Consider the following 144,179-nt stretch of genomic DNA (forward strand, 5'->3'; position numbering starts at 1 on the left):
CGATCTCAATCTTCCTCCAATTAATGTGATATCATTTGGATCAACTTTATTCATCGTATTAGTTGGAGGTCTTCCCATATCATGGGAAGCTTGAGAGATTACAGCAGCTGGTAAAGGTGCAACTGGTACAGCATGTAATTCTTTCAAAAGTACTTTTTGCTGGTGTTTTAACTTGCTCAATTAAAAAAGAGTAATATTGGCCCTAGTCTTTTTCATATCTTCTACGATGTTATACTCCATTTAATCCGAAACAATTAGTGTTTTAGATGGATTTGATGTGTCTGTTTGGATTGGGCTGGTTTGAGTCGCTTTAGGTGATGTTTTCTTAGCTGCGACTTTATCCTTAGTCATCGAGCTTGCGCTCTTTGGCTTAGGTGTAGGTTGAGGAGGATCAAATTGATTTCTGCTGCGAGTACTAACCGGGAATGCCTCTTGATCCTCTTCATCTGGGAGGATGAAATCCCACATACATTGTAACTCTACAACTTCTTCTTCATCGGTATGTTCCTTAGTAGCGTTTTCCTCTTCTTCTTCTTCTGATTCAGCATTTGAAATAGCGTTAGGGGGTTTGGAATCAGTTGAAGGATTTCTTTTGAAATGCCTGTATGGCTTTTTTGAAGAAGTTTCTGCTACTTGTTTCTTAATGTCAACCATTTCGTTAGACATGGTCTTCAAAACTTTTTGTAATCCTTCTAAATCAAATGGATCTTTCGGTTGTTTTTTCTTGGGATCTTCTTTGAAAGAAACCTTCTTAGATTTTTGTTCCTCTATCATGTTTTTCTTTTCTAGGGCCATAATACGTTTCTCTACTGCTATTGCTTCTTTCATATTTTCAACTAAGGTTGTTTTGTTAGCCCTATCAATAAAGATTGCTAAGTTTGATGGTAAAGCAGTAATGTACCATTCACTTCGCACTTCTTCACTAGGCTGAGAAGCAGTAGGTATTTTGTTTAAGATTTTATTGAAACGTAAATTGAAATCTTTGATAGGTTCTCTTGACTCGGCCCTAAGGTTAGAAAAGTCATTGATCAGTGTCACTATAGACCTGTCATCACCAAACTTGGTCAGGAATTGTTCTTGGAAGATGTTCCAACTAGTAATAGATCCAGATGGTAATGAGAAATACCATGATCTGGCTGTTCCTTGTAGAGTATAAGGAAAAAGTCGAACAACAGCATCTTCATTAACAACTCCATTGAGATTTATGGATAGCATAAATTTATTTATATGTTCTTCCGCTAGCATGCCTGCCTCAGGATTAAACTTAGGCAGCCATTTTTCAGGATGGGCCGGTAACTGACTCAAAGGTGCAGGCATTAAGACTGCCCCTGGGTTATTCCATGGAGATTGGGCCATCGCTGAACTACTAACAGAGGAAAGTGTAGAAGATGATCCCTACGGTTGAGAAGATGGGGATATTACGACTCTAGATGGTTGAGAAGGAGTTGGGGAAGTTGCAGTAGGTTGATGGACAATGATCTGAAGTGGAGGAGTGGATGGTTGACTTCGCGGTGAAGAGGTTGAGATGGATGATGATGATGAAAGAGTCTTGCTATCGGATCCTTTAGGAGACTTCCTTGCTCTCTTCCTAGTAGGTAGAGGTAATTCGGTTGGCTGAACACCAAAATTTTCGCTCTTTAACCTGGTAAGAGGATGAGCAGGGTTATATTGCGAAGTCATGCTGCCTTGAGATTTATCAGATTTTTGAGGAGATATAGAAAATCGCTGAAGTTTGTGAATCAAAGATTCAACTTTAGGAGGTTCAATAGTAGATTGTTCTGAAATGTCAGGGTTTGTAGTAGCTGCTGTTTCTCCAGCGACTTTTGACTCTAGATTTAAACATTCTAAATGCAATGGAGAAGTCGAGGAAGATGGTGAGGTCGATTTACTCTCGGAATGGTATTTAGATTTTGATTTGCTTGCCATTCACAGTTATGGCCCTCCTTCTAGCGCCAAATATGTTGAAGCCCTAGAAATCGGGTCTACGACAAGGGGGATACCCACCCAGTCTAGACCTTGGTTAGCAGCTCCTTTTCTGTTTGGTATAGTGGGTCCTACTGGGGATATGGGACCAGTTTCCCAATTTAGGTGTGTGTGTGTGTGTTGGACTGATATTTCTCTTTCTAACAGTTTCTAAATGGAATATTTCTACTCTAATTCTATTCTAATAATAAGGAAATTGTATTCTAATAAGCAGATATATCTAAATCTACACTAACCTAGGGTATAATTTTTCTTTTCTACGATCTAAAATGATTTCAAATAACAACTGGTAATAAAGATCATTCAACTGTTATGAGAAAATAATTCAATAAAGATGAACCACTTCGTATAAAAAGTTAGACGAAATAGTTGTGAAAAACATATCGCATAATAAGCTATTCATACACTAAGCATAAATAAATAGCTGTCACCATACAAAAGTGCCAAATGATAACTCAAGCATTCATACATCAATATATAAATAACTGAACATGGAAATCACTCTAACACAAGGGCAGAGATAGTTAAGAGATAGAAATACCATTTATAACTAGTCCTACTCATGAGCTTCAAGCGATAACGATTTATTTCTTCTTGATCAAACATCCACTAAGAGTACAAAAGTGCAACATCAGTAGCAGATATAAAATGAAAACATCAATAAATCATGTTCCATTCATTCATCAAAACCTCCTCAGAGGGTACAAAAGTGCATGTTCTGGGGATAAGTTTTTGATAAATTTCAGGACCCTTCTCTAAATGCATGAGAAGGGTTTAAATACTACTAACTAAATCTAAAAATAAATTATTACAAAAATGTAGGATGTGGTTTAAATGACCGTCCTCATTTCAGGAAAATAAAACAAAATTAAAACAAAAATTGAATCTAAAATTAAAAATACTTCTATGTTTGGTCCTTGAAATTGCACGCATGCAGCATCTATTTGAGAAGAGTTGGCTGGCCGACTTCCGATTTTAGCTGAGCTGAGAAAACAAAATCGACAAGAGCTAGTGCCATCTTTTCAGTTGAATTGATGATACACTTAAGAGTCATCCACTGGCTATGTGGCTTTACCAAGTATGCCCAGTAATAATCCCAGTTCAACTTGGTTAACCCTCGGATTGCTTCTGCCTTTTCTTGGGCCTTCTGCTTCCAATCTGTTTGTAGTGTTGCTTTCTTGCAATTTTCGGGGCTTGCAGGTGACTGGGCAATTAGCAGCTTTCCTTTTCGAGAAATTTTTCTCAGCGATGCGCGATTCACTAATCGTGCATCGGAAACTGCCTCCATTTCTTGATCCGGGTTTCCTTGATGCGTTTTTCGCCTTTTGCACTTTTTCCTTTTAGGTGATATAAAGTTCAAATTTTGTGAAAATAATATTTCCGCAAGCTCTTGACCCTGAGTCTTAAACTATCTATTTCTGATATCAACGCTGTCCAGTATCCACTTAACCATGTCCGTGTATGGGAGAATTTTGGGTCTTGCTGCTATCCGGTGTAAGAATGAGCAAGCTAGCTCTGTGATGGATGCCTTAGATGAACTATTTGAGCCCGCAGTAGCAGCAACTTCCATTACTCTGGGATTCTCCTCTTCAAGCAGATTATACATGCCTTCCCACATAGCAATTCCTGCGTCTCTGTTACAGGTCGTGTCTGTATACAAGGGCGCCATTTCTTTTTCTTCAGAGCTCGGAGCTTTGCTTTTCTTTCCCATTTTAACCTGTGTATTGCTTTGTATCATTCTCTGTTCTCCATTCCTGCAATTCACAAGTGAAGTGAAAATAATGACAAGGAAGGGTGATGGGAAAGTTTTAAATGCTAAAGACACATCAAATATACCACCTTACATGAGATGATTTTTCGATAAGCACGAAACCATATTCCATTAATAACTGGCAACTAACTCATTTATTAGCATTAAAGCGCATAACCAGGTGTCAGCTTATGGAAAATACTTTTCTTGAATAACGAGCCCAAAATATCTGCGATGAAGCAATTTTGCAATTTGCTTCACAATATCGCAGATCGCAATATCGCAAAATCATAACATCGCAGAATCATAACATCGCAGAGTTGATTGCTCGTGAAATCACATTATCGCATTGTTGCTGTATCGCGAAATCGCAATATCGTAGATCGCAGAAACGTTATATATGACAATCTTTGTTAACCTGTTTTCTGCGAAATGCGATTTGTGATCAGCGTCATCACATATCGGAAAATTAAAGTGTTTCCATGTAAATTGTGCTTGATGTATATGATGCGATATTTGTTTATTATCGCATATCGCGATCTTGTAATATTGGAATTCGGATTGTAAGGTGGTCTTCTGCCATCTTTTTTCGCGATGCAATATTCCTAAGGAAAAATTTTGTCTTACCTTATCATAAAACTTAGGTTTTTTTAGATTTTCCAAGGGGGGTTCCCTAAGCTTATGATGGTAATTTTATTTGGAAAGGAAATTTAAGTGCTATTTTGATTTTTAAATTTTTAACTAAGGGTCCCCACTTATTTAGTATTAGGTATAACACTAAATAAGGAGGGGGGTTGTTGCTGGCCACAAAAATTGGCGATTCACTTGGAAGAACCAGTTATCTCTGCTGCTCTTTTGAATTTTCAAAACTTCCAAAATAGAAAATTTTCCAGAAAATTAAACTTTACTATAGAAAGACTAAGTACATTATGCTTTTGCCTATGAGTGATATTTTGTTTCTTCTTTTTATCAACTTTGATTATTTACTTCCTCAAGCCAGTCCTTGTATCTACAACAGTAATTACTTGGTTTATAAAGATAAAAACAAAGTCTTCTCTGTAAATCAGTTTTAAATATGCTCATTTGTCGTAGGTAGAGCCTCTGCTACCAGTAAGCATTTATAGCTTCGACAACGTTACCTATTATCCAGCAATGATCCTATATCCTACCTAGAGAAATTTACAAATTTTCAAAGAACAATCCATTTCCACACTTTTTGCTTTCATTTTCTTTTTATTCTTAAAGAGCAATGTCTTGGTTTGGTAGCCAATTCATGACATAGTCATTCACTGATTTATAACTTTGCTGAACAAGCTGGCTCGTGATGAGACCCCTTGTCTTTTGATTTTAACAATCTTGAGTCATTGCCCTGTTGTGGTATGCAGTATTGGCAAAGTCAGCAAGTTATACATCTATGATCATGATAAGTCGGCTCGTGATTAAGTTAAAGTGCATCTTTGGTTCATTCTCTGAATATTGTAGTTTCCTAGGTGGGGAGGAAGTCATTGTTTCCTTAAGACAGCTCTGGACGACAATGATAGAGTTTTTTGGAAAGAGCCTTTCTACAAAGAATCTTCATTTTGTTATTGATACCTTTCATTGACTGAAATAAAACAATTTCTAACTCAAGGTGGCTTTTCATCAAAATTTATACAGTTGAAACTAGTATCATTTCTAGGCCTATAGTCTTTAACTGTATCTTTCAATAGTAATGATTAATTTTTCAGAAAGAATTCTATTTATACAAGTGAAAAAACAAAATCTAGAAGATAATTTGTGTCTTTTTCGTGAATTTCAAAAGTAACCATTTACAACCTATTTTATTATGGAAAGAAAAACGGCTACTCTACAAAAATAGAAGAATGATCTTCTATGGAAAATATTTCTTAAGAATCTGACCATTAACAGGAAAAGAATCTCTTTTCCCTCTTAAATCTTGTAACATGAAGGTAGACGGACCTATGAATTCTATGATTTGAAAAGGACCAAGCCACATTCTTTGAAATTTTGTATGTTTTCCCTTTTCCTCATGAGCCTTGTCCCATTTTAAAACTAGATCTCCCATCTGAAAATCTTTTTTGGATATCATATTGGAATCAAAAGAGGTTTTCACCAATGCTTGATGATGAGCGTGAGTAATCTTAGCCCGTTCTCATTGTTCTTCTAGCTTAATTAATTCCAGCTTCCTAAGTTGTAAAGAAGAAGTTGGTGCTTCATCAATATATTGAACCAAGGCTAAAGAGGGAATTGCGAGATGTGTTGGAAGAACTACTTCTTTCCCATAAACTAAATTAAAGGGAGAAGTGCCGATAGAGGCTTTCTGCATTATTTGATCTGCCTATAAAGCATATATTAAAGACTTATGCCAGTTTTTATGATTTTGGTCAATGGTTCGCATAATGATTATGATTAAGTTCTTATTTGTGGATTCAGCTAACCATTCCCTTGTGGATAATAATTGGCCGAGTATTTAAGCTTGAAACCCCTTTTGAGTGCAATTCATTGCATTACCAGAAAAATATGATGCATTATCAAACATTAAAGTGGAAGGCAACCCAAACCTGGTGATTATGAACTGATCTATGAATTCAATGATGTTTTCATCATTAGCCGTCTTGAGTGGAACTGCTTCTACCCATTTAGTAAAGTAATCTGTTGCTGTAAGGATGTATCTACTCTCTTTAGAAGAGTGAGGAACGATCTCACCTGTTACGTCCAATCCCCACTCATTGAAAGGTTGTTCAATGGTAACTGGTTGCAGTGGCAAGGATGGTTTCTTTTGTCTCCCAACAGCGGTTTGAGAGACTTGAAATTCCCTTACGTAGTTATGTGTGTCTTTGAATAATGTGGGCCAGTAATAGCTTGCGCGTAAAAATTTTTGAGCAGTTGCATCTCCACCGTAGTGTCTGCCTGCTGGCCCATCATGGAGTTCCTGCAAGACTTTTTCAGCTTCAGCTTTCTCAAGACATCTAAGAAGAACAGAATCATAATTTATTCTAAAAAGAACGTTATTCACGAGTTGATATTATTTGGCTTTTAACCTCAGGGCTCTTTTCTTGGTATGATCGAGGTTTGGAGGAGCATATCCATTCTTTAGATAATAAATAATATCAGTGTATAATGACTCAACATCATTTAGACTTACCTCGTATACTTGTACCTCTGCAGATGGATTTTCGGGCATTAGCGATGCTCCTGCCAACATTTTGCAAAAGCCTTGAGCTTTTACAATATTTGCTGGTTTGATTTATACATCATATTCCTGTAAGGCAGTAACCCAATTGGCCCTTTTTTCACCCACATCCTTCTGTACTAGAAGATTTCTTACCGCTGGAAACGGTACTATGATCTTGGTATGTGTTTTGAGTAAAAAGGGTCTGAAATATTTAATTGCTTTAAAAATAGCATAAGCTTGTTTCTCCACATCTGAATAATTCAACTCAGCTCCTTGTAAATTGGAACTGAAAAAAGAAATTGGGGCCTCCACCTTTTCTTGATTTGCTTGAGTGAGTATCGCAGCATATGATCTATCTGAGGAAAATGTATACAAAATAAAAGGATCGGAAAAATTTGGAGTTGCTAAAGATGGAGCATTGATAATTGCTTGTTTGATCAAATTGAATGCCTTGTGTTCATCCTGGCCCCATTTAAAGTTTGCATTCTTTTTAATCATGGCTCGTAAAGGAGATACGATTCTTGAAAAATTTGGCACAAATCTCTTTACAAAGTTAATCTGGCCAAGGAAATATTGCATGGCTTTCTTGTTGTGGGGTAGAGGTACTACGGAAATTTCCCTGATTCTGTCAGGATCAATGTGAATTCCATATTTTGACACTATGAATCCTAGAAGCTTTCCTTCACTTAGTGCGAAAAAAGATTTTTTCGGGTTAAGCGAAATCCCATACCTTAAACAATGTTGGAAGATTTGTTTTAAATATCTGAGATATTTGTTTCGTTTCTTGGAATAAACAGTTATATTATCCAAATAGATTACCACTGATTTATTAACTAACCTTTTGAATGCAATGTCCATGGCTCTCTCGAATGTGGCACCCGCATTAACCAAACCAAATGGCATATTTTGATATGTGTATGTGCCCCATTTAGTTCTAAATTTGGTTTTTAATTGATCGTCCGGATGTACCAGCACTTGGTTATATCCTGAGAATCCATCCAAGAATGACATTAATTCTGAGCCCGCAACTACCTGCAGTATTTGTTCCATGGGAGGTAAAGGAAAATTATCCTTTTGGCAGGCCTTGTTAAGGTTTCGAAAGTCAATGCAGATTCTAATATCTTTGTTTTTCTTTCTAACAAGTACCATATTGGAGACCATTTAGAATGTCTAATGGGAAAGATTATTTTGGCTTTCAATAACTTATTGAGTTCAGTTTTGATCTGATTTTCTAAATTTGGATGGATCTTTCTCAGCTTTTGTTGGACAGGTTTTTCATTATCGATCATTGGGATAGTATGTTGGATGATGGAGGTGTCATATGTTTTGAGTTCATCATAATTCCAAGCAAAGACACTTTTGTATTGTTTCAAGAGACGGATATATGCTAATTTTTCTTCAAGGGCTAGGCCGAGGCCTAGGTTGATATTTTGCGGTTTAGCATCAGTTCCTAGATTTACTAATTCATAATTCAAAGTTGAACTTTGGAGTTTTGAATTGGTAGATCTTTTGAATCGATCTTTCAAATCATAAAGGTCTTCTAATTTGACTACTGATTTAGGTATAGAATTGTTAGTACTATCCTGTTGCAGTTGTTGGTCATGTTGGTCTTCGTCAATTATTTGATTGGTGTAGGATCCTTCAGATGTGGGAAAACTCACAATATCAGGATCGTTGATGAAAATCCTCCAATTGGTAATGTTATCAGGAATAGATGGTCTAAGAATTAACTCAATTGAAAATTGGTCAAGACTAAAATCTTCTGAAGGAATGAGCTTGGAAGCTACGTTGGCTAAGAGGTCTGCGCTAGCATTCTGGAGTCAGGGAGTTGATGAAATATTAAATGCTATAAAATGTTCAGTCAGATCTTGAACTAAATATTGGTAATGCTTTAAATGATCTGATAAAAAGTGTATAGTATTACATACATGTCTAATTACAATTTCAGTATCTCCAAAAACTTGCAGGTATTTGATGTCTAGTCTGATTGCTTTGTATAACCCTTGGATTAAAGCCTCGTATTCTGTGGTATTGTTGGTGCACTCAAATTTGAGTCTACGAGTTAGCATGGTTTTATCTCCCTCTGGGCTTACTAATACGCATCCTGCTCCTACTCCTTCATTAGACTTAGAATCATCAAAAAATAGTTTCCAAAACAAAGATTTATTTACAGGACTATCTATAAAATTAATGCATTTAGAACTATCTGTCTGTGAAAAATTTTCTAGTTGAGATAAAACAGAATGTTCTAAATAAGGTGAAGTATGAGCATTAAAATTTCCTAGGAAAGAATCTACTGAATAGTTGCCTATGATGTTAGAATTATATGCTACTGGTTCATTTTCTCCCTCGAGTTCTGTTACTATGTATTTCTGATGTCGTTCGCATTCAACTTTTATTTGGTTCAGTTTACCATTGTAAGGGAGCCACATATGCGACCAGTCAGTTGCAAAATATCCATGAAGTTTTTCTGACCAATCTCTGCTAAGAATTAAGCCATAAAATTCAGGAATATCAACAACTAAAATGTCAATAACTTGACATACCTTTGGGTTATATGACAACCTTATGGTAACCTGATTTAACTCGCCAATCACCTTGACTTGAGATCGATCTAGCTGAACTATGCGCACAACGGATTTCTGTGGTTAAACGTTCAATTTTGCACATATTGATCTTGGTAAAATATTGATGAAGCTCCAGAATCAACTAAGCAATTATGCATGTTTTTATTGAAAATTCCATAAGTAAGGAGAAATGGGGGAGTATGCAATCTCGATCTTCCTCCAATTAATGCGATATCATTTGGATCAACTTTATTCATCGTATTAGTTGGAGGTATTCCCATATCATGGGAAGCTTGAGAGATTACAACAGCTGGTAAAGGTGCAACTGGTACATCATGTAATTCTTTCAAAAGTACTTTTTGCTGGTGTTTTAACTTGCTCAATTCAAAAAGAGTAATATTGGCCCTAGTCTTTTTCATATTTTCTACTATGTTATACTCCATTTCATCCGAAACGATTAGCGTTTTAGATGGAGTTGATGTGTCTGTTTGGACTGGGCTGGTTTGAGTCGCTTTAGGTGATGTTTTCTTAGCGCGACTTTGTCCTTAGTCGTCGAGCCTGCGCTCTTTGGCTTAGGTGTAGGTTGAGGAGGATCAAGTTGATTTCTGTTGCGTGTACTAACTGGGAATGCCTCTTGATCCTCTTCATATGGGAGGATGAAATCCCACATACCTTGTACCTCTACAACTTCTTCTTCATCGGTATGTTCCTCAGTAGCGTTTTCCTCTTCTTCTTCTTGTGATTCAACATTTGAAATAGCGTTAGGGGGTTTGGAATCAGTTGAAGGATTTCTTTTAAAAGGCCTGTATGGCTTTTTAGAAGAAGTTTTTGCTACTTGTTTCTTAATGTCGACCATTTCGTTAGACATGGTCTTCAAAACTTTTTGTAATCCTTCTAAATCAAATGGATCTTTCGATTGTTTTTTCTTGGGATCTTCTTTGAAAGAAACCTTCTTAGATTTTCGTTCCTCTATCGCGTTTTTCTTTTCTAGGGCCATAATACGTTTCTCTACTGCTATTGCTTCTTTCATATTTTCAACTAAGGTTGTTTTGTTAGCCCTATCAACAAAGATTTCTAAGTTTGATGGTAAAGCAGTAATGTACCATTCACTTTGCACTTCTTCACTAGGCTGAGAAGCAGTAGGTATTTTGTTTAAGATTTTATTGAAACGTAAATTGAAATCTTTGATAGGTTCTCTTGACTCGGCCCTAAGGTTAGACAAGTCATTGATCAGTGTCGCTGTAGACCTGTCATCACCAAACTTGGTCAGGAATTGTTCTTGGAAGATGTTCCAACTAGTAATAGATCCAGATGGTAATGAGAAATACCATGATCCGTCTGTTCCTTGTAGAGTATAAGGAAAAAGTTGAACAACAACATCTTCATTAACAACTCCATTGAGATTTATGGATAGCATAAAGTTATTTATATGTTCTTACGCTAGCATGCCTGCCTCAGGATTAAACTTAGGCAGCCATTTTTCAGGATGGGCCGGTAACTGACTCAAAGGTGTTGGCATTAAGACTACCCCTAGGTTATTCCATGGAGATTGGGCCATCGCTAAACTACTAACAGTGGAAAGTGTAGAAGGAGATCCCTTTGGTTGAGAAGATGGGGATATTACGATTCCAGATGGTTGAGAAGGAGTTGGGGAAGTTGCAGTAGGTTGATGGACAATGATCTAAAGTGGAGGAGTGGATGGTTGACTTCGCGGTGAAGAGGTTGAGATGGATGACGATGATGAAAGAGTCTCGCTATCAGATCCTTTAGGAGACTTCCTTGCTCTCTTCCTAGTAGGTAGAGGTAATTCGGTTGGTTGAACACCAAACTTTTCGCTCTTTAACCTGGTAAGAGGATGAGCAGGGTTATATTGTGAAGTCACGCTGCCTTGAGATTTATCAGATTTTTGAGGAGATATAGAAAATCACTGAAGTTTGTGAATCAAAGATTCAACTTCAGGAGGTTCAATAGTAGATTGTTCTGAAATGTCAGGGTTTGTAGTAGCAGCTGTTGCTCTAGCGACTTCTGACTCTGGATTTAAAGATTCTAAATGCAATGGAGAAGTCGGGGGAGATGGTGAGGGTGATTTACTCTTAGAATGGTATTTAGATTTAGATTTGCTTGCCATTCACAGTTCTGTCCCTCCTTCTAGCGCCAAATATGTTGAAGCCCAAAAATCGGGTCTACAAAAGGGGGATACCCACCGGTTCGAACCTTGGTTAGCAACTCCTTTTCCATTTGGTATAGTGGGTCTTACTGGGGATATGGGACCAGTTTCCCAGTTTAAGTGTGTGTGTGTATGTTGGACTGATATTTCTCTTTCTAACAGTTTCTAAATGGAATACTTCTACTCTAATTCTAATCTAATAATAAGGAAATTATATTCTAATAAGTAGAAATATCTAAATCTACACTAACCTGGGGTATAATCTTTCTTTTCTACAATCTAAAACGATTTCAAATAACAACTGGTAATAAAGATCATTCAATTGTTATGAGAAAAGAAATCAAGAAAGATGAACCACTTCGTATAAAAAGTTAGACAAAATAGCTGTAAAAAACATATCGCGTAATAAGATATTCATACACTAAGCATAAATATATAGCTATCACCGTAAAAAAGTGCCAAATGATAACTCAGTCATTCATACATCAATATATAAATAACTGAACATGGAAATCACTCTAACACAAGGGCAGAAATAGTTAAGAGATAGAAATACCATTTATAACTAGTCCTACTCATGAGCTTCAAGCGATAACGATTTATTTCTTCTTGATCAAACATCCACTAAGAGTACAAAAGTGCAACATCAGTAGCAGATATCAAATGCAAACATCAATAAATCTTGTTCCATTCATTCAGCAAAACCTCCTCAAAGGTTACAAAAGTGCATGTTCTGGGCATAAGTTTTTGATAAATTTCAGGACCCTTATCTAAATGCATGAGAAGGGTTTAAATACTACTAACTAAATCTAAAAATAAATTATTACAGAAATGTAGGATGTGGTTTAAATGACCGTCCTCATTTCAGGAAGATAAAATAAAATTAAAACTAAAATTGAATCTAAAATTAAAACTACTTCTGTATTTGGTCCTTGAAATCGCACGCATGCAACATCTGTTTGAGAAGAGTCGGCTGGCCGACTGTCGATTTTAGCTGAGCTGAGAAAACAAAATCGACAAGAGTTGGCGCCATCTTTTCGGTCGAATTGATGATACACTTAAGAGTCATCCACTGGCTATGTGGCTTTACCAAGTATGCCCAGTAATAATCCCAGTTCAACTTGGTTAACCCTCAGATTGCTTCTGCCTTTTCTTGGGCCTTCTGCTTCCAATCTGTTTGTAGTGTTGCTTTCTTGCAATTTTCGTAGCTTGCAGGTGAATGGGCAATTAGCAGCTTTCCTTTTCGAGAAATTTTTCTCAGCGATGCGCGCATCGAAAACTTCCTCCGTTTCTTGATCGGGTTTCCTTGATGCGTTTTTCGCCTTTTGCGCTTTTTCCTTTTAGATGATATAAAGTTCAAATTTTTTGAAAATAATATTTCTGCAAGCTCTTGACCCTGAGTCTTAAACTGTCTATTTCTAATATCAACGTTGTCCAGTATCCACTTAACCATGTCCGTGTATGGGAGAATTTTGGGTCTTGCTGCTATCCGATGTAAGAATGAGCAAGCTAGCTCTGTGATGGATGCCTCAGATGAACTATTTGAGCCCGTGGTAGTAGAAACTTCCATTACTCTGGGATTCTCCTCTTCAAGCAAATTGTATATGCCTTCCCACATAGCAATTCTTGTGTCTCTATTACAGGCTGTGTCTGTATAAAAGGGCGCCATTTCTTTTTCTTCAGAGCTCGAAGCTTTACTTTTCTTTCCCATTTTAACCTGTGTATTGCTTTGTATCGTTCTCTGTTCTCTGTTCCTGCAATTCATAAGTGAAGTGAAAATAATGACAAGGAAGGGTGATGGGAAATTTTTAAATGTCAAAGACACATCAAATATACCACCTTACGTGAGATGATTTTTCGATAAGCACGAAACTATATTCCATTAATAACTGGCAACTAACTCATTTATTAGCATTAAATTGCATAACCAGGTGTCAGCTTATGGAAAATACTTTTCTTGAATAGTGAGCCCGAAATATCTGCGATGAAGTGATTTTGTGATTTGCTTGCAATATCGCAGATCGCAATATCGCAGAATCATAACATCGTAGAATCGTAACATCGCAGAGTTGATTGCTCGTGATATCGCATTATTGCATTGTTACTGTATTGCGAAAACACAATATCGCAGATCACAGAAACGTTATATATGAAAATCTTTGTTAACCTGTTTTCTACGAAATGCGATTTGCGATCGTCGTCATCGCATATCGATAAATTAAAGTGTTTCCATGTAAATTGTGCTTGATGTATGCGATGCGATATTTGTTTATTATCGCGTATCGCGATCTCGCAATATTGGAATTCGGCTTGTAAGGTGGTCTTCTGTCATCTTTTTGCGATGCGATATTCCTAAGGAAAGATTTTGTCTTACCTTATCATAAAACTTAGATTTTTTTAGATTTTGCATGGGGGGTTACCTAAGCTTATGATGGTAATTTTATTTGAAAAGGAAATTTAAGCGCTATTTTGATTTTTAAATTTTTAACTAAGGGTCCCCACTTATTTAGTATTAGGTATAACACTAAATAAGGAGGGGGGTTGTTGCTGCCCACAACAGGTTCTCATGTTTTGGTGGAGCTAGATTGCCGGATGGATTCGAAGCTGAGTGAGGTGGATATCCGAATGATAGAGCACATGGCTTAGTGGTCCCTGAACCGAACAATGGATCACAGTAAATCCACTGGCCTAGTGACCCATGAACTAGACTGTGGGTTGTGATAAATTCAATATTGTGTTGCCTCAGTGGGCCTAGGAATCATTTCTGGTGAATGGCGGGATATACATTAAATCCTAGAGGTGGTTTCCCTTGATTATGCCTAGGAATCCTTTTCGGTGAATGGCGGGATATACGATAAAGCCTAGAGGGTGGTGTCTTGATTTAGGGCCTAGTGATCCTTTGATTAAACTGCGATGTTGAAGAAAATGTAACTAGGTTTGGTCTTCATAAATGTACTTTTGATATTTGTACTTATTCAAGAAAATAAATACTATTTTTATAATATATGTCAATGAGTTTCTTGCTCATTGAAATAGGTCTAGCACATGTTAAGTGCTATAGGTGAGTCAAGGAGTAAAAAGAAAATGATTCAAGACCTTAAGGGTATGTTACATTGTGTATAAGAGTCAATGAAGCAACCTCCAAGCAAATTCAAGTCTCCTCCTAGCAAAGACAGCATCAAAAGAAGAAATGGCACCATTAAATTCTCCCATCGAAGCAAAGTAAGTCAAGTCAGCCTCAAGGCAGCAAGTCATCCTACTAGTTGACCTAAAGGAGGTAAAATCCTCTATATATAGAGGCTGTCCACTCCTCCAAAATATAACACAATATACCTCTGAAATTAGCGAAGAAAAGGAACGAGTAAAGGGTGAAAAAGAGATGACAAAGGGATCCTCTATTGCAACAAAGAAGGAAGGAAGAACACTGAAATTTAGAGGACTATTTCTAGGGTAAGATGCAGTCACACGCGTGAGGAAACTCATAACAACAGAAACTCATAGTTGACATATATCTCTATTTAGGCTAGTAAACTAGGCCTATAAGGCCTCCCATTGAAGTGAAGAAGAATGGCATTCAAGCGAAGGAGAAAAGAGCCTACAACATCAAGTAAACCATCACACGTCCGAGAATTTAGGGCTAGAAGATAGTCACAACAAGTATGCACCTACACCTTGAAGAAGGAACTCATTTGGTCAAGAATAAGGAAGGGACCATCACAAAGGGTCTCTTAAAGATGTCTCTTCTAGAGCAAGTGTAACAAGGTCTATTAACATTTGAAAGAAGAACGAAGTGCTAGAAGAAGGAGGATGAAGTGTCGGGGCACAAAGTGCAGGAAGGAGGAAGGACTTGACTAGTGCTTGTAGGATCTTCTAGTCAAGGGTCTAGGGTTTGGCATTGATCAAGAAAGAAGCTTCAACAAGAGAAAAACTTACCGAAGGATTTTCCTCTCAAGAGAAGAGTGGTTTTGGCCCTGGCAGAGAGCCAACATCTTGTGTTCTTGTTTTATGTTTTGATAGTAGTTTGATGAAGCACACACACATGCATTAATAAGATAAGAAGAATATTAAGTTAAAAAAGACAAATTGTAAAAATAATTCACAAATTGTTATCTAGTCTCAAAGAATATTTATACACCTAATTTCCCTAGATTCTTCAACATGGAATTAGAGCTAAGGTGACACATCAAGGAAATGGAAACTCAATAACACTCATCAATTTCATCTATAAGGTTGAAGCATCAAGACAAATTTATTCAAGGAAAAGAAGGCATACCATCTATCATTCATCAAGGAAGACTACATAGCAAGAAGAAGATCCTTACATAAAGGCACCTACAAAGAAGAGAAGATCAAAGAGGGACTTACATCATCTACAAGTCATCAAGAAATTCTCATCATCAAGTAAGCCGACTTGGAGAAAACATCTTGAGGAACATCAATATTCAAGGAAAGCAAGCCATCAAGACTTCAAGGAGAAAAGAATTTAACCACAATTAAAAATATATCAAGTGAGTATATGTCCCCTTCTGAATATACATCAATGTCTTTTTGCAAGGAAAGCAACAAATTGGTAGGTACCAATAACTTTTTTTCATGGAAGAAGATGATTGATTTTCTTCTCAAAGAGAATGAACTTCTAGAACATGTCAAAGGGAATATCACTATCCCTGTTAAGGAACAAACACAAGCCTTATCCAAGTACAATAAGGATGAGACAAGAGCTCAAAGGATTCTAATAGAATCTATCAAGGGTTCTCTCATTCCTTATGTCTCCAAATTTGAAACATCAAAAGAAATTTATGATAAGCTAGTAGAACTATTCTCGATGTCCATAGCCAGAGAAGTGATATCCCTAAGAAATGAATTGTACAAGATGAATATATCCAAGGAATAGATCCCTACTTTATGAAGATCTATGAGATGAGGGATCAAATTCAAGATCTTGGGGAAGTCATGTCTGACAAAGAAATGACAATTGTAGTACTCAATGCTCTACTTAAGGATTGGGGAAACTTCACATCAAGCATATATTCCAATAATGAAGCAAACACACTCAGTGAAATGTGTTCTCTATGCAAGACAGAGGAAACTAGACTTAAAGCAAAGGAATATGTGGGATCAAAGGAGAAATCATTTGCTACCAGTGCCAAGAGAAAGAGGAAATTTCGCAAACTTGGTCCACGAAGAACAAACAACAAATACATGTCCAAAATGTTAGGATATTCCAACACATAGGAAATAGTTAAGTATAACTTGTTCTAGTGTAGAGTTAGGTAAAGTGTGTTTCTTTATTATGTACTTTTATAACTTACAATCCGACGGTCATGATATATTCTAGACATGAAGTGATTCGATAGTTCATTCTCTCCTTGGTATTACCGACACTTGATCTGTGGCTTAACACCCAATTGGTCCATGATCTCTATTTAAAGAGCATGGAGGGTCATTTGTAGGGTGACCATTCATGAGATAAGCTTATCTATATTTTATTTCTTTTATTAATAAATTGTCTGAAGTAGCCGCGTTAGTTTTAACCACGTCAAGAATAATGATGGATTAATCTGTGATCTATTTGTAAGCGGTGTCCTTTGGTGTTCTATCTGAGGAAATTACCTTGTAAATTTCTACATGGTATGAGAGCTATTTGAGGGACTCATCTGTTGGTGATCCAAATCGGAAGCTAGTACAACTGCATCCGATTGTCGTTTCCTAGATCTACAGTTTCTACCGCTTTCAGGATAAAAGGACTGCTCTATTGTGTTAGGAGCATATGTTCTAGTGAGGAACCCCTTTTGTTTCATGTGAAAATGTTTCCAGTAGCCATAGCTACGTCATTTTTAAGATATGGAGGTATACAAGCTTTATTTGTAGTTTTAGCTATTTATCTCTCTATTTTATTTATTACCAAATCTATACCTTTCATTTCTGTGTATGCTCTTTGCCCTGTGACTCTGTGCGATCTGGGAAAATTAGAAATAGAAAGGAAAGATTTTTCTCATGCATATGCTCTTTTTTGCTTCACATTAGTGTGATCTCAGAAAATTAGAAACATTGAGGAAAATATTTAGTTTCTGGTGAAAGCTAACTTCAAGGCGTAAGGTTTGTTTTTTGTGGATGTCTCTGTTGAGTTGTGTGGTTTTATGTTTTTTAGGCAAAAAGAGCTTTTTCAAGTAAGCATGCACCCCAAAGCTCCAGTGACTAAAAGAAAAAAAAATGAAAGTCACCTTCCTCTTTTCCAAAAATTACTAACCTTTTAAACTAGCTCACTTGATCCAAAGTTACTTTATGAGAATAGAGGTCTTGGGTTCAAGTCTTTCTTTTTGTTGAGTTACTTTTTCAAAAAGCACATGTAACTTATGTTTTAAAGTTACTTTATGTAAAAGTGTTGTCGTCCATTATAAAAAGTGAGTCACTTATAATTCTAAAGTCTCTTTATCTTTTATTTAAGTTACGATTTAGTTAGTAGCTCATAAATTACCATTGTAAAAGTGACTTTCACTTATTTATAAAAGTGAGTCACATAAAATATTTTTTTTAAAGTGACCTAATTAGATTAAGTTTGGAGGGTGGGGGGGGGGTGTTAAAATATAACATTATCCTTCATTCCACACATTCATGCACTTCGTCGGCATCTTCAACAACTTTTCTTCAAAAAAGCCACAACTTCTTCATCCAGAAGCCGTTTTCAGAGCTAGTTTTTTTAATCAGCCTAATTTTCTGAGATATTTCCATTGGAACACTTAGTTTCAGCATTTACAGCTTTTTTTTTGTTAAAATGGAAATTCCATGCCAAGTTATTCTTGACAGCACCAACTACTTACAATGGTGGTCCTACATTGTGGATTTACTTAGAAGTAAAGGTCTTTACAAAATAGCCTCAGGCCAAGAAATTAAACCTAAAGATGAATATAAGGCAGCCAAATGGGAAAATAGACAAGATCAAGCATGTGGGTTGATAGGGATGTCTATTTCTCCAGACCTTAGATTCCATATCGCAGAACTTGATACCCCTGATGAAGCAATGAAACAACTCACTAAAGTTTTTGGAATTAAAAATGAAATTAAAGCCCATCAACTTGAAAATGAGTTGCTTACATTGGACCCCGATAATTTTGCATCCATTGAAGATTTTTTGTCCAAGTTCAAGACCCTTAGACTCCTCTTGGAAGGTTTTAAGGTTAAGAAAGAAGATGGTAGCCTTATATATTCCATTCTTACTAAGTTGGGACTAGCCTACTCTGTGTTTGTTTCCACCTTCCATTCTACTAGAGAATCATTTATTTCTCAAGGAAAAGATTATAAGTCCCCCTATTTTGATGCCTTTTGTGATTATTTAATAAGAGAACAAGAAAAACTCTTACATCTTGGTCTTCTTAATCTTGGAAACTCTTCTAAGAAAGCCTTAGCCGCCCAACAACAACCAAATTTAAAGAATCCTAAGAAGAAGTATCCTAAAAAGAATGGTCCTAAATAAAACAAGGGTCCTAAGCAATTTTAGTCTCAAAATGAAAAATCATTTCAACAAAATGATAAGGAAAATAAAAACAAAGGGAAGACTGATAAACATTGCAACTTTTGTATTCGAGATGGCCACTTAGAATTCAAATGCTTTAAGAAGATGGTAGCCTTGGAAAAAGCAATTAAGAAGAATAGCATCCATTTGGAGCACTCTTCAACTTCAACTTCATCTTTAGGAATAACACTTTCTACATGTGGTTTTCAAGCATCTCGGTCTGGTTATGCACTAAATGTATCTTCTTCTTCTCATTCTCATGAGTGGCTCATTGATTCTGGAGCTTGTTGGCTTATTGGGCCCTGACCCAGGTTCGGAAGAGTTATTAGGCAAAAAATCCTGCAGCTACCGTCCATTTTAGCAACAGTCCAAAGAGCGCAAACTGAGGTCTCACCTGAGGTAGAAGGGGAGGGTGCTGGAACCAGGTTTCTACACACTTGGGATGTCTTGATGTGGTTTGGAGGGGTCACGAACCATTCTGCGGCCTCGGGCCACTCTGTACTGCTATTGAGCTTTCACGTAGATCCATGCATGTGCACTTTCTTATTAATGAAATTGCTACAGATCTGATCTTCTTGTTACAGTATTTAAGCAAACATTTAACAATAAAAACCAGTGCATGCAATCATAATTCTTAAAGACATAAACTTGTATAACAGATGCATAAACCAGAATACAATAGATCTGTGATATTTCAGAAACAACTTATCTTTATTAATATCTTATGTTCATACAACAAGATATGTCTTGCGCACTCAGCTGCAGGGGTCCGCGCACATAGCTTCGAACTCTACCAGGACTCTGTGCACACAACTACAGAGCCTCTCTCTATCTAACACACCCTTGACTCGGACTTACAGATGATGAGAGAAAATTATCTTCATAAACCCATTACATTCAAGATCCAAAACTAAAAACTGCTTTCTAGCCATAGAGCCTTGCTCTATTTATACATTCCCATGGTCCACGGACCATGGGCAGGCCGAATCACTTCCTATTATTTTACATTATTCTCGAGCAGACAACCCTTTGACTTGACTTGTTACAATTCGCGCTCCACGCACTTCGCGGAGTCTTTACCATACTTTTACCCAAAATTATGGGCTTTGAGCCCAAAACTGTTATGCGGAGCCTCCACTACCCAACAGGACCCCAACACAATCATTGTGCCTCATCTTGAGTCACTTGGCTGGTGCAGCAATCTTCGCGTGAAGGTCATGTAACAACTTTTGCACTTCACTTACACTTGCAACAAAATCTTCCGCCATTCGCTGTACTTGTTCTACGCGAGCCATTGATGCATCAGTATTAGTATCAGTTGCTTGTCCAGGTTCATATACTGCCTACATGTGTGCCATATTTCGCTCGATGTTGGTGGAAACCGCAAATGCCTCATCTAGCCAAGGTTGGATATGATCTTTAATCACTGCATCCTTCTGCCGAGCAGCGTCAGCCTGTATCTTAAGAGCCTGAGCCTCCCTCATTTTGGACAAGCGCTGGGTAATAGAAACCATTTGCACGGTCACCCTAACATTATCATAGGCTTGTTGAATCTCCCTTGCCTCTATTTCCAACCACTGTAAGGTTGGATCCTCCTGTAGTGATGTGAATGTAATAAGTGATTGATCCAACAAGTTAGAGCACTCCTGCATAGCACATGCTATTATTTCTCACCCGGATTAAATGATGCCTTTCTGCTGCTCCGTGACCTCTGGTGGTGTAGAGGGCTATGATTTCAGTTTCAGCTTTGCGATCTAAAAGCTAAGGGCCAACTGGATCCTCACGGCTTCCTCCTTTGCTTCGCCAAACCCACTAGCAAACTTGTGGATCCAGATGCCGACCAGTAATGTTGTCGTGATCTTGAGTTCAGGGACTCAACAACACGCTTCCAGGAAAATTTGCTCCAACTATTGGTTCTTTGCTACTGCTTCATCTCTTTGGAGGCTCAACTGCTAGCTGAACTGCGTGGCCTTCCCTTGCGCGGAGCTCCATTGTTGCGCCATCCTGTAGTCAGTATAAAACCTCTCGCAGAAGGGTAGCCAAGTTTATTCTAAGTCTCGAAATTCAGCCTACCATGGCTCGATATTTCACGTTATCTACTGTCAATGCTCCGACTGGAAGTGCGATGGTATTAGTGATTTTGGCCTGCAACAGCTGCTCGGTCGTGGTCGTACCTGTAGCTCCATGGGTAGTTAGCCCAGTTAGCTGTGGGACCCTTGTTTGAAGTTCCTGCAACTGCATCCTGAGTGCCCCCAACATATTCTGTTGCTCTATCATGGCTTCATCGAGTGCCTCCCAGGTAGCCTCGCACACTGTATCCCCAATGTTACCTAGGTCACCCTCAGTCAGTGTGCTAGGATTTGTATGCAACTTGGATGCCTTGGCCTTCTCCCTTGATTTTGTCTGCTCTATTGCATGCGGGCATTTTAAGGGTGCATTAGTGGTGCTAGGCTCCACACCTTCTGTCATAGTATCCATTTCCGAATCTGTAGTGACATGTGCGCCACTGTCATCTTTTGTTGTGGCAGCCTCTCCTGTTGTTGCCTTGTCTGTGGCAGCCCAAGTTGCTTCTCAGGACGCCCTTACTTCCTCCGTGAGTTGTTCATTTCGCTTTTGCTGTGCTAGGGATTTGGTGGTAGCCTTCTTCTTTTGGATTGTGGCCTCTTCACGTCCTACCGCATCTGGTCCACACCATTCTGGTGGCCAGGTATCAAGCAGTGCGTAAACAACATCATCAATAGCGATGAACGGAAGCGTGGTCCATGTCTGCTTGGGATCTTTGCGCACCCTGATATACACGTGGTGCATATCTGCCTTAAATTCAGCAATACTTTTCACACTATCATATACTTCAGTAGTTAGGCGGGGTTGTTGGTTGATCCATTGTCATATGTTGGCTTCCATTAGTATCTAGAAAATCTTGACTTCGCAGATTCTAGCAGCATCTGGCTACCTCTGGCTAATCCTGGTCTAAGGAAGGAAACTGACTATCTTCAAGCAATTTGGTTGTAACCAATAGTATGGATAAGAGTAAGCACACATAGTGGAAGGACTTACCCTCCTCCTAGGCTTCTCGGCAGTTCGTTAGGAATTCATTGCGGAGGAACTGCGCCCAATTAAATCGTACCCCTGTCGCGCATTGCTCAGCTAACATGATGACCGTTGCCAGGACCTCGCTGCCTCGGCACTTTCTCAATACCTTCCTGGCCAGAAATTGGGTAACAATGCAGACCCCTGTGTTTTGAATGCTAGTGATAAGATACCCTCGCTGCTTCTTCTCCAAGTTGTACTTCTTCTTCATAGTTTTTGCAATTGTCAAGTCACTACCTGTGCCCACAATTTCCGTGGGGTCCCTTCCATCACATGGAAATCAAGAGATCATATGAATGAGTTCCACTATGATGGGGATAGGTGTGATGAGACGTAGGTACCCATCGTGCAGTAGGCAGAGCAATTACCTGATGATCAGTATCGTAATTGGAGGCCAATGAAAATGGGGAATTTCCAGGAGGTGAAGTAGCCCGACCTCCTCCACCTCTCACAGCCCTTCCTTCGGCTGTAGTGTTGTGACAACCCCATCTATGCTTAGGTCCATCAATTTGCTAGTTTCCAGATGAGGGAACTTCTCAATATCCACGAGGTCCCACTCCTCAAATTTCATCGAGGGGATGCGGCCAAACTCTGATCCTTGAAGTGGAACCCCTTTGGGGAGAGACGGGGTTATGAGCTTGTTCTGAACATCATCCAAATATTTAGGTACCCGAACCTTTCCTTTTCATGGAGGGACATACTTGGCTCATTTTACAGGGCCCAACACTAGTGGAATATCTTCCTCTATTTCTTCCTTGGGTTCCATTTCTTCGACATATGTCGGAGGTTCCTCTTCCTCATCATCAATTTCAATAGTAATAGCTTTTCCCTTTTCTTCCATTGATATCTTGCTAAATCGTGGATTTCGTGGCAACATCCTTACTGGTCCTGGTACCTGGGGGTCCTTCTTGGTCTATGGCGTCCTCGGTGATTTAGGGATTTTGGATTCCTGTGGCGTAGGATTCTGTGTAACGTCCTTGGTGGTGGTTATTGACCTGAGTAATGACTCTTGCAGTTCCTTCGGCAATTCCTGAAACCATGGGCTTTCTTTCAACAGTTTTTCATTCATCTTGCTCCTATCATTTTGAAACTAGAGCGTCCTAATCTTCGAAAGACCAAGCTTTGTTTCGTGAAACTTCAGTTGTTTTTTATATACTATTTCAAATTCAAATGGATCCCTTTTCCCTATTCTTGGCTCATTAATGCGATTTTGGCGGTTACCCCTATGTCTTAATTTCCCACCACCCGCTCCTCGGTGTCTTAAATGGGACATCTTATCATGAATAGTAACTGAAACAGTCACCTTCCATCCATCCCAAGCGATAGAGTAGCTTGTGGTATGCGGGTGCATTCTAGCTCTACGCGCCACAGTCGAATCGCACAACCTACCTGCATATTGTTTTATAGTCCCGCACCCTCTTTCAACTGCATGGAGCACTGAGACTGGGCCTCCTACAGATAGTCAGGTGGTCACACCCCTCGTGCAAGTCTTCCTTTTCCCTGCTAGCTCGGGCTGTAGCTACCCTTCGTGTACCTTTGAATCGGATAGCGCATTGCAGTTTTTGTTCCCTTTTTCAGTAGGGTGCAGTCGCAACCATGATAGCAGGGTCACGACTTGTGCTAGGATCATAGGAGGGCCGGCTAGGTCTGGTCCCTTCCTTCGCATGATCACACGGCCTGTTTGTGTGCCTCCTACTTTTATTTTGTCAATTTCTTCATCCAGCCTCACGCTTTTCCTCCTTAGCCTTGCCCCCACTTCCTCTAGTTCGTGAAATCTCAAGCTACCATGTCGAATGGCTTCCTGCAACTACTGGATCCCTTTGTCCAAGTCTTCTCGTTTAGGTTGAATTGTAGGGGCAGTGGTCAGGGAAATTCTCTTTACTTCCCGTCCGACCATGGATAGAGTTCCCTTGGAACACCTCGCTTTGTTTACGGTCTTATCGGCCCAAGGAATCCCTATTACGCGCAAATTCAGATGGGTCGATGGTTGCGCAGCATAAAACCGTGCCCTCCATTGTAGATGGGTGCCTACCTTTCTCTGTCATGGTTTCCCTAGCTGCGTTCGCCGTGCACGTCCTCCAATCTGTACCTAGAACTTCCTTCTACCTCCATGCTCATTCCACCTCATCTTCCTCTGTGCACACCACCCTGGTGTGATTGCTGCGCACAATGCTTCTTCTGGCACCCCCTGCTGCTTCTGCTTTATGATTGAAGTTCCGTAAAGGTTCACAAATCTTCCTCCTTTGTTGCGTCGTTTTCCACTGGCTATTTTCGTACCTCGGTTTTCACGCGTCGTAATGATCTAATCATCATGTTACAATTGAGTGTTGTAACCTCATGCAATCGTTTCTACCATCATTCGATCTCCTCGTCTGAATCCGAGGTGCAGGAACTATTGCGCTCCCATGAGATTCTCCCGTCTGCTATGGGATTCACTTGATCCTGGTCTTGCACTGTTATCTGGTAGATGCAGTCCAGTTCATTGTCACTATCCTCGTTGTGCACTGGTTCGGTGTAGCGCGCTCTTTCAGCTGGGTCTAGCGGAACTATTACTCGGAGTGACTTTTTCTCAAATTTTATTTTTTGTCTTTTTAAGTTGATGACCCCATTCATGTCCGTGGCCTAATCTATTCCTAGCAATGTAGGGTAAGGATTACTATCATCAACAATTTCTCTTACCTCAAAGTCGGTATGCATACTTATGCCTTCAATTTCAACTGTTACCCCTTGCAATCGTCCCATCGGTAAGATCTTTTGCTGGTTGGCCATCCACAGTTGAATAGGAGACCACTGTAGTGTGGGCCTACCCATGCATTCCCATGTTTGCTTAGGCAACACATTCACATCCAACCCTAAATCCAGAATGACCTGGTCCATCTCGTACTCGCCGATTTGCACCATCATTTGCATCTCCCACCTGGTGCGTAGAGCATGTTTTCTCAGTTTCCGGACTACACGCGACTCCCCTGACCCTACGCACTTAGTGATCAACTCTTGAAGCCCTTTAATAGCTCTATTGTCATGCAACAACTTCATACATGTCTCTAAAAAGGTGGTAAGCATAGAGGGATCCATTCCCGGCTCAATTGGATCCCTATTACCTAGAGTAGACACTTCCATGAAGCTCTTTTGAGCTTCCTTAGACATCTCCTTCACCTGTTCCATCTCAAAGTTAGGTTCCTTTGTAGGAGCATCACAGCCCTTCCCATCTTCTCTAGGTTGTTTCTGCGCATCTCCCCCTATAGTTGCGCCACTCCTTAGTACCATCTTTACATTAGGGTTCTCTTCACGTGGTTCAAACTTCATCATTTGGACATTTTGAGTTGGAGTGGGCTGCAATACCCCCTTTTCACGCATCTGGGCAATTAGCGTCGGACAGTCTATCATTTCATGGTCAAACTGCTCACAGTATGGACAAGATATTCTTGTAGGGTTAGTACAGTCACGAGTATAGTGCCCTAACCCGCCACAGTTATAACAGATCAGCTATCTGTGGCCCCACCCAGGATCCATTCCTCTTCCTCGTCTGCATCCTTGGAATCCCCCACATGGCCCTGTGGCTGGGTTGAAACCCCGTGCCTCAGTCTGCATTTGATAGGCTGAGATCCTCTCCATCATTAGCTCGTAGCTTCGACAAGTTCGCTCGTCATGACCCACTGACCTATAGAAGTTGCAACACAACTGCTATGGAGTCTGGGCATACTTTTGCAATAGGTGGCAGTTGTCTGTTGCATGCTTTCCTCCCACTTCAAAAATCGCGCACCAGAGGGTAGGCGCCACACTTGTCCCTTCTTGTACCTCCAGCCTTAATGGCCTTGGCCCCCCTCTCGCCAGATAGTTTTTGAATATGGGGCAGTGGTCTTTGTCGTGACCTTGACCTTTGCATTTGATGCATCCTACTTCTCTATGTGTCTCTGGTTGGGGCACCCTTTCTTTCTTCAAACTTTGCATTTCTAAGCATAGGTTTTGTAGTTGCGCATGGATTTGCTAAACTCCCAACCCCAGATCCTGTATTAGGATTTCATGCAACCTCATTGTTGTCTCTAATGCTTCAGCTTGGGTTGAGATATTTTGCTATGATAGTGACGTCCTTAGATGTGGTGTCAAAGACGCCATAAACCACGCGCAGTGCTGCGCGTTCGTCAGCGTCATGTTATCCTCGCGGATTGTACTTTTCAATCTCTGGTCCAGATCCCATAGAGTTTCACCAAGCATCATCACGATCTCCTTGAACTCGATGATCGACTACGTTTGCGATTTTGGTCGACTAAATTCTTTGTTCAACGTGTCGTGAATCGCTATTATTCCTGCATTCGGGTGATCGCTAGAGTACTTTATATACCACATCAACGTGTGGTCTTGTAGCGCGCTGACCAGAGTAGCCTTTTTTATTTTATCATCCAATATGCCTTGGGCTTCCGATACAACCTTTACCACGAACTAGAATTGATTTGGTTCCTCATTTCCTATGCCTCTAAATATTGGCAACTTGATCGCACTCGCCATCCCAACCTTTGGTGGTGGCGGAGGTGGGGTAGGTGAAGATGGGTTTGATGTAGGTGAAGTAGGTGATGGAGTGGATGGTGGTGGTATTATTGGAATGCCTTGCTTTATCAATTGGACTGCACTTCTCAGAGAGAACACTGCGAGCTCCTCCTCGCTTTCTCGTGAGAGTGAAATCAGAGGATTGTTTTCTAATCCTTTGGTCCCTTGGTAGCCTTTTCCACTCCTCATTACCCCAGACATCAATGGATGCACATAACCTTTTTTTCACATAACAACCTTTTAATCTAAGTATTCAATGATTTGATGTACTTACCCAACGGTCCTTGGAGAAAGCACCCTTCTGCCTCGCTGTGACTCACATTTGTGTCTATCGCGAACTCAGTTATAAACCCTCCTATTATTTGATCCAACCAGTGATCTACTGCCTGTGCGATTTTATCTTTAGACGCTTCCAATCTACGCACCAACTCTGGAGTCCACACGATGGGCTAATCCAGTCCGCACCTTCCCTGACTGTCAGCTAGCCTCGTGATCCACTCATACGGTTCTGCCAAGAAAGACATGAAGAAGACCTTGTGGATTTCTATGTATATGTAGCAATCTAGCTACCTTTCCTCAAATATCCGCGAATTTCTATTTTCTGGTACCATGAACTCGTGAAGCTTCTGATCCAACAAATCTTCAATCTCTTTCTTTATAGGGTTCCAGCATTCCGACATCATACATCCCTTAGGCAGATCCTAGTCCTGACAATGGAACCATTTGTTGGCTTATTGGGCCTTGACCCAGGTTCGGAAGAGTTATTAGCCAAACAAATCCTACAACTATCGGCCATTTCAGCAGCATTCCATAGAGCACGGACTGAAGTCTCACCCGATGTAGCAGGGGAGGGTGCTAGAACTAGGTTTCCATACCCTTGGGATGTCTTGATGTGGTCTAGAGGGGTCGCGAACCATTTTGCGGCATCACGCCACTCTGTACTGCTATCGGGCTTTCGCGTAGATCCACATAGGTGTACATTCTTATTAATGAAATTGCTACAAATCTGATCTTCTTGTTACAGTATTTAAGCAAACATATAACAATAAAACCCAGTGCGCACAATCATAATTCTTAAAGACATAAACTCGTATAATAGATGCATAAACCAGAATACAATAGATCCGCGATATTTCAGAAACAACTTATCTTTATTAATATCTTTGGTTCATACAACCAGATTTGCCCTGCGCACTCAGCTGCATGGGTCTGTGCACATAGCTGTTGATTCTACTGGGCCTTTGCGCACTCAGCTACAGAGCCTTTCTCTATCTACCACACCCTTGACTCGGACTTATAGACGCTGAGAGAAAATTATCTTCATAAATCCATTACATTCAAGATCCAAAACTAAAATCTGCTTTCTAGCCATAGAGCCTTGCTCTATTTATACATTCCCATGGTCTGCGGACCATGGGTAGGCTGACTCACTTCCTATTATTTTAAATTATTCTCGGGTGTATAACCCTTTGACTTGACTCATTACAATTCGTGCTCCGCGCACTTCGTGGAGTCTTTACCATACTTTTACCCAAAATTGTGGGCTTTGAGCCCCAAACTGTTACACGGGGCCTCTGCTACCCAACAGAGCTTCTTATCACATGGCCAAGAACAAAACCATGTTTTCTTATTTAAATGCTTGTAACACCAAAAATATATATGTTGGTGATGATAGATCTCTTAGTGTTGTAGGGACTGGAACTATTCATCTAGACAATGTTCAATTTAATGATGTATTATGTGTTCCAACCTTATCTTGCAACCTTCTATCTATATATCAGATAGCTCATTCAGGTGAAGGTAAAATCATTGAATTTTCACCTCACGATGTTGTAATTAAGGACCTAAGAGATCCTAGACATATTTTGGCTACTAACATTGCTGATGATTCTACAAGGTTGTATAAGTTTACAACTTTGGTTCATAAACACTTCCCTTGGTATTTGTTGCTAATAATGATGAAGTGAGCAAACTTTGGCATGAGCGATTTGGTCACTTAAACTATCGCTCCCTTCAAAATCTATGTAAAGAAAATATGCTGACAGGTCTTCCTATGGTATCTTGCAGAGATGGTGTTTGTTTCAGATGTGTACTCGGAAAACATCATCGGGATAATTTCGAAAAACATGCCTCTCGGCACACCTCAACCCCTTTATAGCTTGTGAATAGTGATTTATGTGGTCCACTTCCAGGTGTTTCATTCTCTGGCTACAAGTATTTCTTAACTTTCATTGATGATTTCTCCAAATGCACTTGGGTATACTTCTTAAAACTCAAGAGTGAAGTCTTTAACATGTTCTTGGCCTTTAAGGCCTTTGTTGAGAAACAATCTAGACATCAAATTCTTAAGCTCAGATTATATAATGGCGGATAATATGTTAACAACAAATTCATCAACTTTTTCATTGAGCATGGAATTCAAATGCAACATATTGTTCCATATACTCTACAACAAAATGGTGTAGCGGAAAGGAATAATTGCACCTTAAAGGAAATGGCTGATTGTATGCTTCAATCTAAAGGAATTAGTCTTAATTTTTGGGCAGAAGCAATTAGTTGTGCAAATTACATAGTAAATCACACTCCTACTAAGGTTTTAAAGAATATCACTCTAGAAGAAGCATGGAGCTCAATTAAACCAGATGTAAGTCACTTTCGTGTTTTTGGAAGTGAAGCATGGGCCCATATTCTAGATGAGAAACATAAATATTTAGAACCTAAGAGTGAAAAATGTATTTTTGTTGGATATTCTGAAGATGTTAAAGGATATAGACTTATTCTACTTAAGTCCAAAAAAGTTATCATTAGATGATATGTAAAGTTTGCTGAAAATATATCGGCCTACGAGCCTAGTTCCGCGGATGTGCCACCTCTCTCTATCCCTTCTACTTCTGAAAATATTTCTTCTTCAGATGATGACAGCTAGGATCACAATCCTCCCCCACCTTCTCAGGATCCTCCTTTAGCTCCTCAGCTTCCAAAATGGGTCCGTGCTACTCGGGATGCAGTAGATGCTCTTGCAGGTGATCCTACAGATCAACAATGTACACGTTCTTAGTTTGATAGAGCCTCTTCTTTACTGGCTCAAGCTCCAGCGAATATCATCCTGACACCTTTGCAGAAGCTTCAGGCCATCCACATTGGGACATAGCTATGAATGAAAAATATCATTAATTATTAGCAAATGATACATTGGATCTTGTTCGTCTTCCAAAGGGACAAAAATTTGTTAGATGCAAATGGGTTTATAGAACCAAGGATGGACCAGATGGAAAAGTTGATAAACATAAAGCTCGTGTTGTTGCTAAGGATTTTTCACAAGTTGAAGGCATTAACTATACTGAAACCTTCTCCCCTGTTGCTAAAATGAACTCTATCTGCCTTGTTCTTTCCCTTGCTACCTCTGTCAAATGGGAAGTCCATCAGATGGATGTTAAATCTACTTTTTTGCATGGGGACTTGCATGAAGAAATCTATATGGAACAACCTCCTTGATTTATACAACCAGACTCTAGCCTTGTATGTTAGCTTAAGAAATCCCTTTATGGTCTCAAGCAAGCCCCTCGAGCTTGGTATGCCAAAATGGATAGCTTTCTTTTAGATACTGGCTTTTCTAGGTGTCATTCTGACAATACTGTCTACACCAAGAAAGTGGGTAAGTATCTTATCATTATTGTTCTTTATGTTGATGATCTTATCCTTACTAGTAGTGATCCCAACCTTATAAACCATGTGAAGTCCAGCCTTAAAAAGCAGTTTGAAATGACAGACTTAGGACACTTGCATTATTCTCTTGGTCTTCGAGTCTTGCAATCCAAGGAAGGTATTTTCCTTTCCCAGTCCAAGTATTCTTGTGATATTCTACGCCACTTTCACATGGAAGACTGTAACCCAGCCCCTTCTCCCTTTCAGTCTGGAACCAAACTTTCAATCGCTTGTACCTCCCCTGAAGTTGATGCTACCTTATATGTCAACTTGTAGGAAAACTTTTGTAGCTGACCCATACTCATCCTGACCTTTCCTTTGTTGTTTGCCTTATTGCTTGGTTTATGAAAAACCCACATGAAATTCATTAGAAAGTAGCTAAAAGAATACTTCATTATGTTCAAGGTATAATTCAGTTTGGGATTCATTACAGTGTAGAAGAATCTCCTCTATTGGTTGGTTTCATTGATTTTGATTGCATTGGCATCCCTGATGATCGGAAGGCTACTGTAGGTTATATATTCAATCTTGGTTCTGGACCTATTACATGGGCTTGAAAGAAACAAAGTGCCATTTCTCTTTCTTCAGCAGAAGCAGAGTATCATGGTGCCATAGAAGCTAGTAAGGAAACCATGTGGCTTCGTCATATCCTATTAGAGTTTCGCTTTTAGCAACAACATCCGAATACACTTTGTGTGATAATCAAAGTGCCATTCAACTATGCAAAGATCCAGTTCAACATCAACGCAGCAAACACATTGAACTACACATGCACTTCATTAGAAAGCTCATTCATGACCATGTTCTTGAAGTGCAATATTTTTCAACAAATGATCAAGTTGCAGACATCTTTACAAAGCCTCTCACAGAGGCGAAGTTTACTAAACTTCAATTTATGGTTGGAGTTCAGGAAGTTGTCACTAAGGGGGGATAGGCTGTAATGCCTCCTTTCTTCTCCTATTGTGTCATATTTGTACATCCTTCAATCCTATCCCAAGTTGTTCTTAAGGGGGGATGTTAGGATATTCCGACACATAGGAAATAGTTAAGTATAACTTGGCCTAGTGTAGAGTTAGGTAAAGTGTGTTTCTTTACTATGTACTTTTGTAACTTACAATCCAACGGTCACGATATGTTCTAGACATGAAGTGATCCAACATTTCATTCTCTCCTTGGTATTACCGACACTTGATCTATGGCTTAACACCCAATTGGTCCATGATCTCTATTTAAAGAGCATGGAGGTCATTTGTAGGGTGACCGTTCATGAGAGAAGCTTATGTAAATTTTCTTTATTTTATTAATTAAATTGCCTGAAGCGGCCGCATTGGCTCAGGCCATGGAATGTTTCCCTCTTTTTGGGTTTTAACCACGTCAAGAATATTGGTGTATTAATCTGTGATATGTTTGTGAGCGGTGTCCTTTGGTGTTCTATCAGAGGAACTTACCTTGTAAATTCCTACACAAAATCCAATGCTATGGATTCCAAGAATATGGACACTACAAAAGGAATTTTCCTAAGCTTAAGAAGGACAAAAACAATGAAAGAAAGAGGGAAGAAGATCACATGACTCAAGAAGTGAAAGAAGAAGAAAAGAAGCAAAATAAGTAATATCCTTCGGGTCTCTACTATGACTAAGTCAAAATATTTGCTTCAAGTTTTATTTCAAAATTTTGAGTAGGATATGAGCATGTAGGAATAGAATAAAATCTTATATCTAGAAACATATTCTAGAATCTAGAAACATGAAGTACATAGAGTTCTAGATACTCATGTAGAAAGATCACTTATAAATGAGAACAAAATGCATGGTTAGAAATATCTTCTAGAATATAGGATCATGATAGACATAGCTCAATATATTCATGTAGAAGGAGCATACCTAGAATAGGACCTCATCCACTATGAAAGAAAATTGATCATGAATAAGAATCTTAAAGACCTCCATCATCAAAAGGAAAGAAACGTTTGCAGGGTAAGGGTCTTCAAGATTCTATGATGAAACCTTCAAAATAAGATTCATGAATAAGAAGCAGATGTCTCATTGGGAAGTCCCATTCATGGGATTCAAGAAAAGGATGATGTGCAAGAAAGCAGATGAAACAAGAAGGGACAAACCATGAACAATCAGATAAAGTCAATATGATCAAAGGAGAATCAAGATGAGGTATGTATTCATCAAAGTTTATTCATGTTATCATATGTATATTATTGAATCATAGGAATAGTTCTATAACATGATCAAGTATGAAATAATCTATTTCACCAAGGACATGCTCAAAGCACGAACTACAATGCAATGAAGGTCAAAAAAAGGATATGCTCACATAAGGAGTATAATATTGTTGACTAAGAGGCAAGAAGAAATGTTGGCTAGTCCAAGAAGCAAGCAATCAAGAAGTGCTCTCACAAGGAGCATAAGGTGGTTGACCAATTTATCCAAGAAGAAGAAAATGAAGAAAGAGATCAAGCATGTGAATAACACCATGATCATCGAGAATCTAGAAAAAGAAGAAATAGATTATCAAAATATGTTGAGTATGTCCCTCTACAAAATATGTTGTGATGAAGAAGCCATCTAGCAAAAGAAAAAGAAATGTTGAAGCAATATCAGGATGAAGTCATGAAGGTCTATTAGAGAAAAACATGAGAACAAGCAAGTTCAATGAAGCATCCATGAGAAGACTATTCTAAAGCATGGACAAAGATGAAAAAGGAATAGTTAGATGACAAGAGAACTTGATATATAACAAGAAGACACTTTCCATGAAGGAAGAAATGACATGAAAAACTAGGAAGGAATGTGATCAATGGATGGTGCCCTACCTAGAAGAAGTCTGAACAAAGACTTCATGACATCAAAGGAAATAAGAAGATCAAGGAGCTGAAGGACCCATGAAGAAGAAGTTTATAATGAATGTAAAAGTCCCTAGCTAAGAGGGAGTTATAAAAATTTCCCAAATGCAAAGGAACTTGGACAAGTACCTTGTCAGAGGATACTTGGGCATGTCTCCCTCAATTGAGAGGAAGTGATAAACACACCATTCTTGTATTCACTTGGGAAGAAAGAGTGGGAGGATAGGGTAATTATCTGGCACCTGATACTCTTTGAGGATGTGTAGGGCATCCAAGACCAGAGTAGGCAAGAGGACCGATATTCTTTGAGGGCTAGGAACCCAAGACAAGAATACTCCTAGAAGGTCATACTCAGTGGACACCCGGGTGGGTATGTACCTTGAGATAAAATGACTAAGGTGTCTATAATTCATTGGTGTTGCCAAAATTGTGCTCTGATCTATTGAGAGATAGAGTTTTCAGTAAAGGCCTTGTTGTGGAAACAATGTTGGTTATTATGATGCTATAACAGATGGGTTGCAAATCCAGTTTCTCTTATGTGAATTCTTCAAGATTGAAACATAGCCAAACACCTTGTAATGTTGTATGAATACCTCCCTAGTTAAGAGGGAGTGTTGAAGGAAATGTAACTAGGTTCGGTCTTCATAAATGTACTTTTGATATTTCTACTTATTCAAGAAAAGAAATATTATTTTTATAATATATGTCAATGAGTTTCTTGCTCATTGAAATAGGTCTAGCACATGTTAAGTGCTATAGGTGAGTCAAGGAGTCAAAATAAAATGTTTGAAGACCTTAAGGGTATGTTACATTGTGTATAAGAGTCAAGAAGTCACCTCCAAGCAAAGTCAAGTTTCCTCCTAGCAAAGACACCATCAATAGAATCAATGGCACCATTAAAAGCTCCCATCGAAGCAAAGGAATTCAAGTCGGCCTCAAGGCAGCAATTCAGCCCACAAGTCGACCTAAAGGAGGGAAAATCTCCTATATATAGAGGTTTTCTACTCCTCTAAAAGATAGCGCAATATGCCTTTAAAATTTGCGAAGAAAAGGAATGAGTAAAGGGTTAAAAAGAGATGAGAAAGGGAGCCTCTAGTGCATCGAAGAAGGAAGGAAGAACACCAAATTTTAGAGGACTGTTTCTAGGGTAAGCCACAGTCACACGTGTGAGGAAAAGGAAGGTTGCCTATGATCATAATAGCAGAAACTCACAGTTGACATATATCTCTATTTGGGCTAGTAAACTAGGTCTATAAGGCCTTGCACTCAAGTGAAGAATAAGGGCACTCAAGCGAAGGATAAAAGAGCCTACAAAATCAAATAAACCACCACACATGTGAGAATTTAGGGCTATAGGACAGTCACATCAAGTCTGCACCTACACCATGAAGAAGGAGCTCATTTGGTCAAGAAGGAGGAAGGGATCATCACAAAGGGTCTCATAAAAGGTGTCTCTTCTAGAGCAAGTGTAACAAGGTCTATCAACATTTGAAAGAAGAACAAAGTGTTGGAAGAAGGAGGACAAAGTGTCGGGGAACAAAGTGCAGGAATGATCCAGATCTTGGGGGGATGCCCCCAAGATCTAAAAGATTGAAATGGATCTTGTAGGGGAGCCCCTCGAGATCTGAAGAATTGCAATGCTAGAAAGAAAATGACAGAACACATAGTAAATAAAACCACAAAGAAACTTTTTATTAAAATGGATAATAACTATAAATGTGACTTGTTACTTATAGTCTTTTTCAGTTACAATACAACGGGTCAATTCCATGGGTGAATGAATACCATGGGTGGATGTCACTTACAATACCATGGGTAAGTTCCATGGGTGGATTAATAACATGGGTGGATGAATACCATGGGTTGATGCCATTTTCTATTTGGATCATTCCTCCCTCCTTAAGAAGTAATGGTCCCGATTACGTGAAGTTCCCTCTTTCAAAACCTTTGTTGAATATGAAGAGCCACTGAAGAGAATGGTTTTATGTGGTTAACCCATAACCATGATGAACAATGATCCGATGATAGAGATACCCTATAATGCTTGTGACCAACTGTGATACTAACAGTGTGCAGCCTAGCAAATGGACTTCGATGAAGTGTGGGTTTGTGGATGACCCATAACCATGATGAATGAAGATCTGAGGATAGAGATACCCTGTAATGCTTGTGACCAACTGTGATATTGACAATGTGTGGCCTAGCAATGGAATTCGATGAAGTGTGGGTTTTTGGATGACCCATAACCATGAAAAATGAAGATCCAAGGATAGAGATACCCTGTAATTCTTGTGACCAACTATGATGCTAATAGTGTGTGGCCTAGCAAATGGACTTTGATGACAAGGATTTTGTGTGGTTGACCCATAATCATGATGTTGGCTGTTGATGAAGTAGCAGGTGCCTACATAGCCTGGGGTGGGAGGGAACATCTCCAAAGAACCCAAGTCAAATGTTTCTATGATGAAATTGATGAATGTGAAGTAGGTGCCTACTAAAGTGGGGTGGGAGGGCACGTCTCCAAAGGGAACCCACTCTGAATGCTGCTCCAAAATTAAAATGGACATAACTCGGTCAATATAACTCAGAATATTTATTATAACCTATTTTTGGAAATAGAAGGACCATTTTTCATCTTCCCATGTGTTGTAAATCCTTATCTAGACACTCTATAATTTCATATTCACGCTACAACTTTTCCACTGTCACAAAAGTTCTGAAAAATAGCTGATTTTAAATCAGCGATATCTCACACATCCGAACTCCGATTTGGCCCTTTTTTTTTTAAATGGAGAATGTTTTTTAGAGTAGCTTGAATATACAATCACGTTTATGAAATTCCACACCAAAATTGAAAAAAAAAGATAGGAGAGTCATCGTCCACGAATTTCCGTCGGAAACATTTCTGCAACATAGCTGGTTTTAAATCAGCAATATCTCCCTCATACGGACTTCGATTCGGCCGAATTTTTTTCTTGAATTTGGGTATTTTTTCACAAGGAATACAAATCTGTTATTTGTTTTTGTAAATTTTGCACCAAAAAATTCAGATCTGATTTGCAAACTCGTTGTCTAAAAAAATTCTTGCAAAAAAATGAAAAAAAAGAAAAATTCTTCCCGCTTGGCCCAAGAAAATGCTTTGTGGAGGATGTAGCACATGCCTGAAGTTTGTTAAATTTCACTGCAAAATTTGAAACTAAAATATGCATCAAAACCTCATTCCCATGGAATCATAACCTGCTCTGATACCACTGATCCAGATCTTTGGGGGAGACCCCCAAGATCTGAAGAATTGCAATTCTAGAAAGAAAATGACAGAACACACAGTAAATAAAACCACAAATAAACTTTTTATTAAAACCGATAATAACTATAAAGGCTGCATTGTCGTGGACAATCTGTCCTTTTGCAAAATGCGACTTGTTACTTATAGCCTTTTTCAGTTACAATACCATGGGTCAATTCCATGGGTGAATGAATACCATGGGTGGATGTCACAATACCATGGGTCAATTTCACGGGTGAATGGATACAATGGGTGGATGTCACAATACCATGGGTGAATGAATACCATGGGTGGATGTCACTTATGATACCATGGGTAAATTCCATGGGTGGATTAATAACATGGGTGGATGAATACCATGGGTTGATGCCATTTTCTATTCGGATCAAGGAAGGAGGAAGGACTTGAATTGTGCTTGGAGGATATTCTAGTCAAGGGTCTAGGGTTTGGCATTGATCAATACAGAAGCTTCAATAAGAGAAAAACTTATTGAAGGGTGTTCCTCTCAAGAGAAGAGAGGTTTTGGCCCTGGCAAAGAGCCAACATCTTGTGTTCTTATTTTATGTTTTGATAGAATTTTGATGAAACACACACACACATTAATAAGAGAAGAAGAAGATTAAGCTAACAACAAAAAATTGTAAAAATAATTCACAAATTGTTATCTAGTCCCGAAGGATTATTCTACACCTAATTTCCCTAGATTCTTCAACATGTGGATTGCGGTAAAACTTCAGATACTAGGAGACAAGAAAATTCATCATGGCTTAGGTGGAAAAATCGGTGGCATCCATGCTTGTTTGGCCTAGTGATCTAGTGGAGATCATGGTAAAACCTGTTATTACATTTTCATTGTGTTGGCCTAGTGATCCCAGATGGATTATAGTAAAGCCTAGTTTCTATTGACGAGAGTGAGGTGGTTTAGCCTCGGGATGCCCTGGTTGGTTATTTTGGTTTGAGTCCCATATTCATGCTTAGAATATGGAACGAGGGTGAATGGATGAAGAGAGATTTTACTCAGCCATGTAACAACCCCGAATTAAAACATGCAACTAATTAGATCAAGTATGTGATTTACAATCAACACACCTCTATTCAACTAATTAACATAGATTTTTTTGAGAAATAGGAGCGAAAGAAACTTACCTGTAGCAACGATATTCCTTGTAATTTTAGAGTTGAACATTATTTGAATATTGTTAATTGCAACAAAGTTTTGGGGATGACTATCCACCCAACTGTAGGCTCAATTGCACAAAATCTTGCTACAACTGACCACCCTCAAACCCTCAATCAATGTACTACTATCAGAGAATCCTTTGTCTCACAACACTTTTCTCCCAAGAGAATGGATGATGGAATCATGGAATGATCTCTCATCTTCCTCATCGTCTATTAAATAGAGCAAACATTGGAAGGGGAACCACATGCACACACTCTATGCGTCAACATGCAACTTTTATTTCTTTATTTTAAGTTTAATTTAATTTAGTATTTCTCTTAATATAATTCTTTATTATTTTATTCCTTTTTACTTTTTGATAACTTTACTTATTTTTACTATTTTTATAGTTTATTTTTATTTATATTTATTTAGAACTCTAGTATTGTTATTTACTATTTTATTTATTTATTATTATTATATTTTCTTCATTATTTATTATTTATTTACTATTATTATATTTTCTTTATTGTTTATCATTTATTTTCTTATATTTTAATATTATATTATATTATTATTTATTATTTTTATTATTATTAGGGGACATTACATACTCCCCCTCTTTAAGGAACTTCATCCCAAAGTTAAGTTAAATTATTTAACATTTTATTTAGTTAGTTATTTATTACTTCATGTTTTCCCTACACCCTTTGCTGAACTAGTATAACCAGCAGGTATCGAAAGTTTTCACAACTCCCGGGAAATCTCAAGGAATCCCTGTCATTTTTCCCACTTTCAGAACCAGGCATAAGTCTCCCCAGTTTGTATCCTAGTCCAAGGCTAGCCCCAAGGCTCGCACCTGACTCAGATCTCATCTGCCCTAAGGCAGGCATCCGGTACGGTACTCAATGACTCCGGGTATCTCGAAAGGCAGGCCCACTCCCTCCACAACTATTAAGGCGCACAACCCCAAGCATCAAAGTCCTTACACCCCCACCAGACTTCGGCATCCTAATCCAATACTAGGCACCTAGCCTACAATATCAGGCACTTGCCTCCTCAAGATGGTCCCATAGCCCCTCAAGAGCTATACAAGACAAAAGGAACCACTGACATATGTAGTTTTGATTGAGTATGTCCCCAGCCCATATGGTGTTACATATTCTCCCTCGCAAGTATGGGCTCCCACGAGATCATCAAATAAACTGGCCCTCTCGGCCCATTTGTGGAGTTCATGTCAGTCACCACATCTCAACATGCAACCAATGCATTAGTTATAATCATAGTATCATAGAAAATAATTTGCATGTCATCATGATAACATAACATCATTGTTAATCACCACATTCTCATGTTATAAAATTTGCTTGCAATTACCACATGCTTCACATCATAATATCCTCATAAGTTACAACACCAACATATGAACATCAAAGGCATATCATCACATAATACATCAACCACATGTCAATATACCTCAATATAACATCATAATCCCTATGCATATCATATTCATCATGAGCATTCAACATCATTATCGTGATAAATAAATAAATAAAAACCACATATAAATCATTACCCTCTCATCGGAATTATATATGTTTACCACATACCATCTCATTATGAAACATCATTAATATGATAATCATCTCAATACTTATCAAATATAAAACAACAATAAGCTTTAAGCATTCTTATCATGAATTAATTTCATTTACTTATATAAACAATGAATACTAACTATGAATTAAGATTATTCAACATCCCTCTAGGATTAATGTTATCTCATTAGTATTATTAGTGTCATGTTTTCATCAAGGTATCGATTACTTTTCAATAATCATTTCTTTCTCTTTCTATTAGGAAGTTTACCAGTTATACCATAGGTATACTCATCTATGTACATCGTTAAATTTCAAATGAGCCTCATCATCTTGAGCCTTAATCTCTCGTCAGATGTTCTTCCTTCCCCAAGGAAATTTTAGAGAAATTCATTGTTAAGATATTACCATTTGTAAAATCATTTAAATCATCAATATCAAGTTAAAATTCCATGATACTATACATATTTTGTTTGTCCATTCTAGTACGGTTCTACTTAATGACACACATACACTAGGTCATCTTCGTTTAAGTTTGCTTAACCAACTTGCATGAGGGTTTGTTGATCCCTAGTAATTTATCCTTCATTGTGTAATTGTCATTATATATCCTCAAAAGATCTTACTTATCTCATCAAGTTCTCATCTCAATACCATTTGACCTCGCTTCTTTTGTCAATTTGTGCATATTCTTCTTGAAGTATCATTATAACTTTTCCAACAACATATGTTAGTATGCTTCATGCTCAATGTTTTCTCATTTATCCACCTAGTTTACGATAAGTTAAACAATCGTTATCCTTGAAAGATTTTTCTAATTTATCATTTTTCATTCTCACCAATTACAAGTGTTTCCAACTTCCAGTCTTAACACTTTTAAATTATATATGTCATCACTATGACCCTTATGAATCATGATGCTACATAGTTTGGTCTCCCTATACTATTAGGCATAAGGGAACTCTTGGGATACATCTTAGTTCATCTTGTGCACTTGGCACTGCATACCGACACAATAATTTTGCTATGTTCTTTCTTCATGTCTTATTTAGACTAATTATAAATTTTTGTTTCTTCATTAATGCATACAATTTCCTATCAATATATTTTATAAACACAATTTTTTTTCTAGTGCAACAAGAAGTCATATTTATTAAGTCGTAATGAACATAGAAAATAATATTGATACACATTTTTCATATTTGTGTACATAAACTAACATAAGTTCATATAGAAATTTAAAGTCAAAATGGCATTACCTTCTCATTGATCAATTTCAGTTGATGAAGTTCTTTCATTACCATTCTTCCCCATCCTTCTTTTTTTGAAACGTGAGATTATTATAGCAAAATCAATCAAATAACCCTTCCATTCAACATTTACCAAATAATTTTCATAATACTAATTATATATATATTTTTATCAGTTATTCATATTATTTATAAAATAAATAGAATAAAAAATATTGTTAAATAATGAATCCATATAGGTGAGGATAGTTTTAGATAGAGGAGGAATGACCTGTTGTTGAGTTTTGGGTTCACAAAACTCTACAACAGGTCATTCCTCCTCTATCCATAAAAAATATTACTAAAAAAAACTTATTTAATTCATTTTCTTGTTATATATATTCTCTAACATATAAAAATTTCTTCCTAATAACTTTATAACAAAATTGCCTTATTTTTTTTTACAAAACAAACTATAAATTACTACTTATCTCTTAAAAATTTTAAACCAAAACTATATATATATACAAACAAATTCAATAAAAAATGACATATATCATTGATGTATAATTCAAAACTAAGCAAATATGCATTGACTTAATAATATATTATATCAAAATAGACCTACACATATAATTAATTTAAATTTCTCTTGAAATATACAATCCTTTAATATCTAATAACATAATTAAAAAATATTATATTTCTTATTACATACGACCTAGTTGGAAGAAGTAGCTTATAATAACACAATTCAAAAAAAATTATATATTATTATTTATAAATAATAAATCATATATTAAAGAAATTACTATCATGATTTATCTTGTATGTTATAGTTGAGTTATGTATAAAATTATTATCATAAATTTAGTTAAATATGGTAACGGTCTCTATAATTATTCCAAGCGGTTTTGTGTGGTTGTAAGCATAGTAAATATACAATTAATTATAATTCGAATTAGGTAGTGTAATGCTATCTAATTACATAAATTAATTATTTTTCCAAAATCACTAATTAAATATACTACCAAGTGAACAAAGTCCACTTTCATTCATATATATTCTTTTTACACACCTTTGTTATTAAATTATATCTCCTAATATGATAATGGGACACCTTTATATCATATTGCAATTAATTACATATAGGACATTGATAATTATGAAAATAACGCACTATATAAACCATTATTAATGAAAAAGATTACCCCAAAAAATTAGAGATCTAAATCCAACTTCAATTCAAATATTATTAATTCACCATTTCTTAAACTCAAGTCTACTCATGTTTAATAAAAACTTTATTATTTACTTTACTCACAGGCCATCTTTTCGTGACAAAAGGAAACCTTAGTCTTCACCGTCAAAGACGTCACTATGGTTGTTAATGACGTCACTATGGTTGTTAATGTGGCTATTTTGTATGTGGTTATCCGTCAAAGTATGACTATTACGTCACTATTGTTGTACAGCCCTTTCCTAAATTTTTCCAAAAAGTGAAAAGGTTATGATTCGAAAAATATTTTATTTTTCAATCCCACAAAATAAAAAGCTTTCTCCAAGATAGTTTTTCCATGTCACTACATTAATATTTTATTTTTCAATAATAATACTAATATGTAATTATTATTTTTATTTTATTTTTTGGTACCGTTAGCACTAAATTTAGGAATATTGAATATGAACATCTATCACGAATTTTGCAAAAGATTTTTTTTTTTTTACCTAGAGGTCACACAGAGTTGAAACCCGCTCTGATACCATATGTAACAAGCCCGAATTAAAACATGCAACTAATTAGATCAAGTATGTGATTTACAATCAACACACCTCTATTCAACTAATTAGCATAATTTTTTTTTAGAAATAGGAGCGAAGGAAACTTACCTATTGGCCGTTTACTTGGGTAGATGTGGGAGGAGGCTGTTGCAGAGTGGTATCAGAGCATGGTTCACCCCTCGGACTAAATAGGAAGTGTGTTGGTCATGAATTCGTGTTGTCTTCACATATGTTAATAATTATTACGGTCTGTGTTCTTGTTGCATATGCATGGTGTCATTCATGATTGTAGTGATGTCACCATGTGAAAGATGATGTTGTTGTTATGAAGTATGTCATCATGAGTGTATGGTTGGTTACATGTTGTTTATGATTGTGTATTGTCATTGTACGTTGATATGGTTGTTGTTGTCATGCATGAGGTCATGGTATGTGTAGTTGATATGGTCATGCATTGATGACTGGACTCTAGCTTGACTGATCGTTACATGGTTATGTACTCATGTATTATATGTATATATGTTATCATGATTATGTTATACATGTATCACGTTGATTCGATGATCTTTACAGATGAGATATCATCCCTGAATTATGCTAAGGTACACTAGTTTTTTTGTAATTTGGTTTAGCTGACATAGTATGCCTTGTAGGAAAGAGATCAAAATGACTAGCAAGATGGTAGTCTATAAAGACTCTCCCTATTAGATGAGCAACGTGGTGTTGGGAACTCTTATGATTTGGAAGACACATTGAGAAGCTTGAAGGAATAAATAATGAGTTGTAAGGAAGACAATGACAAGATCATACATGCGCAAGAGAAACAAACAAAGGTTAATGCTATACTTTTCAAATTTTGTTGGAATTACAGTGAAAAGAGCCACTTCAGATTAGCCATGGACAGGAGGAAAAAACTAATGGGGCATATGGTAGTAGGTCTCATGGTGATCACAATTCAGATAGAGATGACACCGTTAGAGATGATAGGTTGTTGGATACTTTGGATAGGAGAGGTGAATGATACAGGTACTATTCTAGTTCTGGTTTCGACAGGCATCATGATAGTCATTGTTATTATCCTTACAGTAGGAGTGATAGAGGATACTTATCAGATGAGTTTAAGAAAGTAAAGCCACCTACTTTTTATGGAGACTTGAAGAAACCAAAAGATGCAGAGAATTCAATACTTGGGATGAACAAATTAATTGAGTTGCATGAGTACATAGAAAACAGAAGTCTAGAATTGTTATCTTCAGTTTCAAAGGTAAAGAAGGCATTTGGTGGGAAGATGTGAAGCAGGTTGGAGACGTTAGGATAGAGGACTTGAGTTGGCATGAGTTCACGGGGCTTTTCAGGAAGAAGTACTTGTCAGAAAGGTACTACGACAGTAAGGCCAAAGAATTCTATGAGTTAAAGATGGGATCAATGACATGTGAAGAGTACATGACTAAGTTTTTAGAGCTATTCATGTATGTACCATATCTTAAAGATGAGAAGGCTAAAGTTCAACGATTTTTCAAAGGATTTCCATTAGCATTTAGAGATCGGATTGAGTATGATGAGCCTTGGTCACTTGAGGAAGTTATTTGGAAATTGAAACATTTCTATGAAAAATCAAAGTGTAAGAATGAATCTCAGCAAGGATGGAAGGGGAAAGAAAAATGCAAAGGTAAATGGCACTCGAAAAGAGCAAGGCCTCAGAATGCAAAAGAGAAAGAAAATGTGGCACCACAAAAGAGGTTCAATGTAGCTAGACAAGGACATGGGTCACAACAACAACATACAGGTGAGGGTATTGGTCAATTGGAGTGTTGGACATGCGGAAAGGAGCACCTTAAGGGAGTTTGTCCACAAAATCAAGGTGGTAGGCCTCAGATATATAGTCCACAGGAGGCATATACTGTTGGGGATGTTGGTCAGAGTGTTCCTCGTATTTATGCATTATTGGATAACAAAGAGGGAGACCATCATGCATTTATCATTGAGATTGACATTAAGCTTTGTGATCAATTTATTTCTGTTATGATTGACCATGGATCTAATTATAGTTATGTTTGTCCTGACTTGGTGGATAAGTGTGGTTTGAGTAAGGAAATGCATTTAGAATCTTGGTTAGTGCAGTTTCCTACAGGTACAAAAAATCAAGTTCATCATTAGGTAAGAGCTTGTGCATTTGATTTGAATGGTATGCCTATCACAACACATTTGAATGTATTACAGTTGGGATCATATAGTACCTTGTTGGGCATGGGTTGGTTGTACCTTCATAGAACCAAGGTAGATTATTATCACAAAACCATTGAGTGTGTGGATGACAACGGGGAACCAAGAGTCTTGTAGGGAAAGAAGAAAGCCACATCATTTAGGATGGTGACATCTATGTAGGCAAAGTGCATTCATAGGAAAGGGTGTGGGTTATTCACAGTGCACATTTCTAGTGACAAGGGTGAGGAAGTTGAGGATGCAGATGTTTTGAGAAGGTAACCAATTCTACAACAGTTTTAGGATGTATTTCCCAAAGAGATTTCAGAGTTTCCACCTCATAAGGAAGTAGACTTTTCTATTGAGTTAGTGTCGGGGGAAACTCCAACATCAAAAACACCTTACAGGATGAGCACACCTGAGTTGGTAGATTTGAAGTTGCAGTTGAAGAAAATGTTGGACAAGGGATACATTAGACCAAGTGTATCACCATGGGGCGCACCAATATTGTTTGCGAAGAAGAAATATGGCACTCTCAGATTATGCATCGACCATAAGCAGTTGAACAAAGTGACCATCAAGAATAGCTATCCATTGTTGTAAAATGTAACTAGGTTCAGTCTTCATAATGACATTGTAATTGTGATTTTGTAAATGAAGAAAAGAAGAAATTATTTTTGTAATGCCTTGCTTCATGGATTTCATGGGAAAGAAGTTTATTTTTAGATGGCTCGCATTGAGAGCCTTAGGATTTCTCAAAAGGTCAATGTCATGTACAAATATATGTCAAATATATTCTAGCAAATAGCCCTCCAAAGACAAGCATAGTCCTTCTCTTCCTATGTCGGCCTACAAGATGAAATAACAACTCATGTCAACTCACGTTATGGAGACTCACCGGTTCATGAACTCATGTCAGCTGATATATACAGACAGACTACTATATATACCCATCTCAGCCTATTCCACAGTCATAATATTTCACATCTATCTCTGATTTCTTCAGTTGGGTAAAACAAATAATTTCGGATCTACGACACAATGATAAGACTTCGAATACCTTTGAGATTTCGGATAAGGGTTTGTATGTGAGAAAATAGCTTAGTAGAAGGCATGAGAATGGAGATTGGGTAGGGAATTCAGATCCCTCTTATGTTCAGATCACAGTGACTGGAAGGAGTATTGAAGGGTCAATATAGCACAATTCCGATGTTTCTGAAGCTCAATAAACATTGGAAACAAGATATATTTGGATGTGATCACATGAGTTTCTGAAGAAAGATAAAGAGACAATGAGATGCTTCATATAGTGAAGAGTCTCTATGTCTAGGTATCACATCAAGTGCAGAGAAGCAGTCTTGAAGAAATAATAGTTTGGTACAACCATAGTTCATAAATGATAAAAGTAAGAAATTCTCACGAGAATAGATCTATATGAGATCTCAGTGATGTCAATGTCTCAATGCTCAGAATATCAAAGAGGAATAAGAGTCAATGGGAAGAGAAGATAGTCAAGAGGACTTTTGGCTTGGTCTTGGAGTGGCTAATAGGTCAAGGGTCTTAGCCTTGGTATTCGTCCATTAGAATCTCTATAAGAATAATTTATGCGGGTTTTCCTCTCAAAGAGTGAGAGGTTTTGGACATGGCTCATCGCATACATGTTATGTCTCTTGTCTATTTATGTTCATGCATTGGTTACTGTTTGATGAAAAAGAAAACTTAGAATATAATGTAAATAAGATCCTAATCTAAACAAGTAAAAAAGAATTTATAAGCAGTCATTAATAAAAGAGAAATAAACTAATACTAATGCTCTAGATTTCTCAACATGGTATCAGAGCTAAGGTGCTAAAGTCAAAGGAAGGGCATCTAATCAAAGATACAGTCAAGGATCGAGTTTCAAGGAAGGCATCAAAGCAAGTCGAAGGTTATCAAAGAAAAAGATCAAGATCTACATTGAAGAATCAAACCCTAAATTGAAGAAGAAGTCTACAACAACAAAAGTTTTGGATCCTATATTCATCATCAATAGACCAAAAAGACCCTCATCAAGTTATCTACAAAGCAAGGTAACTCTAAAGTACTTTAAATTTGAAGATCACATCATCTTGGAGAGAGTCGAAATCCTAGAAGCATTTGTTGGGTCCCTATAATACTAGTGATTACCCCATTACTATTGTAGTTATACCCCTTATTTATATTGTTGTGCCCCTATTATCCCCATATTGTTATTTCTGTGCCCCATAGAATCCCTCTATTGTTATTTTTGTGGCTTTATATTATTATTGTTAGGTCGGCTGGATTATATTGTGACTCCTTAGACTCCTATATATAGAAAGGAGGTTTTGTCATTTGTATCATCCAAGAATTGTTCATTTATGTAATGTAAAGGAGGTTGCCCCCTCGAAGAGGCTGAATTCTAAGGCGTGGATCTCTCTTTTCCATCTTTTTGTGAGCTGGTTTCATAACATTTGGTATCAGAGCTTTGGATTCTAGGGTTTCGCTGCTCCAAACAGGTCATCGTGGCATTTTCGCTATAACTTTTTTTCTGTGACGTTTCAGAAGTCGAAAAAAAAACCCATTTGAAAAGAATTGGCGCTGAACCGTGGGTCCGAATTTCAGAGCTTTTCGCGCGATATTACCGGAGATATGATCTGAGGAAGTTGGCCTTTTGGCAGACTCCTGAATTACATTCAAAACAGGTGACCTGGGGAAAATCGTCATAACTCTCTCTCTGAGGATCGGATTGAAATTTCGTAAAAGGTACAGAAAGGGGACAGACTGTAGTTTCTTGTATGTGTGTTTCAGATTCAAAGGTTGAAACAGTGACTCGTGGCACGTCGTACAAGTTCGCTCTACTGAACCAGTCTAAAAGCAAGTCACTGTGGGAGATTTCACATAACTCTTACTTGGAGAATCCAATTTGGCTCAGACTTGTGGCATTGGAAAGAGGACGCGGAAGGCTACTACAAGTAGAAATTTCAGAACTGGATGATCCGAAATTACAGAGATACATCAGATTCAATATCAGGCTTCTATAAAGTGAAAAAAGGTGTGTAGTTTTTTTTTAATTTTTTATTTAAGCTTGGTTTAACGGAATTCAAAGGGCATAGTAAAGCATTATTATAGGTAACTGATGCCCCGAGGAAAGAAAATGCAAACACCTAGTAAGGAACCTGAAAGCTCTAGCATGACTCATGAAGAAGAGGAAGAAATGCTACATGATATATCAAAATTACAAGAACAAGTGCAACAAATGTCACGCTCACAAAAGCTAACAGAAGCTAAGATAAGTGGCGTGGAATCTAAGATAAATGGCGTGGAATCTAAGATAAAGGGCATGGAAGCTAAGATGGAGGATTCGATGGTAAATTTGAAGATAGATTTGAAGACAGACATGGAAGAATTGAAGAACTTGCTACAAGAAAGGGTCACTAATGGTGAAAAGGTAGTAAAGGAAACTCATGATGAGAACAAAAGAAATGTTAATCATGATTCCATAGACTCTAATGTTGGATCGAAGACTCACCATGTTCCAAAAATCGATATGAGGAAGTTTGATGGCAAGGATCCCGCCACATGGATATTACAGATGGAGCAATTCTTCGATCTCAATAATGTGCAAAACACACAAAAGGTACGTATGGCAACTTTATATTTGGAACCAAATCAGTTTGTATGGTATCAATGGCTTTGTTCTCGTAAACAATTTATCACTTGGGCAATTTTTACGGAAGAATTGATAGCACATTATGAGGATACAAAAAGCAACACTTTTTTTAGCCAATTGATAAGTCTCAAACAAAAGGGTTCAATAATGGAGCACATTGAGGAGTTCCAAAAATTGAACATAAGGGTAAAAGATATTCCAGAGGAGCATAGGATTGATGTGTTCATAGGGTCTTTAAAGGATAATATCCAACATGATGTGCGCCTTTGGGAACCTGATTCATTAGAGAAGGCATTGAGGTTAGCAAGAAAAATGGAAAGCAAAATTATGGCAACTAGGAAGCATACCATTCACAATTATAAAGATGGAAGTGTTGTTGCCCATAGTCTTCCACAACCTACAAGGTTGACACCACAACAATTGGAAGAAAAAAGAGCAAAAGGGCTTTGTTACAATTGTGATAGCAAATACACAAAAGGTCATAAGTGTGCTGAGAAGAAATTATTCTACATAGATTGTGAAGAGGAAGAAGAAAAGGAGCAAGAAAGGTCAAAAGAAGAGGATATATTCCAGGAACAAAGCCTAGATGAAGAACAAATAAATCCGACCATATCTTGTAATGCATTGGCGGGAATTACCACTCCTCAAATCATCAAGATAGAAGGACAAATCAAGAAGAAAAAGGTAATAGTGTTGATTGATTCAGGAAGCACCCACAATTTTATTCATTGTAGGGTAGCAAAAGAATTGAATTGCTTCCTGTTAGCACTTGAAATTTCACCTCAGGCTGAAAAGGCAAATCTCAAAGCTACATCAAACCATTCAGCCTTGTAGCTAGCCCTACGGGGCAGGAGAAGGCTCTCTCCGGTCAATCTCGGTGGATTTTTCAATGGGATGAGATGACCAACACGGTAACACTGATATTAGGCTAGTAAACTGATTATAAAGGTTGATTTGGGGTTTTTTTGGGTTTTTGGTGGCAATTGGAGGGAGTGCAATTCAGGGTGCGGGGATTGAGCTCAGGTTTTTGCAGGTGGGTCTTTGGGGCAAGGTAGGAGTTTGTGCTGATGCCTTTAGCTGAGATGGATGATCAAGGAAGAAAAAAGAGAAGCTAAAGAGGGCAAACAATGACTTTGAATCCTCTCTAGACAGTGGAAAACATAAACATTAAACAAATTTGAAAGCTGAGCATGACAAGCATGAATTCAAACTTTATCACTTCATTTGTTTAATAAGCTGCAGTAAAGAAAGAGATGGAACACATAAACACACTTACAATTACAATAAGAGAACACACCATCAACACAAGAGTCCACAAGAATCCCAATGATGTCTGCAAAACCCTGGTCTTCCTTTTCCTCAAATTGCAGAGATACAAGTAAAATATACAATAGGAGCTTCTCCCTCAAGAGTCCAACCATGAAAATGAGCAAGAGAAGGCATAATATAGATGATCTAACTCCTTTCCCCACCTCTAAGGGTCGAGCTCAGCTTCCTAGGAGCTGTTTCAACTAATTCTAAACTGAGCACTAGATAATAGGCAGTCAAAACAACTTGCCTCTAAAACTTAGGAAACCTATCCATGCATTAAATATTTACCATTTACATCAAAGAATCTTCTAGAAGTGATGAAAGAGAGTAAAAGTATCTAAGTGCCATGAAAATTACACAAAAATCCATCATTTACATGCCTCAAAAGTCAACCAAGATGAAAACAGTGTTTTGCTGGCCGAACTGGTCAAAACAGGCAAATTTCCCTGACAGGTCGCGCACATCACTCTGACAGGTCGCGCACATTCACAGCTCTGTTTGAGGGCCTTCCTGGTGTCCAAATCAGGTGCAAGATAGCTCGTTGGAAAGGTCGGCGAGTCTACTTTCCAACCCCACTAGAATTTTTGAATTTGGAGTTGATTTGACCCCTCAAAAGTCATTTCTCCCAAGACAGATTTCTGCAACTCAAAATAGGGGCAGAAAGTCAAAATTTGCATGTATTTTGAGCTTTTGGAAGCCCAAATCTCCATAAAATCTGAAACCCATCCATAGGCAAGTGTATTTTTGCATGAAAATTCCAAAAATGCAAAGTTTTCCCCGTTCTGAGTTGCCCCCATGTAGGGTCGCGCGCGGGGTGAGACTCGTCAAATGGCCAAAACCTGTAAAATTCCCAAAAATGCCAAAAATGCTTCAAAACTCTCAAAATTTCTTGGGTTTTCTGCTAGGAGGATGCTAATGAGTATCATGGTGAGTGAGAGAGGCCTCAGCCAAGATACGGAGCGGGTTGGTCTTCTTCTTCCTCTTGCGGGCCTCGGACAACCTCCTCTGGAATATCTTCATCTTTGCTTTGCAAACATGCATCCTCGCCCAGTAATGATTCTTCATGTTCCGTAGCAGTCCCTTGTCCTGGTTGGCCTTCTCCAACAGCCTCTCCAAGTGTGCATTCACACGGATAAGCATGGATTCCCTCTCCTTGGGCAGCAAGTCACCGGGCCTCCTACGGTTGATGACTCGGTCACTTCGAATCCTCCACAGCTCATCCAACTCTTTCTCATCCTCAAATTGCTTGTTGCGCTGCTCAAGATAATTTATTGTCCATTGGGCCATGTCGAGCTTCTGCTGTAACAAGCGGTTTTCCGCCTCTCTCTGTCGGATGATCTCATGCAAATCTGAAGTGGGGGAGCGAGCATCAAGATCAATGATGTCAACCTGTGTGTCACCGGCTCTCTCCTCCTCTGTCATGGGCTGTTTGCCCTCCCGTAATGCTGATGGAGAACGCGAGGCCCCTTCCACCTGGTGTGGAGATAATACTCGCCGAGCTGCTGCAAACAAGGCCCTCGGGCCTTTCTGATAAGTGAGCTGAGGTGAGGAAGCAACATGTCTCGGAACAGTGATCTCAGGCTGGTGTGACGGACCTCCCTCCTCATAAATGGCCTCTGGCTCTGGTTCTGGCTGTGGTGGCACTGTAAAGAACTCATGAGAAATGAAGTCTGCCCATGGAATGCCCTGCTGACTCAACTGATGGGAAACAACGAGCTGGATGAGACCATGATGGCACAAACTCCTATACTACTGAGCTGGGGATCGCCTCTGAAACACGGACACCATCCTCTGAATGTCCTGGAAGAAGAAAACCGGGATGTTCATCATCCTCACTCGGGTAAAGTGCATCAACAGACGAATGTGATAAGAGAAGACCTGTGAAAATCTCCCCTCACATGTGAAGTAATGCATGATAAGCCGCATGATCGGAGCATACTCCCCCCGGAGGAATCTGAAAGGAAAGACCCCCGACAAGTGGCTCATGAATGCTGGCCTGACATATGGCTCAAAATAAACATAATCCAGCATTTTGCGCTTGGGCCACACCTCACCCACATTTGGTATCCCGGTAGCCTCTGAAATCACCTCCGGAGATAGCACAAAATTCACCCCTGCAAGAGTGACCTGCCCATCATGAAGGTGAAAAACAAATAAGCGGGCCAACTCCCCGTGGTGCTGAATCTGGGCAAGCCTCTCACAGAACTGAAAACATGACATATAACGGAAACAATTCACTGCCATAGGACAGGCCTGCAACTCTGCCAAAGAGGTGGGCTCCTCTCTTTTATGATGACCACCTTTGCCACCCCTACGAGGCCTCCGCTGTACCTCAACCTCTGTGGAAGAAGACCGGTCATCACCTTGCTCATAGGTTTCAGTGGTTGACATGGTGCTTTTGAGCAAAGTGGAGAAAATAGATAAAGTAGACTGCTGCCCTTGCCTGCAAAAATGCTGAGTTGTATGCTCGATTGATTTGGCAAGCACGAGGGCGATTGAGCAAATTTTGAAGCGGTTTTGTGAGTGACAGGTTGACGGGTCGCGCACAGGCTTTGACAGGTCGCGCACGGGCTGACAGGTCGCGCCCGTTATGTTTTTGCACTGCGGAGAGGCGCCTGACAGGTCGCGCACCGCCCAACAGGTCGCGCACAGTCCCTGACAGGTCGCGCACTTGAAAAACGACCAATTTCTCTGCACTTCACCTTCGTTCGCCTCTTCGCCCTATCTCTTTGCCTTGCAAGCTCTTAGATGCACAATGAGGGTGTTTTAGAGGGAATTTGACTCTTTATAGGCCCAATTTGAAAAAATTTACTTACCAAACCCACTTTCTAATGTTTTGTTTTGGCATTCACTTTTAACACTGATTTGAGTTTTCTTTGTCCTGAATTTGGCTCTTTGAGTGCTTTAACTTCGTTCTTTTTGTAGGTAGACCATATGATGGACTCTAGCGAGAAGACCAGGGCTATTGCCGACATTTTGAAGAATTTTTGAAATTTCCTTATTTTTTTGCAAAATTGACATGACCTTGGCTTTAAAAACAGGGTTTTTAAATCCAAGGTATAAATGAGCTGTACCTGATGAAAATATCAATGAAACATATTTACATACCTCCTTCTGGCTTGCTGGGGACTCATGGACTTTTGACTCATGACATTGCAAAGACTTTTGACCGAAACCCTAGACCTAAGACTTTGGACTTCAAGACAAAGCAAAACAAATGTGACACAAGCTCATTAACTGATATGACCTGATCCAGCAAAGCCAAGAAGGGAACAAGGACCAGCTCCTCCATCAGTTTTATGGCATGCCTAACGGAATGCAAAACTGAAATTGATGAGACACCTACCTATGCATAATGCAAAGAGCTTTTGATCACCGATGGAGGGCATCATGACCGACACTAACATTGGCTCCAATGGGGATGGTAGCTCCTTGGAGGTACCAAGAACCTTAGACCTCTGGGAGAGCAGACCAGTGCTTGCAACCATTGGGCGATGGAGTCATTATTTATACCTTTGACACAAAACTTTGACACATTTATTGAATGAAACTTGACTAAAAACTGACTGAAACTTAACTGAAACTTGACTCAAACCGACTCAATGACAAACTGAAATAACTTGAAAAAAACTCACTCAACAGACCAAACACAAATGACTCATGACCGACTTAAAACAAAACTTTACAAAGATTTTGGAAAAACGGCAGCAATCCATCAAGATTTGGAATCATGATGACAACCACCTGCATACTAATGAAATATGTACAATCATGTATAATGAGCTTTCCAATGTAACCAATCCAGCAGATGGCTACATACCAAATTTCTGCTCTCGCTTATCTCAAGCAGGCGAAACGATGAACCTGTAGGCAACTCAAAATAACCACTGAAACCAAAGCTTATGATAATGAACCAGGTAACATTTATCTTTTCTAATGCTTGCAGAAGAATGCCAAAGGGATCTTGATAATCCTGAAGCACTACCTTGTTTGGAGATCCAGCTGCAAAAATATAAGTACTCGTTTCATTCTGATCTGAAAGAACAGTGGGTTGCTGATTGATAGGAAGGCACAGAGAAGTATAAGCTTCTGCCATATGAGCGTTGGCTGTAAATTTCTGGACTGTGAGAAATTTTGACATATTGTCTCTCTCAAGCTTATATTCCTCAATTTCATGATCTAGGTCATTCTTAAATAGAAAACAATCCTCAAGATCATCAAACATGACAGCCTCATCATTTTCATGAAAGAAAATATTATATGTTTGCTGATCTATAAAACTAATTACAACACTGTCATCATTTTCAAAAGAGGAAGAAGTTTCACCAACACTTTCATGACCATGTGCCCACTGTCGATTTGCTTTAGCTTGGGTTGTAGCATGACCTTTCAAAAGCTGATCTATCTCCTCTTCAGACAAAGGAGATAAGGCTTTCTGTTTCCCTTTGCTCAAACAAGTCTTGTCTTCTTGAAATAACATTTCAAAACATGAAAAATCTGAATGACAGTCCTGATCTTCTGAAACTTGGAAACATTGTTGATCATCTTCATATGACATGGCAATCAAACTATCCAAATTATGATTGAAAGAAGAGTTTTCACTTACTTGAACAAAGATCTCATCTTGCTGTTCATGAGCTGGCTGAATTACCTCCTCATGCAGGCTCTGTTCTGATGGCATAAGGACATTTGGATCAAGAACTTTGTCCATGATCTCAACAACAAAACTCTCCTTTTCAGGATTCGGCACAAGGTATTCTTGGTCACCATGATCTGAATTTTGATCTGAAATAGCTGAGTCGACTGCATTACATTCTAAAATTGAATCTTGGCTATCTTGCACGCTGTCTTCTTCTGTAGGCAGATCTGAAACAAGCTCTTCTCTTTCATCAATTACAACCATATGGCCATCTTCAACCTGCTGATCTTGACAAGTATCCTCTAAGATTTCTATGTGCTGCTGAAACGGCTTTTCATACAGGGCTTCCATGATCTCTTTATCCATGAAATTATCATCTTCATAAAACTTCTCAAGGCTTTCAATAAAACTATAGGCATGCTTGCAACAGTCTTGAACTAAATTCAATGATGAATAAGAGTCCTTATATCTTTCGATGAACAAGGCATGAAAATCCTTTAAACAGTAAATACAAGCAGGCGGCAAACTTTCATACCATGATTGGGCTTTACCTTCCAAAGTGGCCAAGAATATCTTCATCAAGCAATCTTTAGGAAAATCAACCTTCAACTTGCGAATATGCATGTGAAATCTAACTAGATGTAAAGCAGCATCCTTCTTACCATCATCATTAAATATAGGCAGATTCCTTGACCAATCTACCTTCGGAATTTTATTTGGAAAACCTGGAATGTGATCTCGGCTCAAGGGAGCATATCTTCTTGTAATTCGATCCATCTTGAAAATCTCAAAGCTACTGATCTTCTTGCAGTGAAGTCACCATGAAGCATTGATCTCTGGATTTTTCAGTGAAGGAGTCGCCAGTGAATGATTTCAACCTTGTCAGTGTCTGATCGTTGTTCACTATCAACAATCAGATCTGAACTTGATGCATGTACTGGGATTAAGTGTCAATGAAGTGCTACGTTCACAAGCTCACGGAGATTGACTGAAGCAACGTTTATCTACTTGCGCTGATGTAAAACAAGAGCGTTTTCGAAGGCTACCTGGCGTAACTTCAGGCTCCGTCTAAGACTTATGAAATAACACGTCAATGAGCAAAAGATCAGTTTGTTCTCCCCAGTATGGTCGCCAGTATGTTAGCACTTGAAATTTCACCTCAGGCTGAAAAGGCAAATCTCAAAGCTACATCAAACCATTCAGCCTCGTAGCTAGCCCTACGGGGCAGGAGAAGGCTCTCTCCGGTCAATCTCGGTGGATTTTTCAATGGGATGAGATGACCAACACGGTAACATTGATATTAGGCTAGTAAACTGATTATAAAGGTTGATTTGGGGTTTTTTTGGGTTTTTGGTGGCAATTGGAGGGAGTGCAATTCAGGGTGCGGGGATTGAGCTCAGGTTTTTGCAGGTGGGTCTTTGGGGCAAGGTAGGAGTTTGTGCTGATGCCTTTAGCTGAGATGGATGATCAAGGAAGAAAAAAGAGAAGCTAAAGAGGGCAAACAATGACTTTGAATCCTCTCTAGACAGTGGAAAACATAAACATTAAACAAATTTGAAAGCTGAGCATGGCAAGCATGAATTCAAACTTTATCACTTCATTTTTTTAATAAGCTGCAGTAAAGAAAGAGATGGAACACATAAACACACTTACAACTACAATAAGAGAACACACCATCAACACAAAAGTCCACAAGAATCCCAATGATGTCTGCAAAACCCTGGTCTTCCTTTTCCTCAAATTGCAGAGATACAAGTAAAATATACAATAGGAGCTTCTCCCTCAAGAGTCCAACCATGAAAATGAGCAAGAGAAGGCATAATATAGATGATCTAACTCCTTTCCCCACCTCTAGGGGTCGATCTCAGCTTCCTAGGAGCTGTTTCAACTAATTCTAAACTGAGCACTAGATAATAGGCAGTCAAAACAACTTGCCTCTAAAACTTAGGAAACCTATCCATGCATTAAATATTTACCATTTACATCAAAGAATCTTCTAGAAGTGATGAAAGAGAGTAAAAGTATCTAAGTGCCATGAAAATTACACAAAAATCCATCATTTACATGCCTCAAAAGTCAACCAAGATGAAAACAGTGTTTTGCTGGCCGAACTGGTCAAAACAGGCAAATTTCCCTGACAGGTCGCGCACATCACTCTGACAGGTCGCGCACATTCACAGCTCTGTTTTAGGGCCTTTCCGGTGTCCAAATCAGGTGCAAGATAGCGCGTTGGAAAGTTCTGCGAGTCTACTTTCCAACCCCACTGGAATTTTTGAATTTGGAGTTGATTTGACCCCTCAAAAGTCATTTCTCCCAAGACAGCTTTCTGCAACTCAAAATAGGGGCAGAAAGTCAAAATTTGCATGTATTTTGAGCTTTTGGAAGCCCAAATCTCCATAAAATCTGAAACCCATCCATAGGCAAGTGTATTTTTGCATGAAAATTCCAAAAATGCAAAGTTTTTCCCGTTCTGAGTTTCCCCCATGTAGGGTCGCGCGCGGGGTGAGACCCGTCAAATGGCCAAAACCTGTAAAATTCCCAAAAATGCCAAAAATGCTTCAAAACTCTCAAAATTTCTTGGGTTTGCTGCTAGGAGGATGCTAATGAGTATCATGGTGAGTGAGAGAGGCCTCAGCCAAGATACGGAGCGGGTTGGTCTTCTTCTTCCTCTTGCGGGCCTCTGACAACCTCCTCTGGAATATCTTCATCTTTGCTTTGCAAACATGCATCCTCGCCCAATAATGATTCTTCATGTTCCGTAGCAGTCTCTTGTCCTGGTTGGCCTTCTCCAACAGCCTCTCCAAGTGTGCATTCACACGGATAAGCATGGATTCCCTCTCCTTGGGCAGCAAGTCACCGGGCCTCCTACGATTGATGACTCGGTCACTTCGAATCCTCCACAGCTCATCCAACTCTTTCTCATCCTCAAGTTGCTTGTTGCGCTGCTCAAGATAGTTTATTGTCCATTGGGCCATGTCGAGCTTCTGCTGTAACAAGCGGTTTTCCGCCTCTCTCTGTCGGATGATCTCATGCAAATCTGAAGTGGGGGAGCGAGCATCAAGATCAATGATGTCAACCTGTGTGTCACCGACTCTCTCCTCCTCTGTCATGGGCTGTTTTCCCTCCCGTACTGCTGATGGAGAACGCGAGGCCCCTTCCACCTGGTGTGGAGATAATACTCGCCGAGCTGCTGCAAACAAGGCCCTCGGGCCTTTCTGATAAGTGAGCTGAGGTGAGGAAGCAAGATGTCTCGGAACAGTGATCTCAGGCTGGTGTGACAGACCTCCCTCCTCATAAATGGCCTCTGGCTCTGGCTCTGGCTATGGTGGCACTGTAAAGAACTCATGAGAAATGAAGTCTGCCCATGGAATGCCCTGCTGACTCAACTGATGGGAAACAACGAGCTGGATGAGACCATGATGGCACAAACTCCTATACTGCTGAGCTGGGGATCGCCTCTGAAACACGGACACCATCCTCTGAATGTCCTGGAAGAAGAAAACCGGGATGTTCATCATCCTCACTCGGGTAAAGTGCATCAACAGGCGAATGTGATAAGAGAAGACCTGTGAAAATCTCCCCTCACATGTGAAGTAATGCATGATAAGCCGCATGATCGGAGCATACTCCCCCGGAGGAATCTGAAAGGAAAGACCCCCGACAAGTGGCTCATGAATGTTGGCCTGACATATGGCTCAAAATAAACATAATCCAGCATTTTGCGCTTGGGCCACACCTCACCCACATTTGGTATCCCGGTAGCCTCTGAAATCACCTCCGGAGATAGCACAAAATTCACCCCTGCAAGAGTGACCTGCCCATCATGAAGGTGCAAAACAAATAAGCGGGCCAACTCCCCGTGGTGCTGAATCTAGGCAAGCCTCTCACAGAACTGAAAACATGACATATAACGGAAACAATTCACTGCCATAGGACAGGCCTGCAACTCTGCCAAAGAGGTGGGCTCCTCTCTTTTATGATGACCACCTTTGCCACCCCTATGAGGCCTCCGCTGTACCTCAACCTCTGTGGAAGAAGACCGGTCATCACCTTGCTCATAGGTTTCAGTGGTTGACATGGTGCTTTTGAGCAAAGTGGAGAAAATAGATAAAGTAGACTGCTGCCCTTGCCTGCAAAAATGCTGAGTTGTATGCTCGATTGATTTGGCAAGCACGAGGGCGATTGAGCAAATTTTGAAGTGGTTTTGTGAGTGACAGGTTGACGGGTCGCGCACAGGCTTTGACAGGTCGCGCACGGGCTGACAGGTCGCGCCCGTTATGTTTTTGCATTGCGGAGAGGCGCCTGACAGGTCGCGCACCACCCAACAGGTCGCGCATAGTCCCTGACAGGTCGCGCACCTGAAAAACGACCAATTTCTCTGCACTTCGCCTTCGTTCGCCTCTTCACCCTATCTCTTTGCCTTGCAAGCTCTTAGATGCACAATGAGGGTGTTCTAGAGGGAATTTGACTCTTTATAGGCCCAATTTGAAAAAATTTACTTACCAAACCCACTTTCTAATGTTTTGTTTTGGCATTCACTTTTAACACTGATTTGAGTTTTCTTTGTCCTGAATTTGGCTCTTTGAGTGCTTTAACTCCGTTCTTTTTGCAGGTAGACCATCTGATGGACTCTGGCGAGAAGACCAGGGCTATTGCCGACATTTTGAAGAATTTTTGAAATTTCCTTATTTTTTTGCAAAATTGACATGACCTTGGCTTTAAAAACAGGGTTTTTAAATCCAAGGTATAAATGAGCTGTACCTGATGAAAATATCAATGAAACATATTTACATACCTCCTTCTGGCTTGCTAGGGACTCATGGACTTTTGACTCATGACATTGCAAAGACTTTTGACCGAAACCCTAGACCTAAGACTTTGGACTTCAAGACAAAGCAAAACAAATGTGACACAAGCTCATTAACGGATATGACCTGATCCAGCAAAGCCAAGAAGGGAACAAGGACCAGCTCCTCCATCAGTTTTATGGCATGCCTAACGGAATGCAAAACTGACATTGATGAGACACCTACCTATGCATAATGCAAAGAGCTTTTGATCACCAATGGAGGGCATCATGACCGACACTAACACTTCCTATATCCAGCACCAGAGTGTCAAGTGATGATTGCAAATGGAGGAACAATAAATTGCTCTGGAAAGTGCCATAATATCAAGCTATCCATGGGAGAATATGTATTGACTAGCCCAATGCTTTCCATTCCAATGGGAGGTGCGGATGTTGTACTAGGAGTCCAATGGCTACAATCCTTGGGTACAATAGCTTTTAATTTTCAAGAACTTTTCATCAAATTTTCTTCGGAAGGAAAGGAAGTTGAATTAAGGGGTATTGCAGGGAAACTAGGAAAGATAATCAGCTCTCATGGTATGACAAAGCTTCTAAGAAAGGAGCAAAGAGGTGTAATTGCACAATTATGCTCGCTAGATGTTTCCACATTGGAATCATCTATTTCTCCAGATCTCCAAAAAGTCTTGGACAATCATTCCAAGGTATTTGAGACTCCCAAGGGTCTCCCACCTATGCGTGATCATGATCATGCTATTCATCTGATTCCAGGAAGTGTTCCTCCAAACATCAGGCCGTACAGATATCCCTATGTCCAAAAAAGTGAAATTGAACGTATGGTTGCAGAAATGCTAGAGGCTGGTATAATTCAACCGAGTCAAAGTTCTTTCTCAGCTCCAGTAGTATTGGTGCACAAGAAGGATGGATCATGGCGCATGTGTCCAGATTATAGGGAGCTCAACAAGCTCACTATTAAAGATAAGTTCCCCATTCCTGTTATTGATGAATTACTGGATGAATTGCATGGATCAATTTACTTCACCAAGTTGGATCTTCGTTCGGGATATCATCAAATCAGAATGAAGATTGAAGACATTCCAAAAACGACATTTAGAACTCATGAGGGTCATTATGAATTTTTGGTCATGCCTTTTGGCCTTACCAATGCACCTTCAACATTTCAAGGTTTGATGAATTCAATTTTCAAACCATTCCTTAGAAAATTTGTGTTAGTATTTTTTGATGATATACTAATCTACAGCAAGTCTTGGAAGGATCATGTTGAACATGTTGACAAGGTGCTACAACTATTGGAGGAGAAACAATTATATGCAAAAAGATCCAAATGTTTCTTTGGAGTCCAGGAGGTGGAATATTTGGGTCATATTGTATCTCATGAAGGAGTTAAGGTAGACCCTAGCAAAATTAAAGCCATTAAGGAATGGAAAATCCCCACATCCATAAAGCATCTGCGAGGATTTCTTGGGTTGACAGGGTATTATCGCAAGTTTGTTAAGAATTATGGGAGAATAGCAGCACCTCTAACAACATTATTGAAGAAAGATTCATTTTCATGGACTTCGGAAGCAACAAAGGCCTTTGAACATCTTAAAGAGGCAATGTGCCAAGCACCGGTCTTAGCTACACCAGACTTCACAAAAACCTTTATTGTGGAATGTGATGCTTCAAGAAATGGAATTGGTGCTGTTCTAATGCAAGATGAAAGACCCATTGCTTTTGAAAGTCGTCCAATCAAGGGAAAGTTTTTAAGCAAAGCTATTTATGAGAAGGAAATGTTGGCAATACTCCATGCACTTAAGAAATGGCGACCCTACCTAATGGGAAGACACTTCAAGGTAAAAACGGATCATGATAGCCTTAAATACTTTTTAGAACAAAGATTATCCTCTGAAGAGCAACAAAAGTGGGTCACAAAGATGTTGGGTTATGACTTTGAAATCATCTACAAAAAAGGGAAGCAAAATGTGGTGGCAGATGCACTCTCAAGAAAGGATGAGGATGTGGAAGCATTGTTGTGTGCCATTTCTATTATCCAACCAGATTGGATAAACGAAGCAAGGGAGGAATGGAAGAATGACGAAGAAGTGTGGGCACTTATTCGAAAGCTACAACAAGATTCCAGTACTTCTGATACATTTAGCTGGCAAAATGATTCGTTATGGTACAAAGATCGCTTATACCTCTGTAAGAATTCCCAGCTAAAACAAAAGATTCTTATGGAATTGCACACTTCTCCCTTAGGAGGGCACTCAGGATTTTTAAAAACTTACCACAGGGTTAAGAAGGAATTTTTTTGGGATGGCCTTAAATCAGATATTCAAAAGTTTGTGGCGGAATGTTTGGTTTGCCAGCAAAATAAAGTTGAAACAATTAAGACACCGGGTCTATTACAACCTTTATCCATTCCAAGCCAACGTTGGGAGGAGGTTTCAATGGATTTTATCACAGGTTTACCCAAGTCTGAGGGAAAGAGTGTCATCATGGTGGTAGTTGACAGACTTACCAAGTATGCACACTTTTGTGCATTATCACATCCATTTAAAGCCAGTACAGTTTCTACTGCATTTATGGAAACAGTTCAAAAGCTACATGGAAACCCAAAGATTATTGTAAGTGACAGAGATCCCATTTTCACTGGAAATTTTTGGACAGAATTATTTTCTTGTCTTGGTACTCAGTTAGCTCATAGCTCATCTTATCATCCTCAATCTGATGGGCAAACTGAGATAGTAAACAAATGTTTGGAAGGATATCTTCGTTGCTTTGTATCTGATAAACAGACACAATGGGTCAAATGGTTGCCTCTGGCTGAATGGTGGTATAACACTTCCTTCCATACAGCAACAAAAATGACCCCATTTATGGCACTTTATGGGTATCAACCACCATCCATCACATCATATTTAAGAGAAAATTCTAAGGTTCAGGCAGTGGAACATCACATCGAACATCAACAACAAGTCCTCCAACTCTTAAAGGATAACCTCGTGTTGGCACAAAATAGAATGAAACAACAGGCAGATCAACATCGCAGTGAAAGAAGTTTTGATGTAGGTGATTGGGTATTCCTACGGCTACAACCATATAAGCAAATGTCCCTAAAGCAAGCTAAGAAGGATAATAAATTATCACCAAAGTATTATGGTCCATACAAGGTGTTGCAAAAGATTGGTACTATGGCATACAAATTGGAGCTTCCTGCAGCTTCTCGATTGCACCCAGTCTTCCATGTTTCATGTTTAAAGAAGGTTATAGGTGACAAGCTCCCAATTCAAACAATATTTCCAGAACTTGATGAGGAAGGAAAAATTATATTGGAACCGGAAGCAATCACAGAAACAAGAACTCGACAGCTACGAAATCGATCAATTTCAGAGTATCTTATCAAGTGGAAGAACTTATCCGCTGAAGATTCCACATGGGAGGATGAGAATTTTATGCAGAAGTATCCAGAACTACTCAAGCGTTGAGGACAACACCTTTTTGAAGGAGAGGGGCATGTTGGGTCCCTATAATACTAGTGATTACCCCATTACTATTGTAGTTATACCCCTTATTTATATTGTTGTGCCCCTATTACCCCCATATTGTTATTTCTGTGCCCCATAGAATCCCTCTATTGTTATTTTTGTGGCTTTATATTATTATTGTTAGGTCGGCTGGATTATATTGTGACTCCTTAGACTCCTATATATAGAAAGGAGGTTTTGTCATTTGTATCATCCAAGAATTGTTCATTTATGTAATGTAAAGGAGGTTGCCCCCTCGAAGAGGATGAATTCTAAGGCGTGGATCTCTCTTTTCCATCTTTTTGTGAGTTGGTTTCATAACAGCATTTCTGATCTACACTACAAGAAAATTCGAAGTATCTTGAAGGCGAGAAGACATTATCATTATCTTCAAAGTTATAAGGAAATATCCTTGTCATTGCAACAAGTATCCCCTCCTTATCCTTGTATAAAAACATTCGAGGAAGTAGCAAAACATCTTCATCTATCACCATCAACAAAGAGAACTAGATCTAAAGGCATTGTTATCATAAAAGGAGCAATCTCCTCTCACTGAAGAAGGGTTTTCCTTTTGGAAGAATATCATCCAAAAGGAGAACTAATATATCTTCTTCAACCATCATCAAAATGATCAAGTTCAAGATTTGATCTTCACTTGTCAAGTACGTATATTTCATTCTTTAATCAATTTGGTAAAATGACTTTGTGTTTGCAAGGAGATCTATAAGCTAGTTGGTTCATCAAAATTCCTTGCATGGAAAAGGAGGATAGACATAGTCCTCAAAGAAAGTGAAGTAATTGAACATATCAATGGAAATGTCTCCTCTGAATACATGGAAAGGGATCAAAGGGCTCAAGGGATTCTTATGTAAACATCCAAAGATCCCTCATCCTGATATAGAAGTATTGGAGACATCAAACAGATATATATGATAGGTTGGTAGACATATTCTATGAAGATGCAATAAAGAAGGCCACATAACTTAGATATGATCTACACAAATTGAACGTATCAAAGGATAAGTGGTTATCTTCATAAGATCTCAATTTCAAGATCTGGGAGAGATAATCTTCATTGTTATAAATGCACTAATTGATGAAGAAGGTAACAATGTGTATGAGGATAAGAAGGCTATCCCATTCAACAACTTGTGGTTTCTATGTAAGATAGAGGAAGACAGGTTGAGGTAAAAAATGTTGAAGGATCAAATGAAAGGATTCAGACACTTTTTCGAAAGGAAAGAAGAACATAGCTAAGATTCAATGCTATGAAAATTACAGGAAAGATTAAGGAAAATAACAAGAATAATAGAGAATAAGTCCATTTCACCGAAGAAGTGGAGGAAGATGAAAGAAGGAAGTCAAAGGAAGAAGAAAATAATTAGAAGTAAGAGCTTGTGACATCACCATAAGAAATATGAAGGATGCTTGATAGTTAAATTTAAAGGATATAGCTCTTGGTGACCTCATTTAAAGATCAAAGGAAGACATCATCTAGGAAAAGTATCATCAAACATCAGTCAAAAGGGAAACATCTACTAATATAGGATATGCGAGATCCTCAAGATTCTTTGATGGAATCCTCATCAAAGGATTCACTAATCTAGAGGGGAAGCAAGTGTTTCATCAGGAACCCCAACTTGTGGAATTCTTGAGATGATGGTATGATGACATAAGAGATGAAGCAGATCAAGGGGTTGAAGATCTTGTCAATCAAGGAAGTTGTTGAAAGAAGCCTAGATGCCCTAAAGGTAAATGATTTATGTATGCTTGTATTCAATTTTATAAAGTCATGTATGGTTGTAGGTAACTTGGATCACTGCTCTATTTTGAGAAGCATGATAAAAGGAAAGGAATCTCTTCCTATGAAAGAATGTTGGAAGGCATGAGTCACACTAGATGAAATTGTTGGAAATAATACTTGGGGGGGGGGTGAATCAGTATTATCAAGTCAATACTTTTTCAATTCCATAATCAGATTTATATATGCTACTCTAGTTAGTGGAACTTGCGTGTATACGCAAGAGTGGTTAAGGAAACTAGCGTATATACTGCAAACTTAAGATTCAATTAATTCATCATATGTTGATCTTTAATCAGTGCATCAGAACCATATAAACAGTAACCAGGTGCAGTAAAACAAAACAGACAATCACACACATGAACACAAGATATAAGGTGGAAACCCAATGTGGGTGAAAACCACCTGCTGCAATCCTCTCTATCTTCTTTTAATAATAAGAAACTCCCTTTTTACAATTTTTGTACTGGTGCAGACTTATACCAGTACGCAGGCTTCTACCTGTAGAAGGCTACAACCTTCTCTCGTTCTCCAAATTTTCTTGGAAGGGAGCTACAACCCCCTAGATCTTGTACTAGCTGATATATTTACTAGTACGTAGGTGTCGGCCTACAGAAGGCTACAACCTTCTCTTTTCTTTCAGGGACCACATTTCATAAATTTTCAGATTGGATCCATCAATAACATCATTCAATCATCAAATATATTTGCATCAACCAATCTCCTTTTTACCAGTGAATCAATCAACTAATTTGACAACCCTTCAATCTGATCTTTCAAAATTCTGTAACCAGAATACAGTAACCAGAATCCAAGCTAGAACCCAGAACACTACAACAGCAAAGAGAAGCAGCTAAAACATATTTACAAGGTATACGCTACTTCCCTATGTCGAACCTGCGTGCATACACTCCTTTCTCAAGACGAACCTGCGTACAGATCTGCAAATCAAACTTAAGATGTATATGTTGTTTTGACATGCAAAACCAGCGTGTATACGTGCCTTTTCTAAAGTGAACCTGCGTACAGATCTATAAATGACGATTTAAACATTACAACAATTCTAGACTTCAGTTATACCCAGATCATCATATTTACAGAATACAACATGCGCCAGTTATTTAGATAAATGATAAAACCACATAAATATATTTCACTTCAAGCCTTAAGATCTTGACCCATCATTAGATCTTATCCTTGATCAAGCACTAAGGTTCATCCTTGGTTCAGATCCAGCTATGCACCATAACCCAATACCCTGTACACTAGATCTTGCTCATCATCAGATATTCTATCCTTGAGTACCTTTGGCCTAATGATCTTCTTCTCCTTATTTAGTGTTAGGCCTTTCTCAATACCATGGTCCAAAACCACTTAGGACCAATACCTTGGACCAAATACCTGGGATCAATACTTTGGACCAGATACTTTGGACCAATACCATGGACCAAATACCACAGACCAAAACTTAGATTTCCAACATGTACACGCCTTTCCTTCTGTGAAAATGCATGTGTATCTTATACACACCTTTTGGTTTGTTAACCCGCGTGTATATGCTACTTTGTCAAGGTGAACCTGCATATACTTATCTTTCCTCATTCTGTGAAGTCTGATCTGTAACTTTGAGCTGTTAACATGCTGAACTATGATATGTCATCTGAGTGAGTTGCAATCAAGGACAATACCTGTGTCAAATCTGAGTCATAATGCCAACAATATCCCCCTTTGGACTTGATGGAAACCCCAAGTCACTCTCCCCCTTTGTCATCAAGGGCAAAGGATCATGCTCCCCCTGAGTACATGCTGAATTCTCTGATATGCTAAAGTGTGCTGATTGAGCTTCATGAACGAGTCCATGCTCCCCCTGAATATAAGCAAGGTCTACAAAAATATGTTCTAAAAGAAGAACATGACTCTATACATACATCATAAATGACCTTCCTATCACCAATGACTCATACATACATCCATCTCCCAACCAAGTGGGGATATACCAATTGTTTATACATGTCAAAACAAAAACATTACATCATCCATCCCATGCATAGTGGGGTAACAAAATAGGTTGTTTCATGACCTTTTCATAAAAAGATATACATGACATATATAACAGAGACCAAGACCATGATAGTCATCAGCAACTATCATCAGCAACATTTGTCAATTAGCCTCCAGTCCAACAACCATGTTCTCCCCCTGAACCTATTCCACCTGAAACAAAAACAACTATGTGATTCTGTACCAAGATCTTCTAAGATAATGCCAACAATGCATTATTAGAAGCATATGCTCCCCCTGAACCTGTGCCAGATGATCACTGTCAGATCTGATCATTTCATATAATAGAAGAGTTATCAAGGCATCATCATCAAACAGATATTCATCAAGTTATCCACAACTTATGAGAGCCAACATATTTCCACATGTCATCCACAGACTGTAACCATCATCAAGCAGAGTAGATAATTCACTAAACCATATCAGACTCCTTTCTTCCTGAGTCTGGCCACTGCTTTTCCTCAAACCAACATATACGCGACTGTATCCATAGAAACCGACGTATGTACGTGACTACGCTTCATGAAACTCATGTATAACCACCTTTCTCTGAAATAGGTAGGTTTTAACAGTAGGATGATGCATCAACTACTCCCAACTTCTGTCTGAGATATTCAAAAGTCTCTCTAGGCAGTGGTTTGGTGAATATATCAACAACCTATTCTTTGGAGGGAACATACTCCAATTTTACCTTTTGTTCAAGCACTTGTTCACGTAGAAAATGATATTTGATGGGTATGTGCTTAGTCTTGGAATGCATGACTGGATTCTTTGAAATACTAATGGCACTTGTATTATCACATAGAATGGAGATGGGTGGAGTACATGTGATCTGAATGTCTTGCAATGTTTGCATCATCCAAAGGAGTTGTGTGTAGCAAGATGCAATAGCCACATATTCTGCTTCAGTTGTAGATAATGCAATTGAACTTTGTTTCTTGCTTAACTAAGACACTGATCTGGAACCCATATAGAATGCACCACCACTAGTGCTTTTTCTGTCATCAACGCTTCCTACCCAATTTGCATCTGTATATGCATGAAGGGTAATATTTGTATCTCTAGGATACCATAAACCAAAATTCTGTGTCCCTTGAAGATATTTGAAAATCCTTTTGACTGCGTGAAGGTGTGATTCCTTTGGATTTTCTTGGAATCTTCCAACTGTTCCTACTGCATGCATGATGTATGGTTGAGTACCCATTAGATAAAGCAGACTGCCAATCATGGATCTGTAAGTTGGTTGATGTACTGCTACTGATTCATCATTTGAGCTGAGACTACATCCTGTTACCATTGGGGTACATACTAGTTTAGAATCTTCCATGCCGTATTTTTTCAAGATCTGTTTGAGATATTTGGTTTGTGACAGAAAAATAGCATCTTTATTTTGTTGAACTTGTAGACCAAGAAAATATGTAAGCTCACCAAGCAGGGACATTTCAAATTCTTGCTACATTACCGAAGAAAAATTCTGACTCATGGCTTCTTCATTGTTCCAAAAATGATATCATCAACATACACATCAAGTATTAGCAATTTATTATTGTCAATCTTTGTATATAGATTGCTATCAGCTGATCCCTTTAAAAACCTTGCTGATGGAGATATTTGTTAAGACGGTAATACCAGGCCCTTGGATCTTGTTTTGGACCATAGAGAGCGTTTCTGAGTCTGCATACAAGTTTTGCATCATTTCCAAGAATGAATCTATTTGGTTGCTCAATTTAGACTTCTTCTTTTAAGTCTCCATTAAGAAAGGCAGATTTTACATCCATTTGGTATACTTTGAATTTCTAACAACTAGGAAGAGCAAGGAACATTCTTATGGCTTCAAGTCTAGCAACAGGTGCAAAAGTTTCTTCAAAATCTATATTGTCTTGTTGAGCATATCCTTTACAAACAAGTCTGGCCTTGTTTCTAATAACTTCTCCATTCTCATTCAGCTTGTTTTTGAATATCCATTTAGTTCCTATGATATTCTTATTATGAGGTCTAGGAACTAATTCCCAAGTATTATTCTTTTCAATTTGCTCAAGTTCTTCATTCATGGCCTTGACCCAACATTCATCTTTGCATGCTTCATTTACATTTTGAGGTTCAGTGGAGGATAACAATGCTAGATAGCTTGAAGCTTCTGTAATAGTTCTTCTTGTCTGCACACCTGCCTCTTTCTGTCCCAAAATTTGAGTCTCTGGATGATTTTTCTGAACATACCTAGATGGAGTCTTTTCTTCTACCGTTATCTCTTCTTCTGGTGCTTCATTGGTTTCTTCTTCAGAATTAGTGGGATTTGATGTGGAAGGATAATCCTCATCTTCTTCATAATCTTCGGTTTTTATTTGTTTTGGATTCTTGCATGCTTCATCAACCACAACATCAATATTTTCAATAATTTTCCCAAGTCTTTTATTATAACATTTAGATTCTTCACTTCGGGAAGAATAACCAAGGAGAATGCCTTCATTTACTCTGGGTTCAAACTTACCAAGTTTTTCATCAGTCCTTTTGATGTAACATTTGCTTCCAAAAACTTTGAAGTATTTTACAGTAGGAGTCTTACCATACCAAAGTTCATGTGGATTTTGAGTGCTATTTACTCGAACATTTTCTTGGTTGAGAATAGTGACGACAGTGAATGCAGCTTCACCCCAGAAGGTTGCAGGAGTTCCAGACTCATCTAGCATAGCACGAGCCATCTGTTGAATAGTTCTATTCATCCTTTCTACCACTCCATTTTGCTGAGGAGTCCTTGCAGTGGAGAATTGCCTTTTTATTCCATGTTCTTCATAAAATTCAAAGAATTCATCCGAAGTAAATTCCCCTCCTCGATCAGATCTGAGGCATTTGATTTTGTGATCTGATTCATTTTCAACCAAATATTTGAAGGCTTTGAACTTTTTGAATGCTTCATCTTTATGCTTTAGAAGTCCTATCCAACACATTCTAGAAAAATCATCATTGAACAATATAAAGTATTCTTCTCCACGAGGAGACTTTTTCCTTAATGGTCCACATAAATAAGTATGAACAAGTTCAAGAGGCTTACTAGCTGATCCTTCCTTTTCAGGGAAGTGCGATATGGTTTTCTTACCAAATTGACATGATTTGCATATTGTATTTTCTGGAATGTTGATATCAGGAAGATCACGAACCGCCTGGAATCTGCATGCTTTTCTTATTTGAGAAAAACTTAGATGCCCCAATCTTCTGTGCCATAGCTAGTGTTCATCATTTTTGCTTAGATAGCACTGTTTTTGTCCCCCCTTGAGTATGTATAGGTTGTTTGGAGTTCTTGTCCCTTTAATCACGATTTCTCCTGTATCAAGCTCTCGAATAACACATCCATTTGATCGAAACACTACTTCATTTCCTTGATCACACATTTGACTCACACTCAACAGATTGTGCTTTAAGTGATCAACATACATGACATTCCCAGCTTTAACTTTTTCTTTCAAGAAAATAGAGCTTTTACCTTTTATGATAGCGGGAGTGTCATTTCCAAATGAGACACTCTTTTCCTTTTCTAAGGCATTATATGAGTGTAGTTTTTCTCTGTCACTTGTCATGTGTTTTGAGCATCCATTGTCGATGTACCACTGGTTTTATTGTCCTTCTGCATATAAGGCTATACCACATCTTTTTGTTTGCAATTCTTTATTTCTCCATATTTTGGGATTCAATGGAGTTTGCTCCTTTTGAGCTATATGCCAAAATTTACTCCTGCATTTATATTCTTCATGGCCAAAGTTGTTACAGATTGAGCATTCCATTTCATTTTCAAGAAGAGAAAAGCTATTATAGTAACTTTTCTTGATCCCTGTCACATTTCTTTGATTTCATGCTTCTCTAGTCATGATAGTTTTGTAAGAAACACATTGAGAAGCTTTGTGTCCAAAATTATGACATGAGAAACATTCACCATTAAAGAAGATCTTGCTATTATTGAATCTACTGACCTGATGATTGTAGTTGAAGTTCCTTCTATTGACCTGTTGATTGATATTCCTTGAAGAAAATTGAGTGTGGTTTACTTGAGGCTGATTTTGGCCTCTATTCATTCTTGAAGTAAATTGAGCCTGATTCACCTGGTGATCTGCTTTATGCCTTTGCTGACGATTGTCGAACTGTTCACTGATCTTTGCTACATCATGATAGATTTTAGTGGAGGTTGACGGCTTATATGATTGAGATGTTTCTTCAGAGTCTCCAAGACTTGTCTTTATCAGAGAAGAGCATTGCACTTTGATAATTTCATTTAAGGTATCTGATCCTTTAGCAAATCTAATATTGAGAGCTTTTGTTTTCTCAAGATCCTTTCTTAGACCCACAATTTCACATTCTAGCTTTTCATTGTGTTTTTCTCTTTCAGCAAGTTGGAATGTCAAGGTATCTATAATCATACTCTTTTCTTCTAAATAGATTTTGAGTTTAGAGATTTCTTCATAAAGGTCATCTTCATCTAAAGCATCTAAAAAATCATCATCTTCATAAGCCATCAGAAGTCTATAATCATTGTTATTTTCATCTTCATCACTATTTGATAAACCATCGCTATCTTCATGAGTATAGTAGCTCTTTTTACTTACATTTTGTTTTCTGTTCCATTTTGTAGATTCCTTACCTTTATCAACCTTATCTTTATGAGGACATTTGGCAGCATAATGACCGACTCTTCCACAAGAAAAACATTTGAAAGGTAGTTTACCTCTGAATCTTCCAGAACCCCGTTGGTTCTTGAAAAAGTTTGCTTCTTCTTCTCCTTCTGAAATATGTCCTGATTGATTAAGTTCTTCTTTTCCTGAAGCTTTAAATGCAGCTTCTCTCATATTTGATGGACCTCCTTTTCTCATCTCGAAAGCAGTTAAGATCCCGTGCAATTGTGTCATAGTAATAGTCTGAAGATCCTGCTTTTCTTCTATGGCAGATACTTTTGATTCAAACTTAGCAGACAAGGATCTTAAAACCTTTTCAACTAAAGTAACTTCTTTTATCTCTTCACCCAAATTCTTCATGCAATTAACAATCTCATCTATACGTAAGAAGTAACTAGCTATACTTTCATCATTGTGCATTTTGAGAGTTTCATATTGAATTCTAAGAGTTTACAGTTTTGCACGTTTTACCTGAGTGTCTCCTTCATAGCTTAGAATGATTTTGTCCCATATTTCTTTGGCGGATTTGAGCTGCATAACTTTGACAAATTCTGATTGTGATAGACTTCCCAATAATGTATTGATAGCCTTGGCATTGGTTTCATATTGCTTTCTTCCTGCTGCATCTGTAGGAATTGCTGATGGAAATTTATATCCTCCTTCCACGATTTCCCAGACATCTGTTCCAAGAGATTGAAGATAGGCTGTGGTTCTTACCTTCCAATAAACGAAGTTGCTTCCATCAAAGATTGGAGGTTTGATGGATCCCTCTCTTTCTTGATTACTCATGATGATGGATCTTCCTTCAAGCGATCAAGCTTCTTCTGAAGGACCTGCTCTGATACCAATTGTTGGAAATAATATTGAGAGGGGGGGTGAATCAGTATTATCAAGTCAATACTTTTCATTTCCATAATCAGATTTATATATGCTACTTTAGTTAGTGGAACTTGCATGTATACGCAACTGTGGTTAAGGAAACTAGCATATATACTGCAAACTTAAGATTCAGTTAATTCATCATATGTTGATCTTTAATTAGTGCATTAGAACCATATAAACAGTAACCAGGTGCAGTAAAACAGAACAAACAATCACACACATGAACACAAGATATTAGGTGGAAACCCATTGTGGGTGAAAACCACCTGCTGCAATCGTCTCTATCTTCTTTTAATAATAAGAAAATTCTTTTTTACAATTTTTGTACTGGTGCAAACTTATACCAGTACGCAGGTTTCTACCTGCAGAAGGCTACAACCTTCTATTGTTCTCCATCTTTTCTTGGAAGGGAGATACAACCCCCTAGATCTTGTACTAGCTGATATGTTTACTAGTACATAGGTGCCAGCCTACAGAAGGCTACAACCTTCTCTTTTCTTTCAGGGACCACATTTCATAAATTTTCAGACTGGATCCATCAATAACATCATTCAATCATCAAAAATATCTGCATCAACCAATCTCCTTTTTACTAGTGAATCAATCAACCACTTTGACAACCCTTCAATCTAATCTTTTAGAGTGTTGTAACCAGAATACAGTAACCAGAACCCAAGCCAAAACCTAGAACAATGCAACAGCAAACAAAAGCAGCTAAAACATATTTACAAGGTATACGCTACTTCCTTGTGTCGAACCTATGTGCATACACTCCTTTCTCAAGACGAACCTGCATACAGATTTGCAAATCAAACTTAAGATGTATACACTGTTTTGATATGCAAAACCAACGTGTATATTGTTGGGTTGTGTTATATTCTTTCCACGACTAGCCCACTTAGTTAACTGGGGGGTTAGGGGGGGGGGGCTTCGTTGCGCCGATTGTGTAGCGGGGGGGGGAGGGGGTCACAAGGGGTTTGAGGCGTACCCGTAACCCCACTTTATGGGGTCTGTGGCAGTGCCCTGGAAAATTTTTGTTTCGGACCCTATGTTAGGATGGGCAGACCCACCTATGGTTTTGTGCATGTTTTTCGCACATGTTTTTAGACGCGATGGTTTTTCAGTCCATGGCATTGGATGCTTTGGCATGTATAAATATATATTATAACATTGAAAGTAACATAATGAAAAATCAAGCTGGTAGTCCCGGTTTTGCGATCCAGGGGAAAATATCTGTGTATATGTGTTTTATGTGTTATGCTATTGCATTGTTTATTTTCCGTGTTTTAGAAGTCATATGCAGGTAATTTCTATACAGGGTTAAAACCTACATATATGCGCCTTTTCTAAAGTGAACTTGCATACAGATCTGTAAATGATGATTTAAACATTACAAAAATTACAGACTTCTATTATAACCAGATCATCATATTTACAGACTACAACATGCGCCAGTTATTTAGATAAATGATCAAACCACATAAAGATATTTCACTTCAAGCCTTAAGGTCTTGACCCATCATTAGATCTTATCCTTCATCAAGTGCTAAGGTTCATCCTTGGTTCAGATCCAGCTATGCACCATAACCCAATAACCTGTACACTAGATCTTGCTCATCATCAGATATTCAATCCTTGAGTACCTTTGGCCTAATGATCTTCTTCTCCTTATATAGTGTTAGGCCTTTCTCAATACCATGGTCCAAAACCACTTAAGACCAATACCTTGGACCAAATACCTAGGATCAATACTTTGGACCAGATACTTTGGACCAATACCATGGATCAAAATACCATGGACCAAATACCATGGACCAAAACTTAGATTTCCAACATGTATGTGCCTTTCCTTCTGTGAAACTGCGTGTGTACGTTATACGCACCTTTTGGTTTGTTAACCCGCATGTATACACTACTTTGTCAAGGTGAACCTGTGTATACTTCTCTTTCCTCATTCTGTGAAGTCTGATCTGTAACTCTGAGCTATTAACCTGCTGAACTGTGATCTATACTCTGACTGAGTTTCCATCAAGGACAATACCTATGTCAAATCTGAGTCATAATGCCAACAATCAACATAATATGTCCTCATATGAAGTATGAGGTGGTTGAGTACAATTGAGGAACTCTGATTTCAAGATCCTGGGAATGAAATGAAGAGTGTGAAGAAAGGAAGGAAGAGATCATGAAATATGCAACCATGCTAAAGGTTATCAACATCCTAAAAACCAAGAAGATTTGACTAGGAAATCTCCCTGAAAGATATGAAGTCTCTGATGGAAGTCTGGAAAATATGGAGATCCTTGACAACGGATATTTTTGGGAGATATGTCAACATGTATGTAAGATGCTAGTGAAAATTGGAAGATGTCATGATGAAGTACCATCATAAAGGTAATTTTGATTTAAGTGTTCATTTATTATTTTTGAACAAGTATCTGGATGGGCTAATGCAGGGCTACCGAAGGGAAGAACTATGAATGTCTTCCATGAAGAACCTTGTAGAAGGATTCAAGAAACTTCCAGAAAATAAATCCTAATGAAGGTAGCAAAATATGAAGCAATGCCAGATGAAGACTAATGAATCACTTTCCAATTAAACAAATGATGACATGACTGATGGATGGTCTGTGCCCTATGAAGAAGTCCCCAAAAGTTGAAGACTCCAAAACAAAGAAGAAATTCATGACATCAAAGGAAGGAGTTCTTGAAGCAGCTGGTTGCCCCATCGTCTCCACCTGAGAAGTTGTTAAAGGTCCCTATTTTGAGAGGGAGCCTTGAAAGTTTCTTACTTGGAAGAAACTTGGAAATTCCTAAGCCAAGAGGGATATTAGGTACATTCCTTGTGTATGGATGAGTAAATTCCTTTGATGGAATAGATATGTTCTCTTTAATTGAGAGAGAGAAATAGATACATATTCTAGTCTTCACTTGGGAAGACAGAATGAGTATTGGGTAATCATTTGGCATCCAATACTCTTTGAGGATGAGATAGGGCATCCAATAGAAGGGTAGTCATGGAGGACCAATATTCTTCAAGGGTTAGGGGAATCCAAGGCAAGAATGTTTCTCATGGAACATATCCTTAGTACCAGGATAGGATATGCTCCAAGAGAGACAATAATGAGAGTGTCTATAAATCATTGGTCTTGCCAGAATTGAGCTCTGATCTTATGGAGAGATAGAGTTGTTAGTCAAGGCCTTGAAATGTAACAATGGTGGTTGATATGATGCTAAACAATTGGGTTACCAAACCGATTCTTCTTATGAGAAATTCTTCATATTGAGAATGACCAAGTACCATTATGAATACCTCCCTAGTTAAGAGGGAGTGTTGTAAACTATAACTAGGTTCAGTCTTCATAATGACATTGTAATTGTGATTTTGTAAATGAAATAAAGAAGAAATAATTTTTGTAACGCCTTGCTTCACGAGTTTCATGAGCAAGAAATTTATTTTTAGATGGCTCCCATTGAGAGCCTTAGGATTTTTAAAAGGTCAATGTCATGTATAAAAGATATGTCAAATATATTTTAGCAAATATCCCTCCAAAGACAAGAACAATAGTCCTCTTCCTATGTCAGCATGAAAAATGAAATAACAACTCATGTCGGTTCACGTTATGGAGATACACCAGTTCATAAACTCATGTCGGCCTATATATAGGGACATACTACTACATATACCCATCTCATCTTATTCCACAGTCAGAAGATTTCGCATATATCTCTGAGTTTTTTCGGTTGGGTAAAATAGATAATTTTGGATCTCTAGCATAGTGAGAAGACTTCAGATACCTCTAAGATTTTAAAGAGTAATTACAAAGTTCGGATGTGAGAAAACACCTCGCTCTAAGGAACAAGAATGGAGATTGGGTAGGGAATTTGGATCCCTCTTATGTTCAGATCAGAGTGACAACAAGGATTATTGAAGGGTCAATATAACACAATTCAGATATTTTTGACGCTTGATACACAGTGAAAGAAAGATATATTCGAATCTAATCACATGAGTTTCTGAAGAAAGATAAAGGGAAAACGAGATGCTTCCTTCAATGAAGAGTCTCTTTGTCTATGTATCACATCAAGTGCAAAAATATTTCTTGAAGAAATAACAGTTTGGTACAATCATAGTTCATAGATGATAACAATAAGAAGGTCTCACAAGAAGAGATCTAGATGAGATCTCAGTGATGTCAATGTCTCAATGCTTAGAAGATCAAAGAGGAAGAAGGGTCAATAGGAAGAGAAGACAGTTAAGAGGACTTGTGGGTTGGTTTTGGAGTGGCTAATAGGTCAAGGGTCTTGGTCTTGGTATTCTTTAATTGGAATCTCTATAAGAATAATTTGTGTGGGTTTTCCTCCCAAAGAGTGAGAGGTTTTGGCACTGGCTCATAGCCTCCATGCTGTGTCTCTTGTCTATTTATATTCATGAATTGTTTACTGTTTGATGAAGAAGAACTCTAAGAATATAACGTAAAGAATATCCTAATCTAAAAAAGTAAGAAAGCATTCACAAGCAGTCACTAATAGAAGAGAAATCAGTTAATACTAATGCCCTAGATTTCTCAACATCCATTACCAAGGATTGATGACTTGTTCGATCAGTTTAAGGGAGAAACGATGTTCTCAAAGATTGATTTGAGATCAGGATACCACCAGGTACGCATCAAAGAGGAGGAAATTTACAAGACAAATTTCCAAGCTAGATATAGGCATTATGAGTATGTTGTAGTTCCATTCGGTTTGATTAATGCTCCAGCTACATTTATGTGCTCAATGAATAGTGTGTTGCATCCATATTTGGATAAGTTTGTTATTGTGTTCATTGATGACATATTGTTATATTATAAAAATGAAAAAGAGAATGTTGAGCATTTAGTAGCAGTGTTGATATTTTTGAGAGAGCAATCAGTTGTATGCTAAGTGCAGAAAGTGTAGTTTCTCTTAGACTGAGGTACATTACATGGGACATGTTGTCTCCAATCAGGGAATTGTAGTAGATCCAAAAAATATAAGGGCCATCATGGAGTGTGTATCTCCTAGGAATGTGGATGGGGTTAGAGCTTTCATGGGGTTGGAAGGCTATTATAAGAGGTTCATCAGGAACTTCTTATAGATGTCTTATCCTATTACATCATTACAGAGGTAAGGTAAGAAGTTTGAATGGACAAAGGAGTGTGACGCCTGATGCCAGTTTTAAGTAGCTTAAGCAGTTGTTGACACATGCACTAGTGTCAAAGATTGCAAATCCAAAAAAGGAGTTTGTACTATGTACATATGCTTGCAAAAGAGGACTTGGTGGAGTCCTTATGTAGGGTGGATAGGTGGTATGCTACGAGTCACGAAAACTAAATGAGCACGAGTAGAACTACCTAACACATGATCTTGAGTTAGAAGTGATCATATATGCATTGAAAAGGTGGAGGCACTATCTTCTTGGTAGGAGGTTTGTACTGCGAAGTGATCACATTGGGTTGAGGTATTTGTTTGTCCAACCGAATCTGAATGCTCGACAAGCCAGATGGTTGTCCATAATCAGTAAGTTAGACTTCGAGATCAGGTATGTCAAATGAAAGGATAATAAGGTGGCATATGCTCTTAGAAGGCGGATACATGTAAATCACTTAGCAACTATTGTTATAGACATATTTGGGCACTTCAACCCCAATCACATATGTCAATAAACCAAGGGCTCTTTAACCCCTAAAAGTGTTGTTTCATACCCTAAAGGATCATGGTCAACTGATTACATCATTTCCCAGAAGTTACACCTGAAAAACCACTTAGAATTGGCCAAAACTAGACCATACTGACTGCTCCACTGTCAAGGTACGATGCATACTAGCTCCTACACTAGCCAGGTGTGATGCATACTGAAGAGGCCTTCTATAGGGTGCGATGAGCAAGAATGGACAAATGGTTGAGACAATTTGCTAAGTGGATGCTCATGGAATCTTTTAGAAACATCTCCTATGACACTTGCCTCTCTGAATTTGCCTAGGGATGAGTAAGAGATCAATGAAATCTCCAAGTGGAACCAAGAACTATCATTGGAATGACACTAATCAAAAACCCAGAGCTGACTCACACCGTTGAAGACATCTATAAATGGATCACTCATCTGAGAGATCTGGAGGCTAGAATTTTGTAATTTGTAAGGAAGTGTTGTTGGTTTATATTTGAGAAGAGACATTGTATTTTTGGGTGATCTTGCTTTTCATGAGGTTAAGAGGGCTTTGATGCTGGGAGTATTATGCTGGACCAAACCACTGGGTTGTAATTTTCCCTTCTATTTTAATAAAGTTCTTTGAGTTTTCCTCCATACATTCATGTATTTGTGAATCTTGTTATTTGTCAATGCAATTGTATGTTCAATGTATTTATGATTCTGCATTGTTTATGATATTATGGATCAAGATGCTTTGATGGTTTTTTGTTACTTTGTCTCTACAGGTATTCTCTAAAGTGGGACAAGTAGGAGAGGAGTTGGAAGCTCTACCAAAGGAGAGAGAAATCAAGCAAGGAGTCAAGCAGAAGATCCAAGTTGGTCCTCTTTGCTTCTCTCTTATCTATCATACATAATGGAAATCACAAATTGCTTTGATCGTTTGCTTCTAAGATAGCTACCAATCTTAGTGGGACTAGCAGATTGAAAAAACACTAGTTTGTCTGGAAACAACTATGAGATCCTATGGGAAAAACTTACAAGATAGGATATTCTAGGCAGGAGAGTAGGATGTCAGGTACATGGAGATTATGCATAGGTTGTAGCAGAGTATAGGTACAGGTACAAGTGGTAGTATAGTTATAGGTACAGGTGGTGGTATAGGTACAGGTATAGGTAGTAGCACAGGTACATGTACAAGTATTGGTATAGGTGTAGGTGCACTAGATGGGGATTATTTCCTTACAACAGATGGATTGGTTAGATTTAGGGATAGGATATATGTACCAGACAACATAGAGATCAAGAAGGTGATCTTGAGAGAGTTTCATGCGAAACCATACTTAGGTCACCCAAGCTATCAGAAGACATTGACTGCAGTAAAGAAATTTTATTATTGGTTGAATATGAAGAAGGATGTAGTAGAGTTTGCGGTTAGGTGTTTCGATTTTCAGCATGTGAAGGCAGAGTGTAAGCATCCAGGTCGACTGCTATAGCTGATTGCAATTCCAGAATGGAAATGGGAGGTCATTTCCATGGAATTTGTCGTAGGGTTTCCAAGGACAGTGAGACAACATGATTTCATCATGGTTGTTGTGGATAGGTTGAAAAAGGTTGTGCACTTCATTCCAGTGAAGTCTACATTCTTAGCTAACGACGTAGCACAGGTATTCATTTGATATGTGGTAATATTGCATGGAGTTCTAAAGAAGATTATGTCAGATAAGGATGCAAAGTTCACTTCCAAGTTCTAGAAGGAATTGTTTGCAGGGTAGGTTTGTGCATAGAGTTCGCATTCAGTACAACTTATCATCTGCAAACAGATGGACAGAAAAAGAGGGTCAACATGATATTGGACATGTGTTAGGATGTACGTGATGCATCAACAATGAAAGTGGGAAGAGTATCTTCCACTGGTAGAGCTCACTTATAAAAATGGGTATCATGAATCTTTGAATATGATTCTATTTGAAGCATTATATGGGCGGAGTCGCAATACTCCTATCAGTTGGAGTGATCCAGTTAATAGGGTGTTGATTGGATCAGACATGTTGGCAAATATGGAACATGAAATGTAGGTTATAAAGAAGAATCTAAAGGTAGCATAAGATAGGAAGAATATATATGCAAATTGGAATAGGTTATTCAAGGAGTTCCAGATTAGGGAATAGGTGTACTTGCGCATCAAACTAAAGAAGATATCCTTACAGATTGGATCATGTGACAAGTCGGAACCAAGGTTTTGTGGACCCTTGAGTATTGTTGAGAGGATTGGGCCAATAGCCTATCAACTTGCATTTCCTTCACCAGTGAAAGTCCATGATGTTTTCCATGTGTCATTGCTTAAGAAGTATGTTAAAGATGTTGATCATGTGATTAACTGGTATGTATTGTAGGTGGAAGTAGAGGGAGAATTCTAACGAGAGCCTCAATGTATATTGCAGAAAAATATTCTCATGCTCTAGAACCGAGCAATCGAGTAGGTTAAAGTGCAATGGAATTAATTTGGGCTCGATGAAGCTACATGGGAAATGGTGGATCAGATGTGGGCTATGTATCCTTCATTGTTTTCCAGTTGAGGCAAATAAGTTTTGGTATGATGTTTTGGTATATGTACATATGGATATGGAAATAAAATCCGCCATGGGCTAAGTTATAAAGCTCCAATAGGTAGTATGGGTGTCATGTCATTATGATGTTATGCTTGTTATGTTGTTACGTTGGTTTGATTTTCATCAGGGTGATCATTGTAAATACTGAATCGAGCTATGTTATAAATCTCCATGGGCATTATGTTTTCTTTTCAGCAGTTTTGTTGAGGTATAGGCGTGGTTGAACATTGACGATAGTGTCCCCCAAGGGGGAGGGTTCTGTAATAGCCCTGGTCAAAATTCCATGTAATAAAAGTAATAAAGGAAAAATAATAACCACGCTTGATGGGACACTTATTCCAAGCTCAATGTTGAGAGAAACATCCTAGTGGGTGTTCATTTGGTTTAGTATGGCTAAACGAAATTGGCAAAGGCAATGGCTAAGGCTTGGGAAATGCAAAATGGCATTTTTTGCACATTTATTTATGAAAATAATGGAAATTAGAAGAAAAGGAAGTTGAAAGGTCATAGGTTTCATGTGAGGAGGAAAATGAAGGAAAATAATGGAAAATGAAGAAAATAGAGGCCTAATTGATCAAAAGGCTTCTAAGGATCAGTTTGTAACTTTTTGTCAGTTCAGTTTTGGAGCTCTCCCATTATTCTCTCTCTCTCTCTCTCACTCTTGGACGATTAGAGTTTTCATGGAGCACTTTGGCATTGGATCAAGAAGTGAAAAGAAGGAAAGAGGAATTAGAGATCAAGCAAGGAAGAGCAAGATCAAGAAACTACAACAATATTATTTGTAGGTATCGGTTTGCATGTTTATTTTCCTTGCTATATTTGGCATGCATGATATTGCCTATGGTTCTTTTGTTGTTATGGCATGGGTTTCGCAGGTATGATAGTGTTTTTAGCCTGGACTGGCCATTTTCGGATAGTCATGGTGTGACGGGGCTCTCATGTTTTGGTGGAGCTAGATTGTCGGATGGATTCAAAGTTGAGTGAGGTGGATCTCCAAATGATAGAGCACATAGCCTAGTGGTACCTTAGCCAAACTTTGGATCATGGTAAATCCATTGGCCTAGTGACCCCTAAGCCAAATTGTGGGTTGTAGTAAAGCCAGGATTGTGTTGCCTCAATGGGCCTAGGAATCCTTGCCAGTGAATGGCGGGATATATAGTAAATCCTAGAGGTGGTTTCCATTGATTAGGCTTAGGAATCCTTGTTGGTGAATGGAAAGATATGTGGTAAATCCTAGCGGGTTGTGTCTTGCTTTAGGGCCTAATGATCACTGGATAAGACTATGGATTACGGTAAAGCCTGAGAGACTAGAAGACAGGAAAATTCCTCACAGTGTAGGTGGATAAATCCGGTGGCATCCATGCTTGATTGGCCTAGTGATTTGGTAGAGATCATGGTAAATCATGTTATTACATGTTCATTGTGTTGGCCTAGTCTTACACAACATTTTGTCACTATCCCTGTACTCCCCGTTCCTTGATCCTGGAGGACCTCTACAGTGAACCCTACATGCTTTCCCTTTATGAAGAAACTCCCATTGTGTCCCTCTTCATGAGAAAAACAATTCCCTCTTGCACCATTTCCCCAAAATCTTTTGTTTTCCCCAGTTTACAAGATCGATGCTAATGACCCTTGTCCTCCTCGTGTCAATATGCAAGGATTAACACTGTCCCTAGTGCCAACTGAAGTGACTGAGCTTTGTTCCATTCATGCCAGTCCCCTTATGGAAAGTTTTTTAAATAAGGAGCCAAAGCTTCCATCTCTAGAAGCTTCGTAACGAAAGTCTCATAAATGGTTTAGCCGAATGGGGTCAAGGATATTAGTTTGGGCTCCTTTCCCTTATAAAGATGGAACTACCTCAAGAGATAAGAACTTTTCCCATGAGAAGCGGATCCATATCCCATCCAATTATGCTATATAAATCTCCCTTTTTCCCAAGCACAAGCTAGTGTTAATGTGGGTGTGCTAGTGCTAATTAAGTTTGGAGTAAGCAGCAAGTTATTCATAGTTGTAGCTCTCTAGTTGTGTGAGGGAGAAGTGTGAATTTGGTTTAGTGTGAAGCCTAAAGGGAAGAGACTTAAAACTATCATTGTTGAGGCCATCATGGAGTGTTAGTAGAAGTGTGTGGGAACCTGGTTTTGTCGGAAGAGAACGGCAACGTCAAGACAATGGTTGTAATCTCTTCTTGATTCAATATATATGCAACTGTCTAAGTCACATGACACGAGGACACAAGACACAGAGGACACGTAAATACGAGTATTCAATACGAAATGCAGCGACCTGGAAACCGGACATGAGGGACACATTTTATATATTTTTAATAATAATAATAATAATATATATATATATATATATATATATACCGAAATATAGTTTTTTATCCATATTAAATTGCAGGTTGCAACTTATCTAATCAAATTAAAATATAATTACTTCTCAAAGTTCATAGTCCACTTAAAAAAAATAAATAGAATCAAAATTTACTATTTAGAAATTAGAATGTGATATGCTTGGTCTTGATTCTTGAATATTCAATGTTCATTATTCATGTACAACTTACAAGCACATAAGAAAATAACTAAAGTCTAATCCTATTGATTTCCTCTGCCCCTTGTTATAGACATTTTTGGACACTACAACCCCAATCATAAATGTCCATAAACCAACGGCTCTTAAGTCCCTAAAAGTGTTGTTCCAACCCCTAAAAGAACAAGGTCAGCTGATTACATCATCTCCCAGAAGTTCTCCATGAAAAACTACTCAGAACTGGTCAAAACTGGACCATCTCACCTGCTCCATGGTCAAAGTGCGCTACATCCCACCTAAATGCACATGGGAGGTGCGATGCATACTGAAAAGCCCTTCTATGGGGTGCGATGGGCGAGAGTGGACAAATGGCAGGGTCAATCTGCAAGGTGGAGGATCATGGGATCTTCCAGAAACTTCTCCTGTGACACTTGCCTCTCTGCATTCGCCCAGGGATGAGTAAGAGATCATCAATCTCCAAGTGGAATAAAGAACTACCAGAGAGAGGACACTAATCAAATCTCAAAAGCTGACTCACCCCCCTTGCAAACATCTATATATGGATCCCTCATCCCAAAGATCCAGAGGCTGGAATTTTGTATCTTGTAAGGAAGTGCTGTTGGTTTCTTGCTGCAACATCACAGTGTTGGGTGATCTAAGCTTTTCATGAGGTGAAGAAGGGCTTTCTTGCTGAGAGGATGACGCTGGGTCAGAATAATTGGTTGTAATCCTCTTTGCTATTCTTGATTATTAATAAAGATATTCAAGTTTTCCTCCACATTCTTGTATGATTGATGATATATGCATTTGTGTGGTCAATATATATCTGGTCCTATATTGTTTATGATAGTAGATCTCTATTCTTGTACAGTGTTATGCTGCTTTGATTCCACAGGTTCTCTTTGAAGCTGGGTAGACGAGGAAGCGAGTGGCAAAGATCTATCAGAAGGGAGAGGAATCAAGCAAGGAACCAAGCGCAAGACAGAGGTTGGTCTCCTTTGTTCCCCTCTTATCTACTTCTCATAAAGGAAAATGAAAGTGGTTTTAGATTGTTTGTTTCTAAGGTAGCTACCAGCCTTAGTGGGACTAGTAGCTTTACATAGACACTAGATTTCCCGATAACAAAATGGCGACTCCACTGGGGAGCGAATAGATTGTCTATTTGTCTATATTTGTTTGCTTTATAAACTTACAGATGGAGCTTGAAGTCAAGCCAGCTAGCCTTCGAACTGCATTTGCTATGCAAGTGCAAAGTAGATCAATGTTGCTTCAGTCTATCTCTGGGTTTTGTTTATAAATTGAACAATCGATTTACAAGCTCTCTAATTTCCCTTGTGGTGGCTCTAGTAACCTCTTTAGATCTACCCCTGCGATTTATTTAATGATTACCACTTGCTCGGCCTAAATCCCTAAACTGTGCTGTAAACTGTGATCAAGAATTGGATCAAAAGTCTCGCACTGTACCATCGCACCCTCTCTTCAAGGATATCAGTATGCATCGCACTTCCCATGTGCTGTAGGTGGGATGCATACTGGAATCCCTGTGTAACAGGTGTGCTGATCAGAAAGGGCTAATTTTGCCTTCAGACTTTGGTGTTTTCACTCTTTTCAACTCTATTCAAGAGTTTTGCTGTCTATAATCAGTATACCTCTGTTGGAAACCCCCTTCCTTGCCATTATTCTGCCTCCATTGTGCAAATAACTGTGAATGTTTTTATGTATTGTGAGCCATTTTCAGTTCTCTTTTACAAAGAAGTAGCGTAATTGAACTGTCGTTTCTTGATTTGGAAATGTTGCAAGTGTCGTTTTTAGTCATAGAAGAGAATCCGATTATTCTTGATAGTCGATTACACTGTTACTCTTGTATTTGATTTGAATTAATAGTTTTTCAAGTGTCGAAAGCAAGTTTTCAATTCCAAATAACAAAGTGTCATCATTGTCTTCATTTTGTCTTGAAAAGAAGCTTGTTAGTAATGTCGCTTTGAAAGATAATTCAGATTTGCGCTTAGCTTTCTTTTTATCATTCACACATTAAGAAGGATGAAAACAAATACATGCATGTGCATTTGCATTTAAACTGTTTGTTGGTTTGATTTAGGACAATGCATATAGTGTGTGTTCTCTGCTCTATGTTGAAAGAATATCGTCTCTCTTTCCTTAGTAGCTAGGATTTTCATTGCAAAAAGAAGATTAAACGATTGTTTATCATCTTAGATTTCATTTTAGGAATTGTATATCTACATCACGCGGTAAACCTGAAAGGCAAATTTCTTAAGCAACATCAACTGTAAAATAAATTTAATGAATCTAAAAATGCTTTGGAACCTAACGCACAACAATTAGAAGTCTAGGCTAGAGACGTATTCTGGTGTCGTAAAGCCTGGTAACTGTTGTTTTCATTACTGGTTGGGTGATTCCTCCACTTTGAGACGATAAGTGCCAGTACGGACTTATGCTCCCACGTACCGTCAAGTATATATTGGGAGACCATAGTAGGCTTTATCCTTTATCCATAGGAAGTCATGTCTACCGCCCTATCGATCGCAATGCACTGAACACAGCATTCGGGAAGATTGAGTGCCGTACCGTAAAAAGTATTCTGCAGTTTTGTGATTGGTTTGGTAATCCCTCTGTCTAGATTTCCCGAGTAGTCTCTTTCATTCCTTTTCAGACTCCTTAAAGGAAAAGGTCCATCTGAGCACTTGTCACTTCAAGCTCATTAAAAATCAAATGCGACTAGAGTCATCTTTTGTTTTTTCTTGACTCTTAAAAATTGAAAAAACAAGTTGTGTCAAAGCGTCTAAAATTTATTTTAATCGGAATAAACATCACCTTTCCTACGTTGATCTTAGGTTGAGAAAAATGGAGTCCACCAACCAAGGATTTTCCCTTGGAGGAAATCCTAGTCCTTTCTCCTCTTGGGGAGATGTTGGTGCACCCCATATGGCCACATTGTCGCTTCCAGGATTGACAATTGGCTTGCCCGTATGGCTCTTCTCGACCTTTGTCATTCAGAACACCGTGATTCCTGAACAATCAAGTCAGCAACTAAATGATACCAGGGTTACCCCCCAACCTTCTACTTCGTCCAATTCTCCCTCTCCTCCTTCCTCTTTGCTTGATGAAGCTGGTAAAGCCAAAAATCAAGTAACTGAGAAGAAGAAGGAGAAGAAGAAGAAAGAGAAGAAGAAGAAGGAGAAGAAGAAGAAAGAGAAGAAGAAGAAGGAGCCAAAGGCGAAAAGGGGCAACCAGGCATCGTCTAGCGAAAATCCACACACTGCACCATCCAGGCCTAAATCGCCATGTGTCATTTGCAAAGGAGACCACTATCATCGAGATTGTCCTTGCATCCCTCAGATCTTAAGGGACTGGTCTCCTCGTTTGCACAATCTAGTGTCATCAACCTTTGACGATCATGTTGAGAATACACCGTCAACTAGTGAAAGTGAAGTCCCTGGACAAAAAGGAAAATGTAAGTTTCCTTGTAAACTGTGTGAAGGCGATCACGCCGTCCACTGTTGTCCCTTCTTAGACGAGGCTAAAAGAGTTTTGGAAGACCATCCGGTTTCACCGTTACGGCTTCATCCTGGATATAAGAAACTCTTGTCGAGTCCATCGCTAGTTGAAAATCTGACTGACACGCCATTGTGGTCGGTCGAAGCGTCTATCATTGAAGATAAACCATCTGAATTCACACCAGACAAAAGTCAAAAGGTCGAGGTGGCAGTTGACCCGGTCTTGCCTTCAGAAGGTCCATCTTCAGATGATACAGTCACCGGAGAGAACAAGAACGACATCGTTAAAATTCTCTTCGTAAGCACAGACTCCGATGAACATGGGGGCAGTCTACCCTTTCCTTTATCACAGGAAGGAAGTTCGTTAGAGTCATATCCGGTCATCTATTTGGTCCCACCTCCAAGCAACCTAATTGTTTCCTTCAATTTGAATCTACTAGGCAGACCCCGTTTACCAGCTAGTGTACCATTTCGAATCATTGCTCAAATATATAGAATGGTCATGGCCGGTACCATCATAGATGAAGGGGCTTCTGTGAGTATCCTTTCCTCAACTGCTTGGAAAGCGCTTGGTTCGCCATTGCTTTTGCCTGAAATGAGAAATCTAATAAGCTTTGACAAAGGAACCAGTCGACCGTTAGGGATCCTTCCCAATGTGTGAGTAACATAGAGAAGGAAAACTGTTCACATGAACGTAATGGTAGTCCAAGGACCCCTGGATTATAATCTACTCCTTGGAAACGACTATATTTATTGCGTGGGAGCCATTGTCTCCTCACTCTTTAGAGTAATGTGTTTTCCGCATGAAGGAAGAGTGGTCAAGCTCATAGACCAGCTTTCATTCCCTGGTTCACACATAGCAAATAGTCAAATACCATCCCTGAATGGTCTTTTCACGCAAGGAATGTCTCATCAATCCCCAGTTCGTCCACCTGATGAGTGCGAGTGATTCAGAGGACATGATTGAAACCCAGGGGGCATGCACCCTGGTCTGTTTTGACAGGAAAACCTTGGGTATAGGGTAGGTTTCCGCGAAGGATATATGACTGGTTTATGAGATTAGACTGGAATAAGATTCCTTCATCAAAGTTATGTGAGTGGAGCCAGTTGCGCCACTCACCTTTGTTTATTTCAGTAGACATCGCCGAGGAAGTGTTTTGTCCGCAGTACGGATAGAACAATCTTTGGTAACTTGGAAATTTTTCGCTATACCCGGGGGCATGCAAACCTTTTGGCGTGCAAGCAAAGAGCGACCATTTATTTTTTAAATTTTTAGGTCCTCTAACCCTTTCAACTCGTAGGATTGGTCATTTCCTAACTTTCATAAAGAAAGGATGCGGGGCAAAGCTCTGAAAAAATTCCATTTTAAATGAGACATCCTTATTATACGACTAGATCGAGCAGTTTTAACGCAGAATTCAACTTGTTAAAAAATAAACATAAGCAATGAGCAAAGGTTCCCCCAAAGTTTAAGCTCATTAAAAAATGAACCAATTTCCGGTAAATAGCCATTGTGAATGCATTATCATCAGCCTTTTAAGCCTTGGTCGTGTTCTCATCATCACCTCCACTCTATATTGGCCGATCATTCACCTCCATTTGATTGTTTACCCTTTTGAGGAACATCTGCGAAGAGTGATCCTGTTAGCCATCCTTGTGACACTTATGTGATTGGAAAATTCCAAACCTTACCTGGAATTAGATACTACCCGAATTTATCACTCGTTCCTCGAAAAACAAGTCTCCTTTAAGCTCTTTTCATCTGACTCGTATGAAAAGATTGCCGAGCAATTGGCCTCTCCAACTCGTTAAAGTGACCAGAAGTGCTATCCCTCCTTTAGATTTTAATCTTTTTGGACCTGAGGGATTATTACACAAAAAGATCGAGCGCTTGTTTTGTTCGGCTCGTTAAAATTACCGAAAATTCATCCCTTTTGTATTATTTTATACTTTTTCGGACTTAAGGGATTATATGACGAAAAATGACTGTTGGAGTTTTCTTTACGTCCCTTTTCAGACTCTCTAAAATTGAAAAGGACCGAGTTATCTTTGTCGTTAAACTCATTAAAACCGAATAGCGACAAACTTGTCCATACAGACAAGAACGAGTTTCACTATCGCTAGGCTCATTAAAACATAGCAATGGGTTTTCCCAAAGGGAAAATTATAGAACAAGCATATGTTATCCTCCTCAAGCTTGACAAAAATAAAGAGGTATTGGTCAGTAATGACTGGGGAAAAATTGGGAAGAAAACTTGAAGAAACTTTATTGGTAGCAAGTCGCTCTTGAACATGACACTTTCACTCCACATCCGAGTCGGGTTGGGTTGTTCCTTTCACTGGTCATATCACCATTGGTCCATCACACCATCCATATTTTGGGTTAACGCTACCAATCCATCATGTCAGTGTCGCCTATATGTTCAAGATAAGTCGCTCAGAGAATTCACCTATGTCTCATCCACTGCAATACATTTACGCTCCATTCTTTCATGACTGCCACCCTGAACCTTATGTCATCAGATCATTTTCACCTCCATTAAAATCATTTGCTCCATTCCGTGTCATTGATGTGGGATTCACTAAGGCCCTCCTATGACGGATCGCTTCTTGTTGACATCAGCTCATTATCCAAGAAGTCGTTCTAGGAACAACCCTTTCAGTACTTTGAAGCTTGCATGCCTCAATGGCAAGTTTCTCACTTCCGGCGATAGGTTTACATCAATGGCCTTCGACCGAAATATTTTGCGTGTTGTTTGATGCCAAGTCCCTTATTCACACCACGTAAACTGTACTGTAGTACCTTGAGGGTCATCATCATTATCGGTGATTCCTCTCGTGCCTGTTAACAACTTACATCATTGGCTGGTAATCAGGCGATGTCTTTCCATGTTCGACTCCAGAACATCTCTCACATGGATCGACTTGTACTTTGAGTGAAGATCGAGTGAGATTGAAGACCTCAGATCTAGTTTCATCCATCCAGGCTGTGATATATATTCAGGAAAATAAAGACATCATATGTACATCATTGCTACATAGATAATCATCCAATCCAAGGGATGATGGCTCTACCAGAATCATCAGTCTGCACTCAAACGATTGTCTGTCTTATGTACATGAAAATGAAGTTATAAAGCTGAGCATGGGAATGCTCACCTCAGCTAGATCATGAAAATATAATGAAGATAATGTGTTGTATTGTATCTTATTACAGGTCGCCTTCCAGCTCGAAAAAACTTTGGATCCTCATGATAAAGCATTTCACCCAACATCAAATGATTAACAACCTCATGATTTAGGGGGAAATTGTTATAGACATTTTTGGGCACTGCAACCCCAATCATAAATGTCCATAAACCAAGGGCTCTTAAGTCCCTAAAAGTGTTTTTCCAACCCCTAAAAGAACAAGGTCATCTGATTACATCATCTCCCAGAAGTTCTCCATGAAAAACTACTCAGAACTAGTCAAAACTGGACCATCTCACCTGCTCCATGGTCAAAGTGCATTGCATCCCACCTAAATGCACACGGGAGGTGCGATGAATACTAAAAATCCCTTCTATGGGGTGCAATGGGCGAGAGTGGACAAATGGTAGGGTCAATCTGTAAGGTGGAGGATCATGGGATCTTCCAGAAACTTCTCCTGTGACACTTGCCTCTCTGCATTTGCCCAGGGATGAGTAATAGATCATCAATCTCCAAGAGGAATCAAGAACTATCAGAGAGAGGACACTAATCAAATCTCAAAAGCTGACTCACCCCCCTTGCAAAAATCTATATATGGATCCCTCATCCCAGAGATCCAGAGGTTGGAATTTTGTATCTTGTAAGGAAGTGCTGCTGGTTTTTTGGTGCAACATCATAGTGTTGGGTGATCTAAGCTTTTCATGAGGTGAAGAAGGGCTTTCTTGCTGAGAGGATGACGCTGGGTCAGAACAATTGGTTGTAATCCTCTTTGATATTCTTGATTATTAATAAAGCTATTCACGTTTTCCCCCACATTCTTATATGATTGATGATATATGCATTTGTGTGGTTAATATATATCTGGTCCTATATTGTTTATGAAAGTATATCTCTGTTCTTGTATAGTGTTATGCTGCTTTGATTCCACAGGTGTTATCGTGAAAACTAGTGTCTATGCAGAGCTGCTAGTCCCACTAAGGCTGGTAGCTACCTTAGAAACAAACAAACTAAAACTACTTTCATTTTCCTCTATGAGAAATAGATAAGAGGGGAATAAGGAGACCAACCTCTGTCTTGCACTTGGTTCCTTGCTCGATTCCTCTCCCTTCTGATAGATCTTTGCTACTCGCTTCCTTGTCTACCCAGCTTCACAAAGCACCTGTAGAATTAAAGTGGCATAACACTATCCAAGAACATAGATCTATTATCATAAACAATATAGGACCAGATATATATTGACCACACAAATGCACATAACATCAATTATACAAGAATGTGGAGGAAAACTTGAATATCTTTATTGATAATCAAGAAAGAGCAAAGAGGATTACAACCAATTGTTCTGACCCAGCATCATCCTCTCAGCAAGAAATCCCTTCTTCACCTCATGAAAAGCTTAGATCACCCAACACTATGATATTGCACCAAGAAACCAGCAGCACTTCCTTACAGGATACAAAATTCCAGCCTCTGGATCTCTAGGATGAGGGATCCATATATAGATGTTTGCAAGGGGGGTGAGTCAGCTTTTGAGATTTGATTAGTGTCCTCTCTCTGATAGTTCTTGATTCCACTTTGAGATTGATGATCTCTTACTCATCGCTGGGTGAATTCAGAGAGGCAAGTGTCACAGGAGAAGTTTCTAGAAGATTCCATGATCCTCCACCTTGCAGATTGACCCTCCCATTTGTCCACTCTCGCCCATCGCACCCCATAGAAGGGCTTTTCAAGATGCATCACACCTATTGTGTGTATTTAGATGGGATGCAGCGCACATTGACCATGGAGCAGGTGAGATGGTCCAGTTTTGACCAGTTCTGAGCAGTTTTTCATGGAGAACTTCTGGGAGAAGATGTAATCAGTTGACCTTGTTCTTTTAGAGGTTGGAACAACACTTTTATGGACATAATAGCCCTTGGTTTATGGACATTTATGATTGGGGTTGCAGTGCCCAAAAATGTCTATAACAACAGGTGCTCTTTGAAGCTGGGTAGACGAGGAAGCGAGTGGCAAAGATCTATCAGAAGGGAGAGGAATCAAGCAAGGAACCAAGCACAAGACAGAGGTTGGTCTCATTTGTTCCCCTCTTATCTACTTCTCATAAAGGAAAACGAAAGTGGTTTTAGTTTGTTTGTTTCTAAGGTAGCTACCAGCCTTAGTGGGACTAGCAGCTCTGCATAGACACCAGATTTCCCAATAACACCCCTCTTGCAAGAAAATGCCACAACTTTCCCTTTCCCTCTAGATGTAGATGCTGGTGCTGGTGGAGTTGGTAGTGGAGTTTTCTATGCTCTAGAAGCTGAAGAACTAGAAGTAGGAGCTATAGGAGGTAGACCACGTCCTCTACTGGTGGCAGGGGTAGCCCGGGCAAGTGGTGTCACCTGGAAACATTACAATCTCCCAATTCTAAAATCCTGAAAAACTGATAAGTCTGCTGCATTTTGAATGAAATCTAAAATTCTACTTTCTCCTTATGAAATCCAATGAGGCCGAAACCACTCTCAAACATCCTGAGTCATTTCATGGTAATGTTAAAAATTTAAGTAAAAGGATGAAAATGAAGATTAAGGAGAATGTCACTTTTACTTTAATAATTTAACATTACCATGAATAGCATATCAATACTAGGGCCTAGACTTGATCATTAAGCTGCCCCACTCAAAAATTATTTGTTTCTTTGAAAAAAATTGCAGCTGATGCAGGCAATGTTTTCTATCAACGGAATACGTGTTTTGCAGATGCAGAACACGACGAAAACTGGCGAATACATTTTACATTTTACAGGACACGATGAAAAACGTTTTCAACACATTTTAGGGCCGTTTTCGTGTCCGACACGTAAAATACGGGACACGGGACCTTGGAGGACGTGTCCTGTGACTTAGGCAACTGTCGATTGATTTCCTACATAATTTGTCATCTTACATGTTCATGGCTTAATTTTTCTTGACTTGTTAAGTAGGTTGAATCACAATTTGTCTATTATCATGATTGTTGTTTGTTGTTGTTTACTTGTTTCAGGTATTTGAAGAAGGAAACGAGAGATAGTTGGAGTGAGCAAGCAAGGTCATCACCAAACGGGATAAGCATACTAAGAGGTAGGCCCTCTTAATTGGTTCTAACCTAAGGAAATCTTCCATAGAATGTATCGGTTGTGGCTAGACCCATTATCAGGCTAGAGGAATTGTTTGTGTCCGCACTCATAATTTTACTTCACCACAAATTGGCGACCATACTAGGGAGCCAATCCTTCTGTTTGTTTGTTTGAAATTTCATGGTTTTGTGTGAACTTTTCTAGTTCCACTTTTTCCCTTTGGTTCTGTTTGTTTTCCTTTGCTTACTGGTCTGAGTTTGAAATTCATAGTAGAAAATCTGGTCCCATTTTTTTTTTTTTTTTTTTTTCTTGGCTTCCACACTTAGCGCGCTTAATTCATTGACAGTCGCGCCAATCAGTGTGATATGCTGAGAAACAATCGGGTTGACCTCCCTCTGGTGCTTGTTGTCAGTCACGCAGTCGCATTGATGCCTATAAGTGAAGATTAGGTTTTGTCCCCAATCTTGGCCAGTGTGTTTTTCTCTCATGATTTCGACCCTGTAAGCCTTTTAGATCGTTTTCTCGCTTACTAGAAAGCTGCTCTTCATTTGGTTTTGTTTGCTTGTTGGTTTGTCATCTTTCCGCTTGATTTCTTGGGTCATTGGATGGTTAGTGGCACTAGGTCATCTATATTGTCATCCATTCAGCTGATTGTGAACTTAGTGAGTTGATTTGTTGGTGCATTTACTACTTGCATTTCATTTGCGGTCCTATTATGGTTTCGACCTCCATTACACAAGTTTGAAAAGTTTTCGTTTGCTTGTCTAAACGTTTCTTTTCCAGCATGGATCACATTTCTTGTCTTGTTTTTTGTAAAGTCGGTGTTTCATTAGTTTGAACAAGTTTCTCTTTATGTGTTTTCATTTGCTTGAAGAGCTAAATGTCTTGAAAACTTTTTCATTGAAGTGTTGTATGCAAAAAATTCATTTCGTCATTTCATGAAAAAGTATGAAATTCTAGTTTGTTACATCAGTATGCTATGGTAGTCAACATCATTAAAGACTAGGATTGCATTGGAATTTGAAAAGAAAAATAACTCTTTTTTCTTTTGGAAGGACTATTAGAAATGTACTCATGAGGAAATTAGGAATTGGAATGTATTTTTCATTATTTTATTTTCTCAAAAAGTGAAGTAGTGAAGAACCATTTTTACTTTCAGTTGCTTGGTTGTTTGCATTTGATTGTGTGTTTTCTACCCTCTCTAGTGTAGACAATTCATCGAATTGAAAGGGTCTTGTCTCATTTAGTTGCATTTAGGGTTTTTCGAGTCACATTCCTAAGGCCTAAAAATGAGACATAACTCAAGATAAACTTTAAAATGAACTCAATTCACCTAAGGCGCATTTGAAATGTAACGATCATATCTAGAAGGTCTAGGCTAGATACGCATTCCGACATCTTTAAACCTAGCAGTTGTTGTTAGCTTCAGCATTAGACAATGCTAGTACGGATTTGTGCTCCCCGTACCATCGAGTATATAATGGGAGACCCCTCTAGGCTGCAATCCTTTATCCATAGGAAGTCGAGTTGGCTGCCTTGCAAACATGATACACCAAACACAACATTCGGGGAGATTACCTACTCATACTTCTCGGTTCGTCGGGAGGTATTATGCATTTCACAGTTGCCTGGTAATGCTTTTTACCTTGATCAACCAGAGTAGTCATTTGATATTTTTGACTCATTAAACTTAAAAGATCATTCGAGCATTTGTCCTTTTGAGATCATTTCCAATTGAAAGCAATAGAGTCATCTTTGTTTCTTTGTCGACTCTTAAAACATGAAAGAGCACCAGTTTATTTATGCATCTTAATAAGTTGATTGCCCATGATCTTATAATGCCCTGTTAGTCTTTTCTGGACCAAATCGAGAGTTTCCCATAAATAACATTTTAAAGCCTTGAAGTTTATTTCTCTCTTTTCCTATTAACTAAGAAAAGGTCATCGTGGCTAAACCATCTGGTTCACTTAGTTCCTCTTCCTCTTGTCCATATGAAAGTTTTCCTGAGGAGTCGTTTCCTGAATTACCAAAGTCACTCAAGGACCAAGGTGTTGAACTTGGAATTGTTCTTAGCATTCAACCTTTGTCATCACATCCTTTGCCTACTTCAGATACTAGGTCACCTGCTGATTTTGGCCCAGAATCTTCAGACAATCCCGTTCAAACTCCTGAGAGTTCACCGACCACTGACGGTCAGCTTGGACTGGTTATCTATCCTCTGAATCCTTTGTTTGACCCTGTTGTGATATCACCACAGCATCTGTACAGTCCGTACGATCAGCTAGGTGTTCCTTTGGAATTATCCCCTCGTACTTCTTCGGTCATTCACCGTTGTTTGTTCCTAGATATGGAACCTGAAGGTGATGCTCCAGTCACCTCTCTGGATGAGTCAGAAGTTTCTACTCCAAACACTATCGAGGAGGAAGAACATCCATTTCCTCATGAAGGTTTCCCCTATATAGGGAGCATTCCCATCAGTGTGTATCAGGAATTTCTGCCTAATTATGTATCCTTGGCACAATTGGTTTTAGGTACACCTACTACCTCATCACTTTACCATAACCCTATTTGGGCATCTGGAACCATGCCTACTACAGGTCCGTTGATAACGAACTTGACCTACCAACAGGTTGTTACCTCAGTCTCGATGCAACCCACCATTTCGAACCCTCTTGTATCGTTCATCCCAGTCACTCGGCTGGTTCAATCCGTGGTCTCGAAGAATGTCTCTATCAGTTCCACAATCCCTCTGGTCAGTGGCCAATATTTTCCATTGCCCGGGGGGCGGAATCTGAATGTTTCTATGGTGTCAAGCGCCACCAATGTGAGTGGCTCACAGGCTCACATGTTTGGTATGAACCAACCTTCTTCTGGAGTTATTCAAAACCCTATTGGTCCTGCTAGATCGAGCAATGTCTAGTACCAACAGGTTCAAAATCTCATTGGTCCATTTGGGTCAAGAAATGTCTAGTATCAGCAGCCTTATGAGGCTCAAGTCCAATACCAAACTCCTTATGTTCCATATGGTTCTCAAGGAATGGTTAATCCGCCTTATGCCCCTTAGTCTTGGCAGTATGTTCAGCCTGGCTCATCCACTTTCCAGGGTGGCTATGGCCAAATTCAGTTAGGAATTTTTTCGGGCACTATTCAAGTACCCTTGAAACAACAAGGAAAACCTTTTTTATAGCAAGGGAAACCTTTGTTGCAGTAAGGGCTATCCGCGCAACAGCAAGGGAAAATGATCCCGCAGCAAGTTCAACTACAACAACCACAGGGGAAACCCTCGCAACAGTTGTAGAAAACCATGTAGTAGTAGATGCAGTCTTCTCTACAAACCTCCCAACCCATGTCCTCACAGGGCCAACCTCTGCAGCCCTAGGGAAATATTTTGCAGCCACAAGACCAAACCTTGTATCAGTGAAACCAAACCGGGCAGCAGCAACCCTTATATACATATCAGTAGGGTCAACCCTTGCAAGGGCAAGGGCAGGGTCAAGTCCTGCAACAACAGGCCCAAAATCCTAATGTCTTAGGTCAATAGGTACAAAATCCTTTTGGTCAATGGAATCAGGTACAAAACCGTTATGTCCAAGCGCAACAAGTGTATAATCCTTATGCCCAAGGGCACCAGGTCCAAAATCCTCTTTTTCAGGGGCAACAGGTTCACCACCCGTATGTTCAGGGACAATAGGTACAATATCCATATGTCGAAGGTCAACAGGTTCAACAGCCTCTTAACCCATACATTTCTTATCAGCAACCTATGACTGGACAATTTCAAGGTATTCAAGGTCAAAATCCTCCCTATGGCCAAGGTAACCCACAATGGGGGCATAATCAAATGCCATATGGCCAAAATCCCCCACTGTGGGGCCAAAATCCTTACCAACAGGGATGGGCTCCTCCGCTTGGACTCGCTTACCGACCTCCAATTCCTTTTAATACTCAATTTCCATTCTTTTCCACACTATAGTTTCCAGATGTTTCTCGCCTTACGAATGATCCAATTTTTCATTCGCCATACTAGCCTCCGGTTCCATCCAAGATCCCAAGCGATTGTCTAAAATTCGATGGGAAAGAAAAAGAAGATCCTCAAGCCCACGTGATGACATATCACCTCTGGTGCTCTTTGAATTCTTACGTTGATGATTCCATTTGTCTCTGTATTTTCCAACAAAACCTCATAGGTGCTACAACCAAGTGGTACATTGAGCTTCCTTGAAGTACTTACCATGACTTTAACTCTTTATCCATGGCTTTCCTCATGCATTTCCAAGTACCGTTTCGCTATGAAACTGGCACCTATTTTCTCACATCACTTAAGCAAGATACTACGACACACATCTCCGATCACATCCATGAATGGAGACATAGACGTCGCCTGATCAAATTTGAGATTGTTGATCAGTTGTGTTATCACTGAAAATATTTCAAAGGAAAAGGGTAAGGTAAGGGAGAATTGGTCTTGGTTATTCTCATGACCAATTCTTGCATAAGAAGCACTTGGCAAACTCAAGGTCAGCATACCTAAAAGTTCTTTGAAGGCTCAAGCAAGGCAAGTAAGGTAATCCTAAATTTTGATATGAATTACCTTTGTGAAGTTTTCCTTGAAAAATGGTGCCTCTGCATAGTTTCAACTTTCAAGGCAGATGAGAAGGAAATTTCAAGGTAAAGAAGCTCAAGACAGTCGAATTTGGCATGTAAGCTGTGTTTTTGAAATTACACAGCAGTTTCGTAGCGCGCTACGAAACTGCTGTAGGTGATGTTTTCTACAGGCATATTTCTCTGTTTTAAGTAGTCAACTTCCAGGAGGTATTTAGAGCAGCTGAAAGAATATTTTCGAAAACTGAAAGAGGTTTTTATTCCTAACATACTGAACTAGAAAAACCTCTTTCAGTTTCTTCAAATTGATTATGAGCTGGGAGAAACGGGTGACTAAAAGTTGCGCTACGAAACTGCTGTAGGTGCAGTTTTTAATTTCCTGTTTTACACATCTTCTTCAAGGATCGATTCTGGGCAGCTGGAGTAAGGTTTCAAAAAACTAAAAGAGGTTTTTGTTAAGCACGGATTGGTTTACAAAAGCCTCCTTCAGTTTTTCCAAATACGTTTTCTGTGAGAAGTTATGAGCTCTGTCCCAAGACCTATTTTTCAGGCAAAACAACAGTTTCGTAGCAGCTGAAGCTAAATACTCCAATCTCAATCACTAGTTATGAACTGCAAGTGGAAATGTTGAAAAGGGAATATCTTAAAGGGATCCTTCAAAATTATCAATCTTCAGCAAAGTTAATACAGGTGGAGGAAACATGTATTCGAATGCAACTTTAAACTTTTGTCATAAAGTGAACACATTTACTACAGTCCAAAATATGTCAGGCAGCTTGGAAGAACTTTTGTCTTCACACATGGACAAAGGTTGACAGCACACAAAGACGTGGCATTCTGATATTTTTGTAAAACTCCTATTGAAGGTGGACATGACATTTATGCAGATGAGAGACATTACTTCTCTAGTTCAGGAGTTGCTAACAGTTCATATAGCTTGGATGCAAATGAAAATTATCGTAAGAGTTCTTTGTATGGTTCTAGCTTACAGCCTTATGGCAGTGGTGCCCAATACCATATGTTAAGTGAGGAAGCTGAGGGAAAGGTAATTTTCCTGTTAAGGATAACCTTCCGGATTATATGCACTAATCTTATGCACTTAACCCCAGACAGTCATGGGATGGTGGTGAATCTGATCAGAGGTTTAGTAATGCAGATGTAGAGAGAGAATCATCCGACATTCATAGAGCAGGTTTTAAACATTTTCAATGTTAATAGAATTAAGAGTAGTCTGAAATTTTGTAAAAGAAGAAACTTCCAAGAAGGAGCTATGAATGCAAAAGCATGGGCCTCAAAATCTTTAGCTTCCTTTTCTCTTGGTGAAGGCAGTTCAAGTAAAGTCGGTTCAGTTAGTGAAGCTCATTAAGGACTTAGCAGGGAACGGAATTTTTCTCATGCACATAAGTCAGAACACCAAGGGAATACATGCTGTAATCAAAGATCAGATTGAAGTTTAGCAAGGAGTGTCTATGGCCGAAAAGCTCATTTCATTCAAAGATAATTGTATGCAGGTCACTAATGAAGCAATAAGCAACATGAAGATTATTAAGTTACAGGCCTAGCATGAATGGTTTCATAAGAAAGTTGATGCTGCTCGTGGTAAAGAATGCATTTGAATAAGGGGGCTTATGTATTATGCTGCTATAACCATTTTTCTGCTGTAGTTATCACTGTTTGCAGTTTCTGTTATATTATTTGGCTCATGTGTACTGATGCATATAGAGCTTACTCCAGGCCGAGTTTTTACTGCAATTGCGACTTTTCGCATACTCCAAGAACCTCTGAGATCCTTTCCTCAAATAATTACTGCAGGAGCACAAGCTGTTTAAACAGTTTCGCAGTTTCGTAGCGCGCTACGAAACTGCGAAACTGCTGTAGGTGTTGTTTTTAGCGCAGACAAACAGTTTGGTGAAGTGACCGGAAATTTTCAAGGGAAACACCCAAGGGACATATAGGAAACCAAATGAAGTTAGCATAGCCATTCAAATGATGACAGGTGTACCTTTTGTAAAAGTGAAATGTTTTGGCTCAAGTTAAAGTTTTGATTTATTACCGGTCATTAGGGTTTGGAAGGAGTTGCATACGAGGATTCTTGGCTTGCATACCTGTCCATCAACGAAGCCTCCAACACATCTGGAAACATGGTGGTGCTCTGCATTTTTGGGATATTAAAGAGCTGGAGACATGTTGCTGCATTTTCGAATAAATGGTGGAAGACAGGGACCGGAAAAACAGGGGTTTTCTCCTAACATCACTGAACCATTAAAGCATTCAGCATCCAAAGCTAGAGTGGAACATTGAATCATCCTCTCAGACATCTCGGCCAAGCTAAAAGGAGACAAGTGTCAAAGAACAAGAAGGAATCTTGCTACGAGGAAGATAGAGTTAGAGTTATAGGTTAATTAGGACTCTTTAAAGCTCTAGTTTAGCAATTATTGTATTTAATGAGTCAGTTCAATAGCAGATATGGGTCATTAATAGCAGTCATCGAGCTCCCCTCATGCTGGAGGAGGAAGCTCAAAGTAGTTAAAGTTATGTTTCTATATATAGATGAAACTTTTATGTAATGAGGGTTGGATATTTGAGAAAACAGAGTTTATTTTGGCTTGTGTAAAAACTTATTTTCAGTAATACAAATGACTGCTTTTCTTCTCAGGATTCACACAGTGTTTCAAATGCTCAAGATATATGTGGTTTTGTTTTATCCTTTATGTTTTACAACTGTATAGATAAACAATCACTCAGAATTCACTTTGCTGCTCTGATTTCCTGTGTGTATCTGTAAGTTGAGGTTTCTATGAGAGGTATTTTGAGTGTTTTAACATTACATGCCCTGACTTCTATGAATGAGTAGTTTTATAGTTTGCTGAAATGATGATTAACTCCATGAGCCCAATGGAAGTCTTTGTAATGTCTATCCAGCCAGCATGTTTGTTAAATTCACCTTACAAGAGTTAGCCATCTTATCAATAGTCAAAATCAATAACCCTTTGAGAGAGCCCTCTCAGGCTAAGGAGGCTAAGCCTTAGTCAAAAGTATGGTTTGAAATAGTTACACAGAGTCTAACTGATCAGCAGCCCTTCAGTGCTTGATTTTGTGATAACAAGTTTCTCACCAAATGGTTTACTAAGTCAATCGTGGCCCCAATTGCTCGGGATATAGCTATGTGTGGGTGTGTTACTAAAGAACAAGCCATTGCTTGTTCCCAGTACTTAGATCTAGTTTACTCTTAGTCTAGCACTTTGTATGAGTTATTACCCAATGCTCCAAGGCCATCATCCAATCCCACAACATTGAAGTCACAGGCTACACCCCCTATTGATGGAGTCATTGGTTTAGTGTCCCAGACCCCTACTAAATCTTCTTCGAAACAGAAGTCAGTCTCAAACACTGTTTCCAATAGTTCTTCCCAGAATCCACCTAGCCCTGGTAACCTCAGAGGTCCACGTTGTCCAGTCTACCATAGTGGAAAAATCCTCGAAAGGTAAGAAGAAGAGGAAAGGCAAGGTTAAAGTCGATGCCCCAAAACATCGTCCTCCTAAATCATCTACTGGTGAGTCTTCACAATGGAAATCTAAGTATCCTTGCCTCATTTGCGAGGAGGATCACTATACCAAGGATTGTCGCTGATGATCCAAAGTTAGTCGTTTGCTCAAAGGGACCCCATTTGTCCTAAAAGAGCCATTTCCGTCTCAATAGACCCAAATGGTAGACCAACCTCAATCCTCTGCTTGCTCAGGATCTCAAGTGTTCATGATGAGTATGCCTATTAATGTGGCTTCTAGATCAAAAGATTACCAAACTCCTACTCCGACATATCGGAAAGAGAAAGAAGCCACCCCTTCTTCTTCTGCTTCAAGTTCTGGCCCTCTTCATATCAAGTGCCCTAACCCTAATTCCACTATACAGCCACCCTCTCGAGGTGTGCTAAGTAAATCCTCGTACAATCCCAATGCTCGAGATGATCAGCACTATAATATTTTTGAGGACTTGGCTCAGGTGTTGTCAGCTGTGTCAGCTCTCGAGGTGCTCCAAAGATGCCCATCACAGCAGAAATATTTTCAGTTGGCTATTGGGGGTATTGATCCCACTGATTCCAATTTGATATGTTTTGATCTAGATAACCATGTTCTGTGCCTACCTCATCAGATTTCCTTTCTCATTCAGGTAATCATCAGTGAGAAGACCATCCACAGGACTGTCATCAATGAAGGTGCTTCCACCTACATCATGTCAATCGCATGCTGGAAGGCCATTGGTTCTCCTGCTTTGAACCAATCCTCGAACACTTTGGAAGCTTTCGATGGGCGTGATTCGTGACCCTTCGATGTCTTACCTAACCTTGTCATTACTCTGGAGGGCAAGACAATACAAGTCGAGGTAGAGATTGTTGATGCTAATATCAATTATAATCTTCTACTCGACCAGAGCTGGACCCATGCTATACATGTTTCAATCCCCTCCCTATTCCACGTGATTCGTTTTCCCCATCAAGGGAAGATTGTTACTATCGACCAGCTGTCCTTATTTTCCTTTTCCTCCTCGGATGTAAATGTTTCGTACGTCAAGCACATTGGTGCTCCCTATGAGAGTGTGGGAGCAGGTATTTTTAAAGATTTTGCCTTAATGGGAATTTTTCCACTCCCACGTCCTCATGTTGCCTCTATTAACATTATCTTGATCAAATCTGACCCTTGGGTGATACCTTCACCAGATCTTGTTGATACATGGGGCAAGATTATTCCACTTAGTACTGCCAAAATCAATTACGTGGAAATTATTTAGGCCTCAAGTTCTGCATTCTCTAATTCTCCTTTTTTGAAGACCTCTCTCGATACGCATTCTCAATCCCTGTGGCTTGGTGCTTTGGAATCTCTTGATCCCTTAGCCAAGACTTTTCTTGCTGATGAAGGTATCATGGAAGTATTGTCTCTCGAGGAACCACCTTGGACCGATACTCATCATCCTTACTTGTTCCTGCATCGCCTAAGGGTCATGTCTTCTAATCTCGGAGAGTTCTCTTCTCAGTTTCCTTCCCTCCCACTTCCGCCACTAATCATGACTCATGAATTATGGTCAGAAAGAAATTTGGGTAATATTACCCAAACGATGCCGATTGATATTTCTATCAAGCCTAGTATCGTTGAACATGTCCATATCAGGGTAACTTGTTCTCTGGATGAGATCACGACCTATACTTGTCTGTTTCAATAATTCCATGATGTGTTTGCGTGGTCCTACAAAGAAATGCCTAGCATTGATCCTAGAATTGTTGTGCACAAAATACCAACTTATCCTCACGCAAAGCCCATTTGACAACGGCTCCACCCGATGCACCCTGGGAAGGCCACTGCTATCAAGGGTGAAATTGAAAAAATTCTCAAAGTTGGATTCATCTATCCCATCCATCTTATAGATTGGGTGTCAAATATTGTCCTAGTGATGAAAAAACAAGGCACGATCCGTGTTTGCATTAACTATCATGATCTCAATCATGCTTGTCCTAAGGATAACTACCCTACTCCCTTCATTGATCAAATCATTGAATAATGTGTTGGGAGCGGAATTTTTTCCTTTATGGACGATTTTTTCTAGTTACAACCAGATTAACATTGCACCAGCCGATCAAGAAAATACAGCTTTTATCTATCCATGGGGTATGTTCGTGTACAAAAAGCTCCCTTTTGACCTAAAAAATGTTGGGGCTACATCTCAGCGGGCAATGTCCTATGAGTTTCATGATATTTGCAACATCATCCAACCTTACTTAGATGACCTTCCCACTCATTTTGTAAGTGCCAATATCACCCTGACCATCTTTGATAGATTTTTCTTCACTGTCAACACTACAACATTTGGATAAACCCGCATAAATGTATTTTCTTGCGTATAATCCAGATGACTCCTCGGCTTTATTGTTTCCAAGGTGGTATTTGCCTTGATCCATTTAAAGTTGAGGCCATTTTCAATTTACCCCCTTCATCTTCATTGCACCAACTCTAGAGCCTGCAAGGAAGGGAAAATTTTCTCCGTCATTTTATACCCAATTATGCTGGGCTAGCTACAAGATTTACCCGGTTGATCAAACAAGGAATGCCCTTTTCCTGGGATGAGGTTTCCCAGAAATATTTCGATCATCTCAAGGTTGTCCTCATAAATTCTCCTTTTCTGCATCCCCCGGATTATCATCAAGATTACTTCCTTTACCTAGCTTCAACCCCTAGCACCATTGCTATGGTATTGGTTCAAGACAATGATGAAGGCACCAAACATGTTATCTACTACCTTAGTCATAATCTCATCGACACCAAAATGCGTTATGCCGATGTTGAGAAGTTGGATTTGGCTGTTGTCCAAGCTGTTCAACGCTTTTGGCACTACATCTTCTTACGCACTACTACTGTGATTTCTGAATGCAACCCCATGACCTACATTCTGACTCGTTAGTTGCTGGGGGAAAGTATTCTAAATGGATTGTCATCCTGCAAGAATTCAATTTGGTATTTACTACTGCCAAATCTAAGAAGTCACTAGTTTTCACCGAGTTGATTTGTTCCCTTCCTTCTACGTCTCTCCCTACTAGTGCAGATGAACAACTTCTAGATGAGACTCTTTTCCTGATCAACACCCTTGATCCATGGTATGGTGATATCATCGTGTATCTCCAGACGTCCACGTTCTAGTCTGCATTGACTAAGGATGATCGCCAATGGATTTGGCATCACTCCCAACCCTACCATATTATTGGCAATACTTTATACCATGTCGGTGTCGAGTCTGTTCTTCATTGATGCCTTACTCTCACGGAGGCTGAGAGAGTTCTTAATGACTACCACTTTGGGGGATGTGGTGGTCATATGTCTGGCTATGCTACCGCTCAAAAAATCCTTTGCGCTGGTTATTTCTGGCCATCCATTTTTAACGACTACATCCTTTCTATTCGCAAGTGCCATGAATGCCAAATTTACCAACGCAATATGCAAACCCCACCCACTCACCTACACCCATGTGGATTATTTCACAAAATGGGCTGAAGTGATGCCTACATACCCTGTAGACGGTAAAACTTCGGCTCAATTCCTTTTCAATCATGTTATTTCTAGGTTCGGCATACCTCAAGCCATTGCCACATACCATGGCTCCCATTTCAGAGATTACATGATGGCTGAGCTGACATCCGCATTAGATTTGCACCACAATGGTTCAACCCCATATTACCCTCAGGTGAATGGCCAAGTTGAGGCTATGAATAAGGTTTTGGTTAGAATGCTTCAGCGTACTATTGGGATGCACAAGTCAAATTGGCATCTCATGCTCTTTTCAGCTCTGTGGGCTTACCGAACCTCGACCAAAGACGCAACTGGTTTCACACCATTCCAGATTTTCTATGGTCTGGAAGCAACATTTTCGATTGAATGCAGGATTCCTTCATTCAAGCTAGCTGTCGAAATTCTCCCCAAAACATCCCCTCAGGAAGAGCGCCTCCTATATTTAGAACAACTGGATGAGACTCGTTGTCTCGCTACTTTGGTTATCGAGGCACAAAAGAAATGAGTCAAGTCCCATTTCGATCAGTTAGTCTCCCCTCGTGCGTTCTCTGAGGGTGATTTGGTTTTACTATATGACCAAGCTAATGATAAGCTGGGGGCAAGCAAGTTTGAGCCCATGTGGCATGGGCCCTACATTGTGAAACATGTTTTGCAAAAGGGGGCCTACAAGCTTATTGATTATGAAGGCAATCCTCTGGAAAAGCCTCTAAATGGGCTTTACCTCGAGAAGTACGATTCTTAGGTCATCTTGCATGGTTACTTGTGTACATTAGTGTGTCATTCATTTTTCTGCAGTGTGGTTTGGTGTGTTAGTTTTCAAACAACTTTCCTATTTACTATGTTTTCCTTACTTTGCAGATGTTTGTGACTCCCCACATTGGTTTTGTAATGGTACTTTCCGTAGTACCAGGAACCTATCATCCGTGACATGTGCTATTTATGACCCTAATGGTGAGTTGATTGATCTTCAAGGTATCTGTTTAGGTCACACAACTAACAACATTGTTGAATATAGTGCGGTTATCGAACTGTTGTCAGAAGCCATTTCTCTTAACATTCGAGAGTTGGTTGTCAACCTAGATTCACAACTTTTCGTCCTTCAACTCAACGGGCAATATTCCATCAGAAAGCCTAAAATATTGAGAATGTATCTCTATATTCATTTATTGGAAAGGCATTTTGATTATATTACATATCATCATATTCCTAGATGCATGAACACATTGACAGATGCATTAGATAATTATGTGTTAGATAGACATTTACGAAACATGTGAAAAACCAAAACAAATCATTTGTACCATAATAAGCAAGAAAATACAACATATATATATATATATATATATATAGATATACATATGGTGATAATGTTTAATACATCAAAACCCCAAAAAATAATATGTGTGTCCAAAATAACATCGGCGGCTCACAGGCCTCATATATTCGTGACACGCATGCTTCAAAAAATGTAAATGCTAGACCTAGGAACTAATCAACATGGTGATCGTGGTAGCATGACACGGCTCGTGCAACACGAGTCAGCAATCGGCAGATCCGATCTGATATTCCCACCATGTGTCTATGGTATTGGTGAGGAATGTCTCCCACCCGAGCATACTATGGGATACCATGAGTCAACCCCTCAAGATTCCTTGCGATCTCCTCCTCATTGTCACTCCCCTCCTGATAAGGAGTGACAACATCAACCTGGTGTGTGATGCACCTTGCTATTGGGGACATCCCAGCAAGACACTCTGGTCCAACATCTGCATTAACAAAGTGAAATGTTATAAACACACACACACACACACACACACACACACATATATATATATATATATGTATCTCCATGAAAATCAGTGCCACTATATGGCCAGTCCTCCACGATGATCTTATGTCATCGTAGCCATGAAAAGAAGGCAAGCTTGTACGACATGTGCTGGCCCCCAGTGATCCTGGGCATTAAATTACTTCAACGGTCCATCCGCGGGGCGCGTGGCATGGGAGGATCTACCTCAGTCAATTGGTACTAGAACAACAATACCCATTCCAAGAGAAAGGTCACTAGTATAGATCCGAAGCAATATTGCTTTAGATTCCCCACCTTAGCTTTGGTCAGCTGGCGCTTTATGTTGATCTTCATGGCTTCCGCCTAATTCAAGATCGTCGATGTTGTGAAGTCGATGGCATACAAGAATTTTGACTTTTTAGTCTCATGCACTGCCTGGGACCCTGCCACTCTGTTGATAGTCAATAGTAGCACTCTCAGTGTCAGATCTCGGATGGTGGCAATCTCAATCTTGCCACTCTTGGATTTGAGGGCTTCAGGGAAATGTTTGGCAAGCAACATGGATATGCTTGCCCCAATCAGTTGTGGCCCATATAAGTTGATTGGTTCCCCTCTCCGGGATAGTCCTGTGATGAAATATATGTCTGAAGTTTCTAACTCTAGCTCCTGGTCACCAATGACGAATATTTCCCGATTTATGTCCCAGAGACTAATCAGGTACCAAAGCAACTTAGGTTGGGCCTGCATCCCTGGCGTGAGAAAGAATTTGAGGAGCCCACAGTCCCTCAAAGCGTTCAGGCAATTTGGATCATTCAGTGCCTGGGTGTCCACATCCTTGTGCTCATGTTCTTTCCAGTCTACCATTTTCGGTGATTCTTTCCTGCAAAAACCATAGATTTAAGTCAATAATCATTTTTGACCCATAAATTTCAAATTCCAACGGTGGTTTAGAGGGGAAATCAATTCTTTCCCCTATTCATGGCGCTGGTGCGCTCGTTTTAAAAACAATTGTATCGACGACATGATAGGTTATTTTAATTACTCTTGGCTGGCATGATTCCGTGCCTGGAAGTCACGCCGACCGAGGGTGAAAAACTTTTGACAAATCCTCCCTCAAAAATCTAAAATATGGTTAAAAATAGGAATAAATCGTATGAAAATGAAGCTTAGGGCTTTGGCTCTACCTGTAACTGGCGGCTCGACGAATGATCTCCCAGATCTCCCGTAATCTGCTCCAGAACAATTAGGGCAAAAGTGAGTAAAAAGTCTTTCACAGCAAGGTAAAATAGTGAATGGTAAAAAATATTTACTTTTCCTCCCTTTTATTCAGTTATTTCATGAAATATTAGTTTTTGTAAATATTTTGACCTATTTTGCCTCAAGAATTGGATGATGCACTTTACCTTTTTGCGCAAAAACAAGTGATGGATGTTCGACGATGATGCCAAGTCATGTTTCATCTCTTTTCTCGACTTGTAAAACTCATATGAAAAGATTGTTGAGTATTTTTCCCTTTTGAATCGTAAAAGAGCATAAGATGGGGGGTCTACATTCAAGCTCTTTTCTGACCCTTTAAAAGAGAAAATATAGTTGAGCCCTTGTCATTTCGAACTCGTTAATGGATGTGAAACGTCGTGCACCTAGTATAAGTTTACCCTTTTTTAGGCTGGGATGCACTATTTACGAAAAGGTACTCCTTGACTGAAATGGTCAAGTGGTTCTCTCAAGTACCGTTTTCTACCTTTTCGGGCTCAAGAGACACAAATGTAAAAAAAGGGAACATATGGATTTTTCTTTTCCGTCTCTTTTTCAAACTCTCTAAACATGAAAAAGATGTCGAGTTATATCTTCATCTGACTCGTTAAAATATTAAACGACATCGGATTCGTCATCATGACGAAGACGAGCTTCTCCTTCCTAGGGCTCATTAAACTCACTAGGTCAGATTCATCCGAAGGATGAACTTATAGTGTAAGCATATGATATCCCCTTCAAGTTGCGATTAAAAAGTAATTGGGGTACCTACCAGAAATGGTGGGGGAAAATTTGGAAATCTAATCAGTTGTATCGGCAGCTCACTCTTGAACATGAACATTTCTGCTTTGTGTCTGGTTGGGATATCCTCCTTTGTATCATTGACCTTCCTCAGTTGGGCCGTTCATTGTTTTCCTTCCATTTGATCTCTGCCACGTCGTCATGAGCACCAATCCTATGGATCCAAAAGCTGCCAAACTTCCAGTTGTGTTGTCGATATGTTCAAGAGTTTTCCTTCTGCAGTTACACTTACCTTTGATTCTCTGTATCATCCAAAATCATTTTACATCCTTTTGTCTCATGTCGATGATGTGGGATACATTATGGCCCTCCTTTGACACAGTCACTTCTTGTCGACTTCAACTCATTATCCAGGAAGTTGACCGAGAGACTCCCTTCTAGTACCTTAGAGCTTTCATGCCCTAATGGCAAGTTCTTCGCACTCAACAATAAGTTCACATTGTTGGCTTTTGATCAAGTGATTTCACGGGTGTTTGACTTCAATTCCTCTATTCACATTACATGGATTGTGTTGATAGTACCTTGAGGACCATTTCAATTATTGGTGGTTTCTCTCGTGCTTATTAACATTTTACATCATTGACTGGTAATCAAACGAATTTCTAGCATGTTCGATGTTAACACATATATTCACATGTTAGAATTTGTACTTTGTTCAGGTTGTGTTGGAGCACAAGACCCTGGACTCAGATCAAAAAAGTCTAGGTTGTGAATTGATGTGACATGGTTATTTTGATATACATGTCTCTTTCAGATGGATGGCTATGACCATACCATGCGTTCTCATATGTGATCCTTCTCATTGTTGGATGGCTGCGACCATACCTTGGTTTCGATATGATCCTCTTTATAGGATGGTTGCGCCCATATCTGGATCCATTTACATAATCATTCTCTAGGTGGCTGCGTCCATACCATGATTCACATATCATTTGACAGAGTTTTCAGTTATGGATATGTATTTGTACTTTCTTGTAGGTTTTTCGATGATAAACTACGATTCCCTGCACTGATTTATAAAGCATTTCATCCCTCACTCTAGTTTAGCCTTCACACTTTAGGGGGCATATATTACACAACATTTTGTCACTATCCCTGTACTCCCTATTCCTTGATCCTAGAGGACCTCGACAGTGAACCCTACATGCTTAACCTTCATGAAGAAACTCCCATTGTGTCCCTCTTCATGAGCAGAACAATTCCCTCTTGCACCATTTCCCCAAAATCTTATGTTTTCCCAGTTTACAAGATTGGCGCTAATGGACCTTGTCCTTCTCGCACCAATATGCAGGGAATAAAACTGTCCCTAGCACCGACTGGAGCAACTGAGCGTTGTTCCAGTCGCGCCGATCCTCTTATGGAAAGTTTTTTAAACAAGGAGCCGAAGCTTACAGATCTAGAAGCTTCGTAACAGAAGTCTGGTAAATGGTTTGGCCAGATGGGGTCAAGGATATTAGTTTGGGCTCCTTTCCCCTATAAATATTGTTACACTAAAATTTGTCACCATGACTATTTGCAGTTAGTATGGCTTCATCAACTGTCATACTATCCTCCTTGGCAAGCCTTATACCTCTGCTCTCCATGTCAAACTCCAAGAAAGAGAGAAAGTCTTTAAAAATCTATATATCTATGGGTACGCAGTTTCTCTTAGCCTTACCTGCGTGTATGCACCCCAAGTTCACAATACCTGCGTACTTGTACGCTCTGTCTGTAAAGGGGAGGGTGCGTACTCCTGTAAAGGTCAAAAGGCACAAGTTTCGCTCCAAAAAGTTACTTGTGGTCATTTCTTGAGCATTCTAGAAGCTTGTTTGACGTGTATGAAGCGCCTCCAGACGGTTCATGTATCCCTATCAAAGAGGAACTTATCCCATCAAGAGGGGAGCTATCCCATCCAAAGAGGGGCTTATCCCATTGATGGTGGACCTGAATAACTTCCTCTAGAGCACTATAAATACAGGCATTGGGCCAAAGGGAGGGGAGGTTGAAAGCTGAACATTCCTAAGGGTAGATGCTGCTGGAATTAGGACTCCCTTGTAAAGTTTGAGAGGAGAGATTCCCATCCTTTCCTAGCCTTATTGGAGAGTGGGTGAGCTGATCAAAGTAAAGGAAAACTCTTGCTGGACCCTAGGAGGGACCTACACAACACCAAGGCTCAGGTTGTAATGGTTTCTTTTGTTTCCACTTAATACAAATGAACTCATTTTTCTCAACAGATTGTTATTCATGATTTGTTTCATATACTCCTTAGTTTGTATGATGGATATGTATTATTTTATGAGTTTATCAGGTGCTATTTAATCTTTTGGCTTGTTAGTGAATGCAGGTTTCGAAGAAAAGGAGGAGCTCATCCGAATCGGCGAGGCTGGACTACTACAAAGCGTTGGACTAAAGGTATGTTAAAATCACCTGATTACTTGTATTCTAAATGCATGTTTAGAGAAAGGTAGTGTTTATTTGTCTTGTTTGTCACTAGAAAGCCTTTGCTTCTAGGGAGGTCAGTTTTTTCTGCATTATCGACTCTTTCCGCATGACAAAATGGCGACTCCCCTTTGTATGAAATTTTGATCTGAGAAAAGTCGTTTGTTTTCTGGTTTTTGGCTGTCTGACTGTGTTTTTGGGTGGGCTAGCTTAGGGTTAAATTAGATTTTAGCTTTTCTTAGTTTTTCTAGAAGTACGCAGCCTCTGCGTTGAGCACAGTGCATACCTGTACGCACTGTAGCTTTGTGCACAGAGCGTACACGCACCTGTGCAAACAGGTCGCCTGCGTACCCTGTCAAAATTGAGAAAATTCCAATTTTCTCCTTTTTTGCCTTTTAGATTTTAGTTTTAATTTGTTTTTTCTGCCCAGACCCACTGGTTTTCTGCCATAAATCTTCATCTAAGCTTGTTTCGTCAGTGTCGAGAGTTTTAGTGAAATTCATAGAGATTTTGCCCTAAGGTTTGATTTTTGCACTGGTCCTGTAGTGACTTTGGCTTTAGAGGTTGTCAAACTTTGGATCTCCCTGGTTTTGTTCAGTCCTCTTAGGAGTCGGGCCTTTCATAGAATCCACCCTTGTGAGAAACCTACCTTTGTGTTCTCTCTTTGCCAAATCTCGAAAAAGTTTGTTGATTGAACTTTGAATTTTATTCTTGAGAAAAAGAACAAAAGATTTTGATTTTTGTTTTTGACTGGTTTTTGGTTCTGCATTAACTGGTCCTTAGTTAAATTTTGACTAAGTAAAACATCTGGGAATCATCTTTAGTAGGCTTTTGCCTCGTTAGATTTAGTTTTTAGGTGCATTTCTCTTAGATTTTCTTTTGAGTGAAATTGAGTTGATTTGATTGCCATAGCTTTTTTAACTTTGATTTCTGTTAAAGTAAGTTTTACATGCTTTATTAATTAGGAAAAAATACAAAAATATCTTTTGAAGGAAAGTTTGCTTTGGTAGCATTTGAGTCTTTGAAAGGAAAAGGAATTTTCGTGAAGTAATTAGTGGTCATGTGTTGTATGTTTTGAAAAGATAAAGAGTTTTGTTTCTTTGATTTTCATTGCCAAGAAAGTTGTTTTTATATCAATTTTTCATTCTCCAACTCTCTTAGCTAGGGAATTCATTGAAAAAGAAAATTAGTATAAATCATTCTAAGTGCATCTTTTTAGTGGATTTCGGTCGAGTCTACACACCATCAGTTTCATCTCCACTACCTTTTGTCTTAAAGAAAAGCCATAAAAATTAACGCTTAAAGTAAAATCAACTTAGTAACTTTTTATTTACTAGGGCTCTGAAACACCAATATAGATCAGGCTAGTGTCTTGGAGTAGGAGAGTAATTAACTATCCAAGACAGTAAAACCAAACAAGTAGCTCATCTTGTGGTAGGATAAATCCAACTGTTTCATTTGTACTCTGGGAAAGCTCCTCTTAAAGGAGAAGCACGAGACCGTGTCTGAACCAGTGAGGGGATCAATCCTCCTTCATTGGGAAAGACGCCAGATACGCACGTACTACAAACGGTAAACCTCGGATTATTGTCGAGGAGCCTGGGGTCACTTGTCGGTAAACCTTGGATTATTGTCAAGGAGCCAGCAAGGGGATTGAGCTTGTTACTCTACCCTTGCGTGCTATCGGGTCATAGATTGTTCCCCCAGGTATATTTGTTGCTGTTGGTAACCTTAGTGACCATTATCTTTAGGATTCTACCGAGGTGACGGTGGAGGGAAGATCCCACTGTACCTGGAGCAGACGTCGGCTAGACTCACTTGGATTTTCCGGGGGGTTCACTTCACTCGAGACGGTTAAAGAGGAGGAACTTGTGCCGGTCTATTCATTAAGCAGGTTGCTGGGGTAACTGTTCCACCCACCACTTCTGTACTAAATTCGGCGATGTTGGTTTTCATCTCCAACTAGTGTTTTCGGTCCGGAAGGCTACTGTTTTTGTATGGTTTGACGCCCTAGATTCTTTAGGCGTGTGATTCGAATTTGTTTGGTTCTTTAGAGACTTTAGGTGGTTTTCTTTGAGATTTTGCTTTGTTTGCGTGTGCAGTAGTTAAAAGTTTTTAACTGTGGCTGAATTACCGAGACAGTCCCGTAGACTTCGGGGCGAACCTCCTGAAGAGGTTCCGGGTCATTACGAAGGTTTGAAAGTCCTTATAACTCCTAGTGGCAGTAAAGTAGGTTCACCTGAAGAAGGAGAATCGTCATTGGTAGTCCATCCAGATTACCAAGGTCTAGAAACAGGTTATAATCCCGAAGCTGTTGCAGTTTCCGAGCTTGCTGGTAGTTTTTCATCTACTAGTGATATAGGCGAAGAACCTGAAATATCTGAACCTGTTACTCCAACTTCTAGTGCACCTGATTCACCTAGGGTAGAAAGAGTTATCAATGAAAATCTTCCTGCTAGTTTGATAGCTATTGAAGAACTTGCTCCAGAGGAAGAATTTGGCGTTTCTATCCTTGAAGATCAACCTACCATTGATCTAAGGGAGCGTGAATCCATCTTTTACAGTCCTCCTAGAAGTACTACTTGGTACCTTTCGTTAACCAATTATTTAGACAACTCAGGGATAAGTTTTTCTCCACCTCGTACTCCTTTTCCACCTGGAGGTATTTATACTCCTGTAAATATGTCTGGTCAGTCGTCCGTGTTCACTCAATCTCCTGAATCTTTCTTGTACGGCGGTCCTTCTGTTCCCTCCGAGTATCAGTCACTTTCTGGTACTTTTGCGGGAGCATCTCCTCAACCCATTGAACATGGGTTATTAGCTGGAAACAATGGTAATAAACCGTTGGGTGTAGGAGACATTTACATGATGTCAGGTTTAGTTCCCGGTTCTCAACCTCAAGGTGGCCAATTACCGCCTGGGGGGCAGCCTCAATTAATGCCTGGGGGGCAACCTCAAGGACAATATGTACCCATAGTACAATACATTCCTCAAGGTCAACCCCAGCCTCAATATGTACCCCAAGGTCAACCTCAGTACCAATTCATAGCTCAAGGTCAACCCCAGTATCAGTATTTACCTCAAGCGTATCAACCTCAAGGTCAATACTCGAGTCAAGGTTATCAACCACCTCAAGGTAAATCTTATGTTCAAGGTACGGGAAATGTACCTTTCAATTATCAATCCTACCCTCAATCCGGTTATGGATCTCAATATCCTCAACCTGTCATGGGTCAATACCCCGGAATGAACATAGTGTGGGATCCATCGCAAGTTCAACAGGTATTGCAGCCAAGCGTACAGTTGTCATCTCAAGCTGGACAACCCTTAGTTGCTGGTCCATCCCAGCAACCAGTCCAGTCTAATGTTCAAACTTCTGTACCTTCGGTAGTTACTCAGTCGCCAATTGCACCTAGTACTCCATCTCAAACGACTACTGCAACTACCGCAACATCTGTTCCTTCCACCACACTTGCTTCTGGAGTATCGACAGCTCCGGTTTCTACTGTCTCTGCAACTACTCCTCAGACATCTTTACCATTGTCTGGATCTATGATTCAAACTACGGTTCAGATGCCTGTAGGACAACCTGGTTTAAGTACAGTTGTCACTAGTCAACCACAATTCGCTTATCAACTGTACCAGGGACAGTACCAATACGGGCCTGCTGTCCAATAGCCAGTTTACCAGTATCAACCGTATCCTGGGTACACTTATCAACAACCTCAGCAACCCCAGTACGGTCCGGTTAATCCTGGTTTTCCAGGAGGATATAATATCCCGAATGCGATTCCTATTCCAAGTTATCCTGGATATCCTCCTCCTGGGAATGGTCTTGTGACCCAGACTTTTAGGGATCCTAATCGGCAGTTACTGTTTATCGCAACTTTGGATTTACCAGACTTGTCACGCCTAACGAACGATCCAATAAATTATCTTCCGTTCTGGCCGCCAATGCCAAATAAGTTGCCCAGTGATATACCCAAGTTCGAAGGTAAGTCTGGAGAGGATCCGTCAAATCATGTGATGACTTACCACCTCTGGTGTGCTTCAAATTCCATCTCGGATGATTCGATCCACTTACGTCTTTTCCAGCGTACGCTCATTGGTCTCGCGGCCAAGTGATACATTGAGTTACCACGGGCCTCTTTTTACAATTTTAGTCAGTTAGCTACCTCGTTCCTAACTCATTTTCAGTTGCCGGTCAGATATGATAATGGCACGGAGCTACTAAATTCCCTAAAGCAGTCAACGTCCACTTATATTTCTGATCATATACATGAATGGAGACGTCGACGGCGATTAGTGAAAGTTTTTATCCCAGACCAAATCTTAGCTGAATGGTTTGTTAAATCATTATTACCGAAGATTACTGAAGACGTAGCTAAGGCCGAAGTAGTTACTGAAGAGCAAGTAATTGCTCAGGCGCAGTACCTTGACTTAGTTTACACTCAGTCAGGTACGTTACATGAAAAGATCCCAGATCTTCCAAAGTCAAATCAAATCGTTGCTGCTCCTTCGGGATCTCATGCTGCTGATGGCATGATTGGTACGGTAAATACTAAAAGCAAGAAGAAGTCTTCAAAGAATTCTTCGCCCATTATAACCTTACTAGATTCCCCGACAGGAGAATCTTCTCCTGAAGTTTCTACTGATATTCACGCTGTAGAGTCATCTACGGCTAAATCAAAAAATGGTGGAAAGAAGAAAGGTAAGAAGAAGAGTAAAGCAGACAAGACTCCAAAGGAGAAAACTGAAAATTTGGAAACCAGTGACGAAAAGCGCAAACCTCGATATCCTTGTCTTATTTGTGAAGAGGATCATTTTACAAGAGATTGCCCCCATCGGGCCGAGGTTGTGAAAATCGTCAAAGGTTCCTCAACTCCTGCCGTTTTGAAAGATCCATTTCCAAAGCAGGAGAGTAAGATGATAGGTTCTTCCTCGGGTGCCACCGAAGAACCCATATTGATGATGTCTCATGTAAGGATTGCGACTCGATCGCAAGATTATGGTAGTAAAAGTCCTGTTGATGGATCGAAAGAAGCAGAATCTTCTCATTCAAATCCATCAACCTCAGCTCCCGGTTCCGATCCACTATAGATCAAGAAACCTAACCCTGACTTAGTAATAAAACCGCCCGCCAAGGGTGTACTTCGAAGGTCTGCTTTCAATCCACATGCGAGAGTGGCCCAGAATTACAACATTGTTGAGGATTTAGCTGTTTCACCCTCAGCAATGTCGGCTTTAGAAGTGCTGCAATCATGCCCAGCACAGCGAAAATTACTTTTGTCGGCTATAGGAGCTGTTGATGTTCAGGACCCGAACCTAATAATCTTTGATCTAGAAAATAGTACACCGCGTTTACCTCATCAGATGGCTTTCCAGATCCCAGTGATAGTCAAAAACAGGCCTATTCATCGGACTGTAATTGATGAGGGAGCTTCCACGTGTATTATGTCGATACAGTGTTGGAGATCGCTTGGTTCTCCTTCACTAAATCAATCCCCGACAATTCTTAAGGCCTTTGATGGCCGTGGGTTCCATCCGTTTGGCATTCTACAGGATTTGCCTATAGGGGTTGAAGGAAAAACCATTAGTCTAGATGTGGAGGTGGTTGATGCCCCTCTAGACTACAACCTTCTTTTGGGTCGAAGTTGGTCTTACGCTATGACAGCGGTCGTTTCATTGGTCTTCAGAGTAATAAAGTTTCCACATAATGGCAAGATCGTAACCATAGACCAGCTGGCTTATTTTTCATCCGACCCAGCCTCTTCAGAGAGTATCCAGCATGTCGGTAAAACGACTATCCCTTATAAGGATGTTGGTGTAGGATTAGTTAAAGATGTCGGTATACTGGGAACTTTTCCTTTTCCTCCAATCAACGTCGTGTCTTCGTTTTCATCTATTCATATGATTACTTCAAACACTATTATTTATGACGATCCTTGGATCGTTCCTTCTGAATCTGAGATAGACTCATTTGGTGATGCAATGCCTTTGAGTCCATATGAAATAGCCTATGAAGCCGTGCAGTCTTTTACCGACCCAAGTTCAACCAAAATCGACCAAATGAATGTGGTCCATGAGGAATCCCTTTTCGCGTCAACCTCGGAATTAATAACGTTTCCCGAAGTTGTGTCATCTGACGAAAAACTTTGTGAAGTCCTGTGTGTAGACGATTTACCATGGGAAGATCTCCATCATAGATCTTCGTTTTTACCTGAGGATGCTCGTTTTGAAAACGATTTCTCATCAATCTTTACAGCTGAATATGTCAAAGACGCTCAGAGTCCAATGAAACATCCTGATTCAGAGCTGAATTTGGGAAACATTTCTCGCACTATTCCCATTGACATTTCAGTGAAGCCCGGAATTGTTGAACACATTCATATAGGTGCCTCATGTTCAGATGATGAAATTCAGACATACAAGGCCCTATTTCAAGAATTCTGCGACGTGTTTGCCTGGTCTTATGAGGAAATGCCAGGAATTGATCCCGCCATTGTTGTCCATGAAATCAAGACTTACCCGGACGCTAAACCCGTCCGGCAACGTTTGCGTCAGATTCACCCACGAAAAGCGGCTACGATTAAAGCAGAAGTTGAGAAGCTGTTGAAAGCAGGTTTCATTTATCCGATCCCGTTAACGGATTGGGTATCGAATATTGTTCCAGTTAACAAAAAACAGGGAACAATAAGAATATGTATCAACTATAGGGATATCAATCGTGCTTGTCCCAAGGACAACTATCCAACGCCCTATATCGATCAAATAATTGATGATTGTGCCGGCAGTGAAATATTTTCCTTTATGGACAGTTTTTCCGGTTACAACCAAATCAATATTCTACCTGCCGATCAACCAAAAATGGCTTTCATTTGTCCATGGGGGAAATTTGCTTATTGCAAATTACCTTTTGGGCTTAAGAATGCCGGAGCCACTTTTCAAAGGGCGATGTCTTATGCATTTCATGACATCAAGCACATTGTGCAACCGTATCTCGATGATTTTCCCGCTCACTCCTTACATCAAGCTGATCACCTTGTCCATTTACGAGCAATTTTTATGAGGTGTCGGCATTATCGTATACGGTTGAACCCACACAAATGTGTCTTCTATATAGAAGTGGGACGATTGCTAGGATTTGTAGTTTCAAAAGCCGGCATTCGCGTCGATCCCTTGAAGGTAGAAGCTATCATCAAATTGCCTCCTCCTTCGAGTCTTCACCAACTCCAAAGTTTGCAGGGGAAAGCAAACTTTTTACGCCGATTCATTCCTAACTACGCCAAGATTACCAAAGGTTTTACCCGGTTGTTGAAACAAAATGCTCAATTCTCTTGGGATGAGATAGCTCAGAAATCTTTTGATGCGCTAAAGCACGCGTTGACCCATGCACCGTTGCTGCATCCTCCCAACTACAACCAGGATTACTTTTTGTACCTCACCGCTGCTCATTCCACCATTGGAATGGTCTTAGTCCAGGAAGATGAATTTAGAACGGAACATGTGATCTATTACCTTAGTCGGACGTTAAATCCCACTGAGCTCAAATATTCACATGTGGAGAAATTGGCCTTGGCAGCTGTTCAAGTTGTCCAACGTTTTCGTCACTACATTCTTCTCCGTAAAACTACAGTCATTTCGGATTGCAACCCTATGATCTACATTTTGACTAAACAATTGCTAGGGGGCAAGTACTCTAAATGGATCGTTATCCTGTAGGAGTTCGACTTGGAATTTGAAAAGTCTAAGTCTAAGAAATCTTTAGTTTTTGCGGAATTGATGTGTGATTTCCCGCGTGCTGACACGAAAACTGTGGCAGAGGAACCCCTTGCGGACGAATCCTTGTTTCTCATCAGCACTTTAGATCCATGGTATGGGGATATAATTGTCTATCTCCAAACCCAATCCTTTCGGCCCGAACTTTCAAAGTCGGAACGTCGAAAAATTCGATTCCAGTCCCAACAGTACAAAATTATTGGAGATACTCTTTATCGTCGTGGGGAAGACTTGGTTTTTCGTCGTTTCTTAACTCATGAGGAAGCTGAAAGGGTTTTGAATGACTGTCACTTTGGAGCATGTGGCGGTCATATGTCTGGGTATGCCACAGCCCAAAAGATATTGCGCGCTGGCTACTTCTGGCCGTCCTTGTTTAAAGACTGTATTATTGCGGTCCGGAAATGCCACAACTGTCAAGTGTTTGATCGCAAGATGCGCACACCACCTGCTCCTCTCCACCCTATAATTGCCGTTGGTCCTTTTGCTAAATGGGGTATCGATTTTATTACATGTAACCCTCACTCGGCCGGGGGGCATGCATATATCATCCTTGCAGTTGATTATTTTACTAAGTGGGCCGAGGCGATGCCTACATTCGAGGCAGACGGCAAGACAGCTGCGATTTTCGTATTCAATCACATTATTGCTAGGTTTGGTGTCCCACAAGCGATAATCACTGACCATGGGCACCATTTTCGAAACATTATGATGACAGAACTTACAGGCCAGCTCGGTTTGCGTCACGATAGCTCAACTCCTTATTATCCACAAGCCAATGGCCTGGTTGAGTCTATCAACAAAGTTTTAGTTATCATGATCCGACGAATTATTGGTATTCATCGGTCGAATTGGCACAACATGTTATTTTCCGCGCTTTGGGCGTACTGAACCTCAGTGAAAACATCAACAGGGTTCACTCCTTTCCAACTAGTTTATGGTTTGGAAGCAGTGCTGCCCATTGAATGCGAAATCCCGTCACTTCAAATGGCTGTCGAATTACTTCCAGCTACTTCCGAAGAGGAGAAGCATCTATTATACTTAGCTCAATTAGATGAGACTCGACGTGATGCTGCATTGGCAATCGAGACTCACGCAAAACGGATGAAAGCTCAGTATGATCACAACGTGACCCCTCGAAATTTTTCGGAAGGAGACCTAGTGCTATTATATGATCAAGCTAACGATAAATTAGGTGCTGGAAAATTCGTTCCTATGTGGCATGGGCCCTACATTGTCAAGCGAAAGCTAGCAAAAGGGGCCTATGAGATGGTAGATTTTGATGGGGACTCTTTGGGTAAGCCCAGAAATGGACTTTACCTAAAGAGGTATTATGCTTAAATGATGGGTGTGGAGATTTAGTTAGGTTAGTTTTTCTTTCTAGCTGGTGTGTTTGTTAGTATAGATAGTGTGCTTAGCTTAGAGAGTGTGCTTTTCGTCGTTATTCTGGCTTATCTTGGTTTTACTCCTGATATTGCAGATGTCGACACCTCTCCAAACGTACATTGGATTCGCTGATGGTGCTTGTCGTAGTACACGGAATATCTCTTCCATAGCTTGGGTTATATATTCGCCCTCTGACGAGTTAGTTTCTATGCATGGGGTGAGCCTCAGTCAAACAACAAACAACATTGCAGAATACAGTGCAGTGATTGAGTTATTGTCTGAATCTATTTCGTTTGGGATTCGGAGTTTGATAGTGAGGTTAGATTCTGAACTCGTTGTATTACAACTTAATAGAGTGTATGTCATTAGAAATCCAGTGTTATTAAGGTTATTTTTGAGAGTGCGCCTCTTGGAACGTGAATTTGATTACATTGAATATCAGCATATTCCAAGGTCATTAAATACATTAGCAGATGCAATTGCTTCTCGAATGTTAGACAGGCATTTGCGATAATCATACATGTAAATTTAAAAACATTTCATCACACATGTTTAACAAGATAAGCCGATAATAATGATATATATAGATAGGAGTGTGTCAAAATATACATCGTCTTCGATCATAGGTTGAAAAACACCTTATGATCAGCAAAAATGATAAGTACAAAAAACCAAAATGTCACATGTGTCTACAAAAAGTGACTAGCCAATCACTGGTGGTGCTCTCTATATGACACCACTGCACGCGCTACCCTACACAAGAACCTCCTAAAAGGTCCTGGGACTGCGACCACATAGCGCTGAAGTCTGATAGGGATATCATCTATAGTCGTCTCTGGTATGTCCGTCGTAAGACGCTCTAGGTCCTGTTCCAACTCGGCTAAGGTCTCTATGGCCGCATACTGTGGGGCCGGTGCTGGTGCAACTGGTACTCTTCTCTCGAAAGGCCGGAGATTGGCCGGACGCTGTGGACCTACATCTGCATTTTGAAAATTGTCACTGTCAGTTTTGAGACGATATAAAAACAAAAAAAAAAAGTAAATAATTTAAAAACTTGTGGAAAATGAAGTACCTGTGTCGTCCCACTGTTCTCCCGCTGGAAGAACTATGTCCGGATCTCCACGAAAATCCGGCATACGGAAAATCCTGAATCGAGAAGACCTGGTTCTCTAACCAGTGAAAATACTCCGGTCTAAATCGGACAACCTCCGTGCCCTCGTCAGGATGACGGGCCATCACCGCAACCCATCGCATCAACTTAGGCTCTCGGGGAGGCCCAATCTCAACAGTGAGCTGCTACGGGATCAACATCGGAACCCTCTCTAGGGCAAAACTCACAACTAAGGGCCCATAACCAAAAGTCTTCAGTTGTTCGTTTTTTTCCCTAGTCAGTTGGCCCTTTAAATTGGCCAACACAGCATCGCACCAGTTGAAAATGGTGCCTCGATAGCAGTCAATCGCCATCCGCATTTGGGACCCGGTGGCAATGTGCAAAGCGGCAGCGCCACAAAGTCTGGTAACTGTAAAGGCAATTACCATAAGTTCAGGTAGGGATATCTTTTTGATTTCTATCCCCTTATCCTGGTTTTGGTTGTTACACCACTCTAGCCGGAGGCTAGCAATGGATTGGCCACCCAGCCTAGTCCCGGATAGAGTCAATTGTTCGCCCCTCTTGGGCAAACCAGTGAGAAAGTAAATATCAGAGGGCTCTATCTCGAGCTGGTGCCCTCCGATGTAAAAGCACTGATCCTGAACGTTCCACCTTTCGACCAGCCACTCTAGAAAGCGCACCTGGGCCCTCATGCCAGGTATGGCCCAGTATTTGTAAAGACCGCATGCCTTCAAAGCATCAATGGAAGGTTGATGATTAATCGCGGCCAAATCAACATTTTTGTGCTCCCTCTCGCGCCAATCAAGCATGGTGGGCAATCTACACACCATAGAACATCTGTTAGAGTCCATAAAAATGAAAAATTTTGGTTCATTTTGGAGAATTTGGAGTTCAAAAGTCCACTCCGCGATGTACGCAGCCCGCCTTTAGAGATAGGGCGTATGTACGCACCTTCTCTTAAGGCAAGCTGCGTACGCCCGGCATTTTCCTAATGGAGAAAATGTCAGGGTACGCAGGTCACCCATGGGGCACCTGCGTATCCCGAAAAGCGGACCTTGAAACCCCCAAGGCCTCCAAAAAATAAATCTAACGCCTAAAAATGAATTCTAAACAGATGGAAATGCAAGGGAGGATGTTGTAGAATACCTGATGAGACGGCGTTCGGTTTCGACGGTTGGATTCTCCGCAATGTCCACGGGAAGTTTCTTGCCAAAAGCTCTTTTTCTCTCCTCAACAGTGAAATGGTAAAAGCCCTTTTTATAGGTTTTTTGAGTAAATGAATGTTAAATTTGTTTATTTTCCACCCTGAAAAGGTATTTTTCAAAGTATTTTTATCTATATTAAACAGGTATGAGTAATGTGTTGGTTTTGTGCAGGATAAAAGGATTTTCAGGGAAAATTGTCATTTTTCACATACAAAAACATCAGAGTCATCTTTTAAGCCATTTTCTGACTCCTAAAACATGAAAAGATTGCCGAGCGTTTCTTTTGCACTCGTTAAAACGGAATTAAAAGACGGTCCCCTTATAGCCCTTTTCTGACCGTAAAAACAGGAAAAGATTGCCGGATTTTTGTCGTTTCAAATTCGATATTGGAAATAAAACGACGTGTCCTTGATCGCTTTTTACTTTTCAGGTCAAAGACACTAATCGTGAAAGTACTCCTTGGTCGCAAGATCAAGCGGTTCTCTCAAGTATTATTTTATACTTTTTCGGGCTTGGGAGACACAACTTTATGAAAAAGTTCAGCCTGGAGTCTTCTTAAGTTTTTTCAGACTCTCTAAAAATGAAAAACGCCGAGTTTCTCCTATACTGGACTCGTTAAAATTTCACAGTAAAGGACCTGTTCGATTACAAACAGGAACGGACCACTCCTTCTTAGGGTTCGAATCAAAACTAAGTTGGACTCATCCGAAGGATGAGCTTATAATCAAGCACATGTTATCCTCCTCAAGCTTGTAAAAAATAAAGAGGTACTTGCCAGAAATGGTGGGGGAAAAGAGAGAAAAATGAGCCTATTTGTTATCCTTTGTCTCAGAAGAAGCCTTATTACCACTCTTGAACACGACACTTTGCATTCACCTGGGTTGGGAAATCCTTTGCCTCACAGTTGATCAAACCACATTGAAAGTCTTCAGCCGGGTATTAACTTTGGTTCAAATGTCACCAAGCCATCTGTTGTGTTGTTATGTGTTCAAGAGGTCTCTGCAAATAAACCATTCATCTGCAAAATACCCGTCATCCATCTTGACCATCCCTGAGTCAGTCCTTACAGCTACATTTCTTCAACTTGATCTATGATTTCGTGTTGCGGGCTTGCCTGCAACGGGTCGCTTTCTATCGACATCAGCACATTATCTAGAAATATGACCCAGAAATCGTCAGTACCTTGAAGTCTGCATGCATCAATGGCAGGTTTCTCGCCTTTGACGACAATTTACATCATTGACTTTCGATCGAAGGATTCCGTGAAATGTTCGACATCAACTCATTCATTCACATCTCATGGATTGTACTGGGTACTTTGAGAACCATTGACATCACTGGTGGTCTCTCTCACACTTGTTAACAGTTTACATCACTGACTGGTAATCAAGTGGTTTCTACCATGTTCGACATCAACTCATTTATTCGCATGGATAGAATCGTATCTGTTCGGGAAGTAGAAATGAAGACCCTGGATCTAGTTTCCACCATCCAGGCTGCAAGGAGTTTTGTATTCATTATATAGTAGACCAACTATAAACAGATGGCTGCGTCCATACTGTGTCTACAAAAAGTCTATGATTATGATGTACTACAAAATCATTCCTGTACCAGAGCAGTAGATAGTGTGTTAGTTAAAGTTTTCAATCTGAGTATGGGAATGCCTACCTCAGCGATGATATGATCTTATATATGTATTTTGTGTTGAATACTTGCAGGTTCCGACTAGGCTCTCCACAAGATAATCCTTGAAATGATAAAGTACTTCACCCTTCCTAGATGATATGAAACCCTTATCTACTACAGGCTTCGCACTTTAGGGGGCAATCTGTTACACTAAAATTTGTCACCATGACTATTTACAGTTAGTATGGCTTCATCAACTGTCATACTATCCTCCTTGGCAAGTCTTATACCTCTGCTCTCCATGTCAAACTCCAAGAAAGATAGAAAGTCTTTAAAAATCTATATATCTCTGGGTACGCAGTTTCTCTTAGCCTTACCTGCGTGTACGCACCCCAAGTTCACAATACCTGCGTACTTGTACGCTCTGTCTGTAAAGGGGAGGGTGCGTACTCCTGTAAAGGTCAAAAGGCACAAGTTTCACTCCAAAAAGTTACTTGTGGTCATTTCTAGAGCATTCTAGAAGCTTGTTTGACATGTATGAAGCGCCTCCAGATGGTTCATGTATCCCTATCAAAGAGGAACTTATCCCATCAAGAGGGGAGCTATCCCATCCAAAGAGGGGCTTATCCCATTGATGGTGGACCTGAATAACTTCCTCTAGAGCACTATAAATACAGGCATTGGGCCAAAGGGAGGGGAGGTTGAAAGCTGAACATTCCTAAGGGTAGATGCTGCTGGAATTAGGACTCCCTTGTAAAGCTTGAGAGGAGAGATTCCCATCCTTTCCTAGCCTTATTGGAGAGTGGGTGAGATGATCAAAGTAAAGGAAAACTCTTGCTGGACCCTAGGAGGGACCTGCACAACACCAAGGCTCAGGTTGTAATGGTTTCTTTTGTTTCCACTTAATACAAATGAACTCATTTTTCTCAACAGATTGTTATTCATGATTTGTTTCATATACTCCTTGGTCTGTATGATGGATATGTATTATTTTATGAGTTTATCAGGTGCTATTTAATCTTTTGGCTTGTTAGTGAATGCATGTTTCGAAGAAAAGGAGGAGCTCATCCGGATCGGCGAGGCTGGACTACTACAAAGCGTTGGACTAAAGGTATGTTAAAATCACCTGATTACTTGTATTCTAAATGCATGTTTAGAGAAAGGTAGTGTTTATTTGTCTTGTTTGTCACTAGAAAGCCTTTGCTTCTAGGGAGGTCGGTTTTGTCCACATTATCGACTCTTTCCGCATGACAAATATGGAACTACCTCAAGAGATAAAACCTTCTCCCATGAGAAGAGGATCCATCTCCCATCCATTTATGCTATATAAACCTCCTTTTTTCCCAAGCACAAGCTAGTGTTAATGTGGGTGTGCTAGTGCTTATTAAGTTTGGAGTAAGCATCAAGCTATTCATAGTTGTAGCTTTCTAGTTGTGTGAGGGAGAAGTGTGAATTTGGTTTAGTGTGAAGCCTAAAGGGAAGAGCCTTAAAACTATCATTTTTGAGGCCATCATGGAATGCTAACAGAAGTGTGTGGGAACCTGGTTTTGTCGGAGGAGAATGGAAACGTCAAGACAATGGTTGTAATCTCTTCTTGATTCAATATATATGCAACTATCGATTGATTTCCTACATGATGTGTCATCTTACATGTTATTGGCTTAATGTTTCTTGACTTGTTAAGTAGGTTGAATTTTTGTCTATTATCACGGTTGTTGTTTGCTGTTGTTTACTTGTTTCAGGTGTTTGAAGAAGGAAACGAGGGATAGTTGGAGCGAGCAAGAAAGGTCATCACCAAACAGGATAAGCGTACTAAGAGGTAGGCCCTCTTAATTTTTTCTAACCTAAGGAAATCTTCCATAGAATGTATCGGTTATGGCTAGACCCATTATCAGGCTAGAGGAATTGTTTGTGTCTGCACTCATAATTTTACTTCACCACACCTAGTGATTTGGGATGAATTATGGTAAATATTGGTTTCTATTAATGAGGGTGAGATGGTTTAGCTTTAGGATTCCCTGGTTTGTTCTTTTGGTTTGAGTCCCACATTCATGCTTGGAATGTGGCACGGGGGTGAATGAATGAAGAGAGATTTGACTCAACCATTATATGGTTGGGTGGAACATGGTAGTCCAATCCCAGGTTTGTATTTTTCATCATCAATATAAGGTCATTTCTCCTTGTATTCCTATGAGTATTATACTAGTTTAAATGTGGATCATATGGTTGTGATTTCCTTGGTATTTATGTTGCTATTATGTTGGTTATGTATGTGTTTCATGACAGTGGCTATACAGGGCTCTCATCATGTTTTTACTTGTAAATGAATGGACAATGTATGTATGACCTAATAGATGATAATGCAGCAAATTATATGAGGGAAAAATGGTTCTTAGTGATTCTCAAATAAGTATGAGATCCCTATGCTCTGTTTTTTACACCTATAGATGACATATTTGTGATATGCTTTTTGAAATGCTTGTCATGGCTAGTAGGGGTCTGGCTAAGGGCTTGTTCAAGTATTTAATTTTGCATCATTGTTTCCCTGTTATCTTACTGTTCTTAAGGTATCATTCAATTCTGGGCAGTGACCAAGGCTCTATGCCTGAAAAAATGGCTCAAATCCTAGGGACGTTGGCACAACACTAAGAAAAATAGTCCTTGGACACTAGCATGCCTTGTCATGAGAGTTTCTAGAGCCTCTTGGACACTGGAAGGCTTATAGCATGGGAGAATCCAAAGGTTTAGTGGTCTAAAACTTTAGTGGGACCCAAGGGCTAGCTACCTGAGTGGTTGGGATGGTTCTTAGGAGTCCTGTAGCTGATGTGGAAGGTCTGTATGTTGTGTTTCCATCGATTCCACTTCCTTAAGGTCATGTTGGATGTTGAATCCAATCATAATAACCTCTCATCACACATTTTACCCTCGTTGGCTGATTACTTGGGTAGATGTGGGAGGACGGTGTTACACTCAAACGAAAGGGTTCAATCGCAGAGCACATTAAAGACTTCCAAAAATTGAATATTAGGGTAATCAATATTCCAGAGGAGGATAGGATTGATGTCCTCATAGGGACTTTAAAAGATAACATCCAATATGAGGTTTTCCTTTGGGATCTTGATTCATTGGAGAAGACATTTAGAGTGGCAAGAAAAGTTGAAAGAAAAATTATGGCAACAAGGAAGTCTACCACTCACAACTATAAAGATGGAAGTGTTGTTGCTCCTAGTCTTCCAGAATCTACAAGATTGACACCACAACAATTGGAGGAAAAAAGAGAAAAAGGGATTTGTTATAGTTATGATATAAAATATAGGAAAGGTCATAAGTGTGCTGAGAAGAGCTTATTCTACATAGATTGTGAAGAGGAGGAAGAAAATGAAGAAGAAACATCAAAAGTGGAGGATATACACCAGGAACCAACCCCAGAGAAAGAAATGATTCCGACCATATCTTGTAATGCAATGGCATGAATTACCACTCCTTAAACTCTCAAGATAGAAGGATATATCAAGAAGAAAAAGGTAATAGTTTTGATTGATTCGGCTGGTACCCATAACTTTATTCATTTTAAGATATCCAAGGAATTGAATTTCTTCCTATATCCAACACTAGAGTGTTAAATGTTGGTTGCAAATGGAGGAACTATAAATTTCTCTCTAATGTGCCATAATATCAAGCTAACCATGGGGGAATATTTAATGAATAACCCAATGCTTTCCATTCAAATGGGTGTTGTTGATGTTGTACTAAGAGTCTAATGGTAACAATCTTTGGGGATGATAGCCTTCAATTTTTAATAAATTTTCTTGAAATCTATTTGGGAAGGAAAGGAAGTTGAATTAAGGGGTATCGTAGGGAAACCAAGAAAGATAATAAGATCTAATGGCATGACAAAGCTTCTAAAGAAAGAAAATTGGGGCGTAATGACATAATTATGCTCACTAGGGGTTCAAACATTGAAATCATCTATTTCTCCAAATCTCCAAAAAGTCTTAGACAATCATTCCAAGATGTTTGATACTCCTAAAGGCCTACCACCTATTCGTGATCATGATCATGTGATTCACTTGATTCCAGGAATTTGTCCTCTAAACATCAGGCCTTACATATATCCTTATGCCCAAAAGAGTGAAATTGAATGTATGGTTGCAGAAATGGTAGAGGCTAGTATAATTCAACCTAGTCAAAGTTCTTTCTCTACTCCAATAATATTGGTGCACAAGAAGGATGGATCATGGTGTATGTGTTTAGATTATAGGGAACTCAATAAGCTCATTATTAAAGATAAATTTTCCATTCCTATCATTAATGAATTTTTGGATGAATTACATGGAGAAAATTACTTCACCAGGTTGGATCTTTGTTCAGGATATCATCAAATTAGAATGAATACTGAAGACATTTTGAAAACAACATTCATAACTCATGAGGGTGATTATGAATATTTGGCCATGCCTTTTGGCCGTAATAATGCAACTCCCGCATTTCAAGGTTTGATGAATTCCATTCCATTTTCAAACCCCTGCTTAGAAAATTTGTGTTAGTATTTTTTGATGATATACTAATCTACAACAAGTCTTGGAAGGATCACATTCAACATGTTGACCGGGTGCTCAAACTATTGGAGGAGAAACAATTATACGAAAAAACCTCCAAATATTTCTTTGGAGTATAAGAGGTGGAATATTTGGGTCATATTGTATCTCATGAGGGAGTTAAGGTAGATCCTAACAAAATTAAATTCATTAAGGAATGGAAAATCCCCACAACCATAAAGCATCTTCGAGGATTTCTCGGGTTGATAGGGTATTATCACAAGTTTGTTAAGAATTATCGGAGAATAGTGACACCTCTAACATCATTACTAAAAAAAGATACATTTTCTTGGAATCCAGAAGAAACGAAGGCCTTTGAACATCTTAAAGAGGCAATGTGCCAAGCACCGGTCTTAGCTATACCAAACTTCACATTTTTTTTTATTTTTTATTGTGGAATGTAATGCTTTAGGAAATGGAATTGGTGGTGTTTTAATGAAAGAAGGAGCGCCCATTATTTTTTAAATTCGTCCAATCAAAGGAAAGTATTTACACAAACCTATTTATGAGAAGGAAATGTTGGCAATACTACATTCATTAAAGCAATGGAGAGGTTACCTAATGGGAAGACGCTTCAAGATAAAAATAGATTATGATAGTCTTAAATACTTTTTGGAACAAAGATTATAAACTTTAGAAGAGCAGAAAAAATGAGTGACAAAGATGTTGGGTTAGGACTTTGAAATCATATACAAAAAAGGGAAGAAAAATGTTGTTGCAGATGCACTCTCAAGAAAGGATGAGGATGCGGAAGCATTTCTTTGTGCCATTTCTATTATCCAAACTGAGTGGATAACCGAAGCAATGGATGAATGAAAGAATGATGAAGAGGTGTGGTCGCTCATTCAAAATTTAGAGCAAGATCCCAGTACATCTAATACATTTAGCTGGAAAAATGATTCATTATGGTACAAATATTGCTTGTATATTTGTAAGAATACCCAACTCAAAGAAAAGATTCTTTTGGAATTGCACACCTCTCCCTTAGGAGGGCACTCTAGATTTTTAAAAACTTATGATAGGGTCAAGAAGGATTTTTTTGGGATGGCCTTAAATCTAATATTCAGCATTGAGAGGAGGTCTCAATGGATTTTATCACAGGTTTACCCAAGCCTAAAGGAAAGAGTGTCATCATGGTGATAGTTGATAGACTTACTAGGTATGCACACTTTTATGCATTATCTCATCCTTTTAAAGCCAGTACAGTTGCTACTACCTTTATGGAAAGAATTCAAAAGTGTCATGGAAATCCAAAGATTATAGTAAGTGATAGAGATCCCATTTTCACTGGAGATTTTTGGACAAATTTTTTTTCTTGTCTTGGTACTCAATTAGCTCATAGCTCATATTTTTATCCTCAATATGATGAGCAAACTGAGATAGTGAACAAATGTTTGGAAGGATATATTTGCTTCTTTGTATTTGATAAACAAACATAATGGGTCAAGTAGTTGCCTCTAGTTCAATGATGGTATAACACTTCCTTCCATACCGCATCAAAAATGACCCCATTTATGGTACTTTATGGAGATCATCCACCATCCATCACATAATATTTAAGAGAAAATTATAAGGTTCAAGTAGTGGAATATCACATTGAGCGTCAACAATGAGTTCTCCAACTCTTAAAAGATAACCTCACTTTGGTGCAGAATCGAATGAAACAATAGGTAGATCAACACCACAGTAAAAAATATTTGATGTAGGTGACTGGGTATTTTTACGGCTACAACCATACAAAAAAATGTCTCTCAAGGAAGCTAAGAAGGATAATAAATTATCACCCAAGTAGTACAATCCTTACGAGTTGTTGTAAAATATTGGTACTGTGGCATACAAATTGGAGCTTCCTGCATCTTCCCGAGTACACCCAGTTTTCCATGTTTCATGCCTATATAAGGTTATCAGTGACAAGCTTCTAGTTCAAACAGTGTTTCCAGAACTTGATGAAGAAGGAAAATCATATTTGAGCTTGAAGAAATCATGAAAACAAGAACCCAATATCTACGAAATCGATTAATTCCAGATTATCTCATTAAGTGGAATAACTTACCCATTGAAGATTCCAAATGGGAGGATGAGAATTTTATAAAGAAGCATTCATAACTACTCAAGCATTGAGGAAAACACCTTTTTGAAGGAGAGTGGCATGTTAGGTCCCTATAATACTAGTGTACCACCCTTATCGTTATTCTTGTGACCATGTAGCCCCTATATTTTTATTATTGTGCCACATAGAAGCCCACTATTGTTACTGTTGGGCCCTTACATTATTATTGTTATGTAGGATCTTATTATATTATGACCCCTTAGACTCCTATATATACAAGGATGTCTTGCCATTTGTTTCATCCAAGAATCATTCATTTATGTAATGTAAAGGAGGTTCCCCCCTCGAAAATGATAATTTTTAAGTCGTTGATCTATCTTTTTGTGAGCTGGTTACATAACAAATTTGGTGTTGCTATTGCTACAATGAGTTTTTGAAATCCATGTAATTTTTAGACATTTTTGAAAAATACTTTAGGGACTTGTTTTGCAGATTCTGATTTCTTTATTCCCATGAAGTGTGCATACTTGGTGAGCTTGTCGATTTCTACGAGAATTTTGTCTTTTCTATCTGACATGGGTACTCCTTCAATACTTTCCATAGATATTTCTTACTACTTTTGGTTTGGAATATTTAGGGGATGGAACAATCCAATGGTCATAATTTTCTCATTTTTATATCTTTGGCTTTGATCACACCCTACTACATATTTTGGAGTATCGTTATTCATCCATTTCCAAAAAATGTCTAGCATGCATTATAGTAGGTTTTAAAGAAACCCACATCTAGTTGTTGGCAAGTCATGGGATTCCTTTAGAACTCTGGACTTAAATTTTGAATTTTGGCCTAGGTAAATTCTTTCTTTATAGCAAAGAATATCATTTTTCAATTCAAATTTTTAATTTTTAATAAGATTATTTATTATAGCGCGTGTTTCTCGATGTTTTTATACTCACTTATAATTTCATTGATCCATTCTAGAGCTAGAACTAAAACTAAGAGTGGTGGTGACTCTTTGTATTTTCAGGAGAGAGAATCTACTGCTATGTTTTCTTTCCCTTTCTTATTAATATCTCCATATCAAAATTGGCAATTGTTTTTATCCATTTTTGTTGTTCTGTAGAAATAATTTTTTTGGAGAAGGTGTTGAAGACTATTACGATTTGTTTGTATCAAAAACTTACTTCCCAAAAGATATTTTTGCCATTTGGCTAGTGTGTGCATAACAAAGATCATTTTATTGTTGTATGTATACTTTAGGAATTCTATTTTATTGAGCTTCCTTCTTTCAAACACTATAGGATGGTCATCCTGCATCAACATTGTCAAGCCAGGAGAGTAACTCCACAAACGAATTGTTTCTTTGGATTAAGAGAATACATGGATATATACAAGGAGATGGATACTATTAGGATTCATCTCCCAATGCCTCTTCATCTTCCAATGTCCTTTATTTTCTATTTACAATATCTACATGAATTTTCCTAATCCCAAAGATTAGGTGTCAACATTCCCCGCCTTAATTTTAAGGGATGTTGGTGAGTCCAAGAATCATTTTGAATCTTCCAAATTTTCTCTTCCAAGAGCTTTGATGAAGATGCCCAAAATCTGCTCATTTATGGAACAATTTCATAGGTGGATTGTCTTGGCCTCAACATGATGTCAAATTAGATCATACTTTGTATTTATGTGCTTCGTTTGATCATGGAACTTTGGGTTCTTGGCCAAATTTATTGTAGAAGTGTTATCAATCAAAAGAGGAGTTGAATGCACTTGTTTCTCCTACAAATCCTCTATAATTTTCTTGAGCCACACAATTTATTTCATTGCTTCATTTGTTGCCACATATTCTTCCTTAGTTGTGGAATTTGCTAGAATTGATTGTTTGTGTGACCTTTAGGAGACAACTCTTGATCCAAGACTCATAACATAAACTAAAGTAGATACTTTGGTTTCTTTATCTCCATCAAAATATAAATCAGTGTATCCAATCTAGATGAAGCCATCCACCTATGTCTACTTCAATCCAATTCTTAAGTTCCCTTCAATTACTTTAGAACTCTTTTTTCAGCAAACCAATGACCCTCACAAGGTTTTTGGATAAACTTGGAGAGGATTCCAACAACAAATGAAATGTTTGGTCTGGTAGTAGTTAGGTAGTTGAGACTTCATACAAGTTTTTTGTACTTTGTTGCATCCTCAAATTCTTTTCCTTCAATGGATGTGAGATTTAAATTTTGTTCCATTGGATTAGTGAAAGGATTGCACTCAACCATGCTAAACTTGTTCAACAAATATCCAATGTAATTATTCTGAGAGAGGAATATAAAATTCGGATGTTGGGTTACTTCAATACCAAGATAGTAGTGAACATATCCCAAATATGTCACTTAAAAACCTCTCCTTGGTTATTTATTTATGGTTGTAATGTAGTTTTCATTGTTCCTTGTCATCAGAAGATCATATACATACACCACAAGTGTTAGAAATTTATATATTACAGAGAAATGGAACACATAAAATATTGCAGAAACACAAACATAGAAAACACATAAAATAAGAGAGACATAGATATGTTTGGCTCACCCAATTTGGGCTACGTCCATTGATAAATAACCAGTCCTTCATTTATATTATCCATCAAAATGAAGAGATACAACCTACAACATATCCTTTGTAATTTATTTTTTTCTCTCACATGGTCTCCTCTCTCTTTCTCGCTCAGAATAATAATACACAAGTGCAACACAATTCCCTCATGTAAACCGAGGGTTTCCATCTAGGGAAAAAAACTCTAAATTAACATAACTTCTACCGTTAGATCATATACCTAATGAATGACTTAGAAATATTTTACAAGGAAAATTTTCATGTATTTTTAGCTTTGGGGGTGCTACCCTCGAGACCCCCTTGATGGCAATTAAATGGGTGACATTTCCGCCGCATTAAGAATTGGGGTCCAATGCGACAATACCTCTAACTAAATAATATAATCAGACTCCACACCCAACAATCTCCCACTTGGAGACTGATTATTGTAACTCTACCATTGCTTCATTTGATGGAAAATGCTTTCACTTTGTACCTCATTGTTTCTAATCTTCATCATCATACTTGAAGCCTAATTGAAACAAAGAAGAATCTAAGTTTCTCCCTAGTTATAAATTTTGTTAACATATCTGCAAGATTCTAGCTAGTGTGTATCTTTTCCAACTTCAACTCTCCATCTTCAAACGTTGACCGTATGAAATGATACTTGAGCTTTATATGCTTAGTCTTGGAATAAAATGTTGAGTTCTTTGCAAGATGAATGGCACTTTGGCTATCACTGTATAACCTGTCCATCTCCTTCTTCTTACCCAATTCATCCATAAATATTTTCAACCAAATCATTTCCTTACTAGCCTCTATAGAAGCAACATATTATGCTTCTATCGTTGAAAGTGAAACAACACACTGCATTTTTGAAACCCAAGTAACAGTTGTTCCACCTATAGTAAACACATAACCTATGGTGCTCCTCCTGTTATCTCTATCACCTACCATATCTGCATTAACATATCCCTGTAGAGAAAATTTTGAACCACCAAAGTATAATGCTTAATTTGTGATACCTCTCAAATACCTAATAATCCATTTCACTGCCATCCAATGTTATTTTCCTGGATTTTTCATGTACTTGCTTACAACTCCCACTACATGTGCAATATCAGCCTTTGTGCAAACCATTGCATACATTAAGCTTCCAACCAATGATGCATATCTAAATTTAGACATATATTCCATCTCTTCTCGAGTCTTGGGACACATCTCCCTACTTAGTTAGTAATGGCTAGACAAAGGTGTAGTAGCTAGTTTTGCATTCTGCATACTAAATATTTCCAACACCTTTCGTATGTACTCACTCTGAGACAATGTTAATTTTCTATTTTTCCTGTCTCTAGTTTTTCTCATACCAAGGATTTGTTTTTTAGCACCCAAATCCTTCATTGCAAATGAATTTTCCAATTTTCCTTTAAGCACTTTTATTTCCTGCATCTTAGACCTTCCAACAAGCATGTCATCTACATACAGAAACAATATAATATAGCTGCCATCATTTTTCCTTTTGAGATAAACACAATGATCAGAGTGACATCTAATATAACCTTGTTCAGACATAAACCTGTCAAATTTTAGATACCACTGCCTTTGACCCTATTTTAGGCTATACAATCTCTTCTTTAACCTCCACACTATTTTCTCCTTCCCTTTTATCTCATACCCTTATGGTCGCTGCATATAGATATCTTCCTCTAAATCCCCATGGAGAAAATTTATCTTTACATCTAACTACTCAAGATGAAAATATTCTACTACTACTAGACTTAAAATAATTCTGATTGAAGTCATTTTAACAAGAGGAGACAATATTTCATCAAATTCTATACATTTCTTCAGTGAAAACCCCTTCACCACAAGTCTAGATTGATACCTTTTACCTCCATCTTCTTCCTTCAACCTGTAAACCCATTTATTTTACAATGTTGTTTTACCTACAGGAAACATGACTAATTCCGAAGTCTAGTTATGTACCAAGGAGACCATCTCTTCTTTCATGGCTAGCTCTCACTTCTTCCCGGTTTCTACCTGAATCTCTTCTTCATGAAATTTTGGTTCACAAGAATCAGTCAACAATACATAATATAATGAAGGAAAGTATCGTTTAGGGGGTCTACTTATCCCGGTAGATCTTTTGACACCACTTTCAGGTGTTTGAGGTGCTTTTTGTTGTTGTAATATTTTTTGTGGTTGTGGTTGTTGATCATTATTATTTTCAGGCACCTTTACTTTTTCTTTGATCTCATCAAGCACTATGTATTCTATGTTTTCTTTTTCCTATTTATTTTCCTGCATTTGACCCTTATACATAACATTTTCATTGAATATGAAATTTCTTCTCCTAATGATTTTGTGATTTTTAATCATATAAGCGATAACCAAAATCATCAACACCATATCTAATAAAGGTACATTTCTTTGAGCCTCAAGATTTGTTTTATTTTATTTTTTAATGTGGACAAAGACTTCACAACTGAAATTCTTTACAATGAGAAGTTTAACTTTTTACCTATCCATGCATCCACTATAATATCACCATCCAAAGAACTTGCGAGCCTTCTATTTATTAGATAAACAAAAGTATCTAGAACATATGCCCAATATTGTAAAGGCAATCCTGCATGCATTCTCATGCACCTTGCATGCTCCATGATTGTCCTGTTCATCCTTTCTAACACCATTTTCCCATGGTGTTCCTGGAACTGTGTTCTCTTTGCGAATTCCATGCTCTAAACAATACTTATCAAACTCTTTGTTGCAATATTCTCCTCCATTTTCTGATCTAAGACTTCAAATTCTTTCCTGTCTGATTTTCAAACAAAGATCTCGATTTCTTGAAAGTATCAAATACATTAGATTTATTTTGAATACAATAAATCCAAGTTTTCCTACTTGCATCATCAATAAAAGTAACATAATAGCGAGAGCCATCGAGATATGATACCTGAGAAGGTACCCATACATATGTATGCACAAGCTCTAATTATTTTCTTTTATTTTATTTCCCAACTCTAAGAAATCTGACTCTCTTTTGTTTTCCATAAACACAATTCTCACAAAAATCCAAATCAACATGCTTCAAACTAGGCAACAAATTTTTTGAGTGAATAATTTTCATCCACTTCTTACTCATGTGGCCAAGCCTATGATGCCACAATGATGTATCTGCACCTGTGGAGGTTAAATCATTAACAAAATTAGAAATACCATTGCATAAATACAATGTACCAACCTTTTCTTCTTTTGTGATTACCAAGGCTCCTTTAGCAACCTTCTAGGTTTTATCTGTAAAAGTAGTCACACAAACTTCACCACCTAACTGCCCTGTTGAAATTAGATTTTTCTTTCGATCTGGAACATGTCTTACCTTCTTTAATATCCATTAGTTTCCATTCTATTGTTTTATAAAAACCTTACCCATTCCAACAATCTTACAAGGTTTATCATCACCCAGATGAACCTGTCCAAAATATCATTGAACATAATCATGAAAATGTTTCCTATAAGGTGTGGCATGGAATGAGGCCCATGACTCTACCACCCACCCATCAATAATATTTTCTAATGAAAGAATCAAATCATATTGCAACACATCACCTGTCACATTCGCTTCATGATTGTTTTCTTGCTGTGCGTCTCCTTCTTTTCCCTTTCAAGGTTTACAATCTTTCTTCAGGTGTCCTTTCATCCAACATTTCCAGCACACTATCCCCGATTTGGAATTTGATCTACATTTCCTTGACTTATTACGATATCCTTGGCTCTTTCCTCTTTCCATTTTTCTTCCCCTAGTCTTTTCAGTCAAAGCATTACCTGATGTATCACCAGAGCTTTTCTGTCGCATTTCCTCGCTAAGGATGGCACTAATAACATAATCAAACTTTAAAGTACTAGATCTAGAGACATAATTACTAATGACCATAACTAAAACATTCCAAATTTGTGGCAATGAGCACAAAAATAATAGATCCCTAACTTCATCATAAATATTTACCCCTACATAACTTAACTGATGGGTAACCATATTAAATTCATTTCAATGATCAGCAACAGATCCATCTTCTAGCATATTCATATTAAATAAATGCTTCATAAGAAATACCTTGTTTGAGGTCGATGGCTTTTCGTATAATTTTTCCAATGCCATCATTAAGTCCTTTGTTGTCGTTTCCTTTGAAATATTAAATAATATCGATGCCGCTAGACACAACCGTATTATTCCAAGTTCCTTTCTATAGAGAATATCCCATTCTACATCTGTCATACTCGTCAGCTTCTTTATTTTTCCGCTCAATGGTAGGTACAAATCTTTTTGATACAAATAATATTGCATTTGTTGATCAGTAGTTGTCATTGATGTCAACCCAAGCAACACCAGGGGCTACCCTGATATTGCAAGGGAATTTTGACTTGACAACTCATATTATTTTGCATCAAATATCTTCTCGATAGATTCTACTCGTCGAGATGTTTTCGTTGATATATGGGATTTTGTGGCTTAAAACCAGTCATCATGGAATTTTTGCTATAACGTTTTTTCTACGAAGCTTCAAAAGCTAAAATTAAAAGTCATTTGAGCTGAAATCCTGATGAAGCTCGTGACCTAATTTCAGATCTTGGTTCACTATATTTTCGAAGATATGATCTGAGGAAGTTAGGGCTTTTTCAGGCTCCCAAATTCCATGTCAAACAGGTGACGTTGGGAAAATCGTCATAAATTTTTCTATGAGAATTGGATTCAAATTTCGTAAATAGTCACATAAAGAGTACATAATTTAGTTTTTTGAGTAGCATTTTCAAGGCCAAAGGTTGAAACAGTGACACGTGGCACTCCATACAAGTTCGCTCTACTGAACCAGGCTATAATCAGGTCATTGTGGGAGATTGGGCATAACTCTTTCTTGAAGAATCCAATCTTGATCAGACCTGTGGGGTTGCAAAGAGGACTCAGAGGGATACCACAGGGAAAAATTTCCAACCTTGGAGATCCGATATTAGATAGGTACAAAAAATTCAATATTGAGCTCCTAGAAGGCAAGAAAAAGAATGCATTCAAGGATCACTACAGTAAGGACCACACATCAACAGTCAAGGGTAAGTTTCCTACATCAAGGTATGTATGATTAAGTGTTTACATTTTAATTTTGAGTATCATCTCTGACATATGTTTTTTTAGGACAACGTAAGTATATACAGGGTCTCAGTTATATCTCTATGTCTCTATATGTCACAATTAGTTTTGATACCACATTTTAGATGTCCTATTCTTGATATTACACATTTAATGCTAAACCAAGTTTACTAAATATATATGATGTTCTAAGTTCATGTTACTTGTATTGTCATAGTTTATAGAATGGTATTTGTTGTTGTAATTAGAACTTGGTTCATCACAAGTAGGGTTTGTCATCTATTTCTATTGTATATATCTTTAGGTCAGTTTTGGATATAGTCTTGCATAGAGTCTAGGCCTATATCAAGAGTGGGAGTATTTGTCTATTGCTACAAAAAGTCAACAACAAAAGTGACAAGAACATTTCAGGTAGAAGAAGATTCAAGGACAACATCAAGTGAGCATTCAAGAGCTGAAGTATCAAATCAAATGAAGCATTGTAGCATGACATCCTTTAAATACATGACAGCCATCCGTATATTGTGAAGAAGTGTCAAGGTCAAGAGTCATCATTGTAAAGTTGAAAAAGAGTCATTTGTAAAAGTGTCATCATTGGAAGAGTCATTATTGTCAAAGAGTCAATCTACCTAGAGTCAAAAAGGCATTATTGGGAGGTATAGGAGTTTTTGATGGGATGATGTCATGGTTGGGTTGCAGGTTATAGTGTGATTGGGTGTTCGATAAACATTGTAAATAATATTGTATCGTGGATCATTGTCCGTGGTACGGGAATCCAAACTCGTGTCTCATTTTAGTCATTATAGGGTGGCAGAGACGTGTTAGGCTGGTGCATGAAGTCGCCTATGGGTTGGAGCTTATGAACACTTCAGGGTGGTAGGTTGGTCTAAGATATTGGAGCATCCATTCAGTTGACTACTGAAGAAACTAGGGCATTGGGGCATCCTTCCAGTGGGAGTTGGAGAAGAATTATTTTCTAGAATTATAGGAATTTGTTGCTTTCATTTCAGTTGGGGCTGAAGATTAAAGAATTTATTAGAAAAGCGTTTGATAGCTTTTTACCTGGAGGGGGTTTTCCACCTAAAATTTTTGTGCCTGCTGTGTTCTTTTATTTATTTTTATTACTGAATAAAAATTAATAATAATTGAGGATTAACTAATGCTCTGAAAAGATTTAAAAGTGCTAATTGATAAGGAATATTGAATCACCCCCCACTCTCAGTATTTCCAATAGCATCTACATCTTCCATAGCTAGTATTTTTGGTCGTTAAATTTCTTGACCCTAAACCTACCATCTTCCACCATTTCTCCCACTCAAACCAAGAACCCTTCTCTTGTGTGATTTTATCAGCCAAATAAACCTTCAGCTGTGATACCAGTTGTTAGAAAATTATATATTATAGAGCAATGGAACAAATAAAATATTACAGAAACACAAACACATAAAACAAGAGAGACACATATATACGTGGTTCGCCCAATTTGGGCTACGTCCACGGAGAAACAACTATTCATTCGTTTATATTATCTAGGAAAATGAAGAGATACAACCTACAATAGATCCGTTATAATTTCCTCTTCGCTCTCACACAGTCTCCTATCTCCTTCTCGCTCAGAATAATAATACAAAACCACAATATAATTCCCTCATATAAATTGAGGGTTTCCTTCTATAGAAAAAAATCCTAAATTAACATAATTTCTACTGTCAGATCATTTGACTAATGAATGACTCTGATTGACTACAAAATTACAATATTTTACAAGGCAATTTTTCATCTATGTTTAGCTTTGGGGGGGCGATTGTTGGGTTGTGTTATATTCTTTCCACGACTAACCCACGTAGTGAATTGGGGGGTTAGAGGGGGCCAAGTAGCCCCCCTCTACGGGGTCCGGGGCAACGCCCTGGGAAATTTCTTTTTGGACCCTATATTAGGTTGGGCGAACCTACCTATGGTTTTCGGTCCATGGTTTTGGACGCGATGGTTTTTCGGTCCATGGTATTGGATGCTTCGGCATGTATAAATATGTATTGTAACATTGAAAGGAACATAATGAAAAATCAAGCCGGTAGTCCCGGTTTTGGGATCCAGGGGAAAATCTCTGTGTATATGTGTTTTATGTGTTATGCTCTCACATTGTTTATTTTTCTGTGATTTAGAATTCATATGCAGGTAATTTCTGTTTGGGGTTAAAACCTACATTTGGTATCAGAGTTGTTTTGGCTTCAAGGGGATGCCTTTGTTGCTGAGGGGTTTCGCTCGGGCCTGTGGTAGACCCTGTTCAGTGGGAGATCTGTGAGATCGATTCTGGTGGTGAAAGAAGATGGTGAGCAGCAGAAAGATAGAGATCAAGAAGTTCAATGGTCAGAGTTTTGAGTTGTGGAAACTCAAGATGGAGGATCTGTTGGTGGATAAAGATCAGTGGATCGCGGTAGATCCAGGTACTAAACCAACAGGAGTGACTGATGAAGAATGGAAGAAGTTGGATTGGAAGGCAACGAGCACAATACGATTGTGTGTCTCAAATTCAGTATTGCTGAATGTATCAGGGGAAGCTACAACGAAGGCTTTGTGGGACAAGTTAGGGACTTTGTACCAATCTAAGTCTCTGGTGAATAAACTGTTCATATGGAAAAAGCTGTATAACCTGAGGATGAAAGATGGAGACTCGGTGACAGAGCATCTGAACGCATTTAATATTGTGGTAAGTCAGTTAGCGTCTGTTGATATTAAAATTTCATATGAAGATAAGTGCATCAGTTTGTTGTGTTCTCTACCAGATTCGTGGGATAGTCCAGTTATTGCAATAGGTAGCAATGAAACTGCTTTGCAGTTTGATGAAATAGTCTCAGCCTTGCTGACGAAGGAGATGAGACGGAAAAATATGGAGAGCTGGGATGGTGATTCCTTGTTTGTATGAGGATGGTCCCAGAATAGAAACAAAAATAAGTCATCGAGTGGGAGATCTAAATCTAGAGGGAGATCTAAATCTCCAGGAAAACATATAAAGGTGGTGTGCTGGAAATGCGGAAAGGAAGGGCACTTCAAAAGGGACTATAAATCTAAAGCTCCTGATAAAGGAAAGGGATCTGATGATGCTCCTTCTGCAGAGGCGAAAACCACCTCAGATGAAGGTGGGGATGTGTACTTGGCTTCTTCAAGTACACATGTAGATCATGAGGCATGGTTGATTGACTCAGGTGCATCCTTTCACTTCACTCCCCATAGAGAGTAGTTCTATGAGTATGAGAAATACGATGGTGGTGATGTCTTCTTAGGAGATGATAGGAAGGCTAGAATCATTGGTCATGGAAAAGTAAAGTTGAAGTTGCAAGGTGGAAGGGTTAGAACACTTCTGGGTGTTCTACATATTCCTGCATTGGCCAGAAATTTGATTTCTGTAAGCAAGTTGGATGATGCAGGTGTAAAAATAGTGTTCGAGAAGGATACCTGCAAGATGGTTCAGGGAGCATTGGTATTGATGCGGGGAGTTCGGACTAGAACTCTGTACAAGCTGCAAGGTAGCAATGTTGTTGATGGGTGCAACAGTTCTGTGGTTCCTGAAAGTGGAGTTGAAAATCTAGTGGTCTCTGGAGAAAAGACCATGCTGTGACATCAAAGGCTTGGACATATTAGAGAGAAGGGCCTTTGAATACTTCATGGTAAAGGTATGGTAGAAGGTATGAGTAATAGCTCTCTGGATTTCGATTTCTATGAAAATTGTGTATATGGGAAGCAGAATCGGGTGAGTTTCCCCTTTGGTGCTAAGAGGGTGAAACAAATATTAGATCTTGTGCACAATGATGTGTTTGGACCTGTGAAGGTTCCATCACTGGGTAAGTCTGTGTACTATGTATCATTTATAGATGACTTCTCAAGGAATACATGGATATATTTCCTTAAGAAGAAATCTGAAGTCTTTGACAGGTTTAAAGAACTTAAGGCTTTGGTGGAAAATCAAACAGAGAAGAAGATAAAGGTGTTGAGGACAGATAATGGTGGAGAGTTTTGTAGCAAGGAATTTGAAGAATTCTGTAAGAAGTGTGGTATAGCATGGCAGAAGACTACTCCATATACACCTCAGCAAAATGGAGTCGTAGAAAGAATGAACAAGACTTTGATGGAAAGGGCAAGAAGCATGCTCAGTGGTGCCGGGTTAGGACAAGAATTCTGGGCAGAGGCGGTGGATACTGCATGTTACTTGGTCAACAAGTCACCTTCATCAGCATTGGAGGATAAGACTCCACAAGAAGTATGGACTGGTAAGAAACCCTCTCTTTCACATCTGAGGGTATTTGGATGTGATGCATATGTACATGTTCCAAAGGAGAAAGGAACCAAGTTGGATAGTAAATCTAAAAAGTGCATCTTTATTGGGTATAAGGATGGTTTAAAGGGTTATAAGCTTTGGAACCCAGTCACATGGAAGGTTGTGTACAGTCTAGATGTGGTGTTCAGAGAGGTAAAATATGTTATTAAACATGAAGTCCAACCAAAGGAACCTGAGAAGATAGAGTTTGAGATAAAGGAGGAAGAATCAGACTCTGCAGTAGAGGAGGAATCAAAAGATGAAGAGCCACAAACTCCGGCTATGAGAAGATCAGTTTGAGAAAGAAGGCAGCCAGAAAGGTATAGTTCTTCTGCTTTCTATTCAAATTTTGCTTTGTCTATTACTGATGAAGATCCTAGAACTGTGAAGGAAGCAGTAGATTCAGAGGATGGAAAACTCTGGAAAGAGGCCATGGTTGATGAAATGGCATCTTTGCACAAAAATGAGGCTTGGGATCTAGTGGAGTTGCGGGCTGGAAAGAAACCCATTGGCAGCAAATGGGTGTTCAAAAAGAAGACAAATGCAGAAGGGAAGGTGGAGAAATACAAAGCTCAGTTGGTAGCAAAAGGTTATTCCCAGGTGCCGGGAATTGATTTTGGTGATATTTTTTCTCCTGTTGCCAAGGTAACTTCTATTAGGTTACTTTTATCTGTTGCTGCTTCTTTTGATTTTGAGGTAGAACAAATGGATGTGAAGACAACATTTCTTCATGGGGATTTGGAAGAGGAAATCTACATGAAGCAACCTGAAGGCTTTGCGGTGAAGGCTAAGAAAGAACTGGTATGCAAGTTAAAGAAGTCTCTGTATGGGTTAAAACAGTCACCAAGGATGTGGTATCAGAAATTTGATACATTTATACGGGGACTTGGCTTCAACAGAAGCAAAGTAGATCACTATGTGTATTTTAAATTAATTGGTGACTGTGTTATTTATCTGGTCTTGTATGTGGATGATATGTTGCTAGTTGGAAATGACAAAGAAATTATCCAGGATTTCAAGACCCAATTGTCCTTCAAATTCGACATGAAAGATCTTGGTGCTGCTAACTATATTTTGGGCATGGAAACTAAAAGAGATCGGGCAAAGAGGAAGCTCTGGTTAAACCAGAGGAAGTATGTCGAGACAATATTTCAGAGGTTTAATATGCAGGATAGTAAACCAGTGAAGGTTCCTATTCCTGTAGGTGTGAGGTTATCTGCTGAACAGTGTCCCAAGACACAAGAAGAGGAAGAGTACATGTCCCGTGTTCCATATGCGAGTGCAGTCGGTAGCCTGATGTATGCAATGGTCTGTACTAGACCAGACATTGCACATGCAGTGGGAGTATTGAGCAGGTTTATGTCAAAACCAGCGAAGGAGCACTAGACAGCAGTGAAGCGGATTTTCACGTATTTGCGTGGCACTAGTGATTATGGTTTGTGCTACCAAGGAAGACCAGGATTGGACAGAGTGTTGGATATTCATGGCTTTGTTGATGCAGACTGGGTTGGAGATCTGGATCAAAGAAGATCTACAAGTGGGTATATGTTTAACCTATTTGGAGGTGCAGTCAGTTGGATGAGTAAGAAACAATCTGTAGTGGCACTATCAACTACAGAGGCAGAATACATGGCAGCCACTCATGCAAGCAAGGAAGCAATTTGGTTGCAGAGATTGTGTTCAAGTATGGGGTTAGTACAAGGAGCTATAAGAATAAACTGTGACAGCCAAAGTGCAATTTTCTTGGCAAAGAACCCTGCTTATCATTCAAAGACAAAGCACATTGATGTTCAGTATCACTTTGTGAGGGATATGATAGAAGACAAAAAGGTGTTGCTGGTAAAGGTGGATACTTTGAAGAATACTGTAGATGCATTGACAAAATCTGTG

This window comes from Pinus tabuliformis, chromosome 4_2 (assembly GCF_031772625.1).
Source record: "Pinus tabuliformis cultivar Carrire ecotype Pingquan chromosome 4_2, CPIR1, whole genome shotgun sequence".
NCBI lineage: Eukaryota > Viridiplantae > Streptophyta > Pinopsida > Pinales > Pinaceae > Pinus > Pinus tabuliformis.